At 33.2% G+C, this 144,179-nt stretch overlaps 1 protein-coding gene across 1 annotated transcript; it reads left to right on the top strand.

The window, feature by feature from the left end:
• The first annotated feature begins 53,961 nt into the window (after nucleotides 1–53,961).
• Nucleotides 53,962–141,293, top strand: LOC129742829 (uncharacterized). The gene is made up of 3 exons (XM_055734769.1): nucleotides 53,962–54,148; nucleotides 140,290–140,733; nucleotides 140,848–141,293. Exons 1-3 carry the CDS (start codon nucleotides 53,962–53,964, stop codon nucleotides 141,291–141,293), a joined length of 1,077 nt encoding a protein of 358 aa, XP_055590744.1.
• Nucleotides 141,294–144,179: the final 2,886 nt, after the last annotated feature.

The following is a 144,179-nucleotide window of genomic DNA, read 5'->3' as shown; positions in this document are numbered from 1 at the left end:
GGGATGTGTGGCGAGATGGTCCAATATTTTCACAAATGCAAAATCCATAAACAAAATTTGGCAATGTAAACAAAATATCTAGCAAAAAATTGTTCGACGGCGCTTAATACCAAGACAATGTTTAATGTTTTAGTTATTTTGCTTAGAATAAGATGATTAACGTAAATCTCCAGCAGTTAAAGTGTTCTCATTAGTCAGGGTGCTCAATATTGACACAACTAATTCTGTCTAGCAGGGCCAGACTAGAATAAGTTCCATGGGATCCAGAAGAATGGCTGATGAAAAACTTTTACAGAGAAATACGGATGAATACTGCCGATCCGGAAGGTCAGGGTATTGACGGGAACAGTTAGGAGGCATTATTGTGAATATGATAATTTCTTTTCGTTGCCGGGATTCCTAAAGTTCGACAAGTTTTACACAGCTGTTATGTGGATTAATGAGGTACAGCAGATTAATGCTAATCCTCGAAGAAGTATGCACTTACTGAAGCTTCTTTAACTACATTATTAGGAAGAGACGGAAAAGAAATATTTTTTTCGGGGTGATGTAATCTAGCTCTACCCTGCAATGATTGATGCTAGAAAGTTGAAAGCTTTTTTTCCTGTCGATCTCCGCTTTCCAATCTTGAGTTTTGTAGTAACTCCACTATCGTCAAATGAAGGTAAATGTATGTTTTTTCCTCTTCCATTCTTATTTCAATTAGTTTAAATAGTTTTATTTAATAGAATGAACCAACTTACCCTAAAGATAATGATGATTCCGCATGGACAACATATGGTCGTTGATATTTGAAAATTTACCGTCTCCGATTGAAAACGTCCGATTAACGAGCGAGTATTGTATTTGCTCTTGACGTTTAGAAGTTAAAAATTTAAATACATAGGATAAATCTGATCTGATCTAATGCAAAGTATTAGGTATGACTTTTGAATGTCTGATAGTGATATATTCTCTACGCAATTTTAAAGTACTTATCGTTTTTTTTGGAATGAATATTATAGGGTACTTACGGTTTCCTTGAGCCCTTTTACACAAATTTCTGCTTCTTAGATTTGGTGTTGAAATGGTAGGAACCCAATAAGATCCGTCATGATACTGCTTGAAACGGATCCTCGGTTGTTGTTGATCGATTTTGCCGCTACTGCCAGTGTGCCGCTGTTGGTTCCACTCATCTAGCAGCTGCATGGATTTTTTCAACAGGCCCCGTTTCAGGGATCCTACTGCCTGCCAGCTCCGGATTGATGAATATCTGTTGAATTGAAATAATATTGAAACTGAATAACATATGTAATATTACTTTAGAAAACAAAAGTTTACTCACATTTCTTTTTTCGGACGGCAACAGCAAAAGAGAAACTATAAATTCCACTCGATTCCCAAAACAAACGCAGCTTGTTCATTGCTTCGATAGACTGACGGTAAATATTCTCAGGCAGCTTTGTTGACGATGTCCATTCTTTCCGTTTCTTCTTGTTGGTTGTTCACGGTTTACACTCATCATAAACGGAAGAGGAAAATGTTATTATTTATGTCCTTCAATAAACCCGCACAAACTGAATGAAAGTCAATGACTGTTTGATTTTAATTTTAATGCTTTTACATTCACATAACATAAAAATACATCCCTTATGAAATAAATTTAAATCTTTTTGAGCTTAACGTTCGTTCAAAAGTGTAAATTTTGGTGGTGTGTGTAGTTTAGATAGAAAATGATGTAAAATTAGATCTGATCTGAATTAGGTTAAGAAAACAATTAGGTGTTGAAGCGTTTCTGGCTCGTTTAATTTTAGAAAATTTTTGGTGTGTATGCAACAAATTTGATTTGATAAAATATTTTTCATTCAAGTTTGCTCCACACCAACTTGTGCACAAGAAAGGATATTTTTTTCAATCAAGTACCCCATGACGGGGCCAGTAGTTAAAAAAAGCGCGCAAGTCCTCTTGATGCCACGTTTTGCAGGTTGCATGATGCTAAAACTTGAATGGAGACACCAATATGATTCAAAGAATTTGATGTGAATGTTTGAATATCTTTGCTTGTACTATTGCGATAATTAAGTGTTATACATCAAATTAAAGGTTATAAATAAGGCTATCTCTTTATGAAAAGTTTATATCGAAAATATTTTTTTCTATTTACTACTGATTTTAAGTTCTTAACTTGTAAGTAAATTTTCTGTAAAAGTTGGTAGTTTATGAATTTTTAAATTTTTTCGGTTTGATTTAGTCAATTATCTAAAACAGGTCCATACGAATGCTTGTCATACCAATCACCGAGCACTATAAAATTATCATTTTATATTAACAACAGCTTGCTAGAACACATCTACGAAAATTTTCCAGAAAAATTGACTTTTTTCAATAAAACTTCTAGCGCACGCTGGAAACTTACTCAAATGAGCTCAAATTCGGCCAGAGTTCTTGAAAATGAATGAGGATCAAACCCTGTAAGTGGCGTTGTGATCATTGAAAAAAGCCAAAAAGTGAACTAGTCTAATGAGCAGTGATCGAAAATCGTCTCCAAAACATTATTATGCAAAAAAATTGTCGGAGTGCCCTCAACTTAAAAAGGAACTACAAATGATTGAATATATTTAAAACAAAAGAAGAGAATTAGAGAAGAAAATTATAATCGTTTAGCTACTGGCTCAAGGTTTTTTTTAACTTTAAAAGAAAATAAATTTGAGATTTCTTTAAGCAGTCAAATCATACAAGATAGGCTTTTTAGACTTTTATCTTAAAAGGAAAAATTATGGTTTCAAGACGTGAAAATGTTATATTAAATAAAGATTGCCATAAATTCCAGGCAATTTTATCTAAAAGCCTGTTAAAATCCAGTCATTGGCTTTTTAAATTGAGAACCATAATTTTTTCATAACCCAGAAGTTACTCAAGAAAAATAATTTTAAAAAATATTTGACATCGAAACTTATCGACAGATTTTAAATATTTTTTTTAATGCAGGCTTGAATAAAATTCATGTTTATTTGAATAAAACTTGTTTAGAAAATTTCGTTTAGGAATGAAACAAAAAAAAAATATTTACAACACAGATTTTTTTTTGTTTGATTTGTCAAATTCATTAAAAATAACTCGGAGCAAATTCCGGATATTTTTCAATGAAATCTAGGCTACCGGTCTGGGCCGGACTGTTCCCAAATTTTGTATTGAATATTCCGGCAAATCTGGATAAAACCGGGCAATCTAGCAACCTTTTAATGAATAAAATTAAAAGGTTTCGAGTATTTATACTGTTGCAGAATCTGATATTGATCCAGCTTCCGGAAAAAAAAATGTTCTTTTTATCCTGGCTTACATCATGTTGCAGTGCGTATCTTATAGATGATTTCATTTTTATAATAGCTTATTTTCGGGTGCTCAAAAATCTTAATGTTTCCGTCACTTAAGAGCCTAGTTGTTTTTTTTTAAATTTTTCTGAAAAGATAATAAGGATATTTGTTTTTTGCTAAAAAATTATTACTATAGGAGCTACAAAACTGCTCCTTATTAAAATTTATTTGAGAAAATTTGTACTTTCGTGGAAAAGAGGAGTGCTTACTATGCCCCGAGTGCTTGTTATGCCATTATCTTTCCTACGATTCTTAACCTTATCCTGACTCTGATTAGGGACAAGATCAAAATCATGATCCGTATCAAAATCCGGAACCTGTTCCTGACCCTTATTTTGAAATTTTACGATCCTGATCTGTTGATATCAAGATTGAATTAAATATTGATCCTAATAATATTTTGTACCCTGGATCCAAATTGATCCTGATTTCAGACCTTATATATTTATTTTGCATATGGATCTTAAATCCTGGTCCTAGATCATCATTCCGTAAGCTGTACCTTAATACTGATCCTGTATTCTAATCATGAGTGCTAAGCCTATGTAATTTTTATGGTCTATGGCTCGTTATTTTGGTTTAATATTCCTTATTTTAAGCCTGACCATCCAATTAAGGTCTACATTTTGTGTTTTGAGCGTTACAGATTTCACTTATGAAACTTAACTTAAAAAATCGCAGAACTTTGTCACAGAGTTTTGACTTAAAATCACAGAATTTAATATATAAGGAAACAGAGGATTGTATCCCATTTACCCGAAAACCATTGCCCAGAATGATTTTTTCCCAGAATGACAAATACCCGAAATCAAACCCCAGAATGAACCATTTCCCAGAAAAAAATTCCCCAGAATGCACCATTTACCAGAATTTTTTTTTCCCAGAATGGACCATTTCCCAGAATTTTTTTTCCCCAGAATGGAAAATTTACCAGAATGGTACAAATCCCAGATTTTTTCCCCTAGTATTTTTATTCGTTTTTTTTCTAATGAATTCTTGAATATTTCATATGATTCGAAATTAATTTTTTCAAAATGATTTTTCAAATGAAACTACGACTTTGAAATTTTCCAACTAAATTTATTTTAGAACCAATATTGTGCTTTGTTTATGGTTTGGGTACTTTAATTGATTCAATGCTTACCATGGTCCTTTAAAAAACCGTTTTGGTATCCAACTCCTCACGCTGCGCGTTCGAACTTGAAAGACGTTTTGTCCTTCACGCTGTCGCGTGGCGGACGGGGCTAAGGGATCACCCCTAGCTTTCACGCAGACCTAGGAAGCCCCGGCAGACCTAGACCAATGTCTTAGGGCCGCCGCTTCGGCGGCCTCCTCGGATTTGGGAGCTTCGGCGGCTTTGTGCCGCTTCTGCCCCTTCATCCTCGTTGGTTGCCTTGCCGCAAAAGAATAATGTTATGAAACCCCATTTTTTTTGTAACAATTCCTTTTTTTAAAAATAATTTCTAGTAAGGATAAATGTTTTCAATTTTCTGGGAAATGGTCCTTCTGGCGAAAAAGTTTCTGGGAAATGGTACATTCTGGCGAAAATTTTTCTGGGGAATGGTTCGTCTGGGGAAAAAAAATTCTGGGGAGTGGTTCTTTCTGGCGATTGGAATACCGGGGATTTTTCATTCTGGGCAATGGTTTTCGGGTAAATGGAGTACAACCGAAACAGAGATATTATTCGTAAATTATGATCCTGGGTCCTGCACTCTTATCAAGATCTTTACCCCTAATCCGCTCTCGAGTGTCAATATGGCACAACTTTATTCGGGTGCACCCAAACAAAAAAAAATCTTCTGGGACCTTCAATGAATTCTTGAAATCTTTATTTTTATAGAAGTAGTTTTTTAATGAACGCACCCTGAAAGCTCAGAAAAAAAACTCCCTAATCAGACCTTGAGTGTCAATAAGAGACTCCCAACTTGAAACAGCTAAACATATTTTCTCTTTTTTTCTCAATTAATTTTTACAAAATTAATAGTTTTGGTACACTCGTAATGTAGCTCAAATATGTCAGATAATATTCACCTGAAACAATTCATTTTTCCATTGTTAAAAGTCTTATAAAAAGAATCCGAAACAACAAGCTTCGGAAGAAAAAATTGTCGATCAACAAAATTTCACTTTGTGTCCTAGAAAGCTGAAGCTATAGCTTCTAAATACGTTGCTCATAAGGACTTTTTTTTTAAAGACCAAAAAAAATGTTGAAAATTGGTGTGAAGACCGTACATTTCTATCAATGAGCCGGACAAAATTGTTTATGCCACACCAGATTAATTTTGAAAAGAGAATTTAAAAGTTGATTTAGCCCAACCAGAAGAGAAAAAAATTATAACTAGATGAGATATTTTGATATTCAAGTTTTTCTTAGTTCCTATGGATAAGTTATAATTAAGTATTCGTAGGATGTTCAAATAAGGTTGCCAGAACTTTTTCAGCACGTACCCAAGCCGGACAAATCCAGGCAAATATATAACAACGTGAATAAATCCAGGCATTTGATCTTTAATTTGATAATCAAAAATCCGGGCAGTATCTGGACAAATTTTGTCAAAACCCAAAAATTACTCAACAAAAAAAAATCAGCAAAATACTTTTTCATCAATACTTAGCGACAGATTTAAAATCGTATTTAACCAAGTGAAAGCCTTTGGAAGCAAGGTTTTTTTTTAAAAGGAGGAACTTTGTTACAAAACAACTCAAACAAAATAAACTAGTTCGATGCATTCCATAGACGCTGATTTCAGCACTGGCATTCTTAAACAATGATAAAATTTCTTAATAAAAACTATTTTGTTATTGCTGTAACGTTTAAGATATCCATCGAGTTAAGGAGAAGACATTTGTTTGGCAAAAAAAAAAATGCAGCCAAAAGCATCCGAATTTCGGATTGCAATAAATTGCGTGTTTGAAAGAACATACAAACTTTTTTTTGCTTCCCTAAACTCAAAACATGGCTAAATGAGCTCGATATGTGGAAAAAAAATTGGATAGCAACTACCTTGGCATTTATTCCTAACAGTATTGTGCACATAATTGCAACAAAAATAAACTGGTGTCTTTAACTATATGCTGCTGAATTAACACGCAATCTCTATTTGTAGTGTGGAGATCTTCAAACGTTCATTAAAATTCGAAGAAAAAAACATATTAGCGAAGGAGGAACATGAAATCCTACATTCGAACGAGGAGATTAAAATAAGTGAATTTATTCAAACCATTCAATTTCATGATGAACGTTTTATAACTAATAAGATTTTTTAAGGAAGTTATTTAAATTTTTAAACCAAATTTAATAAATAAGCTAGAATCCAAGGGACCATTTGTATTTTAAATAAGTTATGCAAATTCCTACCTAAGCCAATACATCTTTTTTTCCACCCGAATGCCAAATTAAAACAATCAGCCACAGCAGCCTTAAAAAATTGCGCTTGCGAAGCCAATCCATTATTTTTACACAGCAGCATTGGTCAGCAGAAGCTGGCCTAAAGTTTGCGCTGCCTAAGCCATTTTTTTAATCGGAAGAAATCTGCGATTCCTAAGCCAATCCGTCTTTTTTCTCCGGGAGGCAATTTTAAAACAGCCAATCAGCAGAAGCTGCCTTTAAAATCTGCTCTTCCTCAGCCAATTTCGTCTTTTCACCGGAATGCCAAATCAAAACAATCAGCACGAGCAGCCATAAATATTCGCGCTTCCTAAGCCAATTTCGTCTTTTTAAACCGGTAGAAATCTGCGCTTCTTAAGCCAATCCACCTTTTTTCACCGAAAGGCAAAATTAAATCAACCAATTAGCAGAAGCTGCCTTAAAAATCTGCGCTTCCTCAGCCAATTTCGTATTTTTGAACTGTAAGAAATCTGCGCTACCTAAGTCAATCTGTCTTTTTCAAATAAAAGAAATCGGCGCCTCCTAAGTCAAACCGTCTTTTCTACCAGAATGCCAAATCAAAACATTCAGCCACTGCAGCCTTTAAAAATTGCGCTTCCTAAGCCAATCCATATTTCACACCGCAGCATTGGCCAGCAAAAGCTGGCAAAAAGTCTGCACTTCCTAAGCTAATTCCGTAATTTTTAATCGGAAGAAATCTGCGATTCCTAAGCCAATCCGTCTTAAAGCATGGATCACTACAAATCTGGACGCACTATTTATTTTACCATAGTGCTCCTAGTTGTCGGGTCTGGAATGTTTTGGCAGCACTTTGTAGAAGAATGTTTCTTCTACCAGTGCATTACGATTCGTTCTGTTTCAAAAAAAGTTACACGTGATGGAAGCCGAGAGATGAAAATAAATTTTGAACACCCACGTCAAAAACTCGACGTGGTCGGGTTCGAAAATCGCGAAATCGTTAAAAATTGTCAAATCAACCGTGTGTAGCGTTCTCAAACGTTTCCGTGAGATGCGTACTGTAGATCGGCAGGTTCATACCAAGCGTTATAGTGGACCTAAGAATCAGAAACTGCATTTGAAGGTGTTGAGAACGATCAAGGAAAACACAGGGTAGTCGGACTATGACATTGCCAAGAAATTCAACGCCGACCGGTGCACCGTCAGCAGAATTCGTCTACGCGAAGGAATACGATCCTATCGAACCAGTAAACAACCAAACCGGACATTGAAGCAGAATTTAGTAGCCAAAGGACGTGCCCGCAAGTTATACAAGAAGATTCCAACGAAGTTCGACGGATGCATCCTCATGGATGACGAAACGTACGGGAAGATGGATTTTGGGCAGCTTTCTGGCCAAAAATTATGTAAAGCCACTGCAGTGGTGAACTGCACTGGTCATGGTGATGTCCCCGGCAACTTCAAATTCGTTTTTGCTGATAAGTGTGCAAGAAAGTGTTTGATCTGGCAAGGTATTTGCAGCTGCGGACGAAAAATTCCGGTTTTTGTGAAATACAAGACCATGGACTCCGAAATTTACAAGGAGGAATGTTTGAAAAACTTTTTTTTTTCGTACATTAGATCTCGCAAAGGACTAGTTGAGGTTTCGCCAGATTTGGCAAGCTACCACTACAGCTAGGAGGTTCTACAGTGGTATTGGGCCAACGGGTGGATTTTGTCGAAAAGGACATCAACCCACCCAACTGCCCTCAATTCCGCCCTATCGAAAAATTTTGGGCAATTGTCAAGCAGAAGATGAAGAAGAATGGTAGGACGACTCGGGAAGCAACAGAGATGAAGAAATTGTGGAACAAAATGGCCGCTGAGGTCAGTGAATAGGGTGTTCAAACTTTAATGAGTGATACTCAACCAAAAGTTCGAAAATTCATCAAAACAACATCGAAATAATTTTTTATTATATTTCCTTTAAAGTGCAATAAAAACCCTACATTTCAAGTACAAAACATTTTTATTTCGTTTACATAGCTCCGTGATAGACCCGTTTTAATGTGTCCAGATTTGTAGTGATCCATGCTTTATTCCACCGGAAAGTCAAATTAAAATAAACAATCAGCCAGAGCAGCCATAAAAATTTGCGCTTCATCAGCCAATTTCGCCGTTTTTAAACCGGAAGAAATCTGCAATTCCTAAGCCAATCCACACTTTTTTCCACCGGAAGGCAAAGTTGAAACAATCAATCCGCAGAAGCTGTTTTTAAAATCATCACTTCCTAAGTCAATCCATTTTTTACACCGCAGCAATGGCCAGCAAAAGCTGGAAAAAAGTCTGCACTTCCTTAGCCATTTCCGTATTTTTTAATCAGAAGAAATCTACGATTCCAAAGCCAATCCTTTTTTTTCCGCCGGAAGGCCAAATAAAAACAAACAATCAGCCAGAGCAGCCTTAAAAATTTGGGCTTTTCAGCCAATTTCGTCTTTTTAAACTGGAAGAAATCATTAGTTCTTAAGCCAATCCACCTTTTTCCACCAGAAGGCAAAATTAAAACAACCAATCCGCAGAAGCTGTTTTTTCAAATTATCCCATCCTGAGCCAATCTGTCTTTTTCAACCGGAAGAAATCTTCGCTTTCTAAGCCAATTCGTATAATTCATCCGTAAAAAATCTGCGCTCCTTTTTTTTGGACACCACAGCATTGGCCAGCAAAATCTGTCTGCGCTTCTTAGGCCTATTCCGTCTTTTTCAACCGGAAGAAATCTGCGCTTCTTTAGCTAGTTTGTCTTCTTACACCGGAAGATCATTTCAAAACAAACAATCAACAGAAGCTGGCTTTAAAATCTACATTTCCTTACCAAATTAGTCTTTTTAACCGGAAGATATCTGCGCTTTCTAAGCCATTTTTGTCTCCTTCCAACGGAAGATCAAAACAAACAGTCAGCTGCAACAGTCTTTAAAATCTACAACAAACAAACAATCTACAGCAGCAGCTTCAAATGTGCGCTTCCTAAGTCAATCCATCTTTTCAGGGGCCGAATCAAAAACATTTTTTTCGTAGCAACAGCCTTAAAAATTTGCGCTTCCTGTGCTAATACATCTTTTTCGGGGCCGAATCAGAAACAATTTTTTGTAGCGGCAGCCTTCAAAATCTGCGCTACCTAAGCCAATACGTCTTTTTCAATCGCAAAAAAAAATCAAAACAAACAATCTGCAGCAACAGTCTATAAAATCTGCGCTTCCTCAGCCAATTGGTGTTCTACCGTAGGCTAAATCAGAAAGAAGTTTTTCGTAGCAGCAGCTTTGGCAATCTACGCTGCTTAATCTACCGACTATGCCATTGTTATGATTTTACGATTCTAAAGAATCAAAATTCAGAAACTCACTCAGACACCATTTTTTCTCTCAAAAATAGATCAATGACTGACTTTGTTTTGCCTAGTCTTGCCGAAATACAAAACGTTGGCATTTATTTTTTTGTTATTTAATTTTTCTTCAGTGCTACTGAATTCAACTTGTACTTTATATCATTTATATACAAAATTTATTTATTTTTCGCATATCCTTCTTGTCATTCCTACAACTTTTTCACTTTGTAGCTTTTCGCAATGACCAAAACGGGACCTACTGATTTTTTAGTGTATTCTCCTCGATACGGGCTAATCGAATTGTCATAAAAACCATTTTCATCCAAAATATATTCTTTGGGATTCAAATTCAAAAACTCTGTATTTTTATTAGAAAAATTTCGAAAACCTTTATTTACAAATGCAAAAAGCAATTAAATTTTAAATTTAAAGATTTTTTTTTTAAATCAGTCCTTTTCAGTATTTTTATTTCAACAATCGTTATCAAAATTTCAGTTCCAGAAATAATTTGTATTCACAATCGTGTTAAAAACATCTACTGTCACCCTTTTGTTAGTTCTTTAAGTGGAATCCAGGTGGTGGTGCATGTCAAACAGCTTTGATGCAAATAGCCAATACGAAATATAAAATTTTTGACCAATTTTCAAAGGAAGCTGTTTTTTTAAACCTTTTGTCAATTTACAATTTGTCAGATTTTCTTGCACCTAAATTTAATCTGCACTGGATCTTGAGTATCCCAACGCTAGATTTCCGAAATGAATTTATATTCACCAGAAAAGTAATTTCTTATTTATTCTAGTGGAGTAACCACATAAGAGCTAAGATACTTTACAAAAAAAACTATAAGCACATAAATCCAGAAAATTCACGCGGACGCTTGAGTTTTTGTTAATTTTCGGCCACCTGTCGGCATCGACGTACAAAGTAATGTAGGTTCAGCATGTTTGGTGCACATAGAAAAGAGTGTTTGCAACGTTCAACACCAAAATACACGAAAAATAATAAATAGGTATAATTTTCCGAGTAGCTGGGGTAGTTTTTATCCACCCCTTTTCGAGGTAAATTTTAACTTTTTTAGTTCATATGGCAAAAAGGTGAATTGTACCGTTTTTATTTTCACCTAAAAATGGTAAATTTTACATTTTTGAATTCACTGAGAAAAAGGTACATTCTACCGGTTTCCCAAACAGGGTTGTTTCTCTCTTCAACTCTTAAATGCTTTCCTGGTTAGTCATCAAAATAAAAGAAACAAGAACGCACAAATTCTTCAAGATTTGATTTATATTTAAGAAATTTGATTAATGTTTTGAGATCTATGTTTCAATGATGTTCTTCCTTCCGACGATCCGGTTCGGGTTCTTCCACGCTATCCGCTGAATCTTCCTACAATTAGCACATTCTGTCCTTTTTTAGTTCGGCTCATCTGGCCAGCTGAGGGATAATATCGGCTGTTCCGAAATGATGAGCTCAGTAGGCCAATCTGTAATATTGCTTTATGATGTGAACTAGCACAACAAAATGAAATCTGATGCCAAATTTATCTTCCTGCTCCTATTTTCACGTATTGCGCAAGAAACAAAACTTATTCCTAAATGGAAAAACAACTTAACCTCAATAAACGGGTTCGGAACAGTCACCTTTTTTCGAGGTGAATTGTATCATTTTGTTCAATTGTTCAATGCTAATTTTCCAGGTCAACTTCACCTCGTTTTGAGCTAAGCTTTAACTGGGAGAGGTTGAAATTAGGGGAACTGGGTACAAAATGCGCAGGGCAGGCAAGATGCGCCACGCCACGCGCCGTAAAAGTTTTTCTTGCAATTTTTCAGCTTAACTAGTAAGTAATTAATCCAAAAACAAAAAAAAACACCTGTTATCTTTTGTAATGATGTAGATTTGAAAAACTATTCACAAGAACGACAGTATATCTGGCAGCACTGCGCGTATCATTACATTTCTCCATTTTTGAAGAAGAATAGAAGTGTTTTAAACTGGCAAACACATTTTTGGAGGCACTTGAATCAATAAATACGTATTAAACGTTAACCGGATCGTTTGGGTTAACATATTAGCGCACTTTGCCTCTAACGAAATGAAGATCATATTTTTGAAATCCTTTCAAAATTTAAATATTAAGATGAATATTATTGGTTTTTGTGCTCCTGTGTATATATTTCTGGTGAAAAACAGTCCCTCTTTCAATAATTACTATTGTCGAATTTACTGGTTTGCTTCTTTATCTACGAGTCAAAAAAGGAACTCCTTAATGTGGGCATCTTATCCCTAATTCCCCTACATTTTTGGGTTTTAACTTTTTTTCTAGGTGAATTTTACCTTTTTTTCCTGCTCGGTTCAGGTAAACTTTACCTCGTTGTGAGGTGAGTTTCAGCTCGGGAAGTAAAAATTACCTTTTTAGATTTCACAAGAATTCACCTTTTTATTTTGGTAAATTTAACCTTTCCATTATTTTTCGTGTACTCGTGTGTCGTTTTTGCCGCCCATTTCTACTCACTTTTTTAAACGAACAAGCAGCCGCTACCTGTTGTTTGCGCTGACTTGTGAATGTTCAAAAAGTATGAAACATTTTTATTTTAACACAGTTTTCGTTGGGTCACTTCATTTGATTTACCCCGTTTTAACTTTTAAATTGCTCAATCAGTTTAATTTTGTTAAAAGCATTGAATAAGGCTTCAAAGGCGAATTTTCAATAAAAAAAAATATCCATCAAATGTTTTAAAATAAAGGCTTTATGCAATGATCATCTTTCCTGAAAAGATTTTGAAAAGCTTTCCTGACTCTCTGTAAAAAAGAGGAATTTTGTGAGCTAAAGAATGTGAGAAGTTTTGAGAAAAGATACATTTTTGAAGCAGTTTAATGCGATTGACTTTAGATGAAAATTTCATAAGTGAACAGTGCACCAATCAATTGATCCAATAACCCATTAAGATGGTGCCAAGTGGCATAATCTTTTGAACTGTCTGTTAATGAAATATATGTTTGTGTTTCAAACACGCCACAGTAGAACGAGGTCCATTGACTTCGCGGCGTCAACGAGCGTGACACAATTTTCAAAACTAACCCTAGCCTGGTCGCTCGATGAACGATTAACCCCATCTAGGAGAGCGCCAAGATAAATGAGCCCGATAATATTCACATGACAAAGTGCCATCCCACGCGATGACCCCCCGGTGGGAATTCCGTGCCGGGAAATATGTACATAAATGTATGTTTCTAATGTGCTCCAGGATCTGTGGCATTCAGGCAGGTGCTGCTTACTACATTCTATCGCAACTTGATCATGCATATTTGAGGGGGACATATTGCCGTAAATGGGGGCTGATTAACAACATCGTTACTCCATTTAAGGTTGCTGAATTATGGATTAATTGAGTGAAAAAAAGAAATAAGGCTGTTAAAGGCGATTAAAGCTAATTTCACCTTCCCTGTAAAGTTTTATCGAACCCATTTTGTAGGACTGTCACTTTTGAAAGTTCATCATCGATTGGTCTGGCACCTTGAGACAATGTCATCAATCCATCAAACCAAACCAGGCCGATGATTTATGGTGGACCATAAAATTGAGGTGTTTATGGAAGGCCTCTTTATGGCTTTTATCGGTGGCTCCATAGAGTAGCTCAGGCCCAAATCTAAAACCACCAACAGCCACTTCGTGGGGATCGTTAAATCCCGGAATCATCGACGCAATTTCCGGTGCCTTTGACGATTCACCATCGTAGGTTTGGTCTGGTGCAGTCGTAAACGAGCCGATTTCGGGCAGTATTCTCGTTTGAGTTTCTCTCTACATGGTGGCGTTGATTTGATTTCAGCCTTCGATTGCCATTGGCTGCCCAGGCTAATAATCCAGCACCGGTGAAAGGTTTAAGTAACTTAAATCATTATTATTAACTGCAATCGGATTTATGGTCGTTGGAAGCGAATATAACCATCAAATTCATAAACAAAGCTGGAACGGGGGCTCTAGGCCTGATTGTTCTCTTGTCTGTTGATTGAACCAGCCAAACATTTCAAAACCAAACCGGGATTAATGCTAGCATAATGAACAGATTAGCTGCTAACAGCACTACTATTTTCAATCAAAGCAATTTCATGCTTTCAAGTTGATGAAAAAAATGTGCGCTTAAAATATTGTTTTCAATCTCACAGTTCAGAGAATAATTAAAGCATTGATCTTCAGAGAAAATCTGTAGAAAAATATAAATCCCCATTATTCGAAATCGAAAAATTAATACCGGAGTCTGTCCTTGCAATTTTCAAAAAGAAAAAAAAAACAATAACATTTCCCAAGCAATCGATCCAATTGTGCATATTATTATTACCTCTCTTGGAAACAGCAACAGAATAAACAGGGTAAATCTCGAACTCAATTATCCTAAAAGGTTGCATCCGAAGGATTGTGCTGAAGAATCAATCCAGAATTGTGGAAATTCATTTGAATGAAAGGTTCGGAACGGGCAACAACAAACGGTAGAAAAATCCGGATCATTGGGTGTGCTGCAGGCAAAACGAGATTTAAAACTCCAATTTTATACCGAGAAAAAGAAACAGTTCGGAACAATTCTTGGAGCAGGGTATCATCGTTGGTCCACTTGGGAATTTCTTTGCGCTAGCATCATTGATGATTGTTTTTTTCCAGGGAAAAATTCACTCGCTCCGTAAAGAATGTAAATTATATCGAGTGAGCGCACCGAAACCTTTCATTTGACGACGGGTTCCGGTTTCAGGGTTTTCGGAATGTAGTGGGAGGACATTCTACGAGGTTGAGCGATTTTCTAGATAATTTCTACGAAATAAATGCATTAAGTTCTTTAAAAAACAATAAACGTTCCGAGTTTCTTTTGTTACCTGGAGATTTTTTATGAGTTGAAAAATTTAATCCAAGTAATTAAAATATTTTTATTTTTTCAAAAACCAAACTATTTTTCTAAAATTATATTTTAACGTTTAGTTTCAGTGTTTTTGACAAATGACAAAAATAACAAATACATATTCCAAACATAGTACAAAAAAAATACAGTCAACTTTGGATAAGCGAGAGTACAAAATATAGATTTTTTTGTTGCTCAAAGAGGTTGTTTACTTACCCCTTAATCTTCTTAAGAGGTTATAGGTGAGGGTTTTTCTAGGAAATTTGCTACATCATATTGTAGCTACATTAATGGTACTCGAAAAATGAAATTTTAACATAAAGCAGGAATTTGTTCCATAACTTGAAGCACTTTTGATAAAAATCGAATATGTCCTTGTTCAAATGTAGACACTAGACCGCTGCAAAAAATGACTGTTTGCTCTCTTACGTTTTTTGATGCCACTTGGGTCACCAAGCATCAGTGTTAAATTATAGATCATTCAGCTGATTCCTGAGCGAGCGCAACGCGTTACAATTTGTTATGGAAGAAGAAATTAAATCATCCAGAAAATTCAAATAAGCTTGAAATGTAGATAGTCTTTCATTTTTGTTTTTGAGTATTTTTAATCTTTATTTTTTGCTAACATGACAAGCAGCTGAGCATTTCATGAAAAAAGTTAAAATCATTTTGAAATAAAAAATTTGAATCCATCGAAAAGCATTCAAAAATGGAAGACTTTGCTTGTTACAGCTTGTAATAATTTCATTAAATGTTTTTCAAAGGTTATATAAATTAATAAATTTCCTGACAATGCAAAGCAATTTTTTGAGATTTTTTATTCTCGCTTCAAAATAAGCAGTCAAAAACGCTTAAATTAAAGAAAAATATATTTGAAAACAATATTTTGTACAACTTCGAATATCTTTTCTGGGGTACAAATTGGGTTTGTAATATCCTCACATGAATTGTACTGCAAGAATCAAGGAATAATTTTCATAAAAAGTTATATTTTTTTAAACTTTCAGTACCGATTTTTGAATGCCAAATTTTGTTTCCTTATTCATCCAAAATTGTTATTGCTATTTGAAGCAACAAAAACAACAAGAAAAAAATTATGGAAGATGTAAACATAAGATCCTGTTGGACCCTCAATGTCAGATTGGTATCAGAAGGTAAGTTTGATTTCAAAACAATAATTTGGCAGTGGAAATCTTCTTGGGCTTTCCAGCAACTTGACTCTCGCTTATAGAGGTTTTTCACCCTCACCTCTGATAGTGGTTTTTGATTATAAAAATCACGGGTCCCAGCTATTTTTCTCACACACTCTCACTTTTTGATAAACCAGTTCTGGCTAATCCAGGTTCAAATAAATAAATTAATACCAAGAAACCAAAAAATATCATCATAAATATGATTATTCCACCTGAAATCCCGATCCCGAATTATTTTTGAGATTAATGTTGCATTTATCTATTTTTTATCAGTTGTTCTTTAAGCATGAGCTTATCTGGTACCAAAAAAAAACAATTTGTCAAATTAACTTTCTTGGAATTGCTGTCTGAAATATTTATCTCATACCTTAATTATAATGAAAACAATTAGAATCGAACGAGTCAATAACATAATTTGCATAAGCTTTTCAATGTGATCCATTATGTTTATTTTTTCACAGATTTTTCAATTTATAATGGATTTGAATTTTAATGATGATTCATCATCAGATGACTTAGAAAAAAAACCTGTTAACTTTTCAAGACTACTAAGCACGAAATTCAATTTGCTATTTTTTCAGCGATTGACTTTGAAACATGAAAAAAATCCATGGAAAAAGTTCTGTTTTCGAGAATTTTTTTCACAATTGAAATATGATGAAATCAATAACAGAATTTAACTTTTTTTTCCAAGAACTCAGATTTATTTTTTTGGACGATTTTGATGCTGAGTCATTCAAAAAGAAACTCAAACGATGACTGTCCGTTTAAAAGGATAGAACACAATTATTTCAATGGAGAGATCATCAATTATGTAAAACAAGTTTTTAATATTTTTTTCAAGTCTGAAGTCTTAGCAATAAAACGCTCCATAAAAAAATAAGCATAGTTCCCATTATCCTTATGAATGTTCTCCATTCAGCGAATCCCGTCTTCCATCTGTTTCTTACCATCAGTTCTAGTAGTAGTGCCCTGAATAAGAAATATTGACACAAATTTTGCTAGCATAGTATCCCGGACGCATAGCATAGTATCGGAACGGACGAATGTGTGCACATTTTCAGTAGCAGTCGCTCCACTATAGATATTGCGATAACCATACATGGCATATCAATTTTTCGGAATTAGAGCAAATCCGTTCCGTTGTAACCGGGACGAAAGACTTCTGAACACATTTTTTCGGGAAAACGGTGAACAAGCATTCGAATCCCAGGAAAACGAAAGCCGGAAGCTCGCTACCCAATGCTTATCTGCTCGGTTGCCCCGAAACAGACAAACATATTTTCCTTCTTATTCGCGTAAGCTATTCGGAAAATTTCACAAATTTTATTTCGTACCAGTAAACGCCGGTTTTCCGGGAAGTGAACCACATGGGAAAAAATGAAAGTCAGAATTTCGGTTGACTTTGCGGACCTCTGGAGCTGGTAGAAGGAAATATGATCGATTCGGAAATTTCTCGGAAATCTTCTAGAGAAGATGTACTGAGCAAGCCACAAAGATTTGGACGTGATTTGTTAGATGCTGTCTGTTTAGTAACTTAGTTACGATTCCGATTTCTCGGAATCAAAGATTTTAGAAAAAAAAATTCTTATATACTTTTTGGATAGCCCTTGACGAAAAAAATGCACGTGAAATGAAATAGGGAAGTTTTAATCTGTTATTGCAGAAAAGAAGGTATCTGAAACCACGATGAATAATAGAAATAAAAAAAAACTTAACCTTTAATTCCAAGATAATCCTTTTATCGAGATTATTTTGTTCTTCTCCAGCAGTTACTTCTTGGTCTAGCGAAAAAAAAACATGAAAGAACAAAAATCAACAAATCTCTTGACGGCTTTCGGTCCAATGAATGGAAGTGGCTCGGATTAACTGGTGCCCATGGACTAGTAATTATCCGTGTTTCACCTGCTCTAGAGTGAGCTTATCGATTCTCGACTTTCACCGTTTTGATGAATGGGCGCCACGCCGAGTGCGGATATGAGGCATCATTGCTGTTTCTGTTTACCAATATAGTAAGCTAGTTAGACGACGCCGACGCTGACGCCGGCTTGTAACTGAGTGCTGCCTGCTACTGATGGTGGAAAACGGAAAACTGATTATTGTCTACATTTCCCGTCTGCTGGTCGACCATTTCCGGTGCCGTTCTCCGGTTGGATGGTTGGGCTCGTCGACTGATGATGGTTTAATTGAGCACATCCGAGTTGAGTGTATTGTTTCCAGTAATCAGGTATCGGTTGGCCGTGTTACAGTGACATGGGGGTGATTTTTTTTTTCCTTTGAATTGATATCAGTTGTTTGAATGACGTTAATTGCAAACAATAGCAAAAGGTTTTGTGTGATTCCTTTTCCTAGAAAGGAAGACATTATTTTCAATCGTTTATGTAAACATAGACTTTTCCAGTTCTGAAAAATGCCAAGGGGATTATCACGATTCAAAGTCTTGTTTTGTAGGTAATTTTGTTTCCGTTTTCAGGGTTACCTGATTCTGTTTACTTTCCCTGTTACTCCAGAGAAAACAAATTTCAATGTTTTGTTGGTAATTAATTGCTTTACTGGTAGCATTTTTTTTTATAGAAAAAAAAGTTTGTAATTTCATCAACTAACTTCATGGCGTTTCCCATTCATGCTGGCCGAAAGAGTCAGAATTAACAACTTTTTCTAAAATATTTTATTTATATGTTTTAAATAAGGTAGGGTAAATGTACCCGAACTTGGCCCCTAAGGCATGGTTGACTAGATTTCCCATGATTGAAGTCTTCCTGTAATATGTTTCTTCAAAAGTCCTTCGGCAAATATGATTGCTTACTAGCCTGAAATGCAGTAAAAATATTTCTTTGCTTTAAAGCTGTGGATAATTTAAGAAAAATCTTATCAAACTTTAGATTGAAATGCTCCTTATTGTAGCCCCCGTTCCGAATTGTGGCCATTTATGAGTTCCTTAAATTGGCCGTCTCTAGAAAAAACTTGCCTCACTAATACAACAACAGCCCCCACGAATTCGTTGATAATATCCTGGAAGGAAGCAAAACAATGTTCTGTATTGTTTTCAAAAAGTCGGAAGTACGTAATGTCAATCAACTTTAAGAATTGATATTTGCGTGCAGAATTTAAATTTTACGTAAAAATTACTGTAAAAAACTTGTTTATTTTAGTTTTGGTGTATTTATAATTTCTATTATAAGAATGATAATCTAAAACTAATAGGTTCCAAAGTATTGCATTGGTTAACATAAATATGAATGTAAACCAAGCAAACAAATAATTCGAGCATTTTTTAAACATGCAATCATGATAGATTTGTTTCCATTGAAGTTAACATACGATAGTGAATTTTCATAATTTTTTTTTATTCCACTCCCATAAAACGAGGAGAGACATTTAAAAACCATTATGACCGAGGCAAGAAGCAAGCTAAAGCTAAAACTCAAGTTAGCGAACGATTCAATGAATCATACATATTTGAAATGTCGCCCTTAGGAATTTTCAAGCAATCGTATGCGTACACTCGGATAGCAAAACAAGACAAACTTTCACTAGCTCCAGCCAGCCTGATAGAAATAGATTGCATCTCACTCGCTCGTTTGGGAACTATAGGCAATGGAAGCGAACAGCAAATTCAAAAGCTGGGTGAAATTCAAGCTGCATCTCATTCGCACTCATGCAAAATCATCATCCAAACTCGGCAGCGCTTCCTTCGCATATTCCTTTCCTATGGAAAACAAACGTCGTCACCTCTGCTGATGCACAGTGATCCATAATCTAAAACAAACTTGGTCAAAATATTATTTTTGATTTCACATGAAATTGAAAACAATAAATGTTCAAGCTCCTAATAAAATAGTATTTCAAACATTGTAATGCAATTTTTTTTAAATAAACATAATGTTTACTTAAACTTGTAGGTAACCATTCCTTACAAAGCGACACATATGCAGCAAATTTTCAGCTTCAACATAAATAAAGTGAAATCAAAATACGTTGAACCTTATTTCCAAATGTGGAATTTTTGGGTATAGATATAGTAACTTCAATCCGGTTGATTTCAGGCTCATTTTATTAAGTAGAAAAGTCGAAATTTACCAAAAAAAGGCAGCTTAAACTGTAGCTGGAAGCTGGAATTATAATATCCCAACTAGATGACAAATACGCTTGAGAGATAAATAAATTTATTAAAGTCCAAAACAAATTCATGGTTTTTGCCTTTCTTTCAGAAAGGTATAGTTATCGGTCGATTTGAAGATCATTAATTATGGGTCTTAGATATACCTTTATAGGTACCTATCGAATCAGCTCGACGAGTTCAGACGATGTCAGTGTATTTGTGTGTGTTGGTGTGATTTTTTGTAAACTTTGTCCACACGTTTTTGCGAAACTGGGAAGTACAATAAATATGATTTTTGTCTTAAAAAATTTGATTTTTTTCCCTCTTGAATGTATAAAAGAACAAAATAGTTTGAAAAATAAATTTTCATAGTAATTATCATCAAATCATCACTCCCAAAAACGTGTCAATTGGCCTTGCTAGCCACAACCAGCAATCACTAAAATCAAGATTATCGTATATATGACGTCAAATTATACGTGACGTCATAGATACGCGCTTGCTATCTAAAAGTATGGACCTGTCGATGTGTGGAAGGGAGAACAGACAGGCTTCACTCCCATTCAGGTTTGATGTCATCGTGACAGAAACCGTGTAGGAGGAAGACGACAGTTCAAATTTTCCCAGCTAATGATTGTATTTTTCATTTTAATGGTTCAGTTTGAAACCGAACTATTTCAACAATTTCGGAACCGAAGCTCCGAATTATTGAACATAAAAATGGTTTTCACCAAGGGATACGACCCCGAAATTTATGAGGTCGTTGGTGAGTACGTCATGCCCACACTGCATAGTACGAAAGCGATAGTAACTTCGCCCAACATTATATTCAGGAACAGATTGCTCTGAGAAGGGGAAAACAACACGGGTACGCGGACGATGTATGTCCTCTCATCTTCTCACATGCCGTTCGTGCTTACGAAGCTTTTTCTTAAGCAGCAACGACAGGAGAGTATTTCGCCCGTGGAAGGAAATTGAATCCAATAAGACAAATGCTACTGAATCCTCTCGAACTTTAAGCTCTCGAGCTTGTTTTTTGTTCCCTTTTCTCTTCCTCTCTTAAGATCTAACGTTGCGTTGTTGTTGTTGGGGTTGGTGTCTTGCAAAAACGATGACGGCTTGGAGGTCAATCTGAACTTTCACTTGCTGAAGCCAATGGAAGATGACAACCAAACAGTAGCGCCACCAAGCCCTCCAGAGTAGAGTTTGAAGCATTTGGGATTTTTTTTGGAACATGCATATAAAGCTAAAAAGCTAATAATCATTATTGACAAAGTTGAAGAAACAGAAAAAAAAATTGACTAAATAGACCAATTTGATGAAATTGACAAATTTGACATAATTCATTGATTTGACAAAATTCACTTGATTAAAAAAATCATAAAATTTACAAAATTTATAAAATTGACAAAATCGAGAAAATTGGCAGAATTGACCAAATTGACGATGAAAAACTGGATTAAAATTCACTGAATTGACAATATTGATAAAACTGACAAAATTAACAAACTTGAAAAAATTGACAAAATTGAAAAAATCGACAAAATTGACAAAATTGAAAAAATTGACAATATTGTCAAAATTGACAAAATTGACAACAGAGATGACAAAATTCACTAGATTGACAAAATTGACAAGATTGATAAAACTGACAAAATTGAGAAAATTGAAAAAAATGACTTAATTAACGATGACAAAATCGAAAAAATTCACTAAATTGACAAAATTGACAAGATTGATAAAACTGACAAAAATCGACAAAATTGACAAAATTGATTCAATTGACCAAATTGACCAAATTGACGAAATTGACAAACTTGGCTTAATTCATTGATTTAACAAAATTAACTTAGCTGAAAAAATCATAAAAACTGATAATATTTATAAATTTGACAAAATCGAGAAAATTGGCAGAATTGAGAAAATTGACGATGACAAAATCGACAAAATTCACTGAATTTACAAAATTGACAAGATTGATAAAACTGACAAAATTGAAAAAAAAAAATTACTTAATTAACGATGACAAAATCGACAAAATTCACTTAATTGACAAAATTGACAAGATTGATAAAACTGACAAAAATCGACAAAATTGACCAAATTGACCAAATTGTCAAAATTCACAAAATTGAAAAAGACAAAATTGACAAAATTCACTATATTTACAAAATTGACAAAATTGAAAAGATTGACAAAATTGACTGGCGAAATTTACAAAATTGACCCAATTGACCAAATTGACAAAATTGACAAGATTGACAAATTGACAAAATTTACAAAATCGAAGAAAATTTACAAAATTGAGAAAATTGGCCAAATACACTTAATTGACAAAGCTGACAAAATTGACAAAATTGACAAAATTGACAAAATTGACAAAATTGACAAAATTGACAAAATTGACAAAATTGAAAAAATTGACAAAATTGACAAAATTGACAAGATTGACAAAATTGACTAATTTGATAAAACTGACAAAATTGACAAAATTGACAAAATTAACAAAACTGACCAAATTGACAAATTTGACAAAATTGACAAAATTTTCAAATTTGAAAAAGTTGACAAAATCATGAAAATTGTTAAAATCGACAAAATTGACAAAATCTAGAAAATTGGTTAAATAGACAAAATTTATAAACTAAGAATGCTGACAAAATTATGAAAATTGAAAAAAATGACAGTATTGACCAAATTGAAAAAATGACCAAATTAACAAAATCAACAAAACAGAATAAAAATCTCAAAATAACAAAATTAAAAATACTACGCTTTCAAAATTTTCAATACTTTTAATTTTCAAAACTTATTCTACCGATTTTCTGCATTTTGGCATCGTATTTTACTCTAGCAATTGAAATTTTGTTCCAATAATTTTATCTATGTATTTGATTCCTCTACTTGAGAGGTTGAATTATTTGAAATACATGGTCAGGCGTCTTTTTTTAAATTGTATTCTTAATTTTTATACCCCTTCAATTTTGAAGATATCATATGCTGTAACTCCAAAAGGAGTAAATTGAGTTAGATTATAATGTCATAGAAACGGAATCATACATCATATTCCAGAATCTAGTCATTCAAAAATCTCCAACTAGTTGCAAATAAGGTTATTTATATGAAAATTATGATTATATAAAAATACTTTTATCCTAATAAAAACTTTGAATCTTTAATTCCTAAATTCATTTTGGATTTATTGCGTATGAAATTCATTAATCAAAATTCATAATTCATTTTGTTTCATATGTACCCAAATATAATTTACAGGCTGAAAGAAAGGCTACAATCCACTGTCAAGTGTATTAAATCGGGTTTTTCTTTAAATAGTTGCACTACTTTGAATTTGAACACGGAACGGTTGTTTATGGTCTTTATTTCAATAGGTAGGGTGTTGTATTCAGTTGGACCAATAAATGAAATTCTTTTTTGCCCTAATGACGTCATGGATCGCCTTCATTGCAGGAAATCAGACTGACGAGTATTATGAGTTCGCATGCCCGTGGTAAAATGAAGGTTTTGGTTATTGGTAGTTGGTGTATATTATCATGAACATAAATAATAGTTTGCAAATCACAAAGTTCCTTTATTGGAAAAATATTAAGCGTTCTCATTGAGTACAGCTGTTGAATGGGAAAAAGCAAGGGTAGTTTGAAAATATTTTTCAAACATCTATTTAGTTTTTGTAGATGCGACAAAGAGGCCCTTCCCCATATCATAAGGTAGTTTAGGTGGGACTGAATAAAGGCATAGTAAAACTTTAAAAAAACGTGTTGAGGGGCCAAATTCCTCAACCTTAATAAAACACCACATAGGAGTTAAAACGCAACATTTCAATAACGCAAAAGTTTTTCGCATCAAAACACAACTACGATATCGAGAATGAATTAAAAGGAATATTTCGAATGCTATTAATCAGTAGAATTATAAAACCTGGTTAGCTAACAGCACATATAAGAGTGTATCTACGACTTAAATTAGATATTCAAGTCCAAGATCATTGATTCACAAAAAGAAAGAAATGTCAGAAATGTCTATGATTTGAAGAAAATTTATTAAAAATATTCTTTCTTATAACCTAATTCATTTATTTTATTTTTCCAATACGGCATCTGTGCAGCTTTTTCTAAGCCTCACTGAAGATCGTTCTTAAACTATCGACCGCTCACCTCACGACCGCTCAGCCGCCGTGTGTGTGATAGTCGATGAAAGGGGATTTCGACTCGGAAAGGCCTATCAGCCGAGAGAAGGTCGTACTCGCAAAATCTTTAACCAAACAATTTCTGTAAGCGTAGTTTATATTTTCTTTTGTGTTTATTCAAGTCAATATTTTAATCTTTTGTTTTCAGTGTAGCTGGTTAACAAAACAGGATATAAATGTAACACTCATAAAGTGAACATTCATGTTCGTCCTCACAATCGAACAAAAAATCATAAAAAGAACCTTCTAAGCACATTTCATGTTGGTCCTCTCAATCCAACGCAAATTCTTTACTTTACGTAAACATTCAGAACACTATTCATGTTGGTCCTCCTAATCAAACGAAAATTCAAGTAGTGAACCTCTAGAAAACTCTTCAAGTTGGTACTCTCAATCCAACGCAAAATCATAAATTGAGCCTTCAGAACACTCTACATGTTGGTCCTCTCGATCCAATCTAAATTCATAAAGTGAACATTCATGTTCGCAAATCTATAAAGTAAACCTTCAGATCACTCACCATGTTAGTCATTCCGATATAAGTTGAATTCATAAGTTAACCTCCAAAACACTCTTCATGTTGGTCCTCCCAATCCAAAGCAAATTCATAAATTGAAACTTCAGAACATTCTTCATGTTGTTCCTCTCAATCCTACGTAAATTCATGAAGTGAACTTTCAGAACAATTTATAAGTTGGTTCTCCCGATCCAACGTAAATTCATAAAATGAACATTCATATTGGTCAACTCGATCCAACGTAAATTTAAAAAGTGAACCTTCAGAATACTCATCGTGTAGGTCCTCCTAATCCAAGGAAAATTCGTAAAGTAAACCTCCAGAACACTCTTCATGTTGGTAATCCCAATCCAACGAAAATTCATAAATTTAACCTTCAGAACACTTTCCATGTTGGTCCTCTCGATCCAACGTGAATTCCTCAAGTGAACATTCATGATGGTCCACCCGATCCAACACAAATTTATAAAGTGAACCTTCAAAACACTCATCATGAACAATCTTCATGTTGGTCCTACCGATCCAACGTAAAATCATAAAGTGAACCTTCAGATACTCTAAATGATAGTATTGGATGAGTATTTACTAAATTTTACTCCATTCTTTTTCACTCCCCAGCTAAACTTATAGTAATTCTCTCATTGAAATCAAACTTCAATAACAAAGAAAATTCAAGATTTGAACTAGATATAACAACCCAATTGACTTCAATCGGAGCTCCCGCCGTAAACTTTACTTGTCGCTAGTGAGCTACCCAAAGAAACTCAACTCAAATGTTATTCATCGGATAATTGAGCATTATTCAGTACATAATTATTATAATTTAGTCGAGTGACATTTTTTGTGATTTTTTGTGATTCTCGGCTAAGATTTCCGCGCGGTCCTTAATGTGTTAAGTCAGAACTCTCATCATGAGATTATTATAATCATTATTAAAAAAGTTTCCATTTCATTACGTGGCAGAGAACTCTGAAATGTTTACTAGAAAAAGCGACAACAAATACAATCTCAACATTGTAAGTTGCTGAAAATATTTATTTCGAAAACTTCTGCACTGAATTTTGAAAGTCACAGCTGTTTGAATTTGGAGATTAATCTATCATTTTTAATTTGTATGAATATGAATGATCATCAATTCAAGTCATTTTTAATTTCAAAACTTGCTTTCAATCTTGGTTTTGAAATGTAGTATGCGTGAACTTCCCTTGGAAAGGTTTGATCCAGTGATTTTCAGTCTTTTCAAAAGACATAGGAGAAGAAAAAAAAACATAAAATTTTCCTTTAACGGACCCATGAACATTGAAATCCTTTATTTCACCATGTCACTTTAGCTATTTTATGCTTTCAATCCACACGAAATATCTTAGACTTTTTCTTTCTTTCCTACTGCTTTTCGCGACTTCTGTTCACAGTTGGAATCATGTTTGAGTGAAAAGCTATGTTGAAAATTCGGACGTGGAGCAAAAAAAGCACCCGGAAAGAATAAAATTTAGTTCGGCATTTTTTCGATCTCGACTATGCGACTTCCTGCCTATCGTTTTCGTTTTCTTAAGACTCAGCAGCTACAGTACCGATCTGATTTCTGGGAATTCCGAGGAAAAAGATTTAAACTCTTTGTATCATTTGCTCAAAGTTCCTCTCCTTTCGAATGGATTAAAAAATCCAGAGCACTGCTTTGCGAGACTACTGCTTTCAAGAGTTGTTTCCGAATATCGCATGTTCAATTTCCAATAAACTTCATTGGAGCACTTTCGAAAATGCCACCCCATAAAACACTGCTTGAGCCACTCGAAAATGAAAAGCAAGAATGTCGAAAAACGGGGAACCATAAATTTCGCTGCCCAGGGCTTTCCGATTTCCGCCGCAATCCTTTCCGCAAACTCCCGTCCTCGTCTCCTTACTCCATTGAGCGGGGAACATTTCTTAGAAAAAGCGAAATCCTGCTATACATAGCCTCCACGTTTCGATTCCGCGAACGAGTCACGACGAACAAATGAAAATTTATGGCCACTCTTTGATTGTTTCAGCAATTCGATGTCGTCGCTCAGACGCGCGGAAGCTTCTCTGTTTTCTTAGGGGTCATCCCCCCTTTCCAAACTCCATTTTGCGAACACCTATACAGGGTCTTTTCCGTTGGAAATTGGGTAAGTTTGGGAGGGGTGGAAATTCGGAATTTGTTCCAACATACCCTCGAGCAGTGTGTCAGCAACAATTTGGAAAACCTCCTTATGTCAAAGTATCAATTGGAACCAGAAGCATTTGGAGCGTTTGCTTCACAATGTTTAGGAGTATGTTAGTTTTGTTTTGTAGAACGTTTTGTAAAAAAACATTTAGATGATATGGAATATGAGTATGGATAGTTCAGATCGATCATTTCTAGTTTTGACGATATGAACTTCGTGTTATGAAGCTTCAAGACTCCAAACATAAACAGATCTGAGTCAAACCATTTGATGATAGCAGATGAAAGAAATCCCTCTTTTTGTTCCGAGTAAATGTATCAAATGTATGATAGACTGCTAGATTGTTTGACTTACGCTTATAAATTCACTAAAATGTTGGTTTGTATTGAAATTCGTTGAAAGTTCTCATTTAATTCCTAGCATGGGAAAACTTTTGAAACGGGTTTCACAGAAATAAATTAATTTGCCAAGTCCAAGAAAAGCTCAATGGATTTATAAGTTAAAGAATTTAGAAAACCAGACAGGGATGATGCTTTATGCCCTCAATATGCTCTCAATTTCTTACTTGTTTTTCATTTACATGTTTTTTCAATTTTAACATTTGATTTATTCTTTAAAATCATTTCAAGTTTTTTTCGAAATAATGACACCGGTAATATTTGAGCTTGTTTTTCATGCAATTATCATACGAAACAATCAATCGAATGCAGATACAAATCTCTCAAACAAAAACAAGTTAAATGATTTCTTTCCGGATGAATTACACCCTCGCTAAAGTTTTATTTGGAAAGCTGCCCCAATCCAATCACATTAAATATTCAAAAGCCTCCAGCGAGGGAGGGAAAAACTTTATCCAATTCATCATTTGCCTTGCAGAAATTCCTACTTTTCATAAATCTGCCAAAAGCTATGGAACCCTTTTCAAGGCACCTGAAATCCAATCTTCAAACAAAGTTTGGAGCTGCTGATCAGAGCGCAAAATGAGCAGCAGATTGAAAATTTCAACAAGCCGTTTTCTTGCCCCTTTTTATTTTTGTTTTCCTGACTTCCACCCACGAAACAATAATACTTTCCACAGATCATGACAATATGATGAATTGGAACTCCCACGCGCCATTAATAAAAAAAAATGGTAAGAGAGGGCTGATGGAAAAGTTTTTTTTCCTGCATCCGAAGCGTTTTTTTCTTCGATGATTTGACGCTCGAAGACAGAAAATCACAATCAAACTGTCAAAACTTTAAGTTCAATGTATGATGATAAAAAAAATAGCTTGGTTAATCAGAAACGAAATATTTTTTTTCATGTTCTGTGACTTTTTTTCAATCCACGAAAACACAATATTTCAAAAAAAATAAAAATGACAAAAAAAAAAAATGACAAAAAATGACAAAAAATAACAAAACTGATAAAAAAAAATGACAAAAGAAAAACAAAAATGACAAAAAAAATTAAAAATTTCAAAAAATACAAAAATTACAAAAATAACAAAAATAACAAAAATAACAAAAATTACAAAAATTACAAAAATTACAAAAATTACAAAAAATACAAAAATTACAAAAATTACAAAAATGACAAAAATGACAAAAATGACAAAAATGACAAAAATGACAAAAATGACAAAAATGACAAAAATGACAAAAATGACAAAAATGACAAAAATGACAAAAATGACAAAAATGACAAAAATGACAAAAATGACAAAAATGACAAAAATGACAAAAATGACAAAAATGACAAAAATGACAAAAATGACAAAAATGACAAAAATGACAAAAATGACAAAAATGACAAAAATGACAAAAATGACAAAAATGACAAAAATGACAAAAATGACAAAAATGACAAAAATGACAAAAATGACAAAAATGACAAAAATGACAAAAATGACAAAAATGACAAAAATGACAAAAATGACAAAAATGACAAAAATGACAAAAATGACAAAAATGACAAAAATGACAAAAATGACAAAAATGACAAAAATGACAAAAATGACAAAAATGACAAAAATGACAAAAATGACAAAAATGACAAAAATGACAAAAATGACAAAAATGACAAAAATGACAAAAATGACAAAAATGACAAAAATGACAAAAATGACAAAAATGACAAAAATGACAAAAATGACAAAAATGACAAAAATGACAAAAATGACAAAAATGACAAAAATGACAAAAATGACAAAAATGACAAAAATGACAAAAATGACAAAAATGACAAAAATGACAAAAATGACAAAAATGACAAAAATGACAAAAATGACCAAATTGACCAAAATGACAAAAATGTCAAAAATGACAAAAATGACAAAAATGCTATGAATTACCAAAATTACTAAAAATAAAAAAACACAAAAATTACAAAAACTACAAAAGTTACAGAAATTACAAAAATTAAAAAAATTACAAAAACTACAAAAATGACAAAAATAACAAAAATAACAAAAATTACAAAAACTACAAAAATTACAAAAATTACAAAAATTACAAAAATTACAAAAATTACAAAAATTACAAAAATTACAAAAATGACAAAAATTACAAAAATTACAAAAATTACAAAAATTACAAAAATTACAAAAATTACAAAAATTACAAAAATTACAAAAATTACAAAAATTACAAAAATTACAAAAATTAAAATTACAAAAATTACAAAAATTACAAAAATTACAAAAATTACAAAAATTACAAAAATTACAAAAATTACAAAAATTACAAAAATTACAAAAATTACAAAAATTACAAAAATTACAAAAATTACAAAAAACTACAAAAATAACAAAAATTACAAAAATTACAAAAATTACAAAAATTACAAAAATTACAAAAATTACAAAAATTACAAAATTTTCATAAATTACAAAAATTACAAAAATTACAAAAATTACAAAAATTACAAAAATTACAAAAATTACAAAAATTACAAAAATTACAAAAATTACAAAAATTACAAAAATAACAAAAATTACAAAAATTACAAAAATTACAAAAATTACAAAAATTACAAAAATTACAAAAATTACAAAAATTACAAAAATTACAAAAATTACAAAAATTACAAAAATTACAAAAATTACAAAAATTACAAAAATTACAAAAATTACAAAAATTACAAAAATCACAAAAATTACAAAAATTACAAAAATAACGAAAATTACAAAAATTTCAAAAATTACAAAAATTACTAAAAATACAATTACACAAAAATTAGAAAAACTACCAAAATAACAGAAATTACAAAAATTACAAAAATTACAAACATTACAAAAATTACAAAAATTACAAAAATCACAAAAATTACAAAAATTACAAAAATTACAAAAATTACAAAAATTACAAAAATTACAAAAATTACAAAAATTACAAAAATTACAAAAATGACAAAAATGACAAAAATTACAAAAAACTACAAAAATAACAAAAATTACAAAAATTACAAACATTACAAAAATAACAAAAATTACAAAAATTACAAAAATTACAAAAATTACAAAAATTACAAAAATTACAAAAATTACAAAAATTACAAAAATTACAAAAATTACAAAAATTACAAAAATTACAAAAATTACAAAATTTACAAAAATTACAAAAATTACAAAAATTACAAAAATTACAAAAATTACAAAAATTACAAAAATTACAAAAATTACAAAAATTACAAAAATCACAAAAATTACAAAAATTACAAAAATTACAAAAATTACAAAAATTACAAAAATAACAAAAATTACAAAAATTACAAAAATTACAAAAATTACAAAAATTACAAAAATTACAAAAATTACAAAAATTACAAAAATTACAAAAATTACAAAAATTACAAAAATTACAAAAATTACAAAAATTACAAAAATTACAAAAATTACAAAAATTACAAAAATTACAAAAATTACAAAAATTACAAAAATTACAAAAATTACAAAAATTACAAAAATTACAAAAATTACAAAAATTACAAAAATTACAAAAATTACAAAAATTACAAAAATTACAAAAATTACAAAAATTACAAAAATTACAAAAAATACAAACATTACAAAAATTGCAAAAATTACAAAAATTACAAAAATTACAAAAATTACAAAAATTACAAAAATTACAAAAATTACAAAAATTACAAAAATTACAAAAATTACAAAAATTACAAAAATTACAAAAATTACAAAAATTACAAAAATTACAAAAATTACAAAAATAACAAAAATTACAAAAATTACAAAAATTACAAAAATTACAAAAATTACAAAAATTACAAAAATTACAAAAATTACAAAAATTACAAAAATGACAAAAATCACAAAAAATAACAAGAATTACAAATATTACAAAAATTACAAAAATGACAAAAATGACAAAAATTACAAAAATTACAAAAATTACAAAAATTATAAAAATTACAAAAATTACAAAAATAACAAAAATTACAAAAATTACAAAAATTACAAAAATTATAAAAATTACAAAAATTACAAAAATGACAAAAATGACAAAAATGACAAAAATGACAAAAATGACCAAATTGACCAAAATGACAAAAATGTCAAAAATGACAAAAATGACAAAAATGCTATGAATTACCAAAATTACTAAAAATACAAAAACACAAAAATTACAAAAACTACAAAAGTTACAGAAATTACAAAAATTAAAAAAATTACAAAAACTACAAAAATGACAAAAATAACAAAAATAACAAAAATTACAAAAACTACAAAAATTACAAAAATTACAAAAATTACAAAAATTACAAAAATTACAAAAATTACAAAAATTACAAAAATGACAAAAATTACAAAAATTACAAAAATTACAACAATTACAAAAATTACAAAAATTACAAAAATTACAAAAATTACAAAAATTACAAAAATTACAAAAATTAAAATTACAAAAATTACAAAAATGACAAAAATGACAAAAATGACAAAAATTACAAAAATTACAAAAATTACAAAAATTACAAAAATTACAAAAATTACAAAAATTACAAAAATTACAAAAATTACAAAAATTACAAAAATTACAAAAATTACAAAAATTACAAAAATTACAAAAATTACAAAAATTACAAAAATTACAAAAATTACAAAAATTACAAAAATTACAAAAATTACAAAAATTACAAAAATTACAAAAATTACAAAAATTACAAAAATTACAAAAATTACAAAAATTACAAAAATTACAAAAATTACAAAAATTACAAAAATTACAAAAATTACAAAAATTACAAAAATTACAAAAAATACAAAAATTACAAAAATTACAAAAATTACAAAAATTACAAAAATTACAAAAATTACAAAAATTACAAAAATTACAAAAATTATAAAAATTACAAAAATTACAAAAATTTAAAAATTACAAAAAATTACAAAAATTTAAAAATTACAAAAATTGAAAAACTTACAAAAATTGCAAAACTTACAAAAATTACAAAAATTACAAAAATTACAAAAATTACAAAAATTTAATTTGAAAAAAATGATAAAAATGACAGAAATTTCTTTAATTACAAAAATTACAAAAATGCAAAAAATTACAAAAATTCAAAGCTACAAAATTTACAAAAACTGCCAAAATAACATAAATTGTCAAACATGACAGAAATGATAGAAGTAACAAAAAATATCAAAGTCATTCAAATTCTTATTTTTCAACTCAAAATATAGATTTAATCAATTTATTTTTCGGTTCGCTATTTTTTCTTCAAAAAATTACTTCGAAAATATCTTAAGTCTTTTAAAGTAAATTTTTTTTCTTTAATTTTAAAGCCCTCAGCGATGCCAGAGTAAACGAACCTCATAATTTGTGGATCAGAAAGAGAGGGTAGAAAAACTTCGCAATATGACCTCTAGCTGGCACAAAACATAAATAAATCCCGAGATGAAATATTGACACGATTGTTGGACTCGACCGGCACAAGGAACTGGAACTGGAACGGGAAAAATCGCACGTTCCGAGGATAAAAGTGAAATGGAAAGAAAAATAATGGCTGGAAACCGGGCCCCGATACAGGAACTTGCTTGCCCTCGCTTAGAGCTTTCACCGCACCGAAAGCATGGAGCGGTTTATTGAATCCTGAAGTCGGTCCGAAGTACTCGAAAAGTACCCGGCGGGGCTTTTATGAACCGAACCCTTGCCACAGGATTTTTAAATTTTCAATTATTTTGTGTTACTTTTTTTCCATTTACACATGTAGTTTCGTATTTACAATAGCCTGATCTATAAAATTTTGTGTATAAAAATATATTCAAAAATAAAACTTCATGAAACAAAATTTAATTTCAATTTAATCAACGTTAACAAAAGCATGTTTCCTAGAGAAGATGCGAAACTGAACGTGGCTTCCCCTCTATCTAGCCGATTCCTACTTTTACTCGTTGTAAGGTACATGTTGTCTTCTCGTTTATCGCATTAGCTATTAGAGAGCGCACTGATGAAAGTGTTTTGAGTTAAGAGTTTTCCGCTTATATTTTTTTTACTCGAAAGCAAGCTCTTCGGATGCGGTGGCAAAATATGAATCTTTGAGTGCTGATGCTTACCTAAGGCAATTTATGTTTCATTATTTTGGTGAGTAAATGAATCATCCGAGGGGTGTTTTAAAAGCTTTTCAACTAACAACTCTCGACCTATTTGGAAGTTGATGCGTGGATGCCTGGAGCTTACCCTTAGTGTGAGTGTTTTCGCGTTTTTTTTTTCAATCGTCAAATTTAAAGTTTTGTAACTAAGCCAACCCAAAATCAATGATTTTTTCTCTCTATTGTCTTGTGAGCCTACTTGGTTAAATGATTGAACTGAATCAAAGCAATGGAAAGATTCCTTTTATTTCAACCACGGTGAATGAAAAGTTTAGATACCGGTATTTCGATACCAACTTACTATCTTCTTTAGTGAGCTTTTTCAATCAACCGAAAACGCTCACTGAAGAAGATAGTAAGTTGCTATAAATACTGGTATCTGAACTTTTCATTTACCGTGGTTGAATTAAAAGGGATCTTTCGATTGCTTTGATTCAGTCGATTTTTTTCTGTTTTGTCAAGTTCAATTCCAAACTTTTCATAATCTTTGAACAATTTTCAATTAACTTGTGCAATAAAAGTAGTTAGAATAAAAGAAAAGTTCTATGTTTGTAAGACCGAAGCTCGCCTCTTTGGGGAACTTATTCGACGACATTGATCTCGATGTTTTGCGTCGTGTTAATCGGCTCGCGCTTACTGAGGAAGTGGAACATAGCGCATCTGTGAAGGCTGGCAAAGTGTGTTGCCGGTTAACGTTATTGGATATGTTAAATAATGCGATATCATTTTATGTGTATCCCACAATGTTATTTACGAGTATTGACAGCGTCCTGATTCTGGACTTTTGTTTATGTTTATTTTATGTCCGTGATTTTTTCTATTTTTGATGTGATATCAAATTGTTATGATGAATATAGAAGCCTTTCGATTTTTATAACCTTTTGTCCGTTTTAATAAATTTAATTTTTTTAAAATTAAATTTCATTAAATTTAAAGCTATTTCTTTATCAAATCAATACTAGTTTCCTGTGCGATCTTGCCAGGATCGTGTAGAAGAACGTCGAGACCCACGTCGATTTCCCGGGCAGCCAGAGTAGGTGTACTTTTCCCTATTCCAGGAACTGTCGGCCTTCTACACGACCGCTGCCACCAACGGGTAGAGGAAAATGTTTCCCCATCACCGGAGAGCGCTTGCGTTTTGCCACCGATGTCAGGAACTATCGGCTGAGCCCTAAAAACAGCGCTACGATCGCAACAGGGTACACGTATTGGGTCCCACACCTGCTACTTTTTTTGTTTTTGCTGATGAACACTATAGTATTCAAGTAAGAATCTATCATAACAATATAGTTTTATTTACTATAGTAATGGTTTAATACCTAGAATCAATCATACATTTGTAGTTGAATCTATTATATTTACAATTGAATCAATTATACCACTACAGCTGAATCTATCGTATTTACAGTTGAATCAATTATACCACCCCAGCAAACATGAAATCGCATTAAAATGATAACTCAAGTCATTATAAACGTTACTGCGAATCGTAATTCCAACTAACGCAAGTATAAAGTCGTAACAATTGTTACTCGAAGTCGGATTAAATGGTATAAAACGGATATGATAAAAAGTCTGCCATGTTTGCAGATTTTGAAGACGATTTCGTTGCTTTGCTTTCTCCCGCGTGGGTCAAGTGAGAGAACAGCTTTGTTATACTCTCTGCGACCATCAGTACAACCAGATTGCAAAAAATCAGATGGTGTATTTGAAGAATTGTCCAATGACAGAGGCAAAAAATATTGTCGCTGGCAACGGTTCGCATGCGTTGAGAAAAAAAAATTGTGCTCTCTTGCATTCCTTCAGTATGTATGTATATGGTGTCGAATATCGTCCAAATCGTATACTCTTATCGTTTAAGCCAGAAATTGAAAATATGTATGTATATTGCCTCCACTTTGGTAGGTAAATGCTGTTTTTTCGAGTTTCATACGATCATTCTATAATGTATGTGAGACGTATAACAAAGTTGTTGAGAAATATACCTACAAAAATGTTTGCTGGGACTACAGTTAAATCTATTATATTTATAGTTGAATGCCTAAAATCAATTATACAATTGTAGTTGAATCAATTATATTGACAATTGAATCAATTATACCACTACAGTTGAATCTATCATATTTACAGTTAAATCAATTATCCCACTACAAATAAATCTATTATATTTATAGTTGAATGCCTAAAACCAATCATACAATTGTAGTTGAATCTATCATATCTACAGTTAAATCAATTATACCATTACAATTGAATCAATTATACCATTACAATTGAATCAATTATACCATTACAATTGAATCTATTATATTCATAGTTGATTGCATAAGATCAATCAGTAGTTTGTAGTTGAATCAATTGTATTTATAGTTTAATGCATAACAAACACCATACAGTTGAATGCATTTTATTGGTAGTTGATTGCGTAAGGGCAATTAGAAGTTTGTAGTTGAATCTATTATAAAAGTAGTTGAATGCGAAAAAATCAACTGCATTTCGATTATTGGTATAACAAGCTGAAATAATTGGAACAACTGTCGTCTTTTTTCTCCGTGAAGGACTAAAACAACTGTCAAATCACATACAAACGGACCGTACTGACTTTTTGGAACCAGAATGTCAGTTCCCCTTTGTTTTCAATTGCATTTTTTTACCAAAACGTCAGTGTGGTACTGAAATGTCAGTTCGGGAATTTTCTTCTCTTTCAGCCCCTTGATGGGGACAGTTCCCAGGGTCTGTTTACAAAATTTTACAAATGTGAAATGGAGTGCGGCGATTTTTTTTGTGTAGCTGCACTGTCAAGAAATTTAACTCAAATCTTAGTTTAGGGATAGCTAAAATCCAAGTCCCGTTTTGTGAACTTCATTTAGAGCTTTTTTTGGTTTCTTGTCCGCAAGCTTTGTCTGTTATTTTGACCGGAAGCTGTAAACAATTGCACAAACTTGTTCGATGACCCTATTCAGGGACAGAAGAATCCAATACGGGAAAATTATTCGTTAACGTACTAAAAGAAAAGGCTGAAATATTCAAAAATTTTATAATAATATCTCATTATGATATTTCCGTACAATTAAAATAACGTGAGATAATTCAACTCTAAAGTTTAAAACCATTTATTAAAAAATATTATTTTCAGCTGGATTAACAATCAAAATTATTACGTTTCCATTATTTGATACTAAAAACATCCAATTTCGTTACAACTAAAATTTCCTTTTCAAAGTTTTTTATATCCCAAAATTGAGGTGAGAGCAATATTGCTAAAAATGTGTAAAAGAAAATTTATTGAGGACTCAAATGTATTCTTTGTTTCCTTAGCGAGTAGAATTCGAAAATAAGGAATCAATACAGGAATTGCCAAGTGTAAAAAACAGTGAGGTAAGTCTGTGCGTGAATCGACGCATTGTCTAATTAGGTTCCTACTTTCGTTATACAAAGACCTGGGTTGACAGGTGCCCTGATTTGTCAGTCCAGATATTGTCGTCCAGATATTGCTCATACACAGATTTAGCCCAGATTTTTGCTCAGAGCGCACAGATTCAAAAGACTTTCGAAATTTGAGGTTGAAATCAATATTCAAATGCCATAATAAAGTAGAAATATTGCTTGTATACATTGATCTATCACCAATTATTCCTTAAAACTTAATTTTATTAGTAAGATCGGTATGGTAGGCGGCAAAAAACAGAGTATTGTTATATTTTTTAAGATCTCAAAAACAGCCTGAATACAAAACCACATCCCTTCACAACAGTGGTTGTATTAAGATGAGAATGAACTGATCAACCTTCTCTCGCTCAACACTTTACTCGGAAGCAAAGGTTGCTTTGAGGCAGCGAAAACGACAAAACCGATGATGCATACGCTCTCAACATGGCCCGCCTTCACGAAGCAATATACATTCGAGGCAGCGAATCCAAAAAAACCAAACGAATGGCTCTCACTCATCTCCTGTTACATTATTGAAGGAACCGAATTCAAAAGGCACAGCAAACCCGAGTCTCCTCGTTTGTGCCTGGATCGAATACCCGAGGTTTTTCTGCTGTTGCTATTATTGCACAGCAACCGCACGCAGGCAGCTAGTGTTTTCGTTTCTTATTCCTTCCCCCTCCTTGCTCCATACGTTGCGGGCCTATGCAATGCAATAAGTTCGGTTGTTGTCATTGTTGCCTCAACCTTTGCGGCGAGGTTGAAGATGTTCTCCTCAACGACAGCTATCGGCTTGAGTCCATCAAATTCAATAACGTAAATGAGTAGGGGAAAGGTTTCCTAAATGGGCCTATCGGGTTAAATGACCCTACGGCTGTTTGATGAAATGGCTGACTAGACAGCTTATCTGACCAATGCATTTTGAGGGTGATACGCTTAGAACATAAGGCAAGAAATAATTTTATGAATTTACAAACTCAAAAAAATTTAAAAAATCATGCAAGGTTTTGATACATTTTGATGTAATATTTTTAAAAATTATACGTAAAGAACCATAAAACAAAAACTAGGATGGTTTTTGTTTCTTACTCAAATGAACTTAAGAAAATTAACATATTTCAGCTTTTGTGGAGGTTTAATATAAATTATATTATTATTATAACAGCCTAATTTAGGCAACCGAGGCGAGCAGAATATTGGATAGCCTGCATTTATGGAAAAGTACCATTTAGATTGAATCAAAGCAATCGAAAGATTCCTTTTAATTCAACCACGGTAGGAGGAATCTTTCGATTGCTTTGATTCAGTTGAATCATTCAACCAAGTAGGCTCACAACACAACAGAGGGACCATTTAGATATCATCTTACCTGAAGAATATCATTGGTTAGACTATTTTGTTACAGTTTTGTTCGATATTCTGGTAATTTAACTATAAATTCAATTACAATTTCTTTGTTTTTTGAAAACCATTACAATTAAGTACATTTTGAACACATTTTTTCAATAATCAGATTAATTCAGAACAATTTGAAAAATCATCACGAAAATCAGGACAAATCTGATTACCACTTCTGGCACACACATACACAGATTTTTCTCCAAATTGCCGTGATTTTTTATCCTAAATTCCTGGCATACCTTCAGACATACTCTCCAATAAACTGGGCCGCCATTAGCGAGGATTGGTCTGTAAAATGTGATTTTTTAACGTTCATGCAGACATTTTTCAGGACATACTATGCGCAGATTTACACAGAAACCGCACATATTCGAAGAACGTCAAAGTTTTTAATTGTACTATGATTTTTTCTCCATAATGAAACTGAATAGTATGAGATTTGAAAAAAGGTAGAATCACACCTTCCTCTTGTCAAAGTATGTATTCAAGTCTTTATGGCACCCCTGGCGAAGTATATCAAACAGAGGTGCTAGGTGTCCTGAAAAATCAGGATTTGTCCTAATTTTTAAGAGACCGTCCTGATTTTTTTTCAAATTGTTATGAATTGTTCTGATTTTTGAAAACTGGTCTTGAATTTATACTGAAATAATCTAATTTTCAAAAAATCTTAATTGTAATCGAGTTTATAATGAAATCATCAGGATATCGGAAAAATCGGTATTAAAAAGTTTGATTGATATAAATCATCGATTTAGATGACATATAAAAAGGTGTTTTTTTATATATTCTGCAAGCCAGGCAATATACACTGCTTGCCTCTTTTTCATAAACTTAGGCGTCTACAATACTATTATTTCGCCATCATTTATACAATTTAAGTAGAATTGGTTGTGTCCTGAAAAATACTGGTTTTTTTCTTTTCTTGTCCTGATTTTTGACAAAACCACCTGGCATCCTTGATGTCAAAACAATGTAAAACCCAAGACAAAGTAATTCCACGTTGATGCGTGAAATGTATGTCTCAACTTAGGCTTTAAGAAAATCAACAATAAAAAACAATCGGCTAGTGATGAAAAAAGTTATTGATGAAAAACCAGTATTTTTGTTCCTCCCAAGCAGAAAACCTTAAAATTTTATTCACGTTTGAGACTCAAGCAACCCGCCATTCTAACTATACTATTATAAGTGTACTGCGGTTCGTTAAATTATTAAAAACTACAGAAAAAACTGTTATGGTAAAGTAGTCATAACTTCTTCAATTTTCAACCGATTTTGATAAACTACTACTTGAAATCTTTATTTTGAATTGACATTTAAGTGCTAAAAAATCAGATTTTTAAAATGCTACCATCGAGTCTAAAACTTTAGCTGAAACAAAATTTTCTCTAAAAAAAAATGCATTTTTTATAATTTTTCTATCATAAAGTCACTAATATCAACAATACTGTTGATCAAACGCAAAAACAGTGTTCAGATGATCAATAGAAAATTTGTCCACCTTCACTATACAAAAGAGGGATTTCAAATTACTGTTAGTAAGTACTAAGTACAAGAACTTTTTTTATTTTTCCGAAATTTCATATTTGGAGCATAACTCCAAAACGGTTCTACTGAGATTTTTTTGAACTTAATTTTCGGATTCAGCGCCCGATTTCACATTGAAAATAATGGTCAGTCGATCAAGTTCACGATTTTTTTTAAAATTTTGTAAACTAGTGTAATTTACCAAAATAAAGCAAGTATGTGTTCGGTTTTTAAACTTCTTTCAAAAAATTAAAATTTAGGCGGGATAGATTTCTCAAAGTTTTATCCAATTTTTGCATAAAAAAAATCATACTTACCACGACCATTTATTTCAAAACGCAATTGGAATCAAAACCAAGGACTCATGAATTCTTACTTTAATCCTATTTTTTCTGTTTTGACCTTCAACGCAAATATATTGCATTGGTTTCTCATACATCGTTAAAACTCTATAGTACTCGAAGTTATCTGTTCAGGTATTAATTTTTTTTCTTAGAGTAGTTATTGATTTCCTTCCAGAGAATCTCTTAAAACTGGAGTAGTTTTTGTTCTACTTTTCAAGGATCTCTCACTAACCTTTCGGCAGCGCAAAGTGTTTAGTCGTATGTGAGTTATTGAAGTTCTAATGAAAGAAGTTCAAAAAGTTAAATTTTCAAAGAATTGTTGTATCTCGAGTTTAATTTGTGATGTTTACTAGATATGGTAAAGAATGGGTAATTATAGCCAGAAACTTAAAAGACAGATTTTATGGAAGAATTTCTAAACGTAAAGATGAAGCAATACGCCCACGACTTACATGGGACCTGTTTGTAAGTTTTGAACTGTTTTTATCCGTTTTTGATTAAGATTGCCAGATTGCCCGGTTTTATCCGGGTTTGCCCGGATATTTAATACAAAATTTAGGAACAGTCCCTCCCAGCCTGATTGCACGGCATAAATTGAAAAATGCTCGAATTTTGCTTCGATTTATATACATTTTTGGCAAATCAAACAAAAAGTAAATTGTGATTAAATTTTTATTTATTTATTTATGGTTTTTTAACGATTTTTTAAGCAAGCTTAATAAAAAAAATCATGAAAGGTATTTCTTGGAAGCCTAGAATACGATTTAAGATCTATCGATAAGTTTTGATGAAATTTTTTCTCATTTAGATAAATCGAAAACATATTTTTTTTATAAAGGATTTAAAATCATTAAAAAAATTTACATAAATACGGAAATTGCGAAAATTATCATGTAGATAAAACATATTATAATGTTTGCTAGGAAGTAGAATCAAAAAAACATCAATTTGAAATTTGTAGCTCTAATAAAGGAGTTAAAAAAAATTGGTCGACATGATTCTCAGAAAATGGATTAATGTAAGATTGCCGGATTTTTTCAGCTCCTTTTCGTGCTGTTTTATTTATAAACCTTGCAAAATCTAGGCATTTGGATTCAAAATGGTCGACTAAAAATCCGAGCGATCTCCGGGAAATTTTGTAACAATCCAGGGAATCAAAAGTTTCGTTTCAGACGCACAAATGAACAATTTTAAAACTCAATAGGTGTTTTTTTTATTTGACAAATAAAGTGAATAAAATCGAGCAGAATCCTGGCTTTTTCAAATGAAGTCCAGGAAACCGGGCCAGACCGGACTTTTTCCAAATTTTGTATTAAATATCTGGGAAAACTCGGATAAATCAAGGTAATCTGGCAAGCTAAGTTGAGAGTAAGCTATGTTGGTATTTTTATAATTGATCCAACAAATCTTCAGCAAAAATCTTCTGTCTGGTTGGTGGCTCACAACTTATCATTTTGTCTGGATAGATTTCCTAATATTGATTTGTACTTGTTCCAGGAAAGCGTTCGGTAGTTATTAAAAAAAAGTTTATTAGTTTAGCTGGTTTAAATTAACTGAAAAGTATTTTGATTGAAATTTAAATATGCGTTGAAACAAATTTTGTAAGAAGATCTGAACGTAAATAATCCAATGTAAAAAAAGTATCAATACCTATTTGAGAATCGTTTAATGCCGTCAAATAAAAGATCCAAAAATAATATATAGAAGCAGAAATTTTTATCAAGTCTGTTCTTTGAGTGAATTATTAAGAATTTTCATTCGTTTTTTTTTTAATTTCTTTAAAAAATATTTTATTTAAAGGGAAAGTAAGTTGAGAATCAGTGGATTTATTAATAACATTCAAAAGACACGATGAGACAATAAACAAAGGAATGGGATAAGAAAATATACCAAGAAGATAACGCAACGACATATTTCCTGAATGAGCTTAAATTAAACTGCACATAAAAAAGAAAAATTCGTCATAGCTTTTATAGACTTTTTGCTCAATCTCTTAGAGCTTTCTAGGGTTTTTGTTTTGTGAATGCCCGTTGAAACTAAATTAAAAAACAAAAATTTAAAATAAAAATTAAACTGGTACAAAACTTTCCAAAAATACATTCTCAACAATTCCTGTAGCTACATTTAAATGTCAAATCTTTATGATTGTATTTTGACATTTCAAATCAAAATAGTGCATCAAATTATACAATACAAATCACAATTGAAGTGAAATGTACCGACAATTGATTCATAAATTGGCACAATCCATCAAATTCTATCCGTCTTCATTTATTTCCAACAATCGGAATACCCTATCTCAACGATCGTATCTCATGTATCTTTAATTGCTAGCAAATTTACTCTTAATCAAAAGCTTCGCCTCGAGCAACTCACCCCAAACAAATCGAATTGTCAAACCATGGGTGAAAAACACAAATTCAAAAACCTAGATTCCTACAAACAACTGAGGCTAGACAACCGGATGCGGAAAGCAACATTTCTTCTACTAGGCTCGGCATTTTGCAAAACCTGAGCCAGCACTCACCATGAATGGATGGAAGACGACCATCAGTTCAAATTCATTCCGTTTCAAATTACGACTAATTTCATTAGCCTGACGGAAACATCTCAGCTGAGCAGGGAGAAGATTTTCCGACACCATAACAACTTTTTGTTCGGCACGTTTCTGAATGGAATCGAGTGGTTGGATGACAAGATAGGTGCGGTGAGGAAGCAGAGATAATAATGTTCTACCACTAGTAGCGATATGAAGCTATTCGAATTCACGTTTTGGAATTTTTCTAAGAACAAAAAAAATATTCTTAGAAGTTGAAATTTTCTTCTGAAATATGAATTGAGAAAATTTACAAATTGAAAATTACTCAATAATCATTACTTTTCTTCCTACAAGAAGAGTAAACGAATGGAACAATTGCCGGCCCCGAGTATCATCTCAACAATGATGATTCAATCGTAAATTTCGAAGAGCTCGGATTCTTCATCCGGATTTTTCTTTTTCCCTCTCTCAAATCAGCTTTAGTTTATTTCTACTGCTTCAAAACTTCACTGGGCCTATTGTTCTTACCGGTTGAAAAGAGCCGAAGGAAAAATAAAAAGCCTGTGAGAAAGAGAAATACAATTCGAATTCCATGAGTAAATACGTAATTTCTCCATTGTTGGCAGTAGAAATTGGATTTTCTATCGTTATGCCTCTGCCTGCTTTTGCGATTGAAACATAATCAGACCAAATTTAATTAGTTTTTTTTGTCGGGCTTTCACATTTAAGCCAACTGCAGCTGAAATGGGTGAGAACATTCGTTTCAAGTTCAATTGACCTAGTTTCCAAATTTAAATGACCCGGCATTTTCAAGTCGTGCTCGATTGGTGACAGAGGCTATGATTGTTGGAGTACAATTAAAGAACCATGAAATATTTTAGCAAACGACTGTACGTTTCTTTATTTACAATTGACCTCTAATTTAAATTAAGGCTTCAAATCTGAAAACATTTTAAACAATCCATTGCCGTCCACCTTTCTCACCGCAATGAGCAATCGGGAGAGTTTTTTTTTCGATTCATAATTTTTTTTATGTTTTAAAATATTTTTGCAGTTTTTTTCAGTGCGAAAAAACCTATTAATTACATCTTCAAATTATATTTTGAAACCTCGAAGAGGTTAAAGTCTTAAAACATTACTTGAGAGGAAACGCAGGACAATTTTTTTTGAGCGATTTTTCGAACATTTCCTAATAGTTTTTGTTTAAGCTTATTAATTTTTTTCTGTTTTTGCATCTTGATGTTGCAGTATTAGACTGAGTCGATTTGGGGTCATTTTTAAATTTCTCAAACCCTGGGGTCTAAAAAGCTTCGTTCTGGTTCAAAACTCATCCATGATTTTTTACAGATTTTATAAGTAACGTTTTCATGAGTAAATTTGAACTTTTAGGTTTGTACGGGAAAATTGAATATTTTGTACAGAAAAATCAACATCATTTTTGATTCTTCTGTGGAACCGAGACTTTAAATGATTTTTGTGCCAGTTTATAAATTGACTTAAGGAAATTTTCCGCTGAACAACTTTGTCGAAGACCATAACTTCCTATCTTATTAGACAAAAAAGTTATTAGCTGTTTAACAAGGGTATGTCTTTTGGCATGGATAAACAATAAATTCAATTGAAATCAGTGCTGGGTGCCTAGCAAGGTATTGCATGACTACTTTTTATGCAACACTCCGTAGGGCACAAGCAGTGGTTTCATTCGAATTTGTTGTTTTTTAATGCCAAATGACATACCCCTGTTAAATAGCTAATAACTTTTATGCCTTACAAAAAACGATGTTACGGTCTTCGACAAAGTTGTTCAGCGAAAAATTTCCTTTGGAAATTTTATAAATTGGCAAAAAAACCATTTAAGGTCTCGATTCCACAGAAGAAAAAAAAATGATGTTGATTTTTTAATACAAAATATTCAATTTTCCCATACAAAATGCATGCTAAAAATCATGATGAGTTTTGAACCAAAAAGAAGCTTTTCAGACCCCAGGGTTGGAGAAAATCAAAAATGACCCCATATAGAATCAGTCTATTGCAGTATGTCAAAGCAGTTTGATTTTCCATGGAGCAAATTGGCGTTGGTAAAATTAATTTTGGGTATGAAATCTAAATTTCTAGAGCTAATGGATTGTCACTAATCAATAAATTTTAAAAAAAATGATTTGTCCTTATTTGCCCCTTTCTATCCTCCGCCATTGGATTGGCTCTTAGACCATATATACTAATATCCTCCGGAGCTGAAAGACAGATTTTTGTCATTCATTATGCTCCAAATTTATTTTATTAAATGTCATTGGTTAATTTATTTTCAATTTGGATCTTTTGCTATTCGATCTTATTTTTTAATTTTTCTTCAAAGTGCTTTTTTGATTTTTCATCCGTATTTTTTTTTTCGATAGTCCCAACTCCCAAAAATTAAGAAAGAGTACCGTTTTTGACGGTGTAGAACACGCAGATTTTTGCCAAAATTTTGAGGCCAAGTTATCCTAAACATTTATTTTTCGTTTTTCATAAAAAAATTTAATTTTTTGTCAGAAAAACTTTTTTAAGAGTGCCCACTTTGCGAAGCTTAGAAGAGTTGTAGATCACATTATTCCCCACCACCAACAATGAGTTCATAGAATTAAAGTTTGCATTTTTTTGCTTATTACAGAAAATAATCACATATTTGGTATTGTTTTTTTTTCTCAACGGTAATCTCATTTTTATGCCAACCATATTTGATTTCTTGCAAGCATTATATTTTCCATTGAATTATCAAGACCGTTTATTATATAAACTTTGAGCAGAAATTCCAAACACGGATAACCAGACACACTTTGCAAACTTTTTATCATTCCAAGTGCAATTGCAAAACTCCCCGCGCTTCTGCTTAGTGCAGCAGAAGCAAAAGTGTCGAGCTTGCTCTCTTGCTCGAACTCTTTTCCCGGATAGGTAATTGAATCAAAGTTCGGGTGACACTGCAAAATGCACGGATTACCGAGAACCGTGGCGACGACTAGGAAGACCAAGACGTTCAAGAGGACCAAAACGCTGTCCCCGGGGTCGAAAGATTGCCAACAGCACCTAGTCTAGTAACTGCAACCGGGCTAAGGAGCAGGAAAACATCTACAACTACAGTTGAAGATTGGTTGGATGCTTTTCCCGTTTTCCACCGATGCACTTTCATCCGACGACGACGACGACGTTTTCCGCTTTTCATGTGTCACTTGCTTGGTGCAACTACTACTACTACCAGTTGCAAACTTACTTTTCCCCGCAGTGTTAACTCAAATGGGGAAAAGCTGTTTTCCATTTGGTCTGTGTTGGGAAGAGCCAGGATTTTTTGCGGATCAACTCACAGAACGGGTAATGGGAAAGTAAGATGGTGGAAAACTGGGTGGCACTTCGACTAGGCGATGATTTATTTGTTTATGACAAATAGGATTGACCCGGATTTATGTAGGTTTGCTTTCATGCATTCCGAGTTTATGGCTTTGGCTGGTGTTTTTCAATTTTCGCGCTTGAACCCGGGATTGGAAATGTATCATTGGCAATGAAAATGCACCGTTTGCCTATATCGATATAAAGCTTTGAAGATTAAAAAAAAACAAATTTAAGTTCTAGCTTTATTTTATACTTAACTTAATGATATTCAGGTTTTTTTCAAACCAACAAATTACTGACCAGTGTCTTAATTCTTTATTGATTTTTTTTTTGAAATCCTGCACTGAGAAAAATGCATTTCAAAAACTAAGACTCAATTTTCCATAAAATAAAAGTACATCTCAGAATTTGGTAATATTTTTTTTTCTTAGACGGGGAATAACAAGGCCTACAAACCGTTCATACATTGCAACTTGTACATATTTAAAGGGTGATACGGTCAAAATTTGGTCAATATCAACTTGACGTATTTCTTTCAATTTTGCATTTAAAAAACCTGAACACCTTTCATTTTGAAGGTGTGTGTGTAGAATTTTGCTCCTATTTTGATTTCGGAATCCACTCTTCAGTTGTCAAAATGCCGTCCAAGGAAGAAGCATCGCGAAAATCCGAGCTACTCGCACGCAAAGCTGGCAAAACCGCTAAAAGTTGCCAAATCAACTGTTACAAATGTAAATCAAGTGTTTGGGGAACGTTTGTCGACAGCCAGGAAGTCTGGATCGGGGGAAATTGAAAACCGGAAGCCACTGAGACGACAAAGAGAGTTGCCGATAGTTTCAAGCGAAACCCTAACCTCTCTCTCCGAGATGCCGCAAATAAGCTGGGTGTATCGTCTGCAACCGTGCATCGAGCCAAAAAATAAACCGGACTATCGACTTACAAGAAGGTAGTGACTCCAAATCGCGATGATAAAGAAAATACGACGGCCAAAGCGCGATCCCGGAGGCTGTATCTGACGATGCTGACGAAGTTTGACTGCGTGGTAATGGACGACGAAACCTACGTCAAAGCCGACTACAAGCAGCTTCCGGGAAGGGGAAAGGTAGCATATATTTTTAAGCACAAGTTCGCGAAGAAATATCTAGTTTGGCAAGCCATCTGTACCTGTTGCTTCAAATGCAGCATTTTCATAGCTTCCGGGACTGTCAACCAAGAAATTTACGTGAAAGAGTGTTTGAATAAACGTCTGCTGCCTTTCCTGAAGGTTGTTCCATACTGTTTTGGCCGGATTTAGCATCTTGCCATTACGGGAAAAAAGCCATGGAGTGGTACGCCGTCAACAACGTGCAGGTGGTTCCCAAGGACAAGAACCCTCCCAACACGCCAGAGCTCCGCCCAATTGAAAAATACTGGGATATTGTCAAGCGGAACCTAAAGAAGACAAAAAAAAACTGCTAAAGACGAGCAGCAGTTCAAGGCAAACTGGCTATCTCCGGCGAAAAAGGTGGTGTACAAAATCTGATAGCAGGAGTTAAGCATAAGGCCCAGCAATTCGGATTGGGAAAAGCGGAAGCCAAACTGAATATTTTTTCTGAATTTTATACTAATTAAACTTGAAAAAGAAATTTAATTTGATTTTTTAAATAAACGATTTCACCGATTTACACGCGTTTTCCCTTGACCAAATTTTGACCATATCACCCTTTAATTTGGGCACTACACTTTTAGTATATGTTCTGCCGAAGCGAACGCGGATACTACATTGAAGTTTATGTTTCCCTATATGAACACACTATTCAATCGAATGATTATCAACCATCATTGAGCTTTCGAGGGGCATTAAGAAGTACGACTTGAGCTATTATGAATTTAATTTTGGAATTGCAGTTTTAACTGCGAATGGTAACATTAAAATTGCGCTACAGTTTTTTTCGGCCAGGTAAATTACACACGTATACCGAAGCAAAATTTTGCTGAATTCAACATCCAACAATTCTCGTTCCCTTCAACGCACGTGGCCAACAACATAATCAATTGATTACCGAGTGGTAATTGCATTTTTCATCAATGACCTGGTTTTCTGAAACTTCAACATATCCGTAGAGGTTGCGCAGCTAATTTTTTTCAAAAGTAAATGAGCTCTACAGTGTTTGTTCACAACCGAAGCTAGACAATATTCAATTACTTACACCATCTTGTTCTGTTAATCATTCAATCTGTGACCGGTGAATAAGTTTAACTACCAAGTCAGCTACTACTTCATCTACCAAGGGGGTGTCGGTGAAGAATCTACAAACGAAACTTCGGTCGCAACTTGAGATGTTCAAGACGATTAAAGCGTTTTTGAGTACTCTTGCTGAGGTGACTTCGGTTAAAAAATCCAGGAGCGGTTGGCGAAAATAGACGAGTTGTGGGAGGAAGTTAATGAAACACTGCTTGAAATTGAAACCCATGAGGAGTACGTATCAATGCCAAACACATCACTGTCGCAAATTTGCATCGATTTCGGAAAAACCTACTATGATGCGATGGCTGCCATGCTATTGGCGATTTGCAGCAAAACTTTTTGACATGCAACGCCAACTGGATTTCAATTACGGAACTAACAAAAGGGTGATGATAGCTGTTTTTTCTAACATGGCAGTGAATACAAAATGTTTAGAAAATTACGATTTTTGTGGAAACTCTCAAATTTGAGACACTTTTAATGACTGAATCAGTCAAGAAAATCTTTAATTTACTGTTTTCTATGCCATTCATTTGAGTAAGTGAAGTTTTCATGGTTCTCCTGGCAAAATTCATTTTATAAATTTTAAGATTCATACCGCGAGGATGCTGCATCGATTGAAATCGATATTGAAGACATCCTTAAATTAATACGTTAGAAAACATAGGTTTTAAGCTTGAATTATGTAGCTGTTAATCTAAGTTCCATATTGCATTTGCTAAAAACTCTTCAATTTGAAATCAGCAGAAAATCTACATTAGAGAAACCATTTCCAGAAGATTAGTGATCACCAGTTTTCAACCTGAGCTGAATTTCAGAACCCCACATATTATCGACAAATTAAAAGAATTAGTTGATGTTGAATTTCGATCGTCTGTTAAAAAAGAGATAATTAAAGTTTAATAATATAAAACTTATGATTGAGAATTTGGAAAACAAACCAAATAAAATATTTGAATAAATCAGCATGAGCTTCTCACAAAATTTTATTTGAGTTTCCTACCCTAGGAAAGTTTTCCATTTTTTCATTACCCTTCTTTAATTCGTTTCCATAAAAATTTTGTTCAATTCTTATTCCATTTAACCTTGCGAAATTCCTGTAAGTTATAAGTCAATTTACTATCCTTTATCAAAGTTTTAAAATCCAACCATCTGATAATTTCCTTTAATTTAATAAAAAGGTTAATATTTCTATTTCTTTAATGATTCCATCATCTAAATTATTTTCAAACCATGAACTTTTAATTGAACATTATACATTTTAACTCGAATACCATATTCAGTCATGCAATTTTTGGTATTGTGGAGGAGTTTCTTAAATTAAAAAAGCAGCATTGTATTTTAAATACTATTTGAATGCCTTGGTGGACACGTGCTTGTTTTCAGTTGCAGTTAGGTAGTAACAGCCGAATGATCTTTTGAAAAAACATATTTGAAACGACATTCGCACAAAATTATTTCCATAAAATTCAAATATATTTTTTTTATTTTAAGCAGCTTCCTTGCTTCGCCAATTGAATGTTGGATGCAGGAAAACGATTTTTTTAACACACGTTCTCTAGCACTTTTCTCTTTTCTTCTCTTTTTTTTCTTTAACATTTATGATCTGATATTTGTTGGTACGGGCGTTTAGTTTTCTGTCCAGAGTTATATTTCTTTAAACTCAACGTGAATCTAAAAATCGAAAATATGTTAATTCTATACATTTTTCAGTACACTTAGTAATGTTGGAGATTATAATATTACGAGTGGTTTCTTAATAACTATGAAAACACGTTTTGATTCCAAAAGCATGAACTTCCCAGACCGCTGTAAGTTGGCATTTCACGATTTTTTTACCGGAAACCTAAAAATTAACGCAGATACAAAAACGAACAGGTTTTAAATATATGAACGATAGCGTAATTCTCATTTTCTTACCCTTTTCTCAAATAAAATCCCTATGAATATGAAAAACAACTCCGAAATTTTAGAACTTTTCTTGATGTTTTCGAAAATTACTACTGGTTTTGACATTTGAGCCCTTAACATCATCATTTTGATCGAAGTGCCCTCTGAACGTCGTTTTGAACTGCAAATCGCCAATAGAACCTATGTGGTTTATCTATAGGTGCGGACAAGACTACCGTTGCACGAGTGTGAGAATCAGTTTTTTCAATGTTTTGATTGATACGTCACAAACGTTCATGTGCGTCTCGACGTTGAAGTCGCCTTGCGACGACAGTTTTCATACGTACAACATACTACCGAGCTCGAGCATCGATTGGAAGTTATAATCAGAATGTGCTCCAAGTCAAATCACATGTTCGGTTTCCTTCCTTGCAATAGCGATTAGATAATTTTCAAATGATTTTAAAAAAATTAACACATCTTGTGCTGTTTGTACATTTTAAGTCGTTCAATTACGAAATTCCGAGATACTGGCACTATACTCTAAATGAAACTATTAAACCTTTAAATTGAACCAGAATACAGTATGTAAAATCTTGATTTGAGTTTCAAATCTGACATGGAAAACCTTAAATGTGCAATTTTAAACTTGAGCTCTTAATCGAAATGTGATCATAATTTTTGCATACTGTATTGGCATCTGACTTTTTATGAATCAACTTTTTTATAAATTCTGAATTATTATTAAAATCTGAATTTTTTATAAGAAGCTTTTCATAAAAATGATAAAAAAGTTTTTGTTTTCAGTAACCGAAAAAATACCAATGATTCCGAACGGTATTCTTCAAATTCCTCAACATATTCTCCTCTGCTAGCTCATTCTTAAGGAAATTTTTGCTCATCGCAGTTGTTTGTTCCGACTTCAGGAGAGGTTTTTCTGGACAAAACTTTGGAAGCAAACGAATTCTTTTGCAGCTGAATCCGTCAAACAACTTCGAGAACCCGAAAAATGAATTTGACAACTAAAATCTTAACCGCATCGAGAATAATTTTGCATTCACAACACGACGGCGCATCTTGAAAACTTAGTAACAAGCTTTCATAGTAACGTCAATAACAAACATTCTGGGACGTTGCTACGGTTTTATTGGTGCGTTGATCGTTCGCCACCGCGACGGCGTCGTGTTACGTCACAATCGTTCATAAACAACTGTATGGATACAACGAACTAACACTAAAGTTTTTGGTTGTCCCCACCTGTAGATAAACCACATAGCTATAGAACGAGTCAAGGAGATTGAGCAAGATTTTTCTGCCGTTCATCAGTCCATAAGAATGATGGATTCCTCTTTGCAACCAACAGTTTCACACGTGAAGCTTCCTCAAATAAAACTTCAGCAGTTTGAGGGAAATGTGAATGAATGGCTTAGTTTCCGGGATCTTTACATATCGTTAATACATACAAAGGCGGACTTACCAGATATAAAGGAGTTTCACTATCTCAAGAGATGTTCAGCTGGAGAGGCTAAGAAGTTATTCGACCCTTTCGCTATTACCATTTCAAATTACTCAATCGCATGGGAATATTTAATGAAACGGTATAACGACAGTAAGCTGTTTAAACGAAGGCAAGTTAATGCACTGCTGAAACTCCTAGGTGTCTCCAAGGAATCCGTATAGAGCTGCAATCTTTGCTAGAGGCTTTCGAACGTGTCGTACAAACCCTTGATCAACTTGTGAATGCCGATGAGTACAAGGACTTGCTGTTACTGGAGATATTATGTACTAGTCTGGCCGGCAATGATCGGGATAAAATCTCGGATTTAAAGCAGTTTATTCAGAAAAGGATCTCTGTTCTCGGCTTACTACCAAGCAAGGTCTCCGAAGGACGACCCGAGTACAATGGGAAACCACTCGGAATCCGTACTAGCCACAGTGTGACCCAATTACTCAAAGGTCGATGCGTTGCCTGCTCGGATTTTCACCCACTCTTCATGTGCCAGTCTTTCAAACGGTTGTTGGTTTCGGAAAGAAATAAGCTGATTCGTAAGAACTCTCTATGCAGAAACTGCTTTCGGCGAGGACATGTGGCTTCGGAATGTTCATCTAAATACATACATATGTCACAACTGTAAGGGAAAACATTACACGTTGTTTTTTTTTCGGCCAGACGTGTTTACACCATCCACCTCAGGAGCAATAAGACAAACTTCGGACAATCCAGGCAGCGCTGCTTCAGGAATAGTGTCAGCTAACATCGCAAGACGTTCCCTTTCTTTGGTTCTTCTAGCAACAGCCGTGGTTTCGGTAGAGGACAAAACTGGTGGCAGTTATCTGGCTCTGAATGTAGTTACGAGGCTGAGCGAGCACCTATGTCAAAAACTCGAATTAAAAACTTATCGAGAATTGAAATTGGACAGGCCAACACTCGAATCAAACATCAGGTCACTGCAACCGTCAAGTCGCGGAACTGTCAGTACAAGCAACAAATTTCCTGGTTATGACAAAAGTTACCATGGATTTACCATCAACAGATATCAACATTTCAACCTGGAAGTTACCCGAAGGAATCAATCTGGCAAAATCCGACCGAGGTTTAGCATCGAAATCCAATGATCTTTTCCTTGGTATCCAACACTTCTTTGAATTTTTCCAATTTGGTCGACGAATGTCGTTAGAAAATGGGCTACCGGTCATCACTGAATCCGTGTATGGATGGATAATATCTAAAGTGACAGAAAACAAGCAACAAATATCAAAAAATATCTGCAACACTGCAAGTTCAATGGATCTTGACGAATACCTAACCCGTTTTTGGACATGCGAAGAGATGGAGTCTGTTCGCCATTATTCACCAGAAGTAGCCCTATGTGAGGAGCAGTTTGCAAGCACGGTCCGCAGAGAAGAAGACGGTCGATACACAGTTTCTTTATCAAAGGATGGAGACGCAACGTCTAGACAAATTACTTTCAGCGTTTCGAGAAGCTCGATAATAGGCTCCAACGGAATATGAATTTTCGCCAACAATATAACTTATTCGTACAAGACTATCTACAGCTTGGTCATATGCGGAAGGTGGACTTGTTTCAAGGGGACAGCAAGAAGCAGTGATATCTCCCTCATCTCCCTGTTTTCAAAGATGCTAGCACTACAACCAAGCTTGGAGTGGTGTTCGACGCATCGGCTTGAATGTCGAACGGACAATCGCTGAACGACACATAACTGGCAGGGCCGGCAATACAAGATGAACTGCGGTCAATCGTTTTACGCTGCAGAACGAAGCATTCTCTAATAGTAGCCGATGTGGAAAAGATGTTCCACCAAATAAACGTTTATGAGGAAGATATGGCACTGCAGAGCATTCTCTGGCGTTTTGACACTACAGAACCGGTAGATACGTATGAGCTAACAACCGTCACATACGGAACAAAGCCGACAACCTTTTTGGCAACGAGGACGCTTCTTCAGCTCACAAGATATGAAGGCATCAAGTACCCTTTGGCAGCGAAACTATGTCCAAACATGTCTACATGGACGACGTCTTATCTGGCACGGAGAAGGAGCATGAAGCAATTCAGTTACGGGAGCAGCTCATCGAGTTAGCTTATCAAGGAGGATTTAAACTCAGGGAGTTCGCATCGAAATCGAGAGCAGTGCTTCGTGGAATTCAGGTCGATGACTTGGCAATCGCAGAATCAGGTGAAATGGAACTTGATTCGGACCCACTATTAAGACTCTTGGTTTAGTCTGGCAACCAGCAATGGATACGTTTAAGTGTCAATTCAACATTAACACGATGGATCCCAACGAGATGCAAACGAAATGCAGGATTTTCGTATATCAATGTGGATTGATGTGGGATTGAACAAATGATCTGAACATGTCAAAACATATTCAACAATACAATACATTATATTATGCTATTAAATTAGTTTTGTAGAAAATTTGATAGAAATTGCTTGACCCTTCCTAAGCTGTTCGTTATCCGTTTCGGGGAAAATTTACCTGCAGTTTGTTTGCGTTCCACTGGCCCTATATGTTACCCGATTTTGATGATATTGATTCATTGTGTTTGTTATTTATTCCAATTACTTAACATTTCAAGATAAAGTCAGTTATCAGAACCAAGTTTTAAAAGAAAAAATCCGAAAAAAAAATATTTTTGAAATATTTATAACCGCTGACATCTTTGCAGTGTTTTTAAGTGTTTAATTGATTTTTAATATTGCCAAGAATACCTCTATCCGACGATGTATAAATATATTGGGGTTCAATGAAAATTTTGACCGCTATCTAGGATACAAAAAAATCTAACCTTAAAAAATACATCCATCCTTAGTTTCACTTGGCTGTATTTTATTTCTTAATGAATCGATTTTCTAAGCTTAAGTTTTAGTTTTTTCAGTTATTTTAATCATGATTTTCATAGAACATACTTGGTCTCTGAAAATCACAGTTATTGAGTATATTCGAATTATGATACGGATGTTTTAAATGTGCACCCCGGGTCATATTGATCCGAACAGCTTTAAAGGGTGAAAATTGTATGGGTTGTGTCATAAAATATGATAAATTTGTATGGGAACAATCCCTTCCTAAAATCGGAGGGTTCTATAACTACTTTAGAAACCATCTCTGGTCCTAAAAACGGTCATATACCACATTTCACGATGATCGGTTCTAAGTCTATAGGGAACAGACAGACAGGCAAACATTGATTTTTATGTATGGAGATTTCTAATATCTCAATTTTCTCCCCTCCCAAATTTGTTCTGCTAGATTAGTTCTCGATTTATGCGTTAAAATGTATAGGAGCTCCCCTACCCCTTTTTTATTGCTCCAGTGAGTGGAGAAGAAAGCCATATACAATCATTGAAAAACATTGTGATGCTTCACTCAAATCGGTCCAATAGTTTCCTAGTTTTTATTTAGATAAATCTTGTAAAACAGCCATAAAAAAATAAACAGATTAATTTGATACAATAATAATTACCAAACTACTGATAGTTTCTGTTACCTAAAAAATTGTCTGTAATGTCTGCTTCTGAAGTTTGATTTTAAAATAAATTTTTAATATCCTGAATCTCAAACAAGATTCCATATTCCAATTAGAAAATTTTAACGAACACTGAAAGTTTATTTCCTTTGTAGGATCAATATATCTTTAAAATAAGAGTTCTTTAATAACATAAAGGTGATTGAAATTTCAAACCATAGCTCTTTGTTTGGTTTTACATTATTCTGAAGCGTTACGTGATTTAAAAGAAATTGAAGTAACATTTTTTTTTCGAACTGAATTCTTCTTCCACTCTTAATGCTCCCCGAATGAAAAAGAAAAAATCTCTGCAATGCGAATAAAAAAATGGGAAAGTAAATTTCATTCAAATGTTCAAAATCCTTAATAAATTCCGAAAAAAAAGAAATAAAGAAAAAAAAATCGCACGGCAAATCGGCTCCGAAGCGTGACGCAAAATGGCCATCAAACTGTCGTTTTAATGTGCTATTTTTTCCTCGCCGGCCACCAGTATCCGCATATTTATGCTCCCGGAAGTGACCATTTTCTTTGTTTTATTCCCATTCAAACGTTGGGGGGCAGCGGCAAAGCGAGAACATTATTATCCCACGGGAAATTTACATTTTAGCTGAAGCGTTTCAGTTGATGTTTCGTTTTTTTTTTTCGTTTGTCCAGCTGGGGAATTTCTCGTTTGATTTGTCGTCATTCAAATATTCTTCAATTTTTCATGTTTAAAATACACTTTCTTTTAATTGATTTGTTTTTGAATATTCAACAATTCATCCTCTTTTGCATTCCTATCTCAATTTTTGTTTTTGAATTTAAAGCTTATTTTCACAACTTGTGATTTGGAAGTTTTACGCTTCGGAAGACACACTCGAAAAATTGAAAGAAAGTTCCCAGATATCCGCTAAAAAGTCGCCAACTTCCGCTAAAAACAGTCATGATATCTTCTTTTCCCAGTCGAAACTAGAACAAATCATCGAATGATAGTGTTCTACTGTGCATTTGTTGTGTCTCATTTTTTATTCCTTGAGGTTCCAGAATAAAAACTTCCGCTTTGTCGCGTCAAAGTGATGAAGATTTACGATTGTATTTTGATCATTTTTTGTTCGCTCCTGAGCTGTCACTTCTTTCCGTCTCATCTTGATCCCTTTTTTTTCCTCCATCCATAAATAGAGCGCTCGTAAAATGTCATCGCCGATCCCATTCGGCTGACATGACAGAAAACTGTCATTTTGATCCGTGGGTTCGAGGATTTAGCAATGGCCATTCCGGCGACTTCCGGCTGAAGGACGACATATTGACGTCTCGCATTCATCAGTTGTTTGTACACGAATTTTGGCCGCGGGTTTCGCGAATGTGTGCCGTGTAGTTTATGTTAGGTAATTTGAGTCGAAGTACTTGAGTTTCAGTTTTTTTGTCCGCGGTTTATGGTTAATCGTAAAATCTGTCAGCACTAGTGCCCTCGATAAAGTTGTTCAAAAAGCATTAAATCTGATAAATGAATTCAACGCGTGAAGAGAAAATTTTTAGTTGGTAAACAACAACACTCATAAAGAAAATTACAGAGGTTTTTAACGAAAAGTCAGGATAGTCGAATCAAAATACTGTTAAACTAGCTGAAAAAAATCATCAAATTTTAAGATGTTTTCAAAATTTATAAAATTGTTAATGTCGTCAGATTTCCAAATTGCCAAAATTATCTTCATTGTCAAAATTTCCAAAAATACAAAATTGTCAAATTGTCAAAATTGTCAAAATTGTCAAAATTGTCAAAATTGTCAAAATTATCAAAATTGTCAAAATTGTCAAAATTGTCAAAATTGTCAAAATTGTCAAAATTGTCAAAATTGTCAAAATTGTCAAAATTGTCAAAATTGTCAAAATTGTCAAAATTGTCAAAATTGTCAAAATTGTCAAAATTGTCAAAATTGTCAAAATTGTCAAAATTGTCAAAATTGTCAAAAATGTCAAAATTGTCAAAATTGTCAAAATTGTCAAAATTGTCAAAATTGTCAAAATTGTCAAAATTGTCAAAATTGTCAAAATTGTCAAAATTGTCAAAATTGTCAAAATTGTCAAAATTGTCAAAATTGTCAAAATTGTCAAAATTGTCAAAATTGTCAAAATTGTCAAAATTGTCAAAATTGTCAAAATTGTCAAAATTGTCAAAATTGTCAAAATTGTCAAAATTGTCAAAATTGTCAAAATTGTCAAAATTGTCAAAATTGTCAAAATTGTCAAAATTGTCAAAATTGTCAAAAATGTCAAAATTGTCAAAATTGTCAAAATTGTCAAAATTGTCAAAATTGTCAAAATTGTCAAAATTGTCAAAATTGTCAAAATTGTCAAAATTGTCAAAATTATGAAAATTGTCAAAATTGTCAAAATTATTAAAATTGTCAAATTGTCAATCAAAATTGTCAAAATTGTCAAAATTGATATTATTATAGTTGTCTTAAATATCAGATTTTCGAGAATTTTTGAAATTATCAAAATTTAAATGATTGACTGAAGTTCTTGAATCTTAATTTTTTTTAAATTACTAAGATTTTTTTTCTGAAATCTAGAGCTTTGCATTCAAACTTAGTTTATGTTTTATTGTTCCTAAATTGGATAAATATAAAAAAAGAACTCTTCGTTCTAAAGTAGAAAGGTTCATTTTCTGGAAATAATCCACAAACTCTCATCCCTTTTAATGCAGCGTTGACATAATTTATTACTTTTAACGCCCACTTCTCATATAGGCAGTCATCAGGAGCTTTTGACGGTGTGAAAGCTTAAGGCTTCCTGGTTTTTTGGAAAAGCCTCGAGAACACATTACTACAGGTGAATGAAATTGGACCCGCACCAATTCAGCGACCGTGAAAAAACAAGCTGTGATCCATGGAATCAGTTTTGCCTTTCTTTTAACCATATTCACTGTGTTAGGCTATTATTGTTTTCCAACTGTTCGCCTAAAGGTAGACAAAATAAAGGAAGCCAAATCCACTACTGCTGTTTTCCTCTTTGTTGGGAAATGGAAAAACCCTTGCACCGGACCATGAAATACCCTAGATGTTATTTTGTTTTGTCCCTTCAGCAACCCACACATGTATTTAAGGGGGCAATAGAATGTCGCCAAAGCATGGAAATAAGCCCGGCTGCCGTTTGCTGCTACTGGTCTGTCAAAGTTTGGAAAAGATCCTTTCCTGAAGCTAAATACCTTACATCTTGACCCATGTGCCCATGTGGAATTTATCCTCTTGGATCTCCTCCCCTTCCGGTGCAAATGTGATACGTGTGTGGCCAAGCGTAATTTTGACGAAGTGTTGTTGGGAAAACATTGACAGCTGGTTGTTGAGTGTTTTTGCATAATAACATGGAAGTTAAATCGTGAAAAACTATTTCTAGGTAGGTATTTATCAGTTAATCATTTGGAAATGAAAATTCGTCCAAAACTTTCCGTTTGTATTTTGTGCAATGTTCAAAAGATTTTTCCAGTTTTTTATTTATTTTAAGAAAAATAAAGAGCAAACTAACGATGATCTAACAGCCGCATCACATGGCTGCAAGTAGTACAGAAGCAAATTTACAAACTCAGGACTTTCGTCTGTTCGTGTAGGGGAAAACTTTAATTGACGCACCAGTTGGGTAAGATGGCCCATGCCGTTACTTCTGAAAAAAAAAAATATGCTGACTTATTGCTTCAAATGATATTTTTCTTCATGTTTATTGTGGCAAATAATCCAATCTATCATTTCCTTGGTGAAAAAATTACTAAAACAACTCTGATTCTTACAATCAGAAACAATAGTCGAATCTACGTAAAACTTGTAATTTTCCATGGTTAACATATAAGGTTTCAAGGTAAACCAGCCAGCGCAGTCTCATAAAACTGCAGTTTTTCGTTCATCCCCTCGTACGTACTTCCGAATGATTATAAATATTTCACTATATTTCACTACCTTCCCACATTTTTTAACTAAAAACAATCATATCAAAATTTTGACAGAATTCGCCACGTGTTTTTCGCTATAATTTTGAATTCTGTTATTTTTAGAGAAAACCCGAATATCAAAACGAAATGTCATTCTTTTTATTGGCTTACTCCCAAATTATGATTTGAATAAGATAATAATATCACATTGAGACGGGTTTGAGTAGTAGTTTTGATATGCACTACTGATCGGGCAAAGATAAAAATGGTAGTCTTGCATACATTAAAACCGTTAAAAATTTACAGATAAGTTCATGTGGTTTCTATCAAAATAAGCTATTAATCAGGTCTTAAACTTACCACCTATCTGATTTTTTTTGACCAAAACATTATTCTATTTTACGTTGAAAAGAAAAGATAAAAAACACGTCTTAAGAAGAGGTTTGGAAAAACGACTACAAGTTGACAAATATGTTAAATTGTTGCAATCGAAAAAGTACTGAAATTTATTTAGCCCATAAAATCACACAATTTTTAAAAAAAAATTCTAAACGATAAAGTAATTCGTAGAACTAAAGGATTAAAATTAAACTTCTGTGTGTTTTTCTGAAAAAAATGGGTTATTAACGGTGAACATTACATGATAGTTACAATGTTAAAAGAAAGCTATAAGAAAGTTACCCTGTCGCTTCTGAAGCGCCTATTGAAAAATTGATCACATCAATGGAAAATTTGACTCCAATTAGTTCGAGGAACATTCCCACGGAGTGGAAATTTTTTAAATTCAAGGGTTCACCGACTAAGGAAAGTTCAAATACATTATAAACTTTTATAAATTTTATAAATTTGAACTTCTCTTAGTCGGTCAATCCTTGAATTTAAAAAATTTCCACTCCATAGGAATGTTCCCCAAACTCATTGGAGTCAAATTTTCCATTGATGTGATCAATTTTTCAATAGACGCTTTCATTAGCGACAAGGTAACTTTCTTATAGCTTTCTTTTAACATTGTAACTATCATGTAATGTTCACCGTTTATAAACTTTTTTTGCATAAAAATACACAGAAGTTTTCATTTATTACTTTAGTTCTACAAATAACTTTACCGTTTAGAAACTTTTTTTTTCAAAAATAGCATAATTTTATGGGCTAAATAAATTTCAGTACCTTTTCGGTTGCAACCATTTAACACATTTGTCAACTTGTAGTCGTTTTTTCCGAACCCTTTCTTAAGACGTGTTTTTTATCTTTTATTTTCAACGTAAAATGGAATAATTTTTTGTTCAAAAAGAAAAAACCAGAATGGTGGTAAGTTGATTGATAATACTAGTTTACAATATTTTTAAAAAAATCGTGAACTTCATTAACTGACCAACATTTTTATTGTAAAATCGGGCGCTGAATCCGAAAATGAAATTCAAAAAAATCTGAGTAGAACCGATTTTGAGTTATGCTCCAAATATGAAATTTCGAAAAAATTAAAAAAGTTCTTGTACTTAGATGAAAATATCTCGGACGGGATAACAGCAATTTGAAATCCCTCTTTTGCATATTGAAGGTGAATAAGTTTTCTATGGATCATCTGAACACTGTTTTTGCGTTTGACCAACAGTTTTGTTAGTGACTTTGTGAGAAAAAAAATTATAAAAAAACGCATTTTCTTAGAGAAAATTTTGTTTCAACGAAAGTTTTAGACTCGATGGTAGCATTTAAAAAAATCTGATTTTCTTTTGCGCTTAAATGTTAATCTATATATATAAAACAGGGAGAGAGACAGACCATACAGAAATGTACGAACACGCAAAACTCTTCACTGGATCATCCGATTTGCATGCGATTTTTTTGTTGTGTTCGTCTTCACGCGAAGAATAACACAACGGAGAGATAATTTCGAAAAGGTTTTTGTGGAATTTGAAAATTAATTTTTAGTTTTATTCGTATCAAATAAAAGTCATGGCACCCAATTTCGATTTTTTTTCATTCGAATCACCCAGAGTAGGAAGGCGCCAAAAGCCCAAAAGCAATCAAGGCTTACTGATGTGCATCCATCTCTCTATAGGAAGTTTTGGCGCCCATTTTCGTTGCAAGTGTACTTTTCACGTGGCACCAGTAAAATGGATACTTGGATGTGATTTTCCCTATGGGGTTCCGCAACTACGAAGCATAGCAAAGCCTATACGAAGAATATTGACAAAATTTGTAATTTTTTGCATCAGAATCAAGGCAATTCTAAGATTTTTTTTAGATGTTTGTTCGTTCACCGTTAATTTTTTTGAAATGTATATTCTTTTAGCAACTCAAGCAATATGGCTGTAAAATTTCCAATAGACTCAAAACAACTTAATGAGATTGAATTGAAACACTTCATTATCAAATCATTTTTTATGAGTTTTGGTAACACCAATAGAAAGTCATATAACAGGTAAAAGATCACCTTAATATATTCTTTGTTGATTTTATCCAGTTAGTTTGAGAATTGAAGGTTATTAATTTTGTGATTCCAAGTAAATTGAATCATTATCATAAAAACGGATTGCAGGATCAGGAAACATTGGAAAATCCACACTACTTTTCATACTCAGTGGTTAATCGGAACTTTAGAAAATTTTAGCTATATAGGACTTTATCTTGTAATTAGATCCAACTCTCAGTTTCAAAACTCAGAAAAATGGATCGTAATCAATAATATCATCAAGTACTAAAAACTTGAAAGAATATAAAAATTAAATTTTAAGTAAAAAGCATGCCACCTAAAATTTCGAACATTTAAGTATAGAGATAAAATCTGAACCAATACACAAAAATACAAAAAAAGTTTCCTACCAGATATCAGATCTAAAAAAACAATCTGTCTAGCATAAGTAAATTAAAGAATATAAACACTTAAATTCGACCAAAAAAAATAAAATCAAGATTAACGAAAATCCAGCTTTTAAATTATCGTTTTAATATAACTGAAAATCCAGATTCATAAAGCCAAATTTAGAATATTGATTCAAATCAACAATAAAATTCTGAATTAAATTTAACTGTCTGGATTACAGTTTCTTATCTTACGATCATAAACTATAAATTTAAGTAATTAGTGAATTATTTGAATTTTTATTCCAAATACTCAAAATAGATTTACTTTCATTCAGGGTTTGCCTGTTAAGAGAAAAATAATCGAAATACAAGAAAGTTTAAATTTTTTTTCTAAATTCTATAATTCTTAGTGCAATTTGCCAATCGCTAACTGAAAATTGAAAAAAAAGATAATAATGACACAAATTTCGAAGACATTTTAAAACATTATATTGATTAGAAAAGTGTTGTGATGAAATGAAATGAATAGTAACTTTTTCTGAATTGTTAAATATTTGTCAAACTGAGCTCTGTTAATTCACAATAAGATTCAATTTGTGTATTTACCTAGTGCAAAGTCCGAAAAAAAAAACATTTGAAATAATTAAAAAAAATCTAAATTAATTTTATATTCATTATTCTTTATATGTTCCGGGTCCATTTTTTATTTTTTCTATTCCGACGACCATGTTTAAAGAAAACTGTAATGTTTTTAAATACAAAGGTTAACACAAATCGAAAATACAACTCTATTTATGACGACTCCAGCAAAAAAGATCTATTTTCTGTTGAAATCAATCTTCAACATTTTTAAAATTCTTTATCAGATAGAGGTTTTTGAATAGGAATGATGACTAAACTATATTGAAACTTTATAGATTAAGCGTTCTTAAGTTACCGGAACTGATCATTAGCAGAACTTTATTATATGCTACCTCAACAAGAAAATAAGTTCGCTAAACAAAAGTTAGCGAACTTATTAGAGCAAATCATATGAGCGTTTTTGTGTCACGAACTGCAGGTTTTGAATATAAATTAATGTATGATATTTTCCATTCCATAAGCGGTTTTTTGAATGAACTTAAAATAATGAAATTTGAATAACGAACCATAATTTTTGTTTTTTTTTGCTGATACAAAGGTATCCCTCTAGCTTTTATACACTTAAAAGGAAGGCTGACTAAGAAACAGTGCTAAAATATAAAAAATACTCAAAAATTACAGGCTTAACAAAGTTTGCCGGGTCAGCTAGTTTAAAATAAAGATTTCAAGTGATTATTTATCAAAATCGGTTGAAAATTGAAGAAGTTATGGCTACTTTACCAGAACTGAAATTTTTGTAGTTTTTAATAATTTAACGAACCGCAGTACACTTATCATAGTATAGGAAGAATGAAACATGATAAGTCTCACTCGCTCCAAGTCAAAATTAAAATTGATTGAATATTGATAATAGCTAATTTTGATAGAAAACACATGAACCAAGGATTTCTGACGCGACTAAAGGGATAATTTTACTAGAAATATCTCCATTCACAGTTTTCCTATGTTTTTAAGCATTTTTTAGATGTAGTCTTTGACAAATCATTGTCAAACAGTTGCCATCATTGCTACGGATTCTTAGATTCACATGTTATAAAACATTCTGCGCAAAAAGCAAGTTGAAAAAATGATTTATTTTTGTTTTCTGCTGATTCCAGAAAAACCAATTTTAAACCGAAAGTGGATTTATGAGGATCAATAAAATTTAATTTTGGTTTTTCCATAAAGTAACAAATTAAAAATGAGCATATAAATGAGATATATGTTAATAATAGGTATATTTTTCCGTAAAAGTGTATATTTGTAGTAAATTGTGGAACAGGATTTTAAAAGACGAATAATAAACTTTGAAACGAAGGGATTTTTTTTTCTTGTGATAACCTTTAAATAAATTTTAATTCTTATTTTTTTTTATTGATTTGAAAAGTCCTGATTTTAACAAAAAGAGGCCTAAAACTCCATTAAATTCCTTAATGAAAAAAACAATCAAACTTATTAAGAGAATGCATTTTAATTTGAAAATCACACAAGTAGTAATAATGTCTTCAACACAAAAACTCTAGTTCACATATCCTGAAATATACAATACTTTCATGTTTGTCTCACAATTCTACTTTGAATTATAATTCATCAAAATGCCAAAAATTAAAAAAGAGGAAAGGAACATATGTTTCAATTACTATTTTGAAAGATTTTTGCATCATGAGTTCCATTATTACGCCAGGTTTTATCTACCATTTCAAGATTTGGTGCAATGGCTCGTATTATTTAAAAAAAAATGAGTAATTTTCTACTCAATTCCAGTTGATAAACTAATAAACTTTAATAAGAACTAAATTTTAATTATAAATCTATTCATCATCCTTTATTTCATGAAGCGTCCAGATTTTGCCTTGGATTTCTAATATCAGTGATTAAATGCTTTAGAAAAAGGTTGCCAGATTATTTCCTGATCGTATCCTGCGGGCTGGACAAATTCGAGCAGTTTTAAAGTTTTCTTTACATCTTAAAAACCGGACAAGAGTCCGTCAAATTTGGGAAAAAAAATTCAAAATTATTATATAATCAAATCACGACTGCTGATTTAAATTATATTTTTGGCTATCATAAAATCATACATGTTTTTTTACAAAACTTGTTCAAAAATTTTCATTTTCGGTCACAAAAATAAAAAAAATTAAAGTTACTCGTTTTGAGTTTTTTTGCTCATTTTGCAAACATAGTGAAAAAATTCGGAGAAAATCCAAAAAAAATCCTGGCCGGGCTACTTTATCCAGGTAAGTTCGGATAAAACCGGACAATCTTACAAGCTTAATTTAGGAAAAAAAAATAATTCGACAATCTTTAGAAAATTCAATTGAAAACTATTTAACAATTTCTCACGTCACAAAAAAGCGTTTTAAGTCTTTGATAAAAGAGAATTTAATTTATTCAACGACTATGTAGAAGACTGCGAAATGTGTTGTTTTCAATAATATCTAAAATTCATTTAAGTATAAAAATTCTCTGAAATTTGGTCAAATTCCTGTATTTCCGTAGAACTGTTTGAAAAAAATTAAAAGAAAATTTATGTAACTTTTTCTCAGAAGTCAAAATTACTCGCTGTCATCGAGAAAATAAGTCATTAAATGGAAACCTTTATTTTCAATGGCTATGTAACAATTTAAAGTTTAAAAAAAAATCTCAAATTTTTCGACACTCCCAAACAAGTTCAAATCAGCGCTTGAATTTTTTGCAACAATGTGATTCTTGTTGCCACATGCTATTAGAAATTGATCCTCTTCTAAGAAACTTCGTTCCGGACATCATTGAAATCGGATGAAAAATATTAAAGTTTCAAGCATTTAAAAAAAACTTTAATTTTTTAATAAAAAATGCCTATTTTCGAGAAACTTATAGAGTCCGGCTGAGTTCGTACATTTTATTAATGGATTCATTTATCAAAGTTATTAGCTTTCAGACGATGTAGGCGCACGAAACATTAATTTCATGAGATGAATTGCAAACTGAGGTGATTTCACCTAGAAAAAGTCAATAAATGAATGATAAATCACAACAACAGAAATAACACAATAGTGATTGAATATATGTAAACAAACTAATGTTTCGTTTTTACATCATTAAAAATCTGATAACTTGAATGATTGAATCTAATGATAAAAAATACTCTTGCAATAATAATTGGGGCATTGAATTGATTTAAATTCTTTTTGTTTTTATAATGTTCAACAAAGTTTGGTGTTTTAGCAATTTGAACATTTTTTATCAATACATTGATTTTCTGAAACTTATTAAAAAAAATTCAACCTTCTAGTGCCAAACCCCGCCTTAAGACGGGGTATACTAAAATCGCCATGAAACCAAAGCCATTCATTATTTTTATTTACTTTTTTCGCAGAATCTTTCTAAATATGGTAAGCTAACAAACCATACTAATGCAAATGGTTTGACAAGTTGTTGTCAAAAGCAACAGCTAAGAGAAGTTTAAAAATATGAGAAAACTAAAAATTTACCTATTTTTCGAAAAATGATCTACTTTTTAGCCTCAGAAATCCTTGGTCAATGAGTTTTACGATACAAAAAATTATAAACAGTAAGGTTAAAGAGTTAGCGCCATTCTGGATTGATTTTTTCAGAAGAAAAATTCCTAAGTTAGGTAGGAGATATGAAATATGAACTCCGCTTAAAGGTGGGGTTGGAAAAGTTTGACAACAATTCGAAAAATATGTACAATATTTACTTTTAGTATAAGTTGAAATATCTCAGTTATTTATGGAAAAATTTCTACAAAAACTTCTTAAAAATAGGGTACATATATTTCAAAATTTAGGAAAAATTGGTTCAAGTTTATAGAAACAACAATCGAAAAAGCTCTGAAAGTGAATTTCTTCAGCTCCTGTGGTTATATGCAATTGTCAAAATTTCTGTCTAATCTTAAAATTTTTTCGTAGAATAAACCTTGTCTGTAATCATAAAACTAGGCTTTTGTGAATTTTTCAGCAAAAAAAAAATTGGGTTCTTTAGGATTAACAATAATTGAAAAATTCTCATTTTATTTTAAAAATTGCTTATAACTTTTTTTTTTCATTCGATTTCTGTGATGACCTCGACAATTTTTTTAATTGCACGCTCAACATCTCTAAAATGAATTAGGTGTAAACACAAAGTATTTTTAAACATATTTTTACCTTCTTTGTGAATCAATCATTTATTTTGAAATAGAATATGGAAGGTCTTGTTGCGTAAATAAATTCTCTCAAAGACATCAAGTTTCTATCGTTTACCGTTTAGCCGCTATTAATTCAATAGCTTTTCGCCGGGAACAACGTTCAACTTTTCTCAAACGGATTCCATTCATTCAAAATCAGGATGACTGAATTTGCATCGAAGCTCCCAGTCATGTCCTCGAAGTGACTGTGACCGAAGGCCAAAACAAATGGGAAGATGAACGTAAGAAAATTGTAAACGCTGTCAGTCAGAGAGAGCTTTTTGAGTGAGAGAGGCAATGAAGGAAACGAATACGGAAGACTCTGAATGGAGAGAAATTTCACATTCGCGCAATGCTGTCGATAGTTTTAAGCTCTGATTATATGATCAAAAATTTTTTCTCAAATACCTATACATACGTTTTCGAATGTTTAGATCCAAAAATAGAATCATTAAAGTTTCTTTGTGACAACCTGGCACTTATATGAAACTCCGGAAAAAGATAATTGAAAAGTTTCTTCAAATTTTCTTCTTTACAACAAAAGGTGTATTTTTTTAATTTATAAAATGACATTTATAATGAAAGATTACTCAATAAGCACATAAGTAATTTTTTAACTTCCTGACCTGGTAAACAAAATGAGAAAATCACCTTTTTATTAACATTTTCACACAAGGGAAATTATAGATTCGCAGACTGAAGTTGCATCAAAGAATATCGAAATATTAATATTATCTCTTACTTTGAAATTTTTCAAAATACCTCAAATTTACTCCAATGTGATCAAATTGGAGGAAAGGGGGAACCCTTCCTCCTAAATTTAACTGAGTCGATTTGGGCTCATTGAACAATTGAAAAATCCCTGGGTCCTAAAAGCTTCGATTTGGTTCAAAACTCATCTATGATTTTAGGCAAAATTTTCAAGTAACGTTCACAAGAGTTAATTTAAACTTTTAGGTTTGTACGGGAAAATTTATTATTTTGTTCTGAAAAATGTTTCTTCTGAGGAAACGAGCCTGCTATTGGTTTTTGTTCCTATTTTTAAATTGTTTTAAAGAAATTTTTCGCTTGAGTTCCGCAATTTCAATGATAATTTTGGAAATTCATAATTGTTAAACCGTGTTCAAAAATTTCTTTTTAAAACACCATTCTCTTTTTAAAAAATGTTGTAATCGAAGCAATAAACTTTGTTTTGTTAAAAAAAAAAAAAAATAATTTAAACCTTACACTCACAAGATCGAAAATAATCGGTCCTCAAAACTAAAACAGCTGTGACTTGTCATTTCCTAAGCCGAATTTTACCAACTAAATTTTGTGAGTTTTTTAGAGTGTTAAGTTAGAATTCGACGCCCTTTTTCTCTATTTTTTCATTTCATTTCAGAAGTTGGTGCGACGTAATGAAGTGTAGAGAGTACTTTCTTTTGAAAAAAAAAAACAACTCAATTTTGCCTTCATATGGTTGAAAGTTTGAATTCATCACGAGAACATTTGTGATTTTGTATTCAGTCAAACTTCTGAATTTCTAAATTCTTCACTCTCTATCATAGAATTTTCCAGAGATGATAAATTTGAAAAAAAAATCAATCAAGTAAAAAATTTTAACAGATTTTTTGACGGTCTAATTTTCAGAATTTTCAGTCATCTTTTAAATAAATTAGTTTTTTGGTCTTCCGAAAAGTTTAAAAGACAAGAGTAAAATTGTAACATACCCAAAAAAAATATTGAACAAATAAGTTAGTCTGTCATTACTCGAAGAATTGGTCACGATGTTTTAGAAATTAAAAAGTTCATTGATATTCATCAATAGTTTCAATATTTGTAAAATTCGATAAAAAATAAATCTCGCACGAGCATTCATTCCATCGTTTGTAACTAAATAGTAAACAAACAGTTTTATTACAAAAAAATTCAAACACTGACTTAAACTAGTCGCAATTTTTCCATTTAGAATATTTGTAGTCTGGACAACTTATTTTCTATTTTAAACACAAATTTTAAAGTTGTTTTGATAACTTTTGCAGCATTTTTCTGTAAATTCCTAAGAAGTTCATACGATGTCATCAAAGCTCAAGCGAGAAATAATCTTTTGGATTGGTACGATGTATACAAAATTCATTCAATTTTTCTCGTTGCAAATCATATTTATCAGTATATACCAGCAAGACTATAAATTTCTAAACTTAAGGATTATGCCTATTTTCTCCAACCTTTCCCAAATGCGACTCTAATAAATATGGGAAGAATACTTCAAAATTAATAATCCGTTCCTAACTGGCATTCGGCTCAACTCAAGTAGACGTGAGCAAAACGCTGCTGCCTGAGCCAACGAAGATTGAGACTCTTTAGAAATGCAAAATAAGGTCCCTTTCGAGGCAAAGTTAATCTTATCATCCCTCGAACATTGCAACGCAGATGATAAGAAATGTTTTTTTATTTGCCTCGACTCAACTTGTCTATCGTCCCATGAATGTCCGAAAAAGAAAACCCATCATCCACCGACGAAAGTCAAGAATCAACTTCTACTGAATGACTGAATGGTATTCATTCTGGGTCCGGCTCTATCCATTTGTTTAGCTTATTTCTGCTTACGACTTTTCCCAAAGCTGCTGCCAGCTAGGAAAATCGAGTTTTCCATCATCTTTCCCTTCTGAGCAAAAAGAAATCGAGGAAGAGCTCAAAAAAGATGCTATAAACTATTTGCAGAAATGATTTAGCAAGATTGTGCAGCTGCTGCTTCTATCACTTCTGGTCGGCTGCTGGAAAAAGGGTTTTATTCCACTTTCCATGCCTTCGTCACATCATCAGCCAGAGAATTGCGGAAGGCTATGGTTTTATCTTCGGAGTTTTTTTTTTCCTCCTAGATGACATTTCCAATTCAACTTGGCGCGGAAGAAAATCAGGCTCTTTACAGACTAACAGTTTTTCATCTTCGCGCAGCTCTACAAAATGCAATAAGTTTAGGATTGCTCTCCTCCGAAACTACTTTGGCAGTCGATGTGCTGGGCAAGTGAAATGGAATCTAGCTAGGCTAGAGGAGTAAAAAAAAAAAGAAACCGAATCTCGAATGGATTTTTCGGTTCGTTACTGGCTTGGTGGCTTTCGGTTTGCTTGCACTGTCGTTGACTTGGTAATGTTGAGGTTTATGAATTCTGTCAGACTGGCATCGAGTCGATTTTCGAAGAACTGAAGTACTGCAAAGTGACTCCGAAGGAGTGATTCCGTTATTGGTCGTTCAATTCCGATCGTATATTGAGGCATAATCTGCCATTAAAAGAACAGCGACTGTTCGATGAAGAGGTTTTTTAGGGTTTTTAAAAATTCATACAATCACTGACGTAAAGCTGCATGATTGGAAAATTATGTGGAACATTTCAGTTACTAACAAATTGAGTTTCAGCATAAGATTTCTATAGAAGGTCGTAAAAATGCAACTTAGCTTTTAAAATCATGGGATTCAAGGTCGTTTCTTTGTGAGACGTGATATATGTGCGTAAGCATTCTCTTTGCTATAAGATATTAATCGCTGTTTATTTTTGATTCGATATTTTAGATGACTTAGGCTTCAAAAATGGGCTAACTTTTTTAGAGGTGGTATTCATCACTGTTAATGAGGCGTCAATATGTTCGACCGCCCCGACTTATAAACAGTAATGAATACCATCCTTAAAAAAGTTAGCCCATTTTTGAAGCCTAATAACTTTTTTATCTCAACTCTTATCGATATGCAGTCTTGGGATGAAATATTTTTCCTAATTTAGGCTTTAAGAAAAACCGTTTTTGAAAGAAATCGGCTGACGGGAACTAAAGTTAAAAAACTGGGTTTTCATGTTTCTCTCGAACAAAATGTCCCAAAATCCCATACAAACTTCAGGCTCGTTGAGCGACCCCTTCCCGTGATCCGATCTGGCTCAAATTTGGCATGAGATCTTGTACTAGGCCTAGGATCAATTTTAACCTGCAGCGCATAACATTTCACAGGTTTTGAAATTCCCATACAAATTTGGGGCAGTCTAATGGTTATGAATGGTAAATGAAAAAAAAACCTCGACCAGGAATCGAACTTAAGTCTTCAGATTACCTCTCCAACACCTTACCAATAGGCTAAATCGTCAATTGTAAACTAATCAAGCTGTGGCTGTGACTTCATCGAGTTGAATTCGCTGCTAAATTCAACAGCAAAAAATACTCATCGCGCGCCCCAATCTATGGAGCTCTATACGTCTCGAGTCATCAAGTCAAAGTAAAAATGCATTTTAAAATTTATCATAATGAAAAAAAAATTAATAATGTTGAAAAAGAAACAATGTATTCATCATGTGACAGTGCGTATCTTATAGATCAAGATGATTTAACGATCATAAGAGCTTATTTTCCGGTGTTCAAATTATACAGCTTTAACCTATCTTATAGACGACTCTATTACAATCAATAATAGCATTCAGCGCTGTGTGATCTTAGCTAGCTATTAACTGTACTGTTAAACGATTCGTGGGGCAACAGTGAATCTTTTTTGGTCGGAGATGTCTTAGAAGCAGCATCTGCTTTTATGGAATCGTTTATCACAGAACCGGATTTTTTGAAGCGTCGCCTGTGTTTTTGCAAACGCCGACTGTATGTGCCAATTTTTTTAACTTTTATAATTTTTTTCTTAATTAAAACTGCATTCATTTTTGTAACAAAATTCGTCAAGGATTTCCAATTTTTGCAATTGTTGACATAAGATGATTACGATATTACTTTACATAGGAATTGCATTATTAACAATCATTTACCGATTAAGTATATCTCAATAAGCGACTTTGAATGCCATGTACGAATAGATTGTTTAAATTCCATTTTATGACGTTCTCACAATTACTGTACGACCTTTCATGGAAATAATATGTCATCATAGATCGCAAGCTTGAAAGATTGGTTAATTGTACAGTGGGATTAAATATTGACCTTTACGCAATTCTACCGCGATTCAAAACAATTTTCTTGATCTTTCTGTACGATTAACAAAATGTTATCGTAAATAATGAACTATACAAACCATAAATGATAAAATATAACTTGGTTTAGCTACAACATGTCGTTTATACCATTCCATTCTAAACTGGATGCTTATACAATCTACAATGAACACTACTTTGCGATCTCTGGTTGACTGGGCACCTTTAGGCTTTAAGGAGCCAAACTCGTTTTATTTGTGTACAATTGTGTGCCTAACAGGCGCGGTCCTATGGGGGGGGTGATCGGGGTGATCACCCCCCCCAAGCGGCAAAAAACCGTTACGAAGTACTCGCAAATGCTGTATTTTATATACAAACTAAGAACTTTTCTTAGTAGGTGTACTTTCCAATTCTCAAATTTTTCCACTCCGTGGGGGGTTTGTTCAATTTTTTAATCACTTAATAGCTTAAAAAGTCGGTTCGTCAAACTAAAACAGCTGAAACTTGCAATTCCCTGGACCGAATTTCACCAAATCACTTTTGTTGAGGTAATTACAGCGTTGAATTCGAATTTGCTGACCATATACGCTGCCGGCCATAAGTTTGGGATCACCCCCTCAAAAAAAGCTAATTTGTTTCGCCATATCTCAGTCATCTTATGACATATTGCATTTCATTTGATCTCGTTCTAAAGTTAATGAGCAAAACCTCCTTCGTATGTTATTGGAAAAATGTATATGTTAACTTAACCCTTCATTTCATGATTTTTTATTTTTCCTTAAAAATCATTTTAAACAGTTGGAAATGATGTGTACATTGAGAAAAAAATTTAAATAAAATACGATTTTCACTTTTTCCATACATTAATTGTTGCAAATTTGTTACTTTATGAAACGAAGGGTTAATATGACTTAAACTCGGCTTAAAGTTGGAAAATTTCCTAAAATTCGCACTTTATATTTAAAACCGATCAGTGCAGGGTTGGGAGGACCAAATTTAAAAATTTGAGAATCATTTTTTTCATAAATAACAGATATTTTTTGAAATTTTGTGCTTAAAATTTGCATAGTGTTTTAAATAGATAAAATAGCTGCTTAAGTTATCGATCAAAAGCTTGGGCTCACTCCTCAGTATAGTGTATCGGCAAAAAGTTTGGGATCATGCGAAACATGCAATTCAATTTCGTGCGTATCTCTGTCATCAAACAACGTTTCGCTAATCTGAAAAGTTATCTTTAATGCTGATGAGTTTTTTTCGCTTTTTGGATATGGATCAATATATCTCGATCCTTTATAGAAGTAAAAAAAGACTTGAGCCTTTAAGTGTTAAATTGCCTTTGGGGCCGTTCAGATACCACGTGGACAAAAAAAATAAAATTTTTACCTCTTCTCCCTCTCCGTGCACAAGTATGGATATTTTGCAACCCCTACTCCCCTTCCCTAGATGTCCACCTGAACAGATTCGATTTTCGTTGCCAACATCTAATACTAAATTTCCATTTCTTGATTTATTTTTCGTTCCAAGCTCCGATTTTTACAAAATGCATCTCCAAAGCCCATATTTTTTTCTGAATTAAAGATACCGAGACTGACTAAACAATTTAAATTTAAAAGATACATTTAAATTCATGATTTTTTTAAAAATTATTTCTTATTCTGAAACGTTATTGAAAAACGATTCTTCATAATTTGGTAATTTTTCAGATTTTTAGAATTTTAATTTACATACTTTTACGATTGAAAAAGAAATTCAAGTTTTAGATAGAAAATAAAAATCAAATTTTAAAAATATGGAAAATGGCCAAACACATCAAATTAAAAATGAGTTTTCTTGAAATAAGTTTTCTTTTAATCATTCGTTTACTGTGATATTTTACGAAATTCATTAGCTTTTACGCACTTATACCCCTTTGGCTCGAAGGCCGTCAAACATTTCGAGCCGTTATCACAATTAAACAAATTTAATAATGATCAATAGTTTTTATAAAAAAAATCCATTCTTTAATTTACAACTTCCAAAATTAATCATATTAAGTAAGAAATGGTTACGATAAAGTTGTGTCTCAGAATTATGATTAAAATTATAAAAATATATTTCAATTAAAAAAACTACATTAAAATGTGAATGTATAGAATGTGTTTCAAATTCTATACAAAGCTCAAAAAATAGTGTTTCTCACCTGATTTGATTAGTATTTTTGCTCCAGTTGTTCACGCATTTTTTTATTTCTATGCAAAAAGTGAAATTTATTTTCATCAATTCTATCATCACTTTTAAAATATTACTCACAATGGTTTTTTTCGCAGAATATTCGGTGATGCGGACGTTACTTTTTAACACATTTTTAGCTTATTTACGATTTTTCATGTTCATGCTATTTATTTTAAGAATATTCGTTCCACCGAATACTTGAGAAGGTTTAATTGTCGGTATTCAGCCGTTCGCGCTCGGTACATCTCTAATGATATCTATTCAATTTTGTAAAAGTACTGAATATACTACTTATGAAAGTGATGGATAAAATCGAATTCAGAAATTGATTTCCAAAATCAGTTTTTGAAGCATAGGCTCCAAAAACTTGCCAATGTTTTAATTTTTCCCAGGTGATATAAAAGCATTCCGTCATCCCCGACTATTTTCTCGGAAACAAGGCAATCACTCAAGTTTAACATTCGGAAGACATTTTTCTAATTTTTGACCAACACGGCTGGATTCCAGGATTCACACTACTTATATCGCCGATACTGTTTCTGCTCATGCTATTCTGCTGCTTTTTCTTTGGATTCAGTTACAATAAAATTAAAAATCTAATATGAGAACTTGAATTCAAGAAAAAAAATAAAAATGAAATTCTAAAAGCTTCATACCTAAGAATATGATTTTGATGATCTTATTGAGAATTAAATTTAAATTTAAAAATTGAAGAATTGGAACAAGAATTAATAATAGTTCGATACTTTCGAGCAACGAATCAGAAAAATAGTTCAGAAAAATAATTAAATATTCAGTTTATAATTCAGAGCAATTATTAACGAACACTTTTCTCAAATAATTGTATTGGAATTGTTGAAAAATTAAAATCATTAAAATTTTGGTGAGGGTCTTACGCTGATATAAGATGCCTAGTAAAAATATTGTGGATAATTTGAAGATTTTTTTTGAATTATCTTCTTCGAAATGTGTTTAATTTTCATTTGTGAAATGACGTTTATATCGGAAAATTCTTTAAAGAATTCTTAAAGCTATAATTGTTAAACTACCAATTGTAAAAATTACGAGAATTATCTTTTTATCAACACAGTAACCATCTGAGATTAGCAGATTGTTTTATAAAAGAATATCAAAAAACTGTATTGAGAAAATTTGTCAAAAGTTTTCCCTTGTTCTCTCTCATTTAAAACTTTTCAAATTACAAACCTACAACTATACAAACCTACAAAATACAAGTCTTATTTGCAACTGTAAACTCCCCTCCCCACCTCCTCCAATCTGTTACTCAAAATAAATGTTTTTCTGCCAGATATTTACGATCCTTCTTATTGACTGATTTTTGAACATTTGGAAAATCACCCCCCCCAAGAGCCAACTCTAGGACCGCCCCTGGTGCCTAAATCTAGTGAATCACTTTTTATTAGAATAGTAAAGAAAGTAGATAAGGAAATATGAAATTAAAAAGAATTATAGACGAATATCAATAGCTTTTATGAAAAGGTATATTTCGAACATGTAGTCCAAGTCTATCATAGACCGAACTACTCTCACTGGAACATAGGGTGGTTTTCTTCGAGCCCTCAGGGAGTCTAAAAAAGGGAGGGGGGGGGGGGAGAAAATTGATTCTTTGTTGGCATTTTCCTTTCAGATACTCAATGTGAGCTTTCCAGGTACACTTGGAATCAAACCAAACCCCAAGATACTTGAAACACCTCGATTGAGTGATCGTTCTGCCTAGGAGGTGCAGCCTAGGTTGAGCAGGTCTATGTTTCTTAGAGAAAACAACCATCTCCGTTTTCTGAGGGGAAAACTCAACCCCAAGCTCAAGGCTGGATTAAAGGGGGGGGGGGGGCAAAAGGGACAATTGCCCCGGCCCCCAGCTCAGGGGGGCCCCGAGGAAAAAAAAATTTAACATTACTTTAATCATACTACCACAAATCCATGAAAAGAAATCAAAACAAGAAAATCGTAATAAAAACTTAAACTATATAACTTGAAATATCTAGGTTAGTTTTTGTCTTAAAAAGTTAAGGGGCCCCCTAGAGTAAGCAATGAAGGAACTCTCCCACATTTTGCGAGCTGAGAATATCAAAATCTTCTGGACACAACCGAATTCGAAAAAAAAATTAAGAAGAATATGAGACAAAACACCTCAAATTTTCATTTTTTCATCGGAACATATCAGTTACGATATTCTGTACAGAACAGGTAAAATAAAAAAAAAAACATCTCCTCATTTTCATTACATTCAAACGTCTTACACAAAAATAATGTTTGTTGTTACGTTAAGTTTCCAAATTATGGCTTTCTGCACTTAAATACCAGCTAATTTCGCTTTATGATAAACGTTTCAGAATTTTACCCGGGCAGTATCCGGGTTAATACCGCGTATTAAAATAACTTTTCACCTTTCAATCATTTTTATTGAAATTTTCATTGGTTTATAAATTCTCAACCCTTTTCCCTCCCTATTTCTGAAAGTAAAATCTTAAAAAAAACTGTAGTTGCTAAAATTGAACCAATCGATAGTATAGGGTTTCTGTTTGGAATTTCTAAACCAATTTTTGTCTTAGACTTGAAATTTCTACTGGAACATTTTCAACTGATTTTACCAAAATTTTATTATCTACTGAAGTGAATATCCTGAATTTAGCAGATCATTGTCCAACTGATCATTCTCAAATTATCATAAAAAACGATTGAGTGATTTTCTTAATAAGAATATTTCTATGATTTTTTTCCAGATTCAATTAATTGGGATTTTCAAGTCTTGTGTTATTTCTTCAGTTCTCTGTTCTTTTTAATTGAAGAAACTGTAAAGTTTATGTTGAAGTGTCAAACATTTTGACGTAGCATTAACAGTTTCATATTTTTTTTGAATTTGGAAAATTCTTATTCTTTGTTTAGAGTAAGGCTGCTAGAATTTTTTAGGCAGGTACCAGGACCGAAAAAATCCAGGCTATTTCAGCTAAAAACCTGGCAAAATCCGGGCATTTGATACCAAAATGTCGACCAAAAATCCGAGCACTATCTGGGCAAAACTGATCTAATCCCAGGAAATACTCCACACAAAAACTTGATTTTTTTTTTCATCAGCAATTTCTAAATCGTATTTTAAGCTTTAAAAAAAGAAAAAAAAACTTTTCATTATTAATTTTATAAAACTTGCTCAGAAAATTCCGTTTAAAAACATCACAACACAATGTGATTTTCTCTGTTTGTTTTGGCAAATAATGTGAATAAATCCGGGCAAAATCCGGGTTTTTTTTCAATGAAATCCGGACAATCGGCACTAAATATTGACAAATTTAGTGTTAAATATCCGGGCAAACCCGGATAAAACCAGGCAATCTAGCAACCTTAGTTTAGAGTACTAAACTCATTTGAATTCCGTATCTGATTTTTTTTCGATGATAACTGATTCTGTGTTTTAAACATTTAATCTTTATTCTCAATTTTTTTTCAACCGATCATTTTTGCACTAAGGCTATGATAATTTAGAATCCGGGCAGTTACAAACGTGTGTATTTTAAAAACTATTCATTAGATCTTGAGGGCATGGAATGAAACTTTCGTCACATTTAGAATAACAATTTTATAAAAAAAATTATTTGATGAGAATCATTATCATAAAAATCTCATGAAAAGATGTTTTTTTGTGTTTCAAAGACATAAAATTGAAATTCACATTGGGAGCAATATCTGCTTTTGCTCTGATTGTAACTTTGTATCTCTTTTTTTTAATTTAATTCATAGTTTGTTTCTTAAAACTTGATTTGAAATTATGATTTAGATTTGGGACACTGAATTTTGGTTCGGAATATAACGTGATTTAATGTTTTGAATTCATGAACTCTTATATCTGTATCTCTATGGAATATGGATTAAGTTATTTTGTTTGTTTTTTTTAATTTTGTTTTCTTTGTTTCAAATTTTAAAGATACTTCCTATTTGTCACTAGCTATATATTTCTCGAACTAGCACAAACCAAACGATCAATGATTATATGAAAATCATTTAAGATATCTATCCGGTCATATTTTAAATTAGAGAATTTCAGTTGGTGATAAGGGTTTAAAAAAAAAAGAATTAAATTAAGCATTTTGAAGCTTAAATTAGAGTTTTCATTTCTAAGAAGTTTTTAAATTCTTCCACAATTTTTTTTATTTCGATTATAGTCGTTTTACCATCTTTATGACAATCGCGACTTTATCAACGTTGCAGTTGACGGATCGTTATTGAAAAACTATCCGGTACAACTGTGTTCGATGTTTACTCTTGGGCTCGAACTCGCGGAAATCAGCTCAGGAGACAACAGACTTGCCAACTGAGCTATATCACAAGCCCATTCTTCCACAATGTTTGCACGTGATTGTTTAATAATTTTTATTTGAAGATACTAGAAACTATTTTCTACGCAGACAACATGACTATTTGAAGATAGTATACTGAACTCATCTCCAGTTTTTTAACACGTTTAAAAGCTTTTGTATTTTGTGGGTAGCGTTTGAAAAAAAATCGAATTATAGGGGCCCCCCGAGAAAAATTGCCCCGGCCCCCCCGATGGCTTAATCCGGCCCTGCCCAAGCCCCAAAGCCCAGGAAGATAATCTGTAGTAGGTAGTCAGTAGAGTAGTCACGCAATACCTCGTTAGGCACCCTGCAGGGATGGCAATTGAATTTTTGTTTATCAGTGCGAAAAGATATACCCCTGTCAAACAGCTAATAACTTTGCACAAAACCATCAGCTGGCTCGGTTCCACAGACGAAACAAAAATTATGTTTATTTTTCAGTACAAAATATTCGATTTTCCCATACAAACCTAAAAGTTCAAATTTACTCATTTAAAAGTAACTTAAAAACTTTGCAGAAAATCATGGATGAGTTTTGGACCAAGACGAAGCTTTTTGAACCCCAGGGTTTGATACATTCCAAAATGACCCCAAATCGAATCAGTCTACTGTGACAGACACCACGCCGTCATCTGCAAGTTGTCTTAGAGTGCCTTAGAGTGCCTTCAGAGAGACAACTGTCGATGTCCCTTACGTAAAAGTTGTACAAAAGTGGACTCAAACATGAACTCTGCGGAAGGCCCATGTAAGAGATTCTTCTAACTGCAATATCTCCGTGAGCAAAGTTCAGATGCTTCTCACAAAGCAAGGTGTATAAGATGTTGTTCAATAAACGAGGCAGACCCCGGAAGTGCAACTTGTCTGACAAAACCTCTATTGAGACTGCATTAAAAGCTCCCTTACGTCTAGAAACGCTAATGCCAGTTTTTTCCCATAAATCAATTTTTGAAATTGATTTTCAAAGGACAGATATGTTTGAAAATGATTGAGGGTTCCATGTTTTCTAAAATCTTTGATTGATCGGCGTAGCTCAACATGTACGCTCATGTCAGTCGATTCCATCACGTTTCACCGTGCTGAAATTGGCTAACGCACCTATGTACTGAAGCGGAGATTACAGGTTCAAGTCCTGCCGTTGAGTCGTTATATCTTTTTCGAAAAATTCACGATTTTTACGGCTAATGTTCTTTCTTTCTTTGATACCTCAAGTTGCTTCAAAACTTTCCATCATGTTCGAAAATTTGATTATTTTCAGGTACAAAGATGTACCAAGCGATTTAATAACATTAGTATTGACATTATAAAACATAGAAATAACTGTAAAGTTCCAAGTTGTATTTCAATCAACTTTTCCGAACCAATCATAATTTAAGACGATGTTGTCTTTTTTCTATCAATAAAATTTCCAAATTCAGTTAGAGATGTTTATCAGAAAACATTCCACTTTCGCGTAACAAATTGGAGACGTAGATGAGTTGCTACCTTACAAATCCACCTCTATTCCATCCTCAGAGGCAACCAGCCAAATAAATATCCTTGTTCGAAAATTTTAGCTCGGAAGGCCAAAAACATGTTAAGCACCATATAAACAACATTCATTCGGCTTTCCCATCCATTCATAACATTATCACACCGACAAAGATACACATTCACATCCGCATCGAGTCACATCTTTATCTTGCCCATGCTTCGATTGGATTCACATTTGAATAAATAAAACTCCAAACGAATTTTTCGGCAGCTTTTATTTATTTTATCGTTTCTTTTTTTTTCTTTTCTTCTGTCTCTCTCTCTCTCTCTCTCTCTCTCTCTAGCCAGGAAACGCCAATCGCCAGTGAAAGGTTCCAGTTTTCTCCGAAATTCCGAAAAGACCGACCGAATCATCGTCCCGGAAAAATCATCATCGACCACGTAGCAATGGAGAAAATAAACACACACACTCACAGGAGCAAACTCTGCTAGTTCGACGAATGCAGAACAGCAGAATTGGGAGAAAAATCTACACGAAAACTAATTCGATTTGAATTCTCAAGTGTAACCGGAAGACAAATAGAAATCGTTTCAAATACGTTTCCGGGAAGCCATTTTCGGTCGCTTTACGCTTGTGCTGCTGCATACCGGTAGCTTTTCGGTGGAACATTTTTAAAGCTGAACAAAGGAAAAATATTGAAAAAATCTCGTGGAAAGCAAATAAAAGACCGATCGGAAAAATGAACAGCTTAGTGGTAGCTTTTCCCAGACTCTATTGGGTCATTTTATGAACCTCTACCAGGTAACGACTTCCGGTCAAAGTTCTATCGAGAGGGCTAAAATCATCGCGCGGGGCAGCAAAAATTAATGGGCTCATCAATTTGTGAATGAGCGCAAAATAGACCGTCAATCATTTGCCATCGAAATGGAATGGCGATTATGACAATTATGGCGTTCAAAGTGATCGCGTTTCTTGCAAGTGGCAAAAAATAATAATCGGTTTCCAATTCCGATTGGAGCTGTGCGAAAAAAAAACCAAAAGTGGAACGAACGTGTTTGATAGCAGCTTTCTGTGTTTCGGATCTCCCACGCCATCCCGCGGCAGGGATTCGATAAACAAATCAAACATCAACAAACAAAAAATAACAAGCAGCACAAAATGAAACTTCGAATACAGCTAACCCTGGATTTATGGATTATCGTCCTCTACATAATAGGTGAGTGGCATTGATTTATTGGCGAATATACCGTGTTTATTGGAAATACATGCAGACATTCAACTTTCAGTTTTTTTCCAATTTCTAAATTTAGATTGAGCAACTATGCTTGGATTCAATTTAATTAAAACTGAAAATGATTAAAAAAACGCCTTAATGGTGAAAATTAGTTTCATTTATTAGAGTATAGAACAGGAATGGAATAAATGATTCATTAAAATACACGTCTAACTATGTACCCAAGGATCATAAGCTGTGATAATTTATCTACGATATTAATTATGTATTGTTTTTTAATAGGATTTAAATTTTAATTGGATCATCAATAATTTAACGCATCATCTCTTTCATTCTAAAAAATATATGAAACTGGTTGAAATATTTTGAACCTTCTTTTTCAGTAGGGTAGAGTGGGGTATCGTAGGCCACTTTTAATATCTCAGATATGTGTTGAGATAAAAATCTCAATCCAACTGTCATCGTCGTCGCTTTGCGGGGGCATGTATTTCTATATGTTGTTTACTGAAATACGCGTCATATGCTTTTTTTTATTAATCAAGCTAAAAAAAAGTTAGAAAAAGTTAGAAAAAACACCCGCTAATTTCATAGATAGGGAACCTAACGTTCATAACAAAAATATGCTCGTTCGCTTATGATCTTAGTTTTATCATGATCTTTAGCGTGGAAAAGGAATTTTTGATGAAACATCAATAAGTCACACAAACGCAACCAATTTGCAAATCATAGCTTGTGGGGAATCGTGGGCCACACATCTTGAACTACCTATATTTTTATGTTTTTATACACATTCAGAACTTAAAATACGTTTTTCCTGTCTGTTAAGTTTTCTTATGCCAAATGAAGAGTAATGAAAAATATTTTGTCCATCCTATATTAGAACATTTTGCCAAAACGTTTGCGAGCCAAGGTTTGGAATCTATGCGATCATACACAGATCTCTTTTCTATTTCATCATCTGAAATTGCTTCAAAATATCGATATTAGTTAGGAAATCACAGTTTTGGGTCAACTCATGAACTTTGCATGTTATTTGTTCAATTTGGATTTGGGGGCCACCCACGATTCCACACCATTTTTCAAAATCCAAAAAATATTGCTTATTTTCAAACAGTCAGAATTTGAGGAAAAAAACTTATTAAAAATTAAAAAAAACCTTATGATACCTTGAAAATGTAGAAAACACTACCGTTTATTATTTTCATTTTATCTTTTATTATAAAGAAGTTATGGAACAACGAAAAAAGATGCCCATTATTCCCCTCTCTCCCATACTTAAAAGCCGTTTTGACCTGCCTTTAAATTTTAAAAAATGTTTGGTCATGATGCAAATTGATAAAACAAGACAGAAGATCCACTTGAGTATACTGTCAGTGCTTGATTTATGCCATATACAAAATGGTCATTTTTCACCAAACATAACTTAGCTTTGGAAAAAATTGATGAATTCATTTTTGAGACACAATTTGATCTAACATTTGTTAAATGAATTAAATTTTTATTAGGTTTTAATTGTTCAAAAGACGCTATTGGATACATTTGTAAATTACTTCCTTGTGAATTTAAAGCTTTGTAAAATTTCGTGCTGGTAATAATTGCATTCATTTATGTTAATGAAAGATGTTCAAAAGAAAAAAAAAATCACTCACTCATTTTTTTCAGAAATTTAAAAAATATAGCTTTTTCTAAGTAAATTTAAGGAAAAAAATAAATATTTGGTCGGCAATTCTCCATACACTTTGAAAATATGAGAATTTGTTTTCCATGTTTTATAATTTTCATCTGTTGAGTTATTTTTATTGTTATTCTATGATAATTTTTGGAGATTTATAAAACGGACATTTTCTATGAGAAAGCCTGTATAGAAAAAATGGCTAAAACCCCTATCAAATGATTAAGTCTGAATAAAAAAAAAAAAAAACATAGGAACAGTGGGAGGACCTAAGAATTGCATGAAGGTTAAATTTCATTTGTTTTTGAGGCCAAAAAATATTGAGAAATGTTATAATTTTTGCTCCTGAATGTATGCAGCAACATTGTCAATGTTTTGAGTATATTTGTTTTTGGAACAAAACGTTGAAAAAATCCGTTGAGTCTAAACAAAAAATAATGTAGTTGATGTTTTAAGCCTGTGTTAATTGGCATCAAAACAATTATTTTGAAGATGTTGAGATACATTTTTTTTTAATTTCCTTAATGGCCCGCCACACTCCCCCACACCAAAAAACTCAAATTGAACCTCCTGGTAATGGACTCATCAGTTCTCGGCACTTCTGGCAGCTAAGAGAAAAAAAATTAAGATCGCGTTCAAAATTTACGCATGCCGAGAACTCAATTTGTTTTTATTTAATGTGCGAGGTAATGTAACTTTAAGCAAAACAAATAACACTAAAAGTGAATCTCAGTGGAAAAGGAGTTTCCAGATTCAAAAAGTGATCAATGTTCCCCCAGTTTACGGCAGTTAAACTTCCATTGTCAAAAATCCATGATTGATTTCCGACGAACTATTTAAATATGTTTTAAACCATGCTCTTTAAAATAAATTCAAAATACCTTAATGCTCAGATGCATATGATTATGAATATAAAAATTATTTTATTTTTCTGTGATCCCACTCCTCAGTGGTCTAGGACGGAAATTTAACGTGACAAAATTAATTTCCAAGATACTTTAGGACAGGGGTGGCCAAGATTTTCAACAGGCGGGCCAAATTTAGTACTAAGACTAGCTTGCGTGCCACACAAAATTTTTTTCTGAATACAAACGAATTTCAGTGGGTTATCTAAAATATAAACTCGTTCAAATATTTTATTCTTTTCTTACATGTTTTAAAAATAAAGATTTTCGAGATTCAGTATAGATTTTTATCAGTTCTTTTAGATTTGATCAACACAAAAATTTAAAAATGTATAATACACTTTTAACAAGCTAACAGACATGATTATACCTTCCAATTCTGACTCAATACTTTACGCTTTTTAATGATAATAAAGAAGAATAATATTAAAAATTTGCACATACCTAATCTAAATGTTTTAAATTTTAGATAACGTTCTTTAGAAAGTTTCCATTTGATTAAATTTAAATTCCATAAGTGGGAAAGCCGTTAATAAAAAGGATGATTTTTTTTTCAAATTATATTTGGTATTTTACCTTTTTGAAATAAAAAAAAACCAAGAAAAAGAAAATAACTATAAAAAAATATGTTTTTAGAAAAGTCCCCCTTCTTCGTAATCTATAAGTACCAAATAAGTTCAATTTAAAATTTCATATTTTCTAAATTATTTTCTCTCTTTATTTTTAGTGAACTTACAGATAAAAAGCTCAACAATCTGAAGGAAACTTTGAATTAGTTATCTCGCTTGTCAATTGTTTTTGGTGGATCTTGTTTACCACAAATTTGGTGAAAAATGAATTTTCTAACAAAAACAAAGCACATTAATTAGCAATCAGCGCTTAATGCTCAACACTGTCTGTTAGTTTATATACCATTGCACGTAAATTAAAAATACGTTACTAATACTAAGATATATCATTTCGATCTAATTTAAAAAATGTTACCTATTTCTGTTGAAGTTACAAATAAAGTGTATGAGTTTTTAAATTTTTCAAATCAATTTTAACAAGCTGAATAATTTTTGTTAGTAAACAAAGTATCGACAAAAAAAATCGAATTACAAATAGTAGAAGTTTTGTACTAATATAACTCTGATAATGGTATGATTACAATATAATGTGATAATTTTACAAAGATTTCAATTATTTTGAGCTTCTGTTTTCCTGATTGATGTGTTTCAATCGAAGCTGACAAATGAAATTTCGGACAGCAAAGTCAATAAATACTAAATTTATGTTTTGTAAAAATCTTGTGAGTGATTTTGAATTACGGTGCATTTAAAGATCAAAATAAATATAAATATTTTTAACTTTTCCATTATCATTTTAATGTACTGAGTTATTCGAGTTTTTTTTTTTGTAATTTATGAGCATATCTCCCTGATGCCTTCCAAACTCTTGAAAAATATACCAACTCTCCAAGACTCTCACGCTCCCAGAATAGTGGAGGCCACTTTCAATATCACTATACAAGTTACTAAATAACAAATATTTATTGCATAATACGCTATTGCAAAATACAAACAATACATGAAATTTTGTGAAAATTGAAGAATGTAAAAAATGTTTCTCTTTTGCTTGATATAGTTGGTTTTTTTTAAAATGATGTAGAAGGGAAACATTCAATTCTGAAAAAAGCTTCGCGGGCCACAAAACGACAAACGCGGGCCACTTGTGGCCCGCGGGCCATGGTTTGGCCACCCATGCTTTAGGAGATTGACAAATGGTGTCATTAGCAAAAATGCTCATTTAACCATGCGATATAACAATCTTTGATCAAACATTAGGGCGTGACAGATAGAACCAAACTGTGCTAAATCGCTTATTTAAGCATCGTAATGGACTTTGCCTATAGCAAAACGATGGAAATAAGAATTTTGTACGAGAAATGAGGATGTTTTCTTTCTCAGGGTCTTTAAATTGTATTGAAAATTAACAAACTTTGGAATTTTTTGTCAAGTTTAAAAAAACCTTATTCCCATAATTCCCCAATAGATAGTTTGATATTTGAACGAAATAATGTCGCTAGCAAATCTTTTTTTTTTTTTTTTTGGTTTACAACAATCCAAAATATTACATTTTGAAAAGTACCGTAATCCGGGGTAATATTGATCACTTTTTTCAATATTTTTCGATTATTTTTTCTTTTAAGAGGAATGTGGCACGTTTTACATTTTTTAAATCAGTACTGGACTCCAATGAACGTAAAACATGTTTGCAGAAATTTATTAGACCTCTAAAAATTTTATAAAAAATCGATTTCGTCTCTGATTTGAATTTGATGCTTTGAGGTAGCATTGATCAGTCTCTATTTGACGGTTTAAGCGAGTTTTCTTGATAATAAAGGATACAAAACACTTTCATAATATTTACAAATGCCAGTTTATCAAATTTATCTTGCTTGTTAACGTTTTCTTTTAAAAAACACTTATGATCGAAAAAAGAACTAAGATATTGCATACATTTAGGGGCAAAAATTAAAATAATTGTTAAATAATTTGAGCTACAAAATACAAATAAAATTTAACCTTCACACATTCCTCTAGGCCCTCCCAATATTTCTATTTTTATTTCTTCTTCAAAGTTAACCATTTGATTGTGTTTCTATCCATTTGATAAATTCGAGTTACTCTTGGAAAATGTCCTTATTTTTTAAATATCAGAAATTTATCAATAAATGACTATTAAAATGCACTATAACTACACATGTACAAATAAAAATAGTTATCCTTTTACATTCAAAAACCCGTTTGCTTCTAAATGCTTTTTGGATTCATCAGGAGAGCTGTTTTTTTTTAAATTAATTCTTTATTTGAAACGGCTCATACCTTTAGGCTTTTAGGAGCCAAACTCTTTTTGTTTTTTTTTCACAATAGTTTGCTTACTTCTAGTTCACTTTTTTTAAAGAAAAGAAAATAGATAGGGAAATATGAAAATAAAAAGAATTATAGACGAAGATCAATAGCTTTAAGGAACAGATATATTTCGAACATGTAGTCCAAGTCTATCACTGCCAGCACCTCTCTCACTGAAACATAGGGTGGTTTTCCTCGGGCCCGAAGGGAGTCTATGAAATTTGTTCTAGCGACAAGATGGACCTCGCAGAGTTTTTTGTTTGCAAGCCTGGTAAAAATAGATATTTTATGATATTGAAATTACATTTTTACTAACCGAAAAAAAATTTCAAATGCAAACCTAATTTTGCCTTATTGATACTCAATTAATATGCTTTCAAACGTATAAAACAGTTTTCAAAAAGACTGAGTTGTTGTGCAAAAATTAATTGTTGGTCAAAGTTTCCCCGTTTTACGGTACAAGTTTTTGCTAAAAAAATCTCTTATAACTAACGATACAAGATTGCGCTTCGAGAAAAAAAAAAAAGTGCGAACTTTCATTTCATACAAATGCTTTGAAGGTATTTTTATTGTATGAAATCATTCACAAAAGATAAAGCCAAATTACTGTGATTTTCGACACACCCTTACATTTTAATATTCAAAAAATCATAACTCGTTTATGAAAAGTCCTATTTATGTGGTGTCTTGGTAAAGTTGCAACAAAAATTTTTGGCTACAATTTTGTAGAAACCAGTTTGGCTCTATCTGTTCACTGGAAAAAGTTTTTAAATGTTAAAAATGCAAAAATGACACGCTCTAATATTTGATTTCAGATTATTCTGTTCATATTCGTGAACTAAGAATCGAAAAATAATAATAGATTTTTTTTATTTTAAATTTATCGATGGTTTTTTACAAGATTCATACATTTAAAAAAAATTGAACTTCCTAATACCTTAAGATTTCAATTGAAATCATAGAATACAAGACCTTATATCTTATAACGGGTTTTATACTTTAAAAATTTTGATTATCAATATTAACAGTGATATTTGCACTTTTCATAAAATTTGAGAGGCCCAGTGTATAAATAACAGTACTACTCCCGGCATATAGCAAAATTTTTTTCAAGAAGGAATGGGGTTCAAAGACATTTCAATCAGGAGAAGAATGAAAACTAAAACATTTAGGTTGATTTAGTCACAAAACTGTTTGTTAAGTTCTACTTTTCATGAAAGCTAATATACTTTTGCTTTTTTACTAAAGCTTTTGAATTGGTTTATTAACATCACGATTTCTAAAGCTCGATTTCTGATAACAGTTACCCGCAGGGCCAGATTAAACCATAGGGAGCCCAGGACAATATTTCTTCGGGAGCCTCTATGAATCGATTTATTGTATATGCCAACCCATTCAATATAAAATATTTTAAACGTAAAAAGGAACTGTAAATCTGTTCAGTTAATCGCCTTAACATAACCAATTTTTATCAGAATCATATTTCAGTTTCGTTGAAATAAAAATTTTAAATTAAGATTTGAGAAATTAATTTCAATTAAAATGCAAATATATGAATATCAATAAGACATGCAATCATAGCCAAAGCGAAATTGTTTGATTAGTAATGCATATTCGAAAGGTTTATTTCAATTTCATATTTTAAAACACAAACAAAAATCGATTTAATGTAATGTATTTAAAGCTTTAATGTGATGCGGACCACAATTTTAATAAAAAATAAGATTCTCATCAGATCAAATATTAAAAACAACAACTTATATTTAAGAACATAAATTGAGGAAGGAGGTTAAGTTTTCAAACAGAAAATATGTAGTCATCAAACAATATCTGATAAGGAATTCAAATTTGTTTCGTAACTTGAAAAAAGAACTTGAATTTTCAGAACTCGGAAAAACCATGAAACTAGAGAAACAGCACAAGAATTGAAGATCTTAATGAATTGAATTTCTATTGCAAAATCTGGAAGCAAATATGATTAATAGAAAATAATATTAAACTGGGTATAAGAATATTTTAATGATGAAAATAATTTAAAAACATTCAATTGGAAAATGATATGCTTAAATCAGGATATTTACATCAGCACAGGATATTTTCAAAATAGAAATACCAGAAAATCAATAGCATTTAAACTCGATTAGATCAGTTTGAAAAGCTTAAATTTGAATTTCAAATTTAAGATTGAGCCTGTTATGGAAAATGAACAGAGAAACTCAGAATTGCTAATTTGAACTTCAAAAGCTTTTAAATTATGGATTTGGTATCATCATTGAAAGTTCTGATTTTTTCAGCCATTCAAATTTCTAAAAATTCTGCAATTCATATTCTAGAAACCCCTATTTAACTCGCATTATAGTGAAACATTTCTTAATATTTGGCTTTGAGATCTCCTTGTTCTTTTACGTTTTAATTCCAATTTTTCTGATTTTTCTTCATTTTATGAATTTCTAGAACTTTGAGCAGAATGATTAAAGTTATGTCGAGCACTCTTGCGATCATTAAATGTTACACATCAAATTAAAGGTTATAAATAAGGCTATCTTTTTATGAAAAGTTTATATCGAAAATATTTTTTTTTTCTATTTACTACTGATTTTAAGCTCTCAACTTGTAAGTAAATTTTCTGTAAAAGTTGGTAGTTTATGAATTTTTAAATTTTTTCGGTTTGATTCAGTCAATTATCTAAAACAGGCCAATACGAATGCTTGTCATACCAATCACCGAGTACCATAAAATTATCATTTTATATTAACAACAGCTTGTTAGGAACACATCTACGAAAATTTTCCAGAAAAATGGACTTTTTTCAATGAAACTCCTAGCGCACGCCAGAAACTTACTCAAATGAGCTCAAATTTGGCCAGAGTACTTGAAAATGAATGAGGATCAAACCCTGTAAGTGGCGTTGCGATCAGCGAAAAAAGCCGAAAAGTGAACTAGTCTAATGTTTATTTATGGAACAAGTTTCAAAGAGTGGATTTTTTTTAGCATGAGGCTTGCCAAGTTTGATGATACCTGATACCATTCAGCAATATTCAAAGCATCCGAATCATAGAAATGTAAATGAAAAGTATTCATGTAAAATGCATGTAAGATTGATTGGAGCAAATTTTTTGATAATTTATGAAAAGACCCGTAGAATTGAGTTGAAGTTCTTAGAATTGATTCCGAGATAATTAGGCGGAACAATTCGACAAACGGAAAATATGGATATGTAAAAAAACTAGGACATGTTCAAGAAAGCGATACGATTAACAACTCAAGATTTGATGCTTTTTTAAAGTCAAACAGCAAAGAAAAAATGGAAAATAGACGCCAAGTTTAACATGGTAAGACGAAGTTTGCCGGGTCTGCTAGTATTCATACATATTTTTAACTTCTGGGTTAAGCGATAAGAATTATACAAATTGGATGGTATTTTTTATTTATTGTTTTTATTACCACCATTACCAAATCAAGTTATTTTTTAAATTTTCTACGTTTAAGTGAATAATAATGGTTCTATGATATTTTTGACTTAAAAACAACCTTTTTATACAATTCCATAAGGATTTCAAGGTGATTTATGAAATTTCCCTTTATCACTCACAAATTTTTAATTGCAGCTGTTATTATAAATCAATATGCTTATTTTTTACATTAAAATGCCGAGTAATGAGAAAGAATAGATTTTGGAATGGATTTGAATCTGAAATACAGGATCTTCATTCGCTTTTTTAAACCTCTTTTCCAGTTTCGAGCTTTAGATGGCATCAATTTTACGCTGTTTTGCAAAATTCATACTCTCTTTTGATTTTTTTAAAACTATATAATAAAATTATATTTTGACCTGTTATTTTGACATCAAAATGTACAAAAATCCTCGACTAAACTCGCGATATAAACATTAACCTAACAATGACCAGTTTTTCTACAAAGTTTTTTTGTTTATCAAAGCAGATTAAAACAAAAATTGATAGGGACGTTATAAATAATTTTAAAAAAAAACATACAAACAAATATTATTTTAAAAAAAACCATGCACAGTTAGAAAACGAGTTGAATATAAGTTTTAATCATTTTTATTGAATGCACTTGACACCAATTATAGTTGAGTTTAAGAACCTTATGACAAATCAAAAATTATTTTAAGGCAAATTGATTTTTATTTTAGATTTAAAACTTAAAATGGAATGAAGGTAGGTCTCGACTGATATCTCTTCAATAAACCAGTTCATTGATTATCTTCTAAATGAGCTATACTCAATCAAAAGGTTAAACACTCATCCAAGTTGAAGTTATACTTATAAACGAAAAAATCACTTAATTTTGATTCATTCTAATTAACAATTCAAGTCATGTTATTTAATCTTGAATCAATTTACTTAAAAGATAACCTTTTCCAAATTGAGGCAGGTACTTGTGTGACTTCCAGCTTGTTTTAACTTTTATTTTATTCAACCCCTCCTTCTGTCCAAAGATCACGGCTGAACCGTTAAAGAAGCTGATTTAACTAGGCAGTAAACTGGACGAAATTTCAGTTAATTTGTCACGCTCCGCCATTCCCCCGGATAAGCTACATAGTAGAGGGCCCGCCGAAAAAAACACAGTAAAATAAATGAGTTCATCCGCCGAACGTGAACACGTGAAACAAAAACACACCGAGTGAGAAGTGAAAAAAAACACGACTTTATTACCAGCACCAGTAAAATCCAAATTATTACAGTTTGCTTCCCAGTCAGCGGCCAATGTAGAACTTAATTGCCACTCGTTTACAATCGCCAAATTACTGACCGAATTGTGTGAGCCGGGGGCCTAGAGGGCCATGAAAGTGGGCCAGCAGGAAACCCCTCAGGGTCCCCTAAGTTTGTTCCTTTGCTCCCCTCTTCTTCATTTGGTATGGAATTTGGGTAAGGGGGGATGATGAACGATTCTCGAATCCTTCGGGGAAGTTGTTGTCTCACGTACCTAAAGAGAGCTTTATTTCTGTGCTCCTGTCCTCCTTGGGGCAGCACCAATGAATGTGACGTGGAGCAAATGAATTGGTTCCAATTAGAGGATTCTAAAACATCGTCCCGATTCGGAAATCTTTTTAGGAAGTACTTTTACGACACCGAACCAGCGAGAGCCAACCGAAGGAAGGTAAAGGCACTGGACAGTAGCCATCTGGGTAGATGGATATTGGAGTTGGTTTTGCGATGGGTCGAATTTTCATTTGCAGTGTTTTTATTTTTCTAAACTGGGAGTGGTGTTTGCTCTGTTTTTAATGTAAAGAGGAAGCTGGAAACCAGATGCTATGCTGGGTTGATATTCCGGAACCAATTTCCGTTTGCTTTACCATCTTTATTGCCTGGAAGAAAACCAAACAGTAAACAGTTCAGCTTGAATTGCACAAAAGTGGATAGCTTACACCCAAGTTTATCGAAACTGTTCAAGCATCCAACAATGTCGGTTGAAGCTAATCTCAAACTTGAATAAAAGTTTTCAAACGAAAAATTCAATATACAATTTTTCATTTTTTGGCATTCTAAAAACTCAATAATCAACATTAAATGACATAACACATAATTTATATTGTTATTTGTATGTCTTGCGAATGTTTTCAAGAACCTTGTTTTTAAACTTGAACATATCTACTTGAAAAAGAGAAATCACAGTTATTTTTGAGTGTAACTTCAATAACAGTCAGAAGAAGAACTAGTGCATCATGATGACAGCAATTGAAGTGCGAAAACTTGGCTAGAGGGTATCATAAACATCGCGTTGAAAGCTCAATACGGAAAGTGTTGTTTATCGAAACGCCTTACAGCATTTCACTAACGATTGTCGAGGTAGCTAAAAATCATCAAAGTTATTGCTTGAGGACCCAATAAAGAAATAAAATATATTGAAACTGACCAGGGGCGATCATAGAGCTCGCTCTTGGTGGGGAGAGGGTGATTTTACAAATTTTCAAAAATCGACCAATAAAAAATACTTTAATATCTCGTGAATAAACGTGTATTTTAAAAGAGTAATGGGGGTGGGGGGGGGGGGGGGGTGGAGGTGAAGATACAGTGTATAACCCCCTTTCTTTTACGAAAACCGGGCAATATCCGGAAAAACCTAACAAAAGCAGGCTTTTCTTATGAAAATACAAGAGAAAATGTGTAAAATTAACAAAAGAAAATTTTTTTTTTATTGAGTCACATCAGCGGTATTCAATTTAAATTTTACATTTTCAAAAAAAAAAAATGATTGCACGTGTATATTCATGAATCAAGCTAAAAAAAAACATTATGTAAACCAATGTAGCTTCAGTTTGGATTCAGTGTAGATTTTAGATAAATCCTGGAATTTTTTTCGATATCTGTGTAACCAGGCTAGACCGAGTTTTTTTTTCTTTTTTTTTTTTCATTGAAAAATCGGTAAGCCCAGATAAACCAATCAATCTGGAATGCTAAGTCATACCTATTAATTCCAACAAATTGGTAGTATTCGAATGTCTTTAAATCACACATATCTTTTTTGTTTTTTCTTTTACAATTGTACTCTTTTTAGCATGGCAAGATGTGGTAACCCCATTTTAGATATTCTGAAAAATTTAATAATTAATTTTAACCTTTTTACTCTATTTACTTTTTTTTTCTCGATATTTTTTGATAAAATTTTAATCTGCGAACCTATAATTTTCCGTGTGAGAGAATATTGATAAAAGCTAAGTTTTGTATTTTGTATACCAGGAAGACTCTATGAGCTCATTAGGAAATTTTTTGTTATGAATGTCATTTTACAAATGAAAATGATTCACCTTCATGAACTTTGCAATTATTTTTTATTTAGCTTCTTCATAATAATGAAAGTTAATTAAAACGAAATTTAACTGATTTTCATTTTGCAACTAAACGTTCGAGAAACATATATTTGAGTTTATTTTTGATTTTAATTGTAATAAACTTGAAACTGATTTTGAAACACTTATAAATCCTGTTATATTATTTAGAATGATGATTTGAAAATATCATGTTGTTTTTATCAATTTCTGAATTCATTTTTCATTGTGAATTTTAGTTCAAGAATTTCATTTCAAAATCTAAATTTTATTCTATTCTATCTATATTTAAGAACTTCATTAAATCAGAATCGTTTCAATTTTCCAAAAAAGAGAGTAAATAAAATGAATGAAATGAAAAATTATAGTTACATTTTTTTTATTTTCCTCGATGTTTTAGAAATAATAAAAAATGGTATGATTTTAACTGATTTGGGAATGTTAAAAAATTCGCCAATTTTTTTTTTTAACTGATAAATGTTACAAAAACATTGAAAATATAGGTTTTGATAAAATGGTCAACTTTCTCAATGACTGCAAATAAAATGAGGGAAAAAGAAAAAGTTACAAAAGTTTTCGTTTTGATTTTTTTTTTACATTTCCACCAAAATTCAGAAGTTTGATCAAAATTCAAAAAAATTTTGATCATGCAGATTTCGACTGTATGTTTTATTGTTCAAATTACGGCAAATCAGTCCAATTTTTTATTTTTATACGACGTTTGGTTTATTCCGACGTTTCGGTGTTTATTGACACCATCATAAAGGATCTAAGCTGTCGATTATTACTTTTTTTTTTTTTTGTAAAACAGTACGTTTTTACAAAAAAAAAACGAGTAATAAACGACAACTTTGATGCCTGATGATGGTTTCAACAAACACCGAAACGTCGGTTTAAATTAAACGTCGTTTATAAATACAAAATTGGACTGATTTGCCGTAATTTGAACACATTCAAAAAAAATTTAAACCAAAATTAGTTTCAGATTTTATTCTAAACAAAACGTTTTGCAATTTTCTACATAGATGTCAGATAATTTTGAAACATTTATATTAAAAAAATTCAAACCGTCCTTTTGTTATGTCAGAAATGAAATAGTTATATTTATCATTTTAATTTAATTTTCTCAAAATTGTCAAATAACTTTTTTCCCTGAACTAAAGCATTGTATCTCTGAAATTCGAAAATCGAGTAAATCAACTTTTAATCGATTTCTACTTTGAGATGCCATTCAGTAAAAACTGCTAAGCTTTAGAATTATACGATACATAGAACCAAAACTAGGGGTGATTGACAAAATCGGACAGAATATTTCATGATGCCAAAAGCTTTTGAAACAGTAATTGAAACATATGCATTAAAAAGGTGTTCTCTTTCCAATAATAAAACATTTGTCAAATCTGAAACCGGATTATATCCTTCAATTAAAATTATCATTGTGTGAATGATTTGGATTAATGATTGGTATGAATCTTAAAATTCAGCCGAGTTCGGAAACAAAATTCAAAATTTGATTTTTTAAATAAGGTATAACAGATGGCATTATGAAATTTGAATTTAAAACAAATACACACATATGAATTAATGACAAAACCCCATTTTTGAGTTCCATAACTTATTTTTTAATGATGACTGATGATTAATTCAAAATCTGAGATATGATACTCAGATCAGAATACTATTTTTTTTTCTTCAAATGCATATACTTGCTTCTGAAATCAAAATTTTCTTACAATATTTTCATTTTAATTTTGGATTCATGATTTTTCTTCTATCTTGAAAATATTAAGAACAAAATAAAGCCAATTTTTGATAAAAATAAACAACAAAGATGATTTTTTTAATTGTTTAATTTGATTGGCTCAAAATATTTGAGAGGTACACCAGAGTAATTGTTTGGAATTTTTAAATGTACTAAAAGCCTAAATTGAAGCGTTTATATGCATTTATTTCAACCAAAGATAGAAGCTTAACGCATCTATGAAACTTCGTTTTCTTTTTTATCCTTATTATAACAAAATTTTCTCCTTCTTGTTAAAAATGGATAAGATCGATCTATAGGAGATCGATCCTCAAGCTTCAATTTTAAGTCGAATCGATCCTACGACCTCCCATCTGAATCAATCTTGGAGATCGTTCTTTTCCTAAAGATCGAATAATTCTAGTTAGGACCCATTCCAGGTGACCACTCAGCATTTTGGCAGTTTTTATTTTTCAGAGTTTTCTCAAAAAGATACACTCTTTTGAAAGTAATTTTTCAAACATAACTTTCAATCATAAATAGGAAATGAGAAATTTTCATAATATTTCAAATGGGCAAGTTGTGGTGTAAGCGTAACGAATTCTTTTACTATTTTATCGAGAAAAACACTTGGATCTTAGATAGAGATGAAAATGGACGGAGGAAAGCAATCGAAGAGTTAGTGTAAAATGTGAGCCAAGACTTTTGTGTTGTGGACATCTTTAAACTTCTTGTGTGATTCTAAAATTTTAATGCATCTTCTTAATTGAAATCATCTACAGAGTTTTATTGTCTTTATTATGCTTTCTGTCAAAATCGGGACTTCTTTTTATAAGTGTATCTTAATGATTTTGATTAAAATTAGTAAAAGGTTATGAATAGAAAAAAAAATCAATTGATTCCCTTTATTTCAAAGTTTTTAATTTTTTATTTAAATCATGTTTCACAGTCACCGGCAAAATATCTGGAAAAAAATTTCTTTTCTATGTTTAACATTTCTGATTTCGAATTGTAACTTAATGGAAATAAATATCTTAAATTAAATTTTACTAACCCTCTAAACCCGCTTGTACTCGGACTTTACTACAATCGTTATTGAAGTCAAGCCTAAACTTATTTTAATTAACTATTTGCGCAAAATGATTCAAAATGTGTTAATACTAATGGCAACTGTATGACAAGCAGTTGTCAAAAGCTACATCTAAGAAACCCTTAATATGAGAAAACTGGAAATAGACCTTGAAAAAGAGAAATATTAAACATGTCTTAAGGCGGGTTTCGAATAAAAATCGACATTAAATCAACAAATATGGTTAATGGTTGCAACCAAAAAAGTAGATATTAAGATAGAAATTTAGTCTCTAAGCCCATTTAGCTATGCAATTTTAAGAGAAAAATGTAAAAAATTGTTTCCTAAAAGATAAAGTTATTCGTAGAACTAAAGTAGTATATAATCATAACTAAACTTCATTGATTTTTACTGCGAAACAAATTGAGGTTAAGAGATTTATTAACATAAAAAAATAGTTAAAATGTTAAAAGAAAGATATCAAAGTAAGGCTGCCAATAGAAGTCCTACACTTCTTAAGTACCTATTGGAAAATTGATAACCCCAATAAAAAAATTGACTGCCATTTGTTTGAGAAACGCTTCCATGGAGTGGAAAATTTTGAAAATTGAAGGGTATGAAGGGTGATACGGTCAAAATTTGGTAAAGGGAAAACGCGTGTAAATCGGTGAAATCGTTTATTTAAAAAATCAAATTAAATTTCTTTTTCATGTTTAACTAGTATAAAATTCAGGAAAAATATTCAGTAAGGCTTCCGCTTTTCCAAATCCGATTTGCTGGGTCTTACGCTTAACCCCTGCCATCAGATTTTGTACAACCACCTTGTCCACCTTCTTCGCCGCAGAAAGCCAGTTTTCCTTGAACTGCGGCTCGTCCTTAGCAGTTTTTTTTGTCTTCTTTAGGTTTCGCTTGACAATAGCTCAGTATTTCTCAATTGGGCGGAGCTTTGACGTGTTGGGAGGGTTCTTGTCCTTGGGAACCACCTGCACATTGTTGGCGGCGTACCACTCCATAGCCTTTTTACCGTAATGGCAAGATGCCAAATCCGGCCAAAACAGTACGGAACAACTGTGTTTCTTCAGGAAAGGCAGCAGACGTTTATTCAAACACTCTTTCACGTAAATTTCTTAGTTGACAGTCCCGGAAGCTATGAAAATGCTGCTTTTCAAGCCACATGTACAGATGGCTTGCCAAACCAGATATTTCTTCGCGAACTTTGACAGTTTCATGTGCTTGAAAACTCCTGTCCCGGAAGCTGCTTGTAGTCGGCTTTGACGTAGGTTTCGTCGTCCATTACCACACTGTCAAACTTCGTCAGCATCGTCGTGTATAGCCTCCGGGATCGCGCTTTGGCCGTCGTATTTTGTTTATCATCGCGATTTGGAGTCACTACCTTCTTGTAAGTCGATAGTCCGGCTGGTTTTTTGGCTCGATGCACGGTTGTAGACGATATACCCAGCTTATTTGCGGCATCTCGGAGAGAGAGGTTAGGGTTTCGTTTGAAACTACCGGCAACTCTCTTTGTCGTCTCAGCGACTTCCGGTTTTCGATTTCCCTCCGATCCACACTTTCTGGCTATCGACAAACGTTCCCCAAAAACTTTAATTACATTTGTAACGGTCGATTTGGCAACTTTTAGCGATTTTACCAGCTTTGCGTGCGAGTCGCTCGGATTTTCGCGATGCGCGAGCAAAATTTGGATACGCTGCTCTTCTTCCATGGACGGCATTTTGACAATTGAAGAGTGAATTCCAAAATCAAAATAGGAGAAACATTCTACACACACACACCTTCAAAATGAGGGGTGTTCAGGTTTTTAAATGCAAAATTGAAAGAAATACGTTATGTTGATATTGAGCATTTCCATATATTTTTAACGGAGTTTTCCCGGATAATCACCCCCCCCCCCCCATCCTTCCTCCGATAGGACTGCGCCTGAAACTGACAAATTTATATTTAAAAACATACTGATGATGATCGTTGAGTTTGGATATTTGATAGGACAATTTAATTGATAAACATGTCACTGGAACATGAGAGTGACAGCATTTCTGAAGGTCCCAATGTTGAAGCCCTTATAAGGTACAAAGCCCAACATTTATGCCAAATTACTTTTAAAAATTCGACACAAGTCAATCACTCTAATTAACTGTCAGTCGGTTTGATTCAACGGATTTTTTTTCTATTGTGCTTGAGTGTGCTTGTTCACTATAAAGTCATGTACCAAATTAATTGATATCGTTGATTGCATATCATCGTCCATCACACGATAATTTTCGCTAGTATCCATTAAAATGTTATTTATTTGGCAACCCGCATCGTTTTTTGAAAGCCATCAATCTGCGGCCGACGCAGGATGTGAAATTAATTTCATTGTTAATTTTTAATTGATTCCATTAACAATGACCTTTTGAGTTTAAATGGATTCTTTTTAAAACAACAACTTAATAATATATTTCTTAAGAAACAGGAATCATAAAAAGAACATTTTGCAAAGTTTGCACATAATACCTATCTGCTTCAATTCAAGCTTATGTTAAGCTGTGAATAAATTTCTTCTCATTTCCCAACATTACCACACCGTTTTCCAAAAGTTAATATTTCGTTTTTGTCGGCTGCCGGCAAGCAGAAAGTAAATTAAAATTCTCTCTGGTAAAAAGGATCAGGATATGTGCAATTTCGTTCTTTTTGGCTCCCCCGCGCAAAATTGCCAGCACCACTTTTCAATAAAGTAAACGATTTTGGTTGGCCATTTTTTGTTGTTGTTTTTCGTTGCTCAGAAAAGCCAACGGGCAGCGGAGATTGGTGGTGGTGCTTTAAGTGGAAAAGTTTCAAGTTGTCTCTTGAACCGGTCGTCACGGCGATAAAAACAGCTGGCTGGAAACGCACGTCCGAAACCATAAACTGGCACTTTCCAGAAAGATGATCCAATATTGTGGGATCAGCAAAAATAAGAGCCAATCCATTGCTGCGAGAGAAAAGTTTTCAGCGGGAAATTTTTTAATTTATCGATGTTAATACTGTTTCCAACGTTACTACACCATTATTTTGGTAAGTTTTAATGAGTTTTATGAGGTGTTTAAAAAATGGTCCTCATATAAAGAATTGCAAAATTGAAAATAAAAGATAAAAAAAAGCAATCTTGCAAACGAATTGTCGTAAAGTCTGAAAGAATTCTCATCAAAGTTCTATTTGTCGATTTTCCATCCGAGTATATTAATTTTTGCCGGGAGTCATCAATATTTGACATTCTTTGTCTAAGAAATCAATGAACCAAATTCTACTTAGGGTGAGTGCTCCTACTTTGGACCAAGAGCCTACTTAAGTCCAAAAATGCCGATAATTGTAAATAATTCATTTTTCTTGCATAGGATACAGCTACTCCTAGTTATGCACACAATGAACTCTAGTTCTTCCTAAATCCAGCCATACCGCTTATTCTCATAAAAAGTTTTTCTGATGAAATTTTAAACGTTTTTAAATATTTATATCTTCATCAGTGGTAAAAAAGACTGCTCTATAAGTGGAGCGCGTTTTGAGGAATTAGAGTGAATAGAGAGAAATCACGGTTTTTTTGCTGTCCAAGCAAGAAATAAATGGAACATTACTTTCTCTGTGAAGATTATGAACCATACTACTTATATTTCCTAAAATAAATGAAAATCAATGAAAAATCCGGAAAATTTGTAATGGGTCCAAAAACTGGAGACTTTTGACTTTGATGTTCCATCTTTGGACCTGACATCACTAAAACTTTGTTTTTAATACCAAAAAATAAACAAAAGTGGGGCATAATTCAGAACCGATATTGAACTTTTGTAACATTTTTGTCAGCTTTACGCAAATAAACTACAAAAAAGTAAACACAAACAATTTTTAGCTTTTGTTCTGCTGATAGAGCTCACAGGGAGCAAAAGTGTTTTAGTTATTCATTGCAGAAGTTTTAGTGTTTTTAATCTTTAAAAGCTGCAATACTTTTTTAATGATAGTATTTGATTGAAGATAACCTTTTTCATGAATTTAGTAATATATTTTCGAAAAATCATACTTTTTATAGAAATTTAAGTTTTAGATCCAATGATAGGGACCAGTTCAGTACCAAAATAGGAACAATAGGTTCAAAGATGGACATTTTGATCATCCATATCTTTGCAAATCTTTCAATAACCCGGAAAGCTATGTTGAAAATTTTTATTGAAACTTGCAGATAAGATTAAAACCAGGGCCGTAGGAAGAACCGACTCATGGGGGGGGTTTGATGACTGGTTTTTACCTATGATTTTTTGCCCAACAATACAAAAATGGGAAGAAATTATGTTTGTAACTATATGATAATTAATTTTTAAGTACTTTGACATTATGAATCTTCATTTAAATTGTAACTTTAGAAGATTGGTCCTAAACCTAAAAGGTGAGCTAAATTCGCTCTCATCGATGGTTAATATCTTTGAATGTGTTTAGGAGTCTGATAGATCAAACTTAGTTGATTTTTGCATAAAATAAGCTTTTTAGGAGAGTCTTCCTTTTCTAAAAAAAATCTTATTTAAGCTCAAATAAAACCAGCCCAATCTTCCAAACTATTTTGCAAATTCAATGATTTTGATCTTTGCTGAAAATAAATCAAGTTGTAGGTGAAGATGTTTCTTTAACAGTTATTATTTTTCATAAAAATCAATTCCATAATGAAATTCCATAATGATGATTTTTTTCAAATAAAATTAGGGTCTTTCGGATGATACAATGAACTTAAATTCCACCTTTATTTTGAGATTATGAATAAAATTGTGTTTACAAATTAATTTAATTTTTATTTTTTTTCTCAGGGACTTGGTTTAAAATCCCTGAGAAAAAAGGAAAAAAAACTAATTTTGATTTGAAATTGGATCCTGGAAATTGAATTGACAAACAATATCAACACATTAAGGACCGGGAAGAAATCTATGATTAGAAGCACCGAAATTCAGCATTCTATATCTCAGAAACATCTGGACTAAATTTCACAAAATTAGCATTTTTAGTTACGGCAAATGTTGTGTTAAATTTTGTCAACTAAATTCAGTCCATTTGAGTTATGCTTCGAAGTGTAGCACTCGTTTGGCAAACGATAAAACGAGATATCTCGTATTTGGTCCGCAATGTGTTAAGTTCATGATCTCTAAAATTCCTCAACAATTTATGTTTATGACTTTATTTCCAGGCCTAACCTTTTGCTGAATTTTGAATCTGCCTTCTGAATCGTAATTCTGTACCTGAATTCAAATATTGCGCTTTGAATCTGTATCCGAGTTTTCATACGATTTCTGAAATGTTCAAAAAATACGATTTCCAAATCTTATTCCTGATAAGAATTTTATGAATCAAGTTTAAGAGCTCTTATTCATGAATCTATAATTCAAATACAATACTGAACTTATTACTTACTGAAGCTTAAATCTAAATTTTAAATAGTGAAATTAGATTTAAGCTGTAATTTATTTTGTATCTGAATTGTGAATCAGCATTAAAATATGAATTTACAAATATCTTCATCTAACTTTTCAATTTTGGATTGCCATTTCGAAGCTTCGATTTTTTTATTAAATTTTGTGTAAGAATTAAGATTAACAACTTCAAATTTGAATATCAAACAAAATTTCACTCATTCTCATATTCGGAATTGAGGATGACTGAAGGTAGTGGGCCGAAACATAAAAAGAATTGTTTTAATTTGATTTCAAATTCACCGAAAAGCATCAACTTGAAAAGCCAATAAAAACATGATTTAAATTTGATTTGTAATGCAAAACCAACAACATAAACCAGGATTTAGGGTTTGTGATATAGCTCAGTTCGCAAGTCTGTTGTCTCCTGAGCCGATGTCCGTGAGTTCGAGCCCAAGAGTAAACATCGAACACAGTTGTACCGGATAGTTTTTCAATAACGATCCGCCAACTGCAACGTTGGTATAAGTTGCGAATGCCATGAAGATGGTAAAACGACTATAATCGAAACAAAAAAAAAATAAATAAATAAACCAGGATTTCGAAGCAGCTTTTCATTTCTATTTCTTATGATTATTCGAACTGAAAATCAAGAATCCGTAACTGGATACAGAATCAGAAATACGCAAATAGGAATACAATTTTTGATAGGAGTTTTTGGATCAGAACCTCCGAAATGGATTTAATTTAATTCAAAATTAAATATTCAGACCTAAATCTCGATGAACAAGTGAGAAAATTTGAAAAAGTGTAGCAGAATTTTGGACTTGGAATGGATTTTTGAGGTTTTGGCATAAGGTTTTAGTCTAGATTTTTACTCTTGATTAACCTTACTGTATTATCATAATTTGGATCGGAATTTAACATTTTTAATGTAGAATAGAATACTTTGCTTGCAGTTTTGGATCCTCATGGGGGGGGGGGGGGTTAACCCCCAAAATCCCCCCTCCCCGTTCCTACGGCTATGATTAAAACTAAAAATAAATTTCCTGAAAGATAAAAACCTCCCGTCCATTCATGAGAAAAACGTGGTTATTTGAAAACCTCCGCTTAAAAGGTCCAAAGTAGGGCAGCTTACCATAATAATTTTATCTATGAGTTGCCACACATGTTGTGTTTAATTTTGTCAAATTAAATTTCATTTAGAATTCATAACATTTGAGTTTTGCTTTTGAAAGTTAAACACTCGAGGCTAGCGATAATTCGGGAATTCTTGTATTTCATCCGTGTTGACAACCCGATTATTATAAAACTTTTGATTTATGGAGCAATCTTCGCTGTGCGATGAAGAAGTCTACACTAACATCACCAGATTTTTTTAAAGCACGTATCCAAGCAAAACCGATCTGGGAAATTAATATAAGAACCTGGCAAAATCCAAGCATTTGATTTCGAAATTGACGAAAAAAATCCGGGAAATATATGGGCGAATTTTGTCAAAACTCAGAAATCACTCAACAAAAAATCAAGAAGAAAAAATTAAAAAAAAAATGTTTTCATCAAAACTCATTGACAGAATTTAAATCGTAGTTTAGGCTTTCAAAAAACCTTTCATGATTATTTTAATCTAACTTGCCTATAAACTTCGTTTTGGAGGCATAAATAAGAAAGAATTGAAACACAATTTGTTGTTTTTTTTATTTGATTTGCCAAATAAAGTGGACAAATCCGTGCAAAATCCGGGTTTTTTGGTCAATTAAATCGGAACAACCCTAAATTCTCCTACTTTTTTGAAATGATATGATATTCACTTTGTGTGTTTTTTCTCCGAGGAATCGAATGGAGTTTGTTTGAGCCACCACACACTTTGGAAAATAGATTCATGGCTGAACTATTTGAAAAAGGTAGAGGAATTAAGGCTAAAACCAACTTTAACTCCGATGCGTGCGGTGCTTCCATTCGATTCCTCAGAAAAAAATCCGCACAAGATAAGTCTCATTTGATTTTAAGTTTTTATGTTGGAAAATGATTTTTTGCTGAATCAATATTAAAAGAAGGAGAATTTGGGGGTAAAAACTGCTATAAATCAAAAAGCCTTCATTGTATTTATCGGAAAAAAATCACATGAGATAACTCTCAATTGGTTCAAAATTTCATATTCTGAAAAAGTTTTGTTTTCTGAAATATTAGAAAAACGTTGTAGAATTTATGGAAAAACACCCATAGCCTAATTTCCAGATGCGTGCGATGCATGCATTCGTTTTTTTTCGGATAACAAATCATACAAGATATGTCTCATTTTCTTTTAAAATTCCTAGTTCGAACTAGCTATTTCATAATAAATTTAAAAAATATTGAAAGTAAAATCAGCCATAACTTTATTTTCCAAAGGGTGTGGTAGCTAAAATAGCAATAATTTGATTCCAAGGAAAAAAATCGTACATGAAAGGTTTATTTTTTTTTTCAAATCTTTTTACAAAATAAAGTTGAGTTAGGAGTTAAATCGGCTCTATATCTCCGTTCGTAAGCTCGGGCTGTGTCTGAAACTATGTTCAATCGTTTGTAATGTCCAATGTTTCTAACATTCTATACAGTAATATTGACTTTCTTCCTCGCAATTCCACTTTTCAATCAAAAAAAAAATCAGAAAAAAACATCCCTTACTAAAACTACCGTAAGGAACATAAATATGGTTCACCCAAAAAAAATTGCTTAAGAGTTCATGAGAGCTGCAGTTAAAAGCTATAAGAAGCTATAAGCTATAAGCTATAAGAACATCGATATAAAAATTTTGTGTAGTTTTGTGGGGGAAGAGAGTTAAACGGAGCGAACAAAATTTTCAGTTAAGCGTGTCTTCACTTCGAACATGAATATTGTTTGTCGAGAGAGTGAGTGTGTTCGAAGTAATGACACGCTTTACTGTGAATTTCGTTTGTTACGTTATGATCTCCCACCCCACTAAACCACCCATCGTTCTAGGAAAGCAAAGAAACGAACAAACACAGGCGTTCGGCTGACAATACTAAAAATTCTGGAATGGTTTATTTTATAATTTGCATGTTATGGTGAAACATCACAGCGGAATTGGATTTTTTTCATAAGAATGTAAATTAAATATGTTTTCAATTGAACATTTATTTGGTCCATTGGCTTTTAATTAATCTCTTAACAGTGAAAATCACTGAAAACATTGAGTGCATGTTTAGATGAGAATAAAAAAAAGAATAACATTTCAAATTCAAAAAATTAACGCGAAAAAGCCAGCTTTGAAAATAGTAGTAGATTCAATTCTCTTTGTATTCGAAATCTTATAATTACAAAATGTTGGAAATAACATAAATTTTATAGCCGTATTTTCTAAAGAATTATTCCATCTCTTAATAATTTTTTACAAGAGATGAAATGGAAACTTTGTATTTAGGCTATTTTTTTTTCGTCGAAAAATTTGAAAAAAAGGGAATTTTAATTTCGATTATTCATCGTATAGCTTTTAATCTCGACTTTCATGAACACCACAGTTTTATTTTTTTTTGAGTTGACCATATGTGACTTACGATAGTTTTAGTAAGGGATGTTTTATATGAGTTTTAATTCTAGAAGTGGAATTGCGAGGAAGTAAGTGAATATGAACTGTTAGGAACATTTTTCACTATCATTCAAATATTTTTATAGATGTATTTTTGCAGAAAAAAATGATAGCAGTGGAAACGATTTTGAAGTAAATTACTTCAGTAGTGTCATATTGATATAAGGATTGAGACAACTCAAGCATTTTAAATGAAGCTATTTTTAAAACTGTTTTATTATGGTCATGAGAAACGCTTAGATTCTTGATTCAAACATTTGTTTTCAGGTAGTTTTCAAAACAATAATTAAACTTTTACTTAATATACTGTTTAAGTTGTCTAGAAAAAAAAAATGCTTTATTAAAACTCCAATAAAACATTAATAAAGCATTTTTCGCCATGCTTTTTTTGGAATGTTTTTAAGAGAATGTTTATAAGACACGTTGTGCTACTATTTTGTTTTATCTGGTAATGGTTTATTTTAACCGGTTTTAGTAATGTGTCTTGCTGTTTTCTGGTTAGTCTCTATAAATTGAATTTTATTTACTTTTGTTTTGTTTAACCTCCATCACAATTATTTTTGCCTTAGTTAATCTGGTTTAGCGTATTTTTATTTTGTTTTATTTGAATTTGCTCGTATTCTAACTTATTTTATTTTGACACGTCTTGTTTTGTCATTTTTTAACCTTTTTTTTCATATTGCGATATTGACTTGTTCGGTTTTGTTTTGATTTATCATGATGGATCTTGTTCAATCTTATTAGTTTTAACTTGACTTTATTTTATGAAGTCCTCGTTAATTTTTTTAATTGGTTGTTCCTCCTTTTTCCCATTTTATATAGTTTTTTTTTGCAATCATTCTCTTATTTATTTTCTTGTTTTATATTTTTCTGAATAGTTTATTAAATATTAACATCATTTTCGGCTATGTACAGCATTTTAAAGATCAACGGAAGTCACCATCTTGGGTGGCGTCAGATGGCGAAAGCCCTTCCACCTAATAATCATATAATGGTGGTTTTATGCGAATTTCAGTCATTTACAGCTATTAAAGTTCAGTCTAAACTGCCATATTAGATTTCAAGGTGGCGTCAGATAGCAAGATTCGACTTTTTCAAGTTTAGACCTTTCTTAGTATACCCATGTTTTGTAAGTTGCATCCGATTTTCAGTGATAAACAGTTTATCAAACTTAAGCGGAGCCAAGATGGCGGAACTCACAAGATCACACAGAACTTGAAAAAATCGAAATTGATTGCATATTTTATTGAAGCTTGATAAAAACTTTGGTGGCTTTATTTTAGCTGTATTAGAGTTCTGATGATGTTTGCTTTTTATGGAGATTAATCCATAAAAAAAAATCCTAACGGAGTATTGCTGACCATAATGAAGCTAAAATTGTTACTTGGGAATCTTCAGAATGGTAAATGAAGATAAAATTTACCTCGACCAGGAACCGAACTCGAGTCATTTGATTACCTCACCGACACCTTCTCAAATTGGACAAATCGTCAGATGTAAACTAGTTAAGATATAGCTCTATAATTCAGTTGACGTCATCGAGTTTAATTTGCTGCTAGATTCTACTGCAGAAAATGATCATCGTGACCCGATCAATGGTGTTTTGTTCGACTTGAATCAACTAGTTAAAGTTAAAAACGCGTTTTCAAGTGGATTATACTGAAATATCACAAATTTTATGATTGTGAAAATGAGGAACAGTTTGTAAATCATGTTGCAGTGTTGTATATTGTAGTTAAATATAATTTAACGATCATAAGAGCTTATTTTCCGGTGCTCAAAAATAACAATATTTCCGTCACTTGAAAACCTAGTTGGATTTTTCAAAAAATTTATGTTGAGATAATTGGGAGATTTTATTATGCTGATAAATTAAAACCATAGGAACTACACTGAACTATTCTTAAATAAAAATTATTTGAGAAAAAAATATTTCCTTAGAAAAAAGGGGTGCCCAGCTCGCCTCGGGTGCTCGTTATGCCCTTATTTCCTCTATAGCAAGAAAAAACTGATAAAAAATCACCATTTTATTTTCTTTTGGAGGAGACTCTTTGGGTATGTCAACGATCAATTTTAGTAAATAATCGGTAGATTTAAGTCTCTCTTCTCGTTACGGATGTTAGCAAAGTTGAATTACAATCTCATCAATATCAGCATATTTCACTATGTAATTCTGTTAGGTTAGCGCCTTTCATGTTTCTGCTAGGCATTCGAAGAGCTCGTTGGATATCTTTTTTAGTATTTTTGAAAATGAATAATTTTTTCACTAATTCGATTCTCATCGGAACTAAAAGTGTCAAAAGACCATTCCATTTGTGTATATTTTACTTTGGGCTTCAAAAGTCATTGTGCACAAAATAGGATTCCTGAAAGAGTATAAAAAAAAACTTCAGTTAATCCTCGGAAAACTCGAACCCGCACTAGCTAGTTATTCTAATGAATGTTTCCCATCAACGAAACCCGAATGCTGAAAATAACTCATAACACAAGACAAGAACAAGGTACTTAGAGTTTGATGAAGTGAGGCGTAGGGATGTAGCTTACTTTTGCGCACCCTTTAGGACTTCTTGTTTTATGACAAAAACGAAAGCCAGCGTCATATCATTCCACAAAGCCCTTGGTGACGTGCTGTTGTTGTTATATCGAAGCATAGGGAAAAAGGGGGAAAACTAGAAAAACTAGATCTATGGATGGGTGGTGTTTGGCGTGAAAAAGTTGTAAAGTTGCGAAGCTTCTCTCTTTTTTCTTTTGGTCGAAGAAACAGTTCTGCACTCTCAAGTCTTCTGACAGGGACACTCGAGAAATTTCTGCACTCATAATCCGTGCACACTTTTATTTTGTGAAAGATGGATGATGTTTGCCTTTAGCCGAGTGCACTCTGGCACGATCCTACGTTCCCTGGCTGTCGTTTGCGGTTTCTGTTGTTTGGTTAAGAGGATTTGTTTAAATTTGAAATATGAAGCGTCAGCGAAATTGGTACCGAGGTTGAATTCCCCATTCCGAGCAGAGATGAAAAATATTCATTTGGAAAAGTGCTACACAATTAAACTGGAGAGCCAATTCATTTCGGAGAAGGATCAATTACAAGAACTCATATTGAAGAGATTGACCGAATAAACACAATTAGGGCGTTTGATTTGTCGAGAAGACGAGTAAACACAAAGAACAATTATGCCCGAGCTTTGGGAACCCTTTCGGCTGATTTCTGACCACGATATGGTCATACTAACATAAGTTTATGGTAGGAAAAAGAATCTGGTCCAGCAAAAGAACAAATGCGTGGGATTAGGGATAAGCATCCTCAACATTACTCACCCCCTCTTAGTGGAGCAACCAAACCAAAGCAAACGAATCAACAACAATGAAAATCTCGTTTCGGATAGAACGAAATTCTATTTATGTACTCCCTTCTACGAAAAAAAAAAACAGCAAACCACATCATATGTTTCAATTAACTCTTACAATTTATAAGGTTGAGCTGTGGATTTCGTAGGTTTTGTTGGGGCGAAGCTAGGTTCCAATGAAGTTGGAAAATAACGGCCACCCTAGTTTAAGTTTTCATAATTCACTTCTGAACACGAAATTGTAAACATTTTGCGATCAGTTGCTTGTTTTAAAAACACAGTTCGTCAGATTTTAATCCTTGAATTTTAGTGGGTATGCATTAAATTTGTAATTGATGGAGGTCGTATTTTTGGAGCTCTTTCATTTTTAATGAAGTTGTTACTTCCCGATTGATGGATAACCCTTGTAGGTACGAAAAATAATTTTATCTACAGAGCCTCACCCTACAATAAAACTACTTGAGAGGCCACTTCCCAAACCCCTTGATAATATTTATATTTGAAACAACCAAACCGAAGTGTAGTTTTATGATTGTTCTATTCGGGAAAGCCCAAGCATATTGCAATCAAAACAGCTTCATTAATTGCTAGCAATAACCTAAACCCGAGAAGTACCAGCAACATCGAGTGACAATTTCGTGATGGTCCCTTTTCATCAACCACAGACAGGATCCAATTCATACTCCGCACTTCAATCATCTAATCCGTCATAAACCTGGCATTTGTCACACTTTCTGCCCGAATCTCCAGCAAACATCGTAAAGCCTGGTGAGAGGGAATCAAACTCGTAACTTCCGGATCCGGTCCAGGCTGTCCTTGTTCATTCCGGAGGTTAAGTGTCGCAAACCCGGAAGTACCATATACCCCGGCGTGGTGGTAATATCTTTCATGGCGTCCATTTCTGCTGGGCGAATCAGACTTTCGGGATAGGCAGAAGAGAAGCGGGAAAATCCGAACTATAACAAGTGAATAAACTTTTTTAGTGCCAACGTGCCGCCACCTCTCGGAGCTCAGATTAATGCCTTTTGGGTGGACCAGTTTTCTGCAGTAGAACAGCGGAAGTCGGCCATCGTGGCAGATTTTTCTGCTGTTTTGTTTTCGCTGAGTGGGATGTTGGGTTGCAAAAATGAAATCCCTCTTCCGGAGAAGGCCCTTCGTCATCGGACCAGTTGCAATGACACGCATGATAGGGTGGAACGAGATTACGTCGTCGTTTATTAGTTGTAAAAACAGCTTAGAGCTGTATAACTAAATATAAGTGTAGCCGGCTTGCAGGTTAAGATAAATTCCAGCATTGATAAACTTTTATGATCTCCGTTGTGAAACTAGGAGCTTTAAGTTCCATATTTTGAAGATATTAGAAAAATTCTACGTTGAGGAGATAATGATAAAGCTTGAATGTGGTATCTTGATATAAGTTAACATTGCGCTTCCATCATACAGACAATAGATGAGAGCCAAACTACACCAACGATGTTGAGCAATCGCTAGCGCAACTGACCTTTGCAGAATCTAGTCAGCAATCAAGTTCGTTGTTCAAGTTCAAGTATTTTGGGATGAATAAACCCATTGAACCTAAAATCCCGGAAAAGGATTGTGTGACAATCTGGACTCGGACCTCAATAACTAGGGTCTAGATTCGAGACTCCACAAGGAACATTTAGTGTTTTTTTGCCATTGTACGAAATCAAAATCAGCAGATTTTAGTTATTAAATTACAGTTAAAAGATCGATCCAAAATAATGTAGTTATAAGCTGTTTTGTTGCGACGTTACACCCAGCCGTTATCGTTGCTGAAGACCACATCAAATAGTTAACAGGCGCACAGTAATAAAATGTTGAAGTAGAAGTGAGAAAAAGGAGTGTCTTAAAAGAAAAGCTGGTTGAAAGCTAGGAATACGTGGTAACGTGGAAATTATAAAGCACCCTAAACTCGTTGTTAAATCCCTTGTATTCTAATTTACGGGGAACGTTGAAATGGTTGGGAATGGACGCTTGCTAGAGCTTTCAATAATTTCATGAAATGCTTTGTCAAGCTTCTATAGATCAACGAATTCAATGAATCGCATCCAAAGTTTTTATTGCTATTTGTGGGATTAAAAACCACCTAGGCGAAAACTTTTGGTGCGAATGCAACAGCACTGTTCCTCTCCCGTGGAACCCATTTTAATAACTGAAAGCATGAGCCGATAACAAAGTAGGCACATCATTCCAAACACCAGTGTTATGCGAATTTCGAAATCCAGTCTGAAAAGTTTTCTTTTTGGCCAAAAAGTACAACAGAATTTTTACAGCATCTCGATGGTCAAACGTCTTGATGGTTGAGTGGTTAGCGTTGTAAAAAGGTAATCGCAGGTTCACTGATAACATGGGCTCGATTCCCACCTCGGTACTGGGTGTTCAATGTAAATCTTAAGCTGTCCACGTCATTTATTCAGCCTGTAAAGCCTAAATCGGCAAAAACGGTGCATGTCTTTTAAAATTTTCAAAATTAGAATCAGGTATCCGGGTTTTGATATTAAATTTTTATGAAAAACGTTAAAATTTGTTGGGAGAATGTCACTTTTTTTGATTTTCTTGAACTTTTTGTTCTCACGTGATGCAAATAAAATATATGGAGCTCTCGGATAAATTCTCTGGTTAAAACTTGATGTAGCGCAAAAATAGTTATAACGCAAAAAGAGCATTCATTTTTCATGAATAGAAACGTGCTACCACGTGTCTCCAATACCAAGTGATTATTCCGATTTGGATAGATTTCCTGCTTTCTACGGTACCCCGGCGTATGAAAGAATTGTTTTCCCATAAGACTGTGGACGGACAATGATTTTGGCGGGTTTTTCAATAACCTAACTGTAGAACCTCGCCACCCGATATCGGCAATTTGCGTCCGGTTCGTATCGTGGTTGCTGTAAAAGAGAGCGATTATAATTCGGCTCTCGGCTCTGAAGCTTGTACCGCCAAACGCATACACTTTTAGAGGAACACATTTGACAACCGAGGGGTGTCTCAATAGATAATGGCAATATTTCTGCACTGTGATGAATCGATGGTAATATTTACTAACAGTAGACTCTACACTAACCTTAATCCCAAACTCAGCAATTTTCCGTGATATTTATCACATTCCTGGTTCCGGGTTCACGATTATTATAAAAATACAAGGCCTGTCTTTGGTCAGGCACAGGTGAGTGTCTGTCCAATAATTTCCACCGTTAGCAAAAGGTGCTTCCTGGTTTCCCCATACCATTTTATTGTTGCACGGTTCATCACGAGTCGACATGGCGACAACAGTGTAGAAGAGGCTAGCCAAAACGGAGCTGAAAATGTGCAATATCATCGCATCGATTCAACGAATTGAGGATTTCCTGCACAACTTCAAAACGAAACGCGACGTGAACGAGCTACCCATACGGATTCACACTTTGGACCTGAAAATGGAGAGCTTTGAAGAGGTCCAAGCGGACTATGAAGGTATGGATGATTCTGATGCGTTTATTGCGGCTAATTCACTGCTCAGGGCTAAAATAGAAGAGCAATATTTCCGTACAGCCGCAGCCTGTGGCGTAGAGGATAGCCTTCAAGTCTTCCAAGCCAGCGGGCATGAGATCGAACCCCGGTCACGGCATACATAGTACACTTTCTGTGGGTTGGTGGTTTTAGCATTTGTAAGATGCTAGCTATCATATCCTAGAAAGCTGTAGGGGAAAAGTTCATATAACGCCCCATGTGGCTTATACGCGCCACCCTTGTTTTGAAGAATCTGAAGCATTTTAAGCCTGCAAAATATTACCAATTGGTTCTAAATGCTGTGATTGGTCAGGGCAAGTATGAATTTTTCCTCAAAATGCTCCTGTGTCGTGATAATTTCATAATTTGGGTTTTTCTCCATTTCGATCTAAATTTTAAAACACTTTCAATAAGGTGTCACCAAGCAGAGAAAAACGAATAAGGCAATATTTTCTGACACATCGGTAGAGGAGAATCTAAACTATGATTTTACGTTTAAAATCATACTGAACTCGGTATGGTATGCTATTTATGGGTATGTTCTATCTCGGCCCATGCGCTCGTTATAACGCGCCAATCGTAGTAGGCTTAAAATAGCATTAATTTTTCAAAAAGGCCAATTTTCATTGAAAATGAACAAAAAGTCTAAAACCTTATTTTGAGCGTTAATTCAGCCCAAAAATGTACTTTTATTATTTTTTTTAATTTTTGATTAGTCCATTTTGATTTTATTTTCATTCAAAGTGTCTGTAAGTATTGGTGTGTTTTCGGTCTTCGGCTGCTTTCGGATGTGTTCGGCTGCTAGGCGCGAATTGAATACACGGCGGCGCGTATTTGCAACACAGTTTTGTTCTGTGGCTTTGAATAAGGTTTTAAAAAATGAAGTTTTTGAAGCAACTATAGAAATTTGAGTAATAAAAAATCATAGGCATTTGTAGAAAACAATTTTTTTCAACGATTGCACCCATTTTTAACACAATTTGTACGTGGAATACATAGAAAATCAGCGATTCGCTTAGGTGGCGCATAATAGGGCATGTTCCCCTACGCTAAGAGTTAAGAAAAAGGAATCTCTTCGAGGAAACATCAAGTTTCATTGAGATCCTGTATGTGGTTGTGTTCGTTTTTTCGTTTTAGAAATGGCGGTTAATATTCCTTCGGTAAAGCTTCCAACAATCTCTCTCCCAACGTTCGATTGTGATCTAAATGACTGGCTCACGTTTCACGATTCCTTTAACTCCCTCATACAGTCCACTGAAATTTCCAGCATCCAAAAATACCAATACTTACGCTCGGCACTGAAAGGCGACGCATTGGTTTTGGTAGAATCGCTAACAATCACTTCTGCCAATTATGTGGTGGCTTGGGAATCACTGCTCTCCAGGTATTCCAACAAATATCTCCTAAAGAAAAAACACCTGCAGGCTATAACATCTTTCCCTAAGGTCATATGCAAATCAACTTCAACACTACGAGCGGTAAAAATCTTACAGCAGATAGAAGAACCTACTATGCATTGGAGTAGTCTTCTTGTTCAACTTCTTCTTCATCGAGTTGACGATCAAACACAGAAGGACTGGGAGGAAGTAATTTCGGAGGGAAAGGAACCCACTTTTGAAAATTTGGTTGAATTTCTAACTAGAAAAATACGCACCTTGGAATCGTTGGCAATATCTTTAGAACAAACGTCGGTAAAACAATCTAAAGCTTCTTCACCACAAACTACAAAACATCCTCAGATCCCTTCCAACTCTCGGGTTAACATTTTTCCGCAACTGATAGTTATCGTCCAGGATGCCTTGCATGCAAGCAGTGCCACCCATTAATCAAATGCCCAGTTTTCGAGAGGATGCATCTCAATGAAAAATTGAACCTTGTCAATAGATAAAAAATATGCAGTAACTGCTTTAGGAGCGATCACTTTGTTCGAAATGCACTTCAAACTTTTCGTGTCGCATTTGACAAAAACGGCACCACACTTTGCTAGATCTTGGATTCGAAACTCCCACAACTACCAATCAAAACTCATATCCATATCGTCAAGGGCAACATTATTCACAAACTGGTCGTTCGGAATCCCAAGCAAATGCTAGAAATCCCACTCCCAACTCGCGCACTCCGCTACCGTTCCACCTGGCGTTGATGTAATGTTATCCACGGCGGTCGTCGTTCGGATGGTTAATTTCTGGTAAAAATTCTAATTGCCATACAACACAAGCTATTTCCTGCAATATTTCCTCGCTAGAGTCAGTAAATTGCTCCGTGCAAAAATTTTGGGCTTTCGAAGAAGTGGATCCAGCGGTTCCAATGCCAAAGGATGATTTTTGCGAAAAAAATTTCCAACAAACTGTTACTAGGGATGACACAGGTCGTAATGTAGTCCAATATCCGAAGAAAGAAGGGTTTTGTTCCATGATAGGAGAATCTTTTGAAAACGCCGATTTCATTCTATGAAGAATAAACTGTCCAAAAACCTTGAACTCCGATCCAAATACCACAAATGCATGAATGAATATTTGCGAATGGGGCATATGCGACTAATAAGCGAAAATGAACCTGAACCTCAGTGCACATTTTACCTTCCTCATCACGCGGTACTAAAAGAGTCGAGCACAACAACAAAACTTCGTTGTGTTTTCGACACATCGGCAAAGACTAACTCTGGATTTTCCCTTAATGATGCCCTGGTTGTTGGACCTGTTATGTACGATCTTGTCTGCCTTTTGATGAGATTACACAAACACAAGTTCGCTCTACTGGCCGATATCGAAAAAATGTATCACCAGGTCAATATCCACGAAAACGTTCGGAAACTGCAGAGAATACTTTGGCGGTTTGACTCGCGAGTACCTATCTCCAAATTCGAACTCACTACCATCACCTACGGTTTGGCGGTTGGCACCCGAAACCTGCACCAGTTGGCTGTCGATGATGGTCACTCATATCCACGAGTTGCGGTGGCCGTAAAAGAAATATATGTACATACATGGACGATTTCATCAGTGGCGGAGCATCGATAGCAGAAGCAGTGCAGCTATGCGAGGAGATGGATGCACTAGCTTTGAAAGGGGGATTCCCTCTACGTGAATGATGTTTAAATGATGCAGCTGTTTTGATGGGAGTTTCATTAGAAAATTTGGCATCACAAATTCCACACACCTTTGATCCTGAGGAGTCGATTAAGACGTTAGGAAAGTCTTGGGTTTCATCTACAGACCAGTTTCGGTTCGAATTCATTCCGAACATGCATCAAGGACTAATCACGAAAATGAGTATACTTTCCTGCATTGCTCGCTTGTACGACCCACTTGGCCGTATTGCACCCATTGTAGTACGAGCCAAGATCCTGCTACAAAATTTATGGACAGTTTCTATTGGTTGGGACGATGAAGTACCAGAACAAATTCAATCAAGGTGGACTAATTTTCTGAAAGATTTGCCTAATTTAGCTGATTTCCGAATTGATCGATATGCCTTTCAAGAGGGAGAAATTCAATTTCATTGTTTTGCGGATGCGTTCGAATCTGCATTTGGTGCATGCATTTATGCGACAATTGTAAATCCGATGGGACATGTGAAAGTTTTGCTTATTGAGTCCAGAGTTGCCCCCTTGCAAAAACGTAGTTTGCCACAACTAGAGCTCTGCGCAGCACAAATACAGCTGCACTCCAAAGTCCACTCAGCTTTAAAAATCAATATTACCGATTCCTATTTCTGGTCCGACTCCACCGTGGTCTTATATTGGATCCGACCCCCTTCACATAAATGGAAAACATTCGTTGCCAAAAGGGTGGCCGATATCTAAAAACAATCCAACCCATCGAATTGGAATCATGTTCCCGGGCACTGCAATCCTGCCGACCTGGTGTTTCGGGGGACATCTGTAAACCAACTACTGAGCAGCAGCTTATGGTTTAATGGTCCTAACTGGCTACAGCGAGATAATGACCCATCCAGACGTTTCGGAGATTGAGTTGGAGTTCAAGATTTCCGCTATTGTTGCCCAGTCATCACCACCACCCAACCCAATCATTACCCGCTTCTCTAGATATGACCGAATGTTGAGATTCATAGCCTATTGCTTGCGTTTTCCCAGAAACACTTGGGAGAAAATGTTGTCACCATCGTCTCACCTCTCAGTTGAGGAGATTGAGCTTTCGAAATATGTCTTGATAAAGATTGTTCAAAGAGAATGTTTCGAAGAAGAAATAAAAGCACTCAAAAGAAAGATCTCCGTGGAAACGCGCTCAAAACTTCAACTTCTGAACCCGTTTCTCGACTCTGATGGAATTATTCGTGTTGGTGGCCGGCTGCCCCCGCCACACACCCAATAGTCTTGCCTGGATTCCACCACTTTACCAGATTGCTCCTGATAAATCATCACGAGATGTTGTTGCATGGAAGAAATTCCCTAACCCTCGCGAAGAGTCGTGAGAAGCATCATTCGCTCTTGTTATCGCTGTACTCGAACCAATCCACACCCCATGAGCCAACCCACTGATCAATTGCCCTTGCCCGAATTACTCCAAGTCGCCCATTTCTACACATCGGCATAGATTATTGTGAGCCTGTTTTTGTAAAGTATCCCAATCGCAGAACCAGCCCAGATTGAGAATGAACCCTCCGCCGCCATGAGTCCTTTCAACGCCCCTCAAATTTCAAAGTTGCACTCATCGCTCCCCTAAGAGCTCTCAGAAGGGACCACTTTGAAAACCACTGGTTTACTTCATCACACTGTAATCTAAAACTAATCATATTGAGATTAGCAGTTACACTGCAGTGTTGAAAGATTTTAATGAGTAGTAATCGCATTTTACTAATTGAGAAATGAGCACTTTCCGGTTAGGGAATATGAGAAGTGGAAAATGACAAATAGTTATCGCTAACGCCATATGCAGCTATTTAAGGACTTGACGAACAAACTTCAATAAAGATTAATTCTATTACACCACTAAACCTGCGTTGATTACTCTTTTCAACACATTTGGCTGACTTTACCATGAAATAAAATATTAGGTACATGAAATGTAGAGCTCAGATTTTTTTCTGTGTAGCCTAAAGGCTTCCCATTCATCAAACGCAGAAAATGTTTTATTCAAAAATTTAAAATTCAAAACAAGTTTATAAAGCTCTTCTTTGGGTATATCGCTTTCGTTATCCGTTTCTTTCAAACAACTTTTTTTAGTCCAAACATCCACACCCTCACACCTTACCCAGTAGCTTGGAAACTTTCCCACATGGAGCCCAAAATAATTGCTGAGCATTCCAAATTGCATCTAATCCCGGCAAACAGAGCAGATAACAAAAGGCTTAACCAGATACTACATCCTATACCTCTACTCTACTCTTTCAGAGCTACAACTTGCAGCACTAAATTGCTACCGTCGTCGTAGTTTGGCAGCATGCATAAACATGCAGTCAGTCCCAAAACTGCAGCCAGTTTGCATTTGCCAAATTCCGGAATGTATAGGATATGATCCGGTAGGGGCTTTTAAGCCGGTGTTTTCGGAATCTCTCTCTTTCGTTCCGTTTCGGATGGAAATTTCACACCAACGAAAGCTGCCTGTTTGGCATAATTTATTTTTATTCCTTGAACGTAAATAAATCGAGCGCAAGGGACAATTGGAATGGAAGTGTATTTCTTTGAATTTTAAATCGACCTTCTCGAGAAAGCACTCCAGATCGGGCCAGGAATTAAGACCAGCCATTGAATAGGATTAGTTTTCCGGTTGGTTTTCTTTTAGAAAACGGAAATTCATCATGCAAACAAAATCTTCTTGAAGCATGAACAAAAATATGAATTTTTTTTTCAGTAGCCACTGATATAATTTCTATTTTAGATTATAGTATTTCACCTGATGACAAAAATATCAGAAATTTTATAATGGTATATAATAAACATTCACCATTACTAAGTGCATTTGACGTTACGGAACAGTGGAAACGTTTACTCAACAAACTACCGAGATTGTATCGAGGAGTAGCTTCACTCGCTTCCGGAATGGCTCCTGCGGGAGCCGCAAATTTCCGCTGAAGACGTCTGCCGGGAAACCATCAGAAGGTGCCACATATTCCGAAACATGCAGTACAGCATGAAGCCACTGCTCAGCTGTCGAAATTGTTACCTCAACGTAAAGTTGTATGTTACTTCAGCAAACAAACACCAAACACCTCATGAGGAAAGGGAAATTCTTCCGAACAATTTCTTGGTAAACATCCGCTTAGCTGTGCAAAACGTTGCCGCATTTTGGCGGTCTGCTTTCAGGATTACACAAATTCAGACTTTTAAAGTTGAATCCTGTTTTAGGCTTTTTTTGTGTGTGCGACAAGTTGTTCTAATTCTTATTAAATTTTTAGCTTTTAATAACAAAAAATTATCAATTTTTCAGTATCTTCCCCTTATTACAATGAAATTATTTTCCCTGTTTTTAAAGGTAAATAAATCCTACCGAACTGTTTGATTATTTTCCACCAACTCCACCACAGAGCTGTCCGTTCTAAGCGAAAAACAATAAACTTTCAATTTTTATGCACAGCAGCTACCGAAAAAAACGTCTAACCGACCTTTGGAGGATTCTGCAACCCCATGAAAGCAAAACGGGGTCACTTCTGGTGAATTGGATTTTTATTTTTATCAATCTGTGGCTTGGGTTAACCGGAGCTGGTAAATTTTAGCCAGAGAGTGCAATTTGATGGGATTAACCATCCGATGTGAAACTTTAAACCATGAAATAATGAGGAGGATTATCGATGACAGTAATATAAAACCTGATTGATTACACTTAACAGTGGATTGCAGCCTTTCTTACAGTGTGTACTTTACCTTTGAATCAGTGATTGAATTTTGCTGAGCATGAATTGATGAACCATCTCTCGCTCAACGCTTTACTCGGAAGCAAAGGTTGCTTTGAGGCAGCGAAAACGACAAAACCGATGATGCATACGCTCTCACATGGCCCGCCTTCAAGAAGCAATATACATTCGAGGCAGCGAATCCAAAAAACCAAACGAATAGCTCTCACTCATCTCCTGTTACATTCTTGAGGGAACCGAATTCAAAAGGCAGAGCAAACCCGAGTCTCCTCGTTTGTGCCTGGATCGAATACCCGAGGTTTTTCTGCTATTGCTATTATTGCACAGCAACCGCACGCAGGCAGCTAGTTTTTTCGTTTCTTTTCCTCCCCTCTCCTTGCTCCATACGTTGCGGCCCTATGCAATGCAATAAGTTCGGTTGTTGTCGTGGTTGCCTCAACCTTTGCGGCGAGGTTGAAGATGTTCTCCTCAACGATTATTATATTATTATATTACTATATATTATTACTATACGAGGCCTCAAAGTGTGTATTTTGAATGCCTCTGATGAGAAAATGGTTGAGGATTTCAATCACTGCTTTGAATACATATGACACAATGATAGATTCGGTATTTATGAAGAATATAAGGCCGGAGCAAATTTCAAATCCTTCTTTAGTCACTCGGAGTTGGAACATCGCGAGGCGGGGATAGTGTAAAAAATAACGCGAAAAAATAATAAACTAAAATAAATTGCATGAAAGCTTGTTTGCAACTAAATTGCACGCTATATCATTGCACAAAACCTATAAATCAAGTAATTTTTTATCGAAAAATTCAATAAAATCAAGAATACGAAAGGCGAAAAAAAACTCTTTCTTCCACTATTTTGATTTTGCTCTTGTAATCTTTCAGATATTTGAAATTTTTTTCAAAATCTCCTCAAAATACCTCAAACTTTATTTATTTCCCCCTTCGGGATTTTTAGAAATTTTGTTGGGGGGGGAAAAAAGAAGAAACTTACATTTGTGGTCCCAAGTTCGAACCTTGTTAATTTTTTTTGTTTTTTTAACAACAGGAGAGAATTCAAATTTTGAATAAGAAGTCTGAATACAAAAATAGTAGTTTCCATTTTTGAATTTTGAATCTGTTTTCTTAATCTGAAGCAAAATCTGAATCCAGGATTGGGATTTAAAGGTTTAATACGACTTCTTAAGCTTAATTTTGAGTCTGTATCTGAATTGAGAATTTAAATTCTTCACATGATTTCTGAATCTGAATTCCAAAAAAAGATTTAAATTCTGTTCAAAGAGTCTAGCTAAACTGAACCTGAATTTCATATCTAATCTGAATTTATAATTTCATGCGGAAGCATCATGCGGAAAATATTTTTGAATTTGTTTGAACTTCCATACGCTTAAAATGAATTCTATGAACTTGAATCAGGACTATGCTCACATTAATTGAAGTCTCTAAGTAATAATTACAAGTTTCGCAATAATTTTCTCACAATTCGTTACAAAAGCACTTATTGGAGTATGTTTATCACGAATTACGAAAAACGAACGAATTCAATTGAAAAAAAAAATATACTTAGCTTTGCTTTACTGCAAGCTACGAATTCTGACAGAGAACCTTCCGGAAAGACCGGACGACCTATTTCGTCAAAGCCTACTTCGGTTCTCTCTCAGGTTTCCAGACTTCCATACTTTTGATACATCTCCCAGACAATTCCAGATGATTGAGTAAATTTTTAAGATTAACTATCTTGACTCAGAACTGATTGTTAAACCTCGAAAACAGAATTCTGTTACAGATATCCAAAATTTTCCCACTTGTTGATAGACATTCTTTTCTGAATACTAAATTTCAAGATAGATTAAACTAATTTCAGGGTTAGGGTTTTCTTTTTTTCTAAATCTAAATTGTATTTCTGTTTTCATATTTTGCACTACGTATCTACTTTTAAGATTCCTGAGTTTCGGTTCGTATCATCGTTAGAAAATAGAATCGAAAAGATGTTTTTAAATTGTTGTTAAAATTTAGTTTTGCATTTCATTCAAATTTTTTCCATTATTTTTTATACTCATATGCATTAAAATAATTATTTTTCCGGATTTGGAAAAACCAAAATATTATGGCAACGATAATTTAGAATCCGGGCAGTCACAAACGTATTTTTTTAACTATTCGTTTGATAGAAAAATGTGAACATTCTTGTGAATCTTCTTATATTTATTTTTAATTTGTGCCAAAGAAAATTCATCATTCTAAACTCATATTGTAATTCAGGTTATAAATTTAAAAAAATGAAATAATGAATTCAGATTAAAATCCAAAACATCAAATCTCGCGTGAGCTTTCATTACTTCGTATGAAAGATTTTAAGAATTCACAGAAAACTGCAGCTACAAAAGTTATCAAAATAACTTTAAAATTTGTATTTTTCATATAGAATGTGTTGTCCAGGCTACAAATATTCTAAATGGAAAGAAGTTGTGACTAGTATATGTCAGTATTTGTATTTTTTCGTAATAAAACTGTTTGTTTACATTTTGTTTCATACGACGTAATGAAACAGAATTATATTTAAACTCGGGAAAAGACCCATAACTACAGTTTTTAATTAGTTATCTTGATAGTTTTAACTCATTTAGGAGCCCAATCTGAATTTTGAATATTAATACTTAATCTGAAATCTAAACCTGAATTCATATTTAGGTTCAGAATTCAGATACAGAGTTTATATTCTAAAATCAGCTAAAATGATCAAGATTCCGTTAAGGATTTCAAATGGCAAGAGATCGCAGACTTATAATTTTGATTGTTATTACAACTTCAAATTCATAACCAAGGCAGTCAGTTTTTGTTCAAAAAAATAAAACATCCACAGGATTTTATTTAAGTAATTCATTTTTATGAAAAATATTTGCGGATGAAGAAACATGTAATGCTCCCGTTAAAAAATTAATAATATTATAATTACAGTTTTATGAACAGTCAAATTTCGAACTAAAATCTTGAATATGGATCGAGCTCGCAAAATACTTAATTGACCAGATTTGAGAGCAAATTCAAAAATTCAACCATCGATGATAGTAAGTTCTCTTATTTGTTAATAAAGGAATCCGTATACAAATCTAGATTACCTTTTTAAAAATTGTGGTATAAATTTTCAAAATTTTCGATTTAATACCTTTAACAAAAAATAATAATGTGAAAGAACTTTAATATTTTTAAGTGAAAGCAAAAACAAAATTTTTTTCAAAATATTTTTTCAATTCGTACATTGTTTGAGCAATATTTCGAAGAAAAAAACAGGTTCCAGTTCTTCCAGTTCTTCCTACAGCCCTGATGATAAAAGCTAATTATTACATAATTAAATTACAGATTCTAATTCGGTGAACGGAGTATTTTGCTGAAAACAAAGATTATGTTTACAACACCAGCAGAAGCAGAACAATGAATTGTGTCAATATACGATGGATTTATCATTTGCTCAAACCTTGAAAACAAATCAAAGTTAAGGTTTTGATAACAAGTTTTCAAGGGGTTTTATGATATAAGTTGATGAATTTCTATGTTTGAATTTAAGTATCATTTAAACTTTTATCCCCATATGAATTCTGAATTTCTTTTTTTCCTTCCTCAGATTCTTATTTTACTATAATTTTTAGTTCTGAAATCAAAGTCGAGTTTAGAATCTGAATTTCAATTATTTATATCGATAGAGATTTTCTATAATAAAGACAAAAAAAATTAATTCGATATAAATAATTGAAATTCAGATTCTAAACTCGAACTTTGATTAATTTTTATTAAGTACTCCCAATTCTCTTTATAATTCCCGATTAAGGAAGGATTCTTTTTTCTGATTCAAGGTTTTTCGAAAATTTCAAACTCACACCTCTGAATTTCGTTCCTGAAGTCTTTTTTTCTTTTTTCTATTCACTATACGTTTTCCAGACTCTGATAACTAATTTTGTTATCAACTTCTTATTTATGATTGCTGAGTTTAAACTGAGTTCAGATTTTCTCTGTAGAATAACTTTCTAGTTATGCTCCAAATATGAAATTTTGGAAAATAAAAAAAAGTCAGAGATAGTTGAATTTGAGTACAAGTATTTTTATTATTTTTCCGAAATTTCATATATGTAGCATAACTCAAAAACTGTTCTGCTGAGATTTTTTTGAATATCATTTTCGAATTCAGTGCACGATTTAACATTGTAAATATAGGTCGGTCAATAAAATTCACAATTTTTATAAAATTTTGTAAACTATTGTTATTTTTAAATTTTTTTATAAATATTTAAATTAATTTCTGAACCTCAATTTCATATCTAATTTGAATTTATAATTTGATTTCATTGATTCAATTGAATCAATAATTGAGTTCTGAATTTGGATTAGAAATTCTTGTTCTCAATTCTCTTAAACCATTTTTTTTTTTGTAAATTCACAGAAGTTGCTAAGGAAAAATGTTGAACAATTTTTTCAAAAACTGCATAACAATAAGGGCTGAATTACTTAATTTTCAGTACTTTTTTGGCTGCTCCTATTCTGAATTTGACCTCTGAATTTAAATTCCATGTCTGTATATAAAATGAAATTCTAATTACTGAAATCCGAATTTAAATTCTAAATCTGAGTTCATTTCATGAATACATGAATACTTTTGTTCAACGAAAAACTTTATCGCTAAAGAACTATTATAACAATTGTTTCAAAACTTGCATAACTACGCAGGCTGAAGAATTTTATTTTCAGTTTTATTTCAGTTGTGGTATTTAATACTTTAATCATTTTTTTCCATAATTTTTAAACATATCTATACAGCTTCAATTCTATTTTTTTTACATGTTTAGTTATAATTGTTTTACAAATAACTGGATATTAAAACCCATGTGAAATTAAAACTATGTAGACATGTGTCAATTTGCTTTCGATTTGCCCAACCTAATTAATATTGGTTGTATGCAGATTTTGAAAAGGATCTACAGGTTCGGTTGGGTTTTAAAGGCTTAATATTACTTTTCAATCTGGATCTGATCTTCATCTGATTTAACAGTTTTGATTTAAAAACCAAACTGAAATTTAAAATCTTCACTAAGTTTAGTTAAATCGAATCTAGATGTCATATCTGATCTGAATTGTTAATTTGATGTCTATATCAAAATTCTGAATGCGAACGCAGAATTAAAATTTGTATTCCGATTTTTTTTTATTTTGAATGTAGATGCTAAGTCTGAAATCGGAATCTCATTTTTTTTTTTCAATATTTGAAAAATGATATTCAGAATTCACACTAAGAATTTACCTACACTCATCCGAATCTGAAAATGAATCTGAATCCTCGAACTGAAATCGGAATTGGAATCTGATTCCTAATTCTGAATCTGAACTCATAATCTCAATTCTCAATCGAAATTATATTCTTTGAATCTTAATGTTAATTCTGAATGTCAAGTCTGTACGGAACTCTATATTCGAAAGCTTCTAAAAATATATATTTTCGAAATAGATTTATTATTTTTTAATCCTTGTTCCATATAGTAATTAGACTGAAGAATTCGTTTAAAAAAAAGATCGATGATGAAATCATGTATGAATTCCATAATTTGCACAAAGCGTATTCTCGCTAACACATTCGTGACCCATCTTAAATTTCTGAAGGCACAATGTTACAACCAAAAACATCGAGCCGGTGCCGCGTTCTTCTGTCTCAGTTTGTTGATTTGCATAAATTTTCATAAATTATACTCTAAAACGGTTAAAAAAACCGAAGTATAAAAAATCTTCTAGTCAGTTGCAATCAAACAACGATTCGACAAAAGAAAATAAAAAAAGTATTACTTCTTCATCGATTAATCTATAGAACATCAAACACAGGACTTGAAACGTTGATGAAAAAAGAAAAATTCACAGTATAAACAGACAGATAATTTCCTTGAAAAATAACTCCGAAAATAGTCGAAACATCAAAAATCTAAAGCCGTAGTTTATTTTCAGACATTTTCACCTACCATCAAACACGATCCAAACCCCAAATTTAAACATATTTTCGTTGATAAAAAAAGTGCTGTGAAATGGGGATGATAAAAGAAAGTCAAATTGTTTTGGAAATGTTTCTGTTAAACTTAGCTACGTCAACCAATGATAGTAATTAGTTAGTAAATTAAGTAAAATGTCAAAGAGAGAACATTGCATTGTGTATCAAATCAAAAACAAATTAACTCGTTTATTCAATTTTCCTTCACTTAATGCAAATTTAGTCACTTAGCAGATGTTCTTATTTTTAACAGCAGAACAATTTCGTCTTTTTCGACAACCATGCTCGAAGAAGGCTTCATGGTGGTTCATTCAATGGTAGAGATAAATTGAAGAAAATTTTACACGTTTTTTATAATTTCAGTAAAAGTTGAGATCTATTGTCCTCTGGAATCAAACCTTGAAACAAAAATGGCATGTAAAGTTGCCAAATTTTTTTTTGCGACATTTCTGGGCCGGGGAAATCCAGGCTATTTTATCCAAAAACCTGGCAGAATTCGGGCATTGAATTTCCATATTTCCAACACAAAATTCCTTCAATATCCGGGCAAATTGAACAGTATCAAGGAATTATTCAACAATAATCAAGAGAAATATACTTTTTAATTTATTTTTAATCCAAAAATATTAGCAAATTATAAAGTGTATCTCGAGCTTCCAAAAAGCCAAATCGACACGTAGTGATCATGATCATGATCTTCTCAGAATTCAATGAAACTTTGTGAGCATAAATAAAAGCAACTTGGCATACTTATTTTTCCCAAAAATTATCTAGCCTAACATTTGAAAAAGGCCAAACTTTTCAGGCAAACATTTTATAAACATTTTTAGCTCGAAAATTATAATTCCTACACAAATGTAGTTCATGAGACGGTTTTGGGAAAATTATGGAATTTCAAGAAAAAAATATTGAATTTTTTTTTATTGAAATCCTTCACTAAGAAAAACCAAAGCTCAATTTCTTATAAATCACCATCTCAGAATTGGATCAAAAATTGTTTTTCTATGCTGGATAATAATAAGGCCTAAAAGCCGTTCATACATTGCAACTTGTGCATATTTGTACTTAAAAGTTTCATTCTTTTGTACCTTTAAATTAACATCAAATTGCTGCTAAAAGGCATTCTTATTCTGAAGATGACCCTAAAATATTTAGTTTATTTGATAAGGCAACAAAATGAAGTAAATGCATGCAAAGACTTTTAAAAATTGGCCTGAAAAATTTTAGATTTTTCAAATGATAGTTTAGATGCTTTTTGAGAAAACTAAGCATCTCAAGTGCTACGTGAAAACTGGGGGAGAAGCGGGCTATATGCGCCTTTTAAGCAGGATACTGATTTAATCAAATATTTCATCTAATATGTGTAATAAAACTATATACAGATGAGCAGACATCTGTTTTACATACATTTTAGTAATTTTTATGTAAAAATCTCCTTTAGTTTTTTAAGAAATCGATTTTATTATAACTGTTGTCCAAATTGCCGAATTTTAAACCGTGCGAGCTAAATGCGCTTATTTATGTTTTGGGCAAAATTTCAGTTCTTTTGCAATATTTCCGTATAATTTCATTGGGATAGCTAGAAGTTGATAACTTTCATAAAACAAAGCCGAAGTTTTGTAAAAATCTATTTCTTTTATTATTTTATAGAATAAAACAAAAGTTAGGGTTGCCATATTATGGAGGCAATTCATCCATCAGAAAAAAATTATCAAATCTGTTTTGAGATTTTCAATTCTCTCTTAAGGTGTTAATTAGAGCTTTTATTCGAAATATTAATGATTAAAAGCCATATATTTATTCAATTTAACCTGTTATTTTAGGATAGCGATATAAACATGATGAGGGCATACAAAAACATTCTCTATTTCCACTTTCTAATCATTATGAAACCATTATAAAAGCTTCAATTTGTTTTACTTCTAAGGTTCATTTGAATTAGAAACAAAAATACCCCAACTTTTTGTTATGAGCTTCATTACGTATAATTTTTAAAAGTCAAAATATCACATCAAAAGGTATCAAAACCTTGTATGAATTTTCAAATTTTTTTGAGTTGGTTTAGTTATAAAATTCTTTCTTGCCTTATGTCCAAAGCATATAACCCTTAAAATGCATTGATTAGATATGTTGTCTTGTCAACCATTTCGTCAAACGGCCGTAGGCGCATTCAACCCGATAGGCCCATTTAGGAAACCTTTCCCCTATACAAACACACAAAGTTTCATTCAATTCTGTGAGGGTCATGCCAAATACTGTGTCGAGTTGTCACGAAATTTGATTCTTATCTCATCTCTTCTCACTTCTCGCTTATCACGTCTCACTTCCCACTTCTCACTTCTCGCATCTCACTTCTCACTTCTCACTTCTAACTTCTCACTTCTCACTTCTCACTTCTAACTTGTCACTTCTCACTTTTCACTTTTTACTCATCACTCCTCATTTCTCACTTCTTACTTCTCACTCCTCTCTTCTCACTTCATAATCATCACTCCTCACTTCTCGCATCTCACTTCTCACTTATCTCTTCACACTTCTTGCATCTCAAGTCTCACTTCTCACTTTTCACTTCCAACTTCTCACTACTCACTTCTCACTCCTTACTCCTTACTCCACTTCTCGCTTCTCACTCCTCACTTATCACTTCTCACTTATTACTCTAAACTCCTTATTTCTCACTTCTCATTTCTCATTTCTAACTTCTCACTTCTTACTTCTCACTCCTTATTCATTCTTACTCTGCACTCCTCATTTCTTATTTTTCACTTATCACGTTTTTCTTCTCACATGATTTCTCAAGCGATTTAACTTCTAAATTCTTATTTCTCTTTTTCACTTATCACGTCTCACGTCATTATTTTTGCTAATCACGTCTCAAGTCTTACTGCTCACTTCTCACTCCATTCGTCTCACTTTTCATTTTCATTTGCATCTCCCTCTTCACGTTTCTCGTCTCTTCTCTAAAGTCTCACGTCCCACATCGGACCTATAAATTTTCCTCTAACGTCTCATTTCTCACGTCTCATGTCACATTTCTCACGCCTCATTCCTCTGGTCTTGCGTATCACGTTTCATATGTTATATCTCAGAAGTCCAAGCCTTCGCTTAGATCTCAGGTCTCATAGCCTAGGGTTGCCATCCGTCCTGCAAAAGCGGGACATGTCCCGCTTTTTTGTTGAATGTCCCGCCGTCCCGCCTTTTCCTCGAAATGTCCCGCTTTTTTACTGACTTAAACTGAAAAAATCAAACTTTTATCTCAATTTGAATTCATTGGTTCAACATAGAAAATCTTTCAAATATGTCTTTCAGTCATTGCAACTTCATTAAACGAGCTGAAAGGTTTTTACTTAAAATCACTTGAACATTTTCAAATAAGAAGATCTTAAGAAGCGATCTTTATTCCTACTTTTATCTCTATGGAGATTTTGTCATTTTATAAAAAATTGCTTTATATCTCATTTGAATGTTGATTAATCATATTCACTTTTGTATGAGAATTTATCATTTTAAAGAATTTATTGATCAAAATAGCAATTTTTCATGAAAAAGAGCTCATTTAAAAGGCTTATAATTCTTATATCACTTCAAAAACTTTCTTGAAACTTTCACAGTTTTCGTTAAATTTTTTTTTTCTCAAATTCATTTTTACGAAGTTTTTGTTGTTTTTTCGCTGAGTAATTAAGGACATTTCACATAAAATAAGTGTTGTTTCAGGCTATTAAACCTGCGATTTCTAATTTTTTTGAAATTTGAAATCCAAATTTTCCCACAGCGCAATGCTTTGTGTAGAACTTTGGTATGAAGAAAATATTGTTTAAAATGCTTCCAAATAATTATAGATCTAAATTTTTACACCTAAATCTTAATTATATTGCCTTATACACCGCATTTTTTGAATCAATTGTTCCAAGTATATAAATAGGTAAGTTTTCTTGAGTTTAAAAATTTTTACGCTTTATCAAATCCTCCGTTTAAAAGAAGGACATAAAATATTTTCTCTCAAATAGCGTGTTAATTCTCGAGAACCGTGGAAAAAAACGTGCTTATTGCAAAAAAAAACGTGCAAATAGAAGTAATATTAGAAACACTGAGCAAAATCAATCCAAGTTGAACATAAATCCTTCAGGTGCTCTCTATGAATAACATATTCTGATGGTAAATGTAAAAGTTTGGCTAAACAATCAAGGTTTTCTTTTAAGAGTTTTTCAAAGTCCCGCTTTTTCGGCTGTGTCCCGCTTTTTTTCGTGAAATGTCCCGCTTTTTTCTAAAAGTATCTGGCAAGCCTATCATAGCCTCATGAATCTGCCTTCATGGCTTAGTTTTCATGTCTACCCAGCAAACATTTTTGTAGGTATATTTCTCAACAACTTTGTTTTACGTTTCATATACATTATAGAATGATCGAATGAAACTCGAAAAAACAGCATTTACCTACCAAAGTGGAGGCAATATACATACATATTTTCAACTTCTGGCTAAAGCGATAAGAGTATACGATTTCGACACCATATTCATACATACTGAAAGAATGCAAGAGAGCACAAATTTTTTCCTCTCAACATATGCGAACCGTTACCAGCGACAATATTTGCTGCCTCTGCTATTGGGCAATTCTTGCAAATAGACCATCTGATTTTTTGCAATACGGTTGCACTGCTGGTCGCAAAGAGAACAACAAAGCTGTTCTCTCTTTTGACCCACGCGGGAGAAAGCAAAGGAACGAAATCGTCTTTAAAATCTGCAAACATGGCGGTCTTTTTATCATATACGATTTAAACAGTTTAATCCGACGTCGAGTAACGATTTTTTACGACATTTTACTTGCGTTAGTTGGAATAACGATTCGCAGTAACATTTTTAATGACTTGAGTTATCATTTTTAATGCGATTTCATGTTTGCTGGGTAAGTTCTTATAAGGGAGGTTTCAAGATTCAAAGATTGTGGACCTGAACCTGAACCCTAGACCTGAAGTCTCAGGTGTTAGGTCTAGAGATTCATGTCTCAGGTTTTATACGGGGGACTGAAATAGAAGAAAATGAGAAGGTTTGAGTTAAAATGAGAAAAAACAGTGAAAGAGTGAGAATGTGCGAATTTTTGCAATTTGTGAAACAGTTCTGAAAATTTCCTTGCCCAAATTTCAATATAAAAATTTTGGTAAGCTGCTAAGAGAATTGAGGTTGAACTTTTAAACCATGTCTGAGTATGTATTTCAGATTTCTGAGTTACGATATGCAAGTACAAGAAACTTTTTTGTGATTTTTTTTCACTACGTTACCCTTGTTTGCCTAAATTCAACCCTAAACAAATTATAATAATTTTTTTTTTGCTTCGACTATTGACCATATCAATTTTTAATGTTATTTGGAATAATATGGTATATTTGAAAAGTCAAATTAGTAAATAAGTTTTATAACCTGAGATAAATACATCTTTTTGATGGCATTCAATGCTTTGCATTCACCATACAGTTTTTTTTATTCGCTTGGATAGAAGAAAACGATAATATTGCCGTAAACTTAAAATAAATGGAATCATGCGATTTGGAATTTTCTTCAGCTTTTAAGTAATTTCTAACATGTTCCGTCGTTCAACATATCTTAGGCCTTCCAACATGTTAAAAAGACGTTGGCCCATTAGATGTTATGAGTATATTTTCAACATAACAATTTTCAAAGTTACAAATAAAGATGTTACAGATCAGCTTATCAAAATATGTGAAAGATTTTAATTTTTTAATTGCATTTGGAATGCATATATTATTATTTTCTCAATATGTTTTGGATTAACGGGAACTCTGGCGAAAACGGATTACAAGCCATTCATTTAAAGCATTGCAGTGCTGGCTTAAGAATGTGGATTCAACCCCTCTGGAAGAAAAGGGTACAGAAAAAAAATTCACCCGCATACCCTCGAGAGACAGCTTGTGAATATCGAAAAATGCTGCATTCCGCAATTGGGAGAACAAAAACATCTCCTGTTCACATTCTAAGAAACGGAATATAAATCACCAGTATTTTTTCTTATTCGTTCATCTTGCTTGCTTCCATTGAACTCGGTAAAAAGTGCCGTATAATCCACTTTTCCAGACTCTCTTTTCTTGCCCTGCAGCTTTCTTACCGCGACGTCTCTTTCATCCTTCATCCCATTGAGGGGTTTTAAAAAAAGTACCTGTAGGTGGGTCACCAAAAGCGATGTACAACATGTTTTCACACCCACCCTCTCGATGCTTCACCCAAACTGAGAGAGCTTCGGGAATGTGTATGACGTTGCAGAATGAGGAAATTCCCAGGTGAAACACATACTTGCCTGAATGAGATGGGTGCACCACCGCCAAAGTAGGATCTGGACCAGAAACCAACTGACTGACTGTGGAGCGGACGACGGCGGAAGCTGTGCAGTTCAGACTTCCCAGAACTTGAAAATCCTTTGCAGCAGAGGCAAAAAAACCCGGGAAAATTTGCCATGTCTGCAAAAATATCCGGGAAAAAAACGCTCCCTCTCAGTGGGAATTCTGCAATGCCTTGAGCGGAATGCAACCCCCAAATTATGGTTTTTTCGCTTAGTGAAAACATAAAAGTATCTGCACCCCGTTGTGGTTTTCGTTTATTACAGAATTTCAGCTTATTACACATAATTTTCAATCTTTTCATTCAATTTCATGCATTACAAAACTGTTCAAAAACAAACTACTTTTATGGTTACGCTTTCTAGTTGTAAAACGATAATGTGAAACGATTTAATTTGAAAAAACATACCTTCAAAATTTAGAAGAATGATTCCGATAAAATCAAAATAACACCTAAGTTTTGTCGGATAAAACACCAATTTCGAGTTTAAAGTCATCACTACAAACGATGTTTTCACTTCCCAGTCAAACATCCAGGAAGACATCTGAAGGGAAAAGAAGTGCAGAAAAAATGTGCAATCGAACTGAAACGTTCAAGTTAAATTAGAAAATCGGAACTGCAAACAAATCGAATTCTGAGGGAATGCAAGAAAAAATTCGTAGGACCCACACTACCTTCCTCAGAGGAAATCGATTTCGTTTGGACAACCTGCCCGGGTTGTCAGTTGGGGGAAGGAAGATGGTATCAGGGAAAAACTAAAAGTTGAAGGGACTTCCACAATACTTGGTCCCTCAGCTGGTGGTTTGGTGGAAAGTTTTATTCCTTTTTCCCCAGAAGGAATTTTTCTGGAGATAAGGCTTATCAAACGGTAGAGAAAAACAAGTTGAGCTGGGATCATGGAAAAGTCTTCAAAGCTTCAATACTTCCCATGCGAATGGATTTGCAAGTTTTCATTGTTAATAGCAGAAAAAATTTCAGGAATAAATATATTTTAAAATACAAATATTTGCTTCCGTAACCGGCTGTGAGTTAAACGTTGAAATTAAACAACCGATCAATACATACGGCTTATTAATCGTGTCCAACTAGATAGTTAACTTCTACCTTCAATGCTTATTACTATTATAAAGTTTAACCGTAAAATGGGGTGAATTGGGACACAGATAGAAAAAATAACTCGACTACTAAGCAACCTACACGTAATTTCAATTTTATTCTAGGACAAAATATTTTTTTAATGGTAGCGAATATTCAATTATACATTAGTTCAACTAACAATATGTTGATCAAAAATACAAAAAAAAAAATAAATTGAATTGCAAGCATAGATAATGAGCCAAATTTCGTAACATGAAAAAAGTATTTTGGAAACACTTCAGGAAGATACTATATTTTTTTGTGTATTTTTTTTAATATTTGAAAATATTATCCTACGGCCTCAATCTCAGTGCAGCAGAGTTTCAGTAGAAAGCGCAACGTCATCTCGAAGAGAGGCTGGTGCAACTCCAAAAGATTGTAAGTCCAGTTGTAAAAGAGTTGACGAGTAGTGCCAACCGAAGTTTGAGGTCACTGTTCATACAAGACGCATGCGAATTTATGGAAAAAATTGTTTCAACTTATAAGCCTTACAATGTGAGAAATTTTAAGATAATATTGCCTTTTTTCTATTGCTTCTAACAGCATCCGCATTCCAGAACTTTTAACCCTTTCTTCCCCACGCGTTTTTTCACGGTTTGAAAATAGAAAATGATGATCTACAATTAAAGTTCTGGTACAAAAAGAGCACTATTTTAGTCTACTAAAATGATTCAATTGAAAATAATGCATTTTTTAATTATCATACAATTATCACAAAAATACTTCTAAAACTATACCTAAAGGGTGATGCGGTCAAAATTTGGTCAATATCAACTTGACGTATTTCTTCCAATTTTGCATTTAAAAAAACCTGAACACCCCTCATTTTGAAGGTGTGCGTGTGTGTGTAGAATGTTGCTCCTTTTTTGATTTTGGAATTCACTCTTCAGTTGTCAAAATGCCGTCTAAGGAAGAAGAGCAGCATATCAAAATTTTTCTCGCGCGTCGCGAATATCCGAGCTACTCGCACGCAATGCTGGCAAAATCGCTAAAAGTTTCCAAATCAACCGTTACAAATGTAATTAAAGTGTTTGGGAAACATTTGTCGACAGCCAGGAAGTCTGGATCAGGGGGAAATCGAAAACCGGAAGCCGCTGAGACGACAAAGAGATTTGCCGGTAGTTTCAAGCGAAACCCTAACCTCTCTCTCCGAGATGCCGCAAATTAGCTGGGTGTATCGTCTACAACCGTGCATCGAGCCAAAAAAACGAACCAGACTATTGACTTACAAGAAGGTTGTGGCTCCCAATCGTGATGATAAACAAAATACGACGGCCAAAGCGCGACCCCAGAGGCTGTACACGACGATGCTGACGAACTTTGACGGCGTGGTAATGGACGACGAAACCTACGTTAAAGCCGACTACAAGCAGCTTCCAGGACAGGAGTTTTATACGGCAAAAGGAAGGGGAAAGGTAGCAGATATTTTCAAGTACATGAAACTGTCAAAGTTAGCGAAGAAATATCTGTGCCTGTGGCTTGAAAAGCAGCATTTTCATAACTTCCGGTACTGTCAACCAAGACATTTACGTGAAAGAGTGTTTGAGTAAAAGTCTTCTGCCTTTTGTTGAAGAAACACGGTTGTTCCGTACTGTTTTGGCCGGATTTGTCATCTTGCAATTACTGTAAAAAGGCCATGGAGTACGCCGCCAACAACGTGCAGGTGGTTCCCAAGGACAAGAACCCTCCCAACACGCCAGAGCTCCGCCCAATTGAGAAATACTGGGCTATTGTCAAGCGGAATCTAAAGAAGACAAAAAAAAACTGCTAAGGACGAGCAGCAGTTCAAGGCAAACTGGCTTTCTACTTAATTTCATGTAAACAAACTCAATTGTAACAAATCAAAAAGAATGTACACATCTTATGTTACATGAATGAATCGAATTTTTATCACAATTATTATTGAAATTTTTATTAGAAATAATCAAAATCTTATGGAAATAATTTAACAATTTAATTTTTTATTTCATGAACCACAACTGTTTTAGGCCTACGACTTAAAATAATGGCTTCAAACTCGTTCAGTTGTGTAATTCAAATAAAATGATGCTCTTTTGCTGAATCAATAATTGCAATACTCATTGAAAAATAAAACGATACAGATGCACCGGATAAGTTTATCAATAACTGTTCGCCGACTGAAACGTCGATATAAAGTCGCAAATGCTAAAAAGATGGTAAAACGACTTAAATTGAACCAAAAAAAATATCCAGGGTTTGTAGCGATTTTTCTTATCGAAATTCCCAAGTTTTTTCTAGTTTTTCTCGGTTAAAATTGATGATTTTCTCGGTGTCATTACATTAGTTTTTAATATGAAAACATGGTTTATCAAAAAATTTAACAGTTTAAGGAAAACGAGATCTGCGACCCTAATTTGAAGCATTAATTATTTAAGACTGTTCTCGAGTCTAATCCCAAAAGTTAAAACTTTGACCTCTGAAAATTTGACCTAAGCTTTAAAGAAAAGGTTTAACGCTTAAAAAAATCACAAATATATCACGTGAAAAAAGACTTCTTCCAGAAATCGTGTTGGCTTATCGTTTTTTCAAACCACTTAAAGTGAATAAGATCCAAAACAGGAAAGTTTGATAAAAATTGTGACGATTTAAAAAAAATATATTCATCAGCATATCAATCCGAATGGGATGAGCTTTAGCTCAAATTAAAAATCTTGTCAACAAGTTCATCCTCAGTTTCATCTTAGCCTTCGTTGGATTCGGACGTTTGGCAACGCGCTCGGCATCCACATTCAAAAGGCAAAAGTTCGTTTTTATGGAAGAAGAAGAAGCTGAAAGTGTGAACCGTTGAGATGAGCCCCTCACCAGGAGGACAACAGGATAGGACCATACCAGATTGGATGGATCCTGGAAATCATTATGAAAGAGTTAGTTATTTGTATCTTCAAGCAAAACAAGGATTTGATCTTCCCAATAATCCGTTTGTTATTGGGAGATCTATTGAGCAACACGTGGGACAAATTGAAGGTGGCTATTTCGAAAGAAATAAAAAGAGATATGTACTTGTGGTGACCGAGAATTTTATTATTTTCGAAAATTTACTTTCGCGCACAACCGACTATTCTTCGCAAAAGACGCCTAAAGAATCACCGTTATTTTTCGCATTCGGTAGAGTTCCCTTTTCACTCACACACTCACAGAACTAAACGAATCGCATAAGCTCATGGGGCTCATTAGAAATACCACAGTTCATTCGTTAAGTAATTTTAGTGATGCCAGAATACTTGAATATTAATCATTAGCTTAATTATAAAGTATTATAATTTCTTACTAGAATTTAAACAAATATAATTTTATATGAATTACTTTTTCATTATCTATATCCACCACATTCGCCTTCTTCTCCACTGTTGGAGACAAGTTTACGAATAAATCATTGAATTCTTTTGATAAGTTTCAATAAATGTTTAGCTTTCATACTGACAGCATCTAGAAATAGATTAGCAGTATCAAAAAATCAACGTAAGAAAAAATCTCGATACTGGTATATTTTTTATGATAAAAATTTCATTTTATGATTGAAACGTTTCTGAGTCAATGTGGATTTCTTCTCTTTAAGATCTTTCGATTAAGATTAGTTACAATCAAGATGGGGATGTCCTCTTGCAAGAAACAAGTAAATTCTAAATATTCAAGACAATCGAGGAATTGTTCAGTAGCCAGCTTAACTTTTTTGTCATTTTTCAAAAGTATTCGGGACATATTTTGTTGCAAGTCATCTTTTATTTAATTTTCATTCAAAACAATGGGGACTTGTCCTCTTGCAAGCCATCTTATATTTAGTTTTCATTCAAATCAATGGGGACTTGTCCTCTTGCAAGCCATCTTTTATTTAATTTTTATTCAAATCAATGTGGACTTGTCCTCTAGCAAGCCATCTTTTATTAACTTTTCATTCAAAACAATGGGGACTTGTCCTCTTGCAAGCCATCTTTTATTTAACTTTAGATCAAAACAATGGGACTTGTCCTCTTGCAAGCCATCTTTTATTAAATTTTCATTTAAAACAATGGGGACTTGTCCTCTTACAAGCCATCTTTTATTTAATTTTCATTCAAAACAATTGGGACTTGTCCTCTAGCAAGCAATCTTTTATTTACTTTTCTTTCAAAATAATGGGGACTTGTCCTCTTGCAAGCCATCTTTCAGTTAATTTTCATTCAAAACAATGGGGACTTGTCCTCTTGCAAGCCATCTTTTATTTAGTTTTCATTCAAATCAACGGGGACTTGTCCTCTTGCAAGCCATCTTTTATTTAATTTTCATTCAAAACAATGGGGACTTGTCCTCTTGCAAGCCTTCTTTTATTTACTTTTGATTCAAAACAATGGGGACTTGTCCTCTTGCAAGCCATCTTTTATTTAATTTTCATGCAAAACAATGGGGACTTGTCCTCTTGCAAGCCATCTTTTATTTAGTTTTCATTCAAATCAATGGGGACTTGTCCTCTAGCAAGCCATCTTTTATTTAATTTTTATTCAAATCAATGTGGACTTGTCCTCTAGCAAGCCATCTTTTATTAACTTCTCATTCAAAACAATGTCCTCTTGCAAGCCATCTTTTATTTAACTTTAGATCAAAACAATGGGACTTGTCCTCTTGCAAGCCATCTTTTATTTAATTTTTATTTAAAACAATAGGGACTTGTCCTCTTGCAAGCCATCTTTTATTTAATTTTCATTCAAAAAAATTGGGACTTGTCCTCTAGCAAGCCATCTTTTATTTACTTTTCTTTCAAAATAATGGGGACTTGTCCTCTTGCAAGCCATCTTTCAGTTAATTTTCATTCAAAACAATGGGGACTTGTCCTCTTGCAAGCCATCTTTTATTTAATCTTCATTCAAAACAATTGGGACTTGTCCTCTAGCAAGCCATCTTTTATTTACTTTTCTTTCAAAATAATGGGGACTTGTCCTCTTGCAAGCCATCTTTCAGTTAATTTTCATTCAAAACAATGGGGACTTGTCCTCTTGCAAGCCATCTTTTATTTAATTTTCATTCAAAACAATTGGGACTTGTCCTCTAGCAAGCCATCTTTTATTTACTTTTCTTTCAAAATAATGGGGACTTGTCCTCTTGCAAGCCATCTTTCAGTTAATTTTCATTCAAAACAATGGGGACTTGTCCTCTTGCAAGCCATCTTTTATTTAGTTTTCATTCAAATCAACGGGGACTTGTCCTCTTGCAAGCCATCTTTTATTTAATTTTCATTCAAAACAATGGGGACTTGTCCTCTTGCAAGCCATCTTTTATTTACATTTGATTCAAAACAATGGGGACTTGTCCTCTTGCAAGCCATCTTTTATTTAATTTTCATTCAAAACAATGGGGACTTGTCCTCTTGCAAGCCATCTTATATTTAGTTTTCATTCAAATCAATGGGGACTTGTCCTCTAGCAAGCCATCTTTTATTTAATTTTTATTCAAATCAATGTGGACTTGTCCTCTAGCAAGCCATCTTTTATTAACTTCTCATTCAAAACAATGGGGACTTGTCCTCTTGCAAGCCATCTTTTATTTAACTTTAGATCAAAACAATGGGACTTGTCCTCTTGCAAGCCATCTTTTATTAAATTTTCATTTAAAACAATGGGGACTTGTCCTCTTGCAAGCCATCTTTTATTTAATTTTCATTCAAAAAAATTGGGACTTGTCCTCTAGCAAGCCATCTTTTATTTACTTTTCTTTCAAAATAATGGGGACTTGTCCTCTTGCAAGCCATCTTTCAGTTAATTTTCATTCAAAACAATGGGGACTTGTCCTCTTGCAAGCCATCTTTTATTTAGTTTTCATTCAAATCAATGGGGACTTGTCCTCTTGCAAGCCATCTTTTATTTAATTTTCATTCAAAACAATGGGGACTTTTCCTCTGGCAAGCCATCTTTTATTTAATTTTCATTCAAAACAATGGGGACTTGTCCTCTTGCAAGCCATCTTTTATTTAATTTCCATTCAAAACAATGGGGACTTGTCCTCTTGCAAGCCATCTTTTATTAAATTTTCATTGAAATCAATGGGGACTTGTCCTCTTTCAAGCCATCTTTTATTTAATTTTCATTCAAAACAATGGGGATTTGTCCTCTTGCAAGCCATCTTTAATCTAATTTTCATTGAAAACAATGGGGACTTGTCCTCTTGCAAGCAATCGATATGTTTGGAATGCTCAATACGTTTATATTCACTCATCTTTAAAATTGAATTTATTTTAGGTTAATCAGACCCCGCAATATTTCATCGTGATTGAAGTCGAAATTAAATGTATGTCAAACGATATGCTTGACAAAATGTTGTTTTAAGGTATACTTAATCATATACTACTTAATTATCAAATTAAATGAGAAAAAAATATTATTTTTTTTTATTTTAAGCCATCACTGAATAAAACTATTCATCAGTGTTGAAAATGGAAATCAACTGCAATATCGAGATTTTTTTTTTAAATAATTAAAAGCAACAATATCAGCCCGTGTCTCAGTAAATACTTGATAGGGACTTCAATATCAATTTATTTTTTTTTCTTCTGGTCTGGACATCTGTTTGTAGAATCTTTACAAAATCAAAGGAAACCATTCCTTATTCAGATCAAATTCAGATTAATCATAGTGGAGTTTTTAAAGAATGCTATCCCATGTAGTTAGTTTGCATGTTAAAGAGAAATTCTTTTCACGAATAGCCTCATAGGTGTAAAGTGTCACTAACAAAGGCAAAAAAAAGAGAAATTCAATGTAGAACGAAATTTCAGTAATCTTAACCATGTAAAGAACAAGCTTAAAAAATAATTTGATTCTGAAGATTTCATTTTCATCTGCTTCAAAGTAACGTTGCATACAATAAAATATTTTGATTCGAGAAAGAAAGTAAGTCAGTCATATTTTTAAAATTTTCATAAATTTACATTCAATATTCAAAATTCTGCATTGGATTTTTTTTCATACCTTACCAAACATTAGATTTTTTTTAACTAAACGGAAAACAAAATTTGGTTAAATTTAGTCTTTAATTACTTTTATTTTTTTAATTGAATCATAAACACAAAAAATCCTTTAAAGATATCATCACATTGTATAGAATTCAAAAGAAAACATTAAAAATTTTAGATTCATTTTAAATAGTTTGAATCGATGCCAAAGTTCTCACGAAAAAATATTGTTCTGTTTAATTTTTCAATTTTCATTCAATTTTGTTGACACCTCAAAAGTTCCACAGAAATTTTTATCACAGAATTATAGCTAGGGTTAGATGCAATAATGTAATCAGATTAAAATGCCATAACCAACTTTAGATAGATAAATTGCAAGAAAGATATTTAGAAATGTTAATACTTAACTTTGCACTCATCGTCGAATGGATCTTTCATCCTGGGAACCGAAGCCGATCTCAAATTTAAAACAATTCACTAGCCATTTCCTTAATTTCTTTGAAATTCTCCAACAACATTCACTATTGTATCACAACATAACCAGAATGATTGAGCTCTTCCGGGAGCATGACTACGCCATTGTGGTGACCGAGAATTTTATTATTTTCGAAAATTTACTTTCGCGCACAACCGACTATTCTTCGCAAAAGACGCCTAAAGAATGACCGTTATTTTTCGCATTCGGTAGAGTTCCCTTTTCACTCACACACTCACAGAACTAAACGAATCGCATAAGCTCATGGGGCTCATTAGAAATACCACAGTTCATTCGTTAAGTAATTTTAGTGATGCCAGAATACTTGAATATTAATCATTAGCTTAATTATAAAGTATTATAATTTCTTACTAGAATTTAAACAAATATAATTTTATATGAATTACTTTTTCATTATCTATATCCACCACAGTACTGAGAATCAGAAACAAAGAGCAAGCCAGAAAGCTACTTGACCTTGAGGTTCTCATGGATGGAACACCAATAGCAATTGGCTACCATCCCGAGTTGAATTTTCGGAAATTTGTTGTCGTGTGCAGTGAGGTCGAAGGTATGACCGACGACGAGCTGCTCAAAGAACTTTTACCGCAAAAAATAACAGCTGTCCGTCGTATTACCAAAAAAACAACTACAGCAATAATTGGGACTTCCACTTTAATTCTAACGATTAACTCGACAGTGGTGCCAGAATTCATTACCTTCGGCTTCATTCGTTTACGAACACGAATCTACTATCCTCAACCACTAATTTGTCGACATTGCCTTCAATATGGACATCCGAAAAATAAATGTCTGAACGAGAAAGCGTGTATCGTGTGTTCCGGTAATCACAGCAGCGATCTATGCACCGCCCAAGGTAAACACTGTAAGAATTGTAAAGCCGACCACTCTCCGCTTGACCGTAACTGTCCTGTCTACATGTACGAAACAGCAGTGCTGAAAATAAAAACAGAAAAGAATATCTCACTAGCCGCCGCTCGCAAAATTGCAGAAACACCCTGTACCATCAGCTACGCAGCAGTTGTTAAAAACCAGCACGAAGTCTACAACCAAGAAAAAAGAAAACAGCATCCGAAAAAACAAACACCGAATGATTTAACAGAACAACAGGCAATCCAGAAAAGAGCACATCACCCGACAGAAGAAACAACTCCAGCTAAAAACCTGACTGCTTCACCACCCAGCAAAAAATTGACCCCTCAACCATCTACGCAAGCAACGGAAGATGGAATTGAAGACACGCCACAAAAGGAGAGTGGCAAAATGACCATCGATGCACTAGTGCAGAAATCTTCTATTATTATAAGTTCCCCTTCTACCCAAATCCCTCCCAATCCCCCTTTAAATCCTTTCCAACCTCCCATTAGATCTAAATTCAAATATGACCATCGGCACATAAAACCTTGTAAAAAGTGAAAGGCCTAATAAATAGTATTAATAAATTTAAAAAAAAAAAAGTTCATCCTCAAATTTATATTTTTCAAAAATAATCTTGAATATTGGCCTTCGTAAATAGGGAAAAACTGTACAAGACGCACCAGTGGGGTAGGGCCACCTTACACTGCCACTTTTACTTGAAAATACGCTAAGTTTTGGCATCGAATGACATTTTTCTTCATTTTTCATAAGTCAAACAAGATTTTTTATCCTCAGTTAGGTAAAAAGTTCATGAAATGGACTTTATTTCTAAGAAACCGAAAGACTAATAAATTCATCGTGAAACTTGTTATTTTTCATGTTTAACATATAAGGTGTTTTGATCAACCAACCAGCGCAATCTGATGAAAATACAGCTTATCGGTTTTAGCCTCGTATGCACTTTCGGAAGACTATAAAAATTTAGTTGAATTTCATTGAATCCCCAAAAATTTTCCCTAAATACAATCATATAAAAATTGGGGAACGATGCCCGCAAGACTACGTGTTTTACGCTCAAATTTTGAGTGGTTATGACATTTGAAAAAAAACCGAATATCAAAAAAAAAATGTCATTCTTTGTATTTGCTGACTCCCAAATGACGATAATAATGCATTTATATAACAAATTTTGTCCATTTTCAAGTTTTACGTTGAATAATTCGCACGGATTTTCAAGTCCAATGAAGCGACTTTTTACTGCCTCCAAAGCTACGGATTGTTATTTGATTAAAATTTTACAGAGCGAAAGTTTGAAATGAATTGGAGTTTTTTTTTAATTATCAACTAACAAGAAGTTTGCAAATATTTTGACCTTACTCTGTTTTATGAGTATAATACTTTTTTCATAACATTGAAGCTTATCAAAGCTTCGCGTGCTACAAATTGGCGTTCGCAGGCCAGGGTAACAGGGTGACGGCTGAATACTTAACGCACTTAACGATTGACTCGGAAAAAACACTGGAAAAGTGACTGCAAAGAGGTTACATCAGATCAGACTCCTTCTTTTATTGTAAACGAACTTCAAGAACGTTTTTGGATTGCGACGATGCTCACATTGCGTGCGATCCAAAAAGCGAAGGTAGCAAAAACGATTGTAGATCCGATGTCTTCTGGTGGCATCATTCATAAATGAACAGCGTTTTAGGCGAACATTTGTACAAGAAGGTCGAAGTGGAGTTCGAACCATGCAGTGGTACAGAACCAGCGAAAACTTGAGTTATGTTGGAGCAGAATGTACACACAGCCAAATCAAAATCAGTACATCCTCGGAGATTTGTCCAGTCAATTTTAGGTAGCGCTCGATTCATCAGCTCAAAATCAGAACGCCGAAAGTCACGAGCAGATGCGTCGAAGTCATCAACAAAAGCGGAGTATGATGCACGTTCATTGAGACAACAACTTCGCTGGCCTCGATGATGGTGCTGATCGAAATAGACTCATCAGTGGCAAAAATCCTACTTTCGACTATACTGTTTCCATATACCGTTTCGTAGATGCATTCCATTCAATTCCACCCACTAAAGAGGCACTTGCCGTTCTCATCACCGATGTGGAATCGACCGAAGAGTTGTTGCCTTGACTGGGGATCCACAGTAATTGAGGTTGGTTAAAATTTCCAAGAATAATCATAAACCGCATTAAGGGTGTTGTAATCTAGCTTCCGATAGAGCATTCACCTGAAGATCTAGAACTAAGATGTCCGGTGGGTTTCCCGGTGATATATACGCTAATCCGATCAGAAACGAACTATGTAATAAGACACTTTCACCCACAAGTTTCCAATGCTACTGGCATTCTCAATTGTTAGGATGGATGAACAAAATTTTCTCGAAATAGTCATAAGGACTTTTCTATCCCGACTGCGCGGATCAGTAGTACGATGAGTTGTTTCTGCAATAGTACTTTGATGAATGGGGCGCATGCTGGAAGGCAATAGGCAATCACTGAACGCAATCGGGATTCAAAATGGGTACTTTCTATTTATTGATTGATCCCGCTTCGATTCTCCGGAACATAGGGCCATGACAAAAGACCTCCACTGTTGCCGATCCGGAGCCAGGGTCTTCACTTGGTCACAGTCATGGCTCTCGTCGACAGTTTGAATTTCGCTGGCTAGGCTTCGCCGCCACGAGTTTCTGGGTCTGCCTCTCCTTCGATGTACTCCTGGATTTCATTAAAGCGCCTCTCGTTCTCATCTTTTCGATTCGATTTTCTGTGTTGATTTCCATCGACTTGGTCTTTCCGATATTAGCTTTGAGATCCGCTGCCTTGGAACTTTCGGTGCGGTCGTCGAGTTTGTTCTGCATGTCTTGTAGTCTTTGAGCGAGCAAAACAATATTGTCAGCCAGGTCAAACTTGTTCGGTTGCTCCATCGTCGAAGGATTCCACAGCAATCCTCGGTTTGGTCTACAGTCAATCGATCCAGTCAAGATCTCTTTTCAACGGATTTTGTTCAGGATTACTTTGCAGAGTACATTGAGACTTGTGCAGATCAAAGTTATGCAACACCAGTTACCGCACTCGGTCAGGTTTCCTTTCTTCGGGACCTTTACGAGGATACCCTGCATCCAGTCGGCCGGGAATGTTGCATTATCCCAGATGTCAGCGAAAAGACGGTGCGATATTTGTGCTGAAAAGGCAGGGTCGGCTTTCAGCATTTCAGCAGGAGTGCAATCGATTCCAGGCGCTTTGTTGGATTTCATGTCCTTGATTGCCATTAATGCGACTTACTATCACCATTCGGTATTACACTAGTTTACAAAATTTTAAAAAAATCGTGAACTTGATTAACTGACCAACATTTTTAATGTAAAATCGGGCGCTGAATCCGAAAATGAAATTCAAAAAAATCTCAGTAGAACCGTTTTTGAGTTATGCTCCAAA

The sequence above is a fragment of the Uranotaenia lowii genome, chromosome 2 (assembly GCF_029784155.1).
Source record: "Uranotaenia lowii strain MFRU-FL chromosome 2, ASM2978415v1, whole genome shotgun sequence".
Classification (NCBI taxonomy): domain Eukaryota; kingdom Metazoa; phylum Arthropoda; class Insecta; order Diptera; family Culicidae; genus Uranotaenia; species Uranotaenia lowii.
The sequence above is the reverse complement of the archived record's forward strand: the minus strand, read 5'-3'. Positions and strand labels throughout refer to the sequence as shown.

Bases quoted from the DNA above. Each gene is read 5' to 3' on its own strand.
- LOC129742829 (XM_055734769.1), top strand. From the start codon at position 53,962: ATGTCCAAACATGTCTACATGGACGACGTCTTATCTGGCACGGAGAAG. The intron at 54,149-140,289 runs GTGAAATGGAAC...TATCCACCACAG, and splicing joins CTTGGCAATCGCAGAATCAG to TACTGAGAATCAGAAACAAA. The intron at 140,734-140,847 runs GTAAACACTGTA...ATATCTCACTAG, and splicing joins CGATCTATGCACCGCCCAAG to CCGCCGCTCGCAAAATTGCA.